The 144,179-nt window shown below is 41.6% G+C and overlaps 6 protein-coding genes, 1 long non-coding RNA gene and 1 pseudogene across 14 annotated transcripts in view; 4 read left to right on the plus strand and 4 right to left on the minus strand.

Annotated features, from left to right (window-relative positions):
• The first annotated feature begins 20,560 nt into the window (after nucleotides 1-20,560).
• On the plus strand, nucleotides 20,561-21,621 carry LOC122025421 (dCTP pyrophosphatase 1-like). The gene is made up of 2 exons (XM_042584226.1): nucleotides 20,561-20,805; nucleotides 21,104-21,621. The coding sequence occupies exons 1-2, from the start codon at nucleotides 20,692-20,694 to the stop codon at nucleotides 21,413-21,415; spliced, it is 426 nt and encodes a 141-aa protein (XP_042440160.1). The 5' UTR covers nucleotides 20,561-20,691; the 3' UTR covers nucleotides 21,416-21,621.
• Nucleotides 21,622-60,095: 38,474 nt separating this feature from the next.
• Nucleotides 60,096-61,118, plus strand: LOC122023935 (dCTP pyrophosphatase 1-like). Its single transcript, XM_042582378.1, has 2 exons — nucleotides 60,096-60,292; nucleotides 60,601-61,118. Exons 1-2 carry the CDS (start codon nucleotides 60,179-60,181, stop codon nucleotides 60,910-60,912), a joined length of 426 nt encoding a protein of 141 aa, XP_042438312.1. The 5' UTR covers nucleotides 60,096-60,178; the 3' UTR covers nucleotides 60,913-61,118.
• Nucleotides 61,119-64,966: 3,848 nt separating this feature from the next.
• Nucleotides 64,967-68,274, minus strand: LOC122024265 (disease resistance protein RPS2-like). Of its 2 annotated transcripts, none has more exons than XM_042582843.1 (2): nucleotides 68,102-68,274; nucleotides 64,967-68,033 (listed from the first exon to the last, which is right to left on the minus strand). In XM_042582843.1, the coding sequence occupies exon 2, from the start codon at nucleotides 67,941-67,943 to the stop codon at nucleotides 65,139-65,141; it is 2,805 nt and encodes a 934-aa protein (XP_042438777.1). In that variant the 5' UTR covers nucleotides 67,944-68,033; nucleotides 68,102-68,274; the 3' UTR covers nucleotides 64,967-65,138. The 2 variants fall into 2 exon arrangements, with proteins under 2 accessions (XP_042438777.1, XP_042438776.1); XM_042582842.1 differs by having other exon boundaries at nucleotides 64,967-68,009; nucleotides 68,102-68,267.
• A 3,370-nt stretch (nucleotides 68,275-71,644) lies between these two features.
• Nucleotides 71,645-73,701, plus strand: LOC122022792 (eukaryotic translation initiation factor 1A-like). The gene is made up of 3 exons (XM_042580908.1): nucleotides 71,645-71,760; nucleotides 71,901-71,921; nucleotides 73,332-73,701. The coding sequence occupies exons 1-3, from the start codon at nucleotides 71,645-71,647 to the stop codon at nucleotides 73,699-73,701; spliced, it is 507 nt and encodes a 168-aa protein (XP_042436842.1).
• A 55-nt stretch (nucleotides 73,702-73,756) lies between these two features.
• Nucleotides 73,757-88,734, plus strand: LOC122024608 (annotated as a pseudogene).
• Nucleotides 88,735-89,731: 997 nt separating this feature from the next.
• Nucleotides 89,732-90,374, minus strand: LOC122022793 (eukaryotic translation initiation factor 1A-like). The gene is made up of 2 exons (XM_042580909.1): nucleotides 90,307-90,374; nucleotides 89,732-90,239 (listed from the first exon to the last, which is right to left on the minus strand). The coding sequence occupies exons 1-2, from the start codon at nucleotides 90,372-90,374 to the stop codon at nucleotides 89,948-89,950; spliced, it is 360 nt and encodes a 119-aa protein (XP_042436843.1). The 3' UTR covers nucleotides 89,732-89,947.
• Nucleotides 90,375-94,451: 4,077 nt separating this feature from the next.
• LOC122023634 (MACPF domain-containing protein At4g24290-like) lies at nucleotides 94,452-103,525 on the minus strand. 2 transcript variants are annotated; one of them, XM_042581862.1, is made up of 7 exons: nucleotides 102,965-103,525; nucleotides 102,058-102,296; nucleotides 101,548-101,749; nucleotides 101,402-101,479; nucleotides 101,122-101,305; nucleotides 100,507-100,673; nucleotides 94,452-95,341 (listed from the first exon to the last, which is right to left on the minus strand). In XM_042581862.1, exons 1-7 carry the CDS (start codon nucleotides 103,208-103,210, stop codon nucleotides 94,622-94,624), a joined length of 1,836 nt encoding a protein of 611 aa, XP_042437796.1. In that variant the 5' UTR covers nucleotides 103,211-103,525; the 3' UTR covers nucleotides 94,452-94,621. The 2 variants fall into 2 exon arrangements, with proteins under 2 accessions (XP_042437796.1, XP_042437797.1); XM_042581863.1 differs by lacking the exon at nucleotides 102,965-103,525 and adding an exon at nucleotides 102,805-102,892.
• A 38,341-nt stretch (nucleotides 103,526-141,866) lies between these two features.
• LOC122024195 overlaps nucleotides 141,867-144,179 on the minus strand; it is a 2,705-nt gene continuing 392 nt past the window's right edge. The window contains exons 2-5 of one of the 6 annotated variants that reach the window (XR_006123363.1): nucleotides 143,844-144,034; nucleotides 143,549-143,734; nucleotides 143,013-143,181; nucleotides 141,867-142,199 (exon numbers count right to left, since the gene is read on the minus strand). This is a non-coding gene — a long non-coding RNA (uncharacterized LOC122024195). Of the gene's footprint in view, nucleotides 142,200-143,002; nucleotides 143,222-143,548; nucleotides 143,735-143,843 lie in introns of all 6 variants that reach the window. The other 5 variants (XR_006123360.1, XR_006123364.1, XR_006123361.1 and 2 more) reach the window with 5 other exon arrangements.

Consider the following 144,179-nt stretch of genomic DNA (forward strand, 5'->3'; position numbering starts at 1 on the left):
TGAAGAGTTGCTCATCGTTGTTCACAACATCACTCGTTGTGATCAACACGACAATGAAGGTCCCATACCCTTCATTTATCCTTAACTTCTCCCCCAATGTAGACAAATACCCAACCTTGAGCATTTTCTAACCACTTGAGTTTCCACTTGAAATAATGAGGATATTCACTCCCCATTTCAAGTTCAAAAGCTCGTCCATGAGCATTTTCTTTAAAGAAGGTTAACCACCTTCCAAGGTTCATGAAAAATAATTTTCATGCCTTTAAAGAGTCCCTCCCCCTAAAGACATGGTGGTAACTTCTGTCATTGCACCAACAATGACTTGGAATCCCTAAACCTTTAGGAAACCTAGATTTAGAAGTTTTGAGGTTCAAATATTCAAAATTTGAAACAAACCTCAACCTAAACTTCAACTTGGCCTTCCTTAACCAATCCATCCTTGTTTTCCACACGAAAACACCCGTTTTATGTATACAAATGTATTTTTAGGGGTTTGGAATGGTTACCTAGACTAAAATAGGTTTAGAGTGCTGAAATCAGACATTCCCAGCCAAAATCAGCGTCCTGGATCGATTGGAGTTGGGTTCCAATCGATTCAACCTATTTGAATCGATCCACTGATCGATTCAGGATGTGTGGATCGATCGGCTGATCGATCCAGAGAGCTTCTGCTCGCAAGAGTTGCCTTCTGAATCGATCCACGGATTGATTCAGGCACTCCAATCGATCCATGGATCGATCGGAGCCTCTGATAGTTGCTGAATTTTAAATTCAGCCAACTTCAGAAACCCCTAGAAAATTCTACAAAAATCCAAAAATCATGAAATTTCGTGTAGACATTATTTAGGGCATACTTAATCATGGAAAAATAGTTTTCTATGAAAATACTTCATATTTTCAAAGATTGACACAAACTTGAAAACTTGCAAAAACTTTAGCGTTTTCTTCAAGTTTGTGTCTAACTATTCAATGGTGATTACGATCAAAAGATAGTCTTCACCAAAGTTTTCCAAAAACATTTTAAAAACATTTTCAAAACCAATATCCCATCATGTTCCTTGGGCTTAATGCACATGACTTGTACATTAGCTTTCCCAATGATGGGAAAACACAGAAGTATGTGTTTTGATGAACTTAACACTCAAGAAAATGCACTAAATCAACATGTTGAGTTTTGTTCATCATCCTAACATCTCACTTGTATCTATTGTGCACAAAACACATACAAGTCATCTTATAGATCTTTGTGAGATGTAAATTTTTGGTTTTGCCCTAATCTAGGGATCATGCATATCTATCTAGGCATTTTAGAGATATTAGACATCCACCTAGGATGTCACTTGTTAATAAGTGTTGTTAAATGCCATTTGTCCTTAATTACAAGGAATTAAACTTAATGCATGATTATGTTATGGCATACATCAAAATGAAATAATTTTCAAAAGAAAATATCCTATAACTACATGATGTATGTATGTCATGACATGGTATTTTTGGATTTTTCATAATAGCACATGAATGCACAAATAAAACATGATGTCATGGCATATAATGGGCAAACAATCATGGCAAGATTTAGCATAAATAAAATATACCTAGATTATCTATCTAAGTATCCTTAACCACTTAGCTACCTCAAAACCACTTGTTTTAACTTAAACCGTTAAACCTAGATTGCCCTAAATGCTTCAAAGAAATGCCAAAACCTAAATTGACATTTCTATTTCTCTTGATTTGTTTATGCCACTTAAAAATTAAGCATGTCCTCAAATGTTGGCATATTTCATTTTTCCTCAAGAGTGATCACATAAATCAAGGCCCGGAGTGCCTTAAAATTTATAAGAGAATACCAAAATCCCAACTTGGTATTTCTCTAGGTTTTCCCAATTTATGCCTTTTTTTTAAGATAAAATCAATTTTCCACCATTAGGCACATTTTACTCTTTCAAGGAGTAAATAATACTTCCATTTCATTTTCAAAGGTTAACAAAAACCTTGAAAATGCTCCTTGAGTGTCAATTTCCTCAAAGTTGGGTTAACTACCCTTCTAATCGGAGTTGACACTCTCTAACCCATCTATGGGATAGAGAAGATGCTCCTAGGAACCCAACACCTATTGGTGCTCCTTGGATGCTCTAGGTATTCACTAGGGATAACTTCCCTAGATACCTTCCTAATGACCTTGTTTGGCTTCTTGGAGGCCTTGGTCACACTTTCTAGGTCAACTCTAGGAATAGCCTCCCTTGTGACCTTGTTTGTGACTTTCTTCGACTTCTTAGAAGCCTTAGTCACATTTATTGCAAAAATACTCTTAGGGATGACTTCCCTAGTATTTTTGGCTTGACCACTAGACCTAGGGTTTGTTCCATAACTATATGGAACTCTATGGTAAGTGGGCACATCCTTCTTAGCCTTTGGTTTGTATCCCAAACCTCTATGGCCATTGGATGGCTTTTGTACCCCTAAACCTAGGTTATGCTCTTTTTGCCCTAATAGGATATTTTCCATCCTTTTTAGGGTCTTTTCCATTTTATCAAGTCTTGACCTCAAGACTTGATTTTCCATCACTAAGTCCTTAGTTTTTGTTTTTCCATTAAGTTCATGAGCATTTTTGTTTCTAGGCTTGTAGCTACAATCCTTAGAGTTCTTGCCTAGACTTTTACCTACATTCCTAGCCTTAGGTGTAGTAGTTTTGGCATGTAGGGCCACATGCTTTTCCTTAAAGCCCTCATGCTTCCTATTCTTATGGTAAATCGCATTAAAATGATAAAAGTTAGAACTATCATGCTTTTTACCATAATGTAAAGGGGCAGGCTCAATAAATGTTACCTTCTTCTTTACCTTGGAGGCTCCCCCTTGACTAATGCCTCCTTGAGCCTTGACCATCTTCTTCCCTTTGGGGCATTGACTTCGATAATGCCCTTTTTGGTTGCAAGAAAAGCACACAATGTGCTCCTTGCTCCTTTTTGTTCCGGGGATGGTCTCCTTGGGCTTCTCCTTGCCCTTTTGTGCCACTTGGTCCTTCTTCTTGGCCAAGTTGGGACACTTGCTCTTGTAGTGCCCACTTTCCCTACACTCAAAACATATTATATGATTTTTATTTTTAATTGAAACATTTATACCTTCTTGTGTAGGGTTGGCACTTTCTCCTCCATTTGCTATTTCTTGAATTTCGGAGGTGGCACCACCTTCTTCTTCTTCACTTGACCCGGATGTCGAAGCTTCTCCTTCTTCTTGATCCGGCGTCACCAAGGATTGCTCCCCCTCAATCCTAGAGGTGGAGGCTTCATCATCTTGAACATGAAACAAGGAGTATGCTCCCTCCTTGTTCCCTTCGTTGCATTCCCTTGAGGATGAAGCTTCTTGGATTTCCTCTTCTTCGGAGGTTGAGCATCTCTCAACCTCGGAGTCCTCCTCTTGGTCTTGCTCCAAAGAGTCACCCTCTCTGGATTCTTCATGATCTTGTACAGTGGAGGGGATCTCTTTATGAAGCTTGTCCAATTTGCTCCATAATTCCTTTGCATCTTCAAATTCTCCAATTTTGCAAAGGATGGTGCTTGGCAATAAATTGACCAAAAGCTTGGTCACTTTGTCATTAGCCTCGCACCTTTGGACTTGCTCTTGGCTCCACTTGCTCCTCTTGAGAACTTTGCCCTTTGAATTTCTTGGAGCCTTGAAGCCTTCCATTAGAGCAAACCATTGCTCTATCTCCATCATAAGAAAATTTTCGATTCTTGATTTTCAAGAATCGAAACTCGTAGAGGTGTATGGTGGAGCCACCCTTGTGTCAAATCCAAGTCCATCTTGGAATTGCATCTTGAAGTTGAGCTTGATAAAGTCTTGAACTTGAAGAATTTGCTCCAACTTCTTCACCCTCTAGCTTTTCTTGATGTGCTTGACCCTTCCGGCGATGATTCCGGTGAAGAGCGGCCTTGCTCTGATACCACTTGTTAGGACAAAAAGTAGCTAGAGGGGGGGGGTGAATAGCTCGTCGCGTGCTCGTTGCTCGGTGTTGCTTGTTTCTTCTAAGATGTGCAGCGGAAAATACAGAAACAAATCACACAACGCTAACAAGGTTGGTTTACTTGGTATCCACCTCACAAGAGGTGACTAGTCCAAGGATCCACACCACGCACGCACCCTCCACTATGAAAACACTCCTTTTCGGTAACTACCGAGGGCGGAGAAGCCCTACAAGACTCTCAGTACAAGAAGAAAGGAAAGGGAAACAAAACACAAGCGCAAAGCTTACAATGAGTACAGAAAACCCTAACCCTAGCTTCTCTTCTTGCCTTTGATCCGCCTCTTGACTTGGAAAGCTTCCAAGATCCTTCAAGAACTGGCGATCTGATCTTTTAGAGTGCTGTGGAGAAGTTGGCGAGAGATCTGGAGTGAATCGGTGAAGAGATCCCGAAGGAATCGTGCGCCTGCGGCCTTTATTGACGCCAACGGTCGGATCCCGATCGATTCGAATGTTCCTAATCGATCGGGGAGGCTTTGGATCGATCCACGGATCAATCCAGAGCGCCTCTGTGCTCTGGGAAAAACGCCTTGATCGATCCATGGATCGATCCAGCGCTTATCGCGCGAAGCAGCCGCGTCCCAATCGATCCACTGATCGATTGGGACATCTAGATCGATCCACGGATCGATCCAGAGGCTCTCTGTTCGCTAGGAAAGGCTTGGATCGATCCACTGATTGATCCAGCTCCTGGATCGATCCACTGATCGATCCAGTACTTGGTTTTTGCCCAAAACCAAGTCCCAAGCCTACCAAACCAACACCCGGTCAACCTTGACCCGTTGGTACATCATGCCTAGCATCTGGTCACTCCTTTGACCTGCTAGGACTTCCCACCAAGTGTCCGGTCAATTCCTTTGACCCACTTGGACTTTTCTCGTCATGCCAAGTATCTGGTCACTCCCTTGACCTACTTGGACTTTCCTATTCAGATGTCTGGTCAATCCCTTTGACCTATTTGTATTTCCTCGTGCCAAGTATCCAGTCAATCCTTTGACCTACTTGGACTCCCCAACACCAGATGTCCGATCATCCTTGATCCATCTGAATTTTCCCTTGCCTGGCTTCACTCACCAGGACTTTCACCTAGCTTCACTCACTAGGGTTTTCCATCTGCCTAGCTTCACTCACTAGGACTTTCCTTCTGCCTGGCTTCACTCACCAGGACTTTCACCTAGCTTCACTCACTAGGGTTTTCCATCTGCCTAGCTTCACTTACTAGGTCTTTCACCTGGCTTCACTCACCAGGATTTTCCTTCTGCCTAACATCCCAGTTAGGACTTCCCAGTCAAGTATTCGGTCAACCCTTTGACCCACTTGACTCTTCTTCAATCAATATCTTATTGTCAAACATCTAAACTCAAACCAAGACTCAGCTTGGTCAACCAGGTCAACCTTGACCTGAGGGATGTTGCACCAACACCGACAACGTGATCTTTTCTTTGTAGCTTTCCTTCTGTCGGTATAGCTTTGTTTTACTGTTTATTAGCATTTCTTGCACTGCCTTTGTACTTATCATTCCGAATTGCTAGTAAATTGCCCAACGAAAGTACTCACGGAGTACGGGCCTTCGAGTAGGAGTTGTCACAGGCTCCGAACGAAGTAAAAAAATACCGTGTTCACTTGTTTATTGTTTTTTTATTCCGCTGCGCTTAACTCTCTTTAACGCTGTTTTTCGAATCGATATTCACCCCCCCTCTATCGACATTTCACGATCCAACAACTGTGTCCTAGCAATCTAGGTTGATGATGTCCCCAAGAGGAGCTCATAAGGATTGTCATGTAAACCCTGCAGGTGGACTTAATCCGACATGATAATTATAGGACCGTTGCGGCTGGCTGGAAGGGGGGTTGATGGATATCCTGCAAAATAAAAAACGAACAACCCTTCCTCGAACTTTTTATGCTAACACTTGTAAAATAAACAAAGCAGATAAATAAAACATTAAAAAGACAAGGCATGCACAAGATTTACTTGGTTACAACAGATGTGGTTGTTAATCCAAAGAAGGTTAAGCGCACTAGAATACTCCTTCAGGCGGAGAAATCTCTTACAACGTTAAAGCGCAGAAAATAGAAGCTTAAATACAACTCTAAAACACACAAGCGTTGGAAATGAAATACTGGAGTTCGTTAAAAAGCTTCTGGACCAAGGCTATATTTATAGCCTTGGTCGGGGCGCCCCGAAAGGTTTCGGGCGCCCCGAAAGGTTTCGGGCGCCCTGGGGGGGATAAAACTTTATCCCCCAACGTTCAGAATGCATTAGACGCGTTCTGGTCAAACATGCTGGTCCGGGCGCCCCGGGCTTTTTCGGGCGCCCCGGACTAGTAAAGTCAACCTTTGTTGACTTTTTCATCCGGGACCACTTCTCTAGTTCGGTTCGGCTCGGTCCTGGTCTTCTACTCCAGGTCCGCTCGCTTGGGTGATCTCTGCCATCCGAAAAATGGCACACCCGAACCCAACTTCTGGTCTTCTCGAGCAGCCTTCCGCTCAGGCTTCTTGTCTCTCGGAATCGCCGCGTGTTTCCTTCTCGTCCACCAGCGTACTCATCCTTAGTGTTCGTCCCTCGGTCGCACCCCATGCCGACCTTCTCGCTAGCTGCGTCTCTTGCTCCCGAGCAATCTTCCGCTCTGACTTTCGTCCCTCGGAATCACCGCACGCTTCCTTCTCGTCCACCAGGGTACTTTTCTACAGCACCTCATCCCTCGGACGCACCGCGTGCCGTCCTTCTCGCTAGCTGCGTCTTCCGCTCGAGTACCTGTGCTCCTAAGCTCCTGCACACTTAGACACAAGGTTAGAAACACACATGACCTACCTTAACTTGTTGATCACACCAAAACAACCTTGGGGTTCCAACAATCTCCCCCTTTTTGATATGATCAACCCAAGTTAAGCTATGGTCAAAATAGACGTAAAATAAAAACTAACTTAATTTGTAATTTAGTGCAAAAAGATAGAAAGATTAAATTTCAAAAAAATTTTAATTTCTACCTCCCCCTAGACTTATACTTTTTCTTCTCCCCCTTTGATCACATAAAAAATTAGGGTTGCAAGAAAAATCTAAGGGTTGACACTTAGAAAAATTATAAAAATCTATTTCAATGATTTTCTGGAAAATATTTCTAAGTCAAGGAAAATTTCTAAGTTAAAAATAACTTTTGGAAAATTTCTAAGTTTTCGTCATGAAAATTAAGAATTTTCTCAGTAGAAAACTTTATGCATAAAATTTTTTTTAGAACATGTAGAAATAAAAAAAATTCTATGCATTTATTTAATTTAATTTAATTTTTTTTATGCTTTTATCATGAAGTTTTAAATTTCCATTTTAACTTACTACAATTTCTCAAATTTGTAGTATGAAAATTTGAACATGCGAAGAATTGTATCATGCTAATTTTTGTTGATAGTTTATCAAGATACTTTAATCGACAGGCTATTTCTTTCAGCTTTAAAGCAACAAATATTAAACATGCAAGAAATTGTATTGACAAAATAATTGGTAAAAATTCGTTTGACAATTTTTCTAATTTGCAAGATTCATTCAAAAAACTATTTTGTAACTTGCAAGAATCTTTTGGCTATATTTCTGATTTGCAAAAATTCTTTTGTCAAAACATTTTGTAATTCGAAAAACTCTTTCGATGATATTTCTAGTTTGCAAGAATCTTTCGTCAAAACATTTTGTAATTCGAAAAATTCTTTCGATAATATTTCTAATTTGCAAGAAGTGTTCGGCAGTTGATTTTCTAATACGAAAAATTCTTTCGATGATTCAATTTTTAATTCACAAAAATCTTCAGATAATTTTTCGATTAATTGAACCAATTGTTAAGAGGGTAGAGGTCATACCTTACTTACCTCGTCGGCCGTTGGTTCTCCCCCTGTTGAATTGCTTTCTTCCGAAGGTTCCGGGCGCCCTGGGGGGATAAAACTTTATCCCCCAACGTTCAGAACGCATTAGACGCGTTCTGGTCAAACATGCTGGTCCGAGCGCCCGGAGGGGTTCCAGTCGCCCCGGGCTGGTCCGGGCGCCCCGGGCTGTTCCGGGCGCCCCGGGCTGGTCCGGGCGCCCCGGACCAGTAAAGTCAACCTGTGTTGACTTTTTCATCCGGGACCACTGCTCTAGTTCGATTCGGCTCGGTCCGGGTCTTCTACTACGGATCCGCTCACTTGGGTGATCTCTGCCATCTGGAAAAGGGCTCACCCGAACCCAACTTCCAGTCTTCTTGAGCAGCCTTCCGCTCCAGCTTCTTGTCTCTCGGAATCGCTGCGTGCTTCCTTCTTGTCCACCAACGTAGTCATCTGTAGTCTTCGTCCCTCGGTCGCACCCCGTGCCGACCTTCTCGCTAGCTGCGTCTCTTGCTCCCCGAGCAATCTTCCGCTTCGACTTTCGTCCTTCGGAACCACCGCACGCTTCCTTCTCATCCACCGGGGTACTCTTCCACAGCACCTCGTCCCTCAGACGCACCGCGTGCCGTCCTTCTCGCTAGCTGCGTCTTCCGCTCGAGTACCTGTGCTCCTAAGCTCCTGCACACTTAGACACAAGGTTAGAAGCACACAGGACCTACCTTAACTTGTTGATCACACCAAAACAACTTTGGGGTTCCAACAACAATAAGGTTGAGTGGTACTATTCTTGGAGCTAGATATTAATTAAGTGAGTTGTCAGTAACTTATTTAATTAGTGGACATTCTATATCTTAAACACAAGGAGACTAACACACTCATGATAAGAAAGAGCTCAAAATGTAATTGAGGATTGGTGCGGTAGTTCAATAATAATTCTTTGGTGGTATGAATTATTATTGATGAAATTAAGTTGGGTGTTCGGTGCGAACACGAGAAGCTTAATTTCATCGGTAGACCAAAATCAATTCCTCCTCTCGGTCCCTATCGTAGCCTCTTATTTATAAAGTATTATACCCACCTTCTTACCCACCTTAAGGTGGCCGACCAAGCCTAGCTTGGAGCCCAAGCTAGGGTCGGCCAAACCAAGGTGAGTTGGTTTGCTTAGATGGTCGGCCCTAGCTTGAACCCAAGCTAAGGTGGTGGTCGGCCACAATAAAAAATAAAAGGATTTTATTTTTAAAATTTTTCTTATGTGGAAGCATGTTTTAAAAGAGATATCAAAATTTAAATCTTTCCTTTTATAGTTTTCTACAAATGATTAAGAGAAAAGTTTGATATCTTTTCTTATATGTAGTTAAAAGAAATATTTTAATTTTTGATAAAACTTTCCTTTTTAAACCATGCTCATGATTTAAAAGAGAGTTTTAAAAATTATAAATCTTTCCTTTTATAGCTTTCTACAAAAGACTAAGAGAAATATTTGATATATTTCCTTATTTGTAGATTGAAAGAAAGATTTTAATTTTGGAGAAAACTTTCCTTTTTGTAATCATTCGCATGTTTTAATAGAGAGATTTTAATTTATAAAAGTTTCCTTTTATAACCAACCATGAAGGGAGTTTTTAAAGAGAAATTTATTTTAAAAATTTTTGGAAACAAATTAGGGAGTTTTAATTTTGTATTTAAAACTTTCCTTGTTTGGAGCTCAAGGTGGTGGCCGGTCATTTTAAAAAGGAAATTGTTGTTTAAATTTTCCTTTTGTTGGCAAGGAGAATAAGAAAGTTTTTATTAAAACTTTCCTTAAATGCCAAGACCAAGGAATATAAAAGAGAGGGTAGAGGTGCCTCATCTCATAACCTAACATCTATTATTCCCTCTCTTCTCTCCTTGGTGTAGACGGCCCCTAGTCTCCTTTTCTCTTCTTCTTTAGTGGCCGATGGCACCCTCTCTTGGAGCTCTTATGGTGGTCGGATTTTGCTTGGAGAAGAAGGAGAGAAAGGAGGTTTTGTTCTAGCATCCCTTGGAGCTTGAAGGTTGGTGGTCGAAACTTACAAGGAGGAAGGTGGTGGTGGTTCTCGTCTTGGTAGATCGTCGCCCACACGACGCCCAATATAAGAAGAGGAATACGATAGAAGATCAAGAGGTTGTTGCTTAGAAAGAAAGGTATAACTAGTAATTCTATTCCGCATCATACTAGTTTTGTTTGTATAGATTTTGAAATACCAAACACAAGAGACATATGATTCTAGGTTTCGAATTTGTGATTCGAGTTTGTGTTCTTTTGTTTTGTTTTTTTTTCAATCTTGTGATTCGATTGTTTCTTTTGGTTAAACCTAGGGTTACTATAAGGAAATTAAATATTAAATTTCGTTGAAAGACTTTGTCTAGGAAGTGGTGGATGCTCCCATACCCAAGAAGGCCTAGTGCCTCGCCATGTTTAACCTGAAAGTCAATCTTTGAAATTAATATTTAATTAAATTTATAATATGGATGGATTTGGATCAATAATGTTAAGTATTGTTTGCAATTCAAGTCTAAACCTTTAAGAACAGATAAGTTAAATTTGGAATCAATAATGTTAAGTTCCGCTTGCGATTCCTAATTTAATTTCTAAAGAACACAATAGGTTGTTAGGAATGGTTCAGGACTTGTACAAAATTTTTGTACAGGGGAACCGGTACGATATTCCGAGTATCAACCAACAATTGGTATCAGAGCTAGGGTTTGCCTCTGTGTGTTTGGTTTTCAGTTTAATTATGCGCATGTCATACATAATTTAGGCAGGATAATAGTAGGATATGCTAACTCTGTGGTTGCAGGCTCCAACTATTATCGCTTATAGATATTATGTGTGATTGGACCCTTGGACATGTCAAGGGCATTTTTGTGTGTGTATGATTATATGTATTAAATACAGTAGGAGCTGTATTAGTTTTAGGATTTTACATTTTTGTTTCGATCTAGATTACATGTATATTCCTTTGTGGAATATAGGATCGATATATATAAAATTCTATTTTTGTCGCGGATCGTATCCTTGCAAGGTGTGGTACTTTTTGTGGACTAGAGGCGCAGCGGAAAAAGAAGCAAGATAGATGCGACGACTAGACCCGATTGCGGTGGCTAAAGATGACAGCAGCTAGGGTTGACAGCACACGAAGGACAGTGATGAAAAATGTCATAATAGTTGGAAAATTATTTTTTCCATATTTGTTGTTTTATTTGCTATGATGTGTGCTTGCATAGTTAAAATTCCTCACCTTAAATAACTAAGTGGGAGAGGGATTAGTAAATAAATTCCACGGTCTCCATCACTGGTTTGTAAGTGATGCGACAAATTTACGTGTTGGCTCTGAGTGTCTCCCTCCCCATCGGATGAGTTTGTTTGCATATCACCTTTATGGATGGTTATAGAAAATTATTAGGAGCGTGTGATCTTCTCCATCTGAAGGGGCACAATTCTGTTTAATGGACTAAGTATCAAGTAATGGTATACACTTAGACACATTTAATAGTATCCTCCCCATCAAAGTTATTGTTATTATTTGTGCGACCGAAGGAAAAACCAACTATTAATTTTATTTGTCATAAAGTTAAGTTGACAAGAATAAAATTAATGGGTAAACCTTCTCTTACAAATGTTTGATTTTGTATACGTCCACACTATCGTGGCATGCAAAATACACGGTGTTTGAGGTATTGGTAAATTTAAATAGTATTGTTTGAGGAATCAATATTATTCTAAATTTAGAGTTTTGACCAAAAGCTCTTGGCCTCGTTCATAATTATTCTATCAGCCGACTGACCCCTCTAGTATTAGGAGTCCATGATTCTGCGATCTCCCGCTTGACCCTGGGAGTATTTTAAAGAATAGCGCCGAACGATTGCTATATTATATTCTGAAGACTTCGTAGCTCGGGTTCACGGTCGGCTATTCATTGACGCTTGCCCGCTCACTGAGCTTTCGAAAACTACTCGACCCCAAACGGGGGAGACAAGGAAGCCCGTATGCTGATTCGAGACCAGGGAAAATCACTCGATCCCGAATGGGTGAAATATAAGATTCCATAAGTTGGTCCGAGACCAGTGAAGACCGCTCAACCCAAAACAGGGGAGATAGGAGAGTTTCTAACGTTGAGCTCGTAGCTTAAATACAATTCAAAACCCGGCTGATTGACACGGAAGTCTCTGACTCAAGGGTTTATAGTCGCCGCTCAACTTCTAGACCCCGTATCTCTAATATAACTCAAACCCCACCGATCGGCGCAGGAGTCTCTGACTCAAGGGTTTATAGTTGCCGCTCGACTGCTAATGAAGAATATGCGAAGACTCGGGTTTAAGGTCGCCGCTCGACCGTTGATGGAGACAAGGGTTTAAGGTCGCTGCTTGACCGTCGATGGAGATAAGGGTTTAAGGTCGTCGTTCGACCGTCGATGGAGACAAGGGTTTAAGGTCGCCGATCGACCGTTTAAGGTCGTCGCTCGACCATTTAAGGTCACTGCTCGATCGTTTAAGGTCGCTGCTCGACCGTCGATGGAGATAAGGGTTTAACGTCGTCGCTTGACAATTTGATGTAGACCCGCATTTAACGTCGCCGCTCTACTATTTGATGTAGACCCGCGTTTAATGTTGCTGCTCAATGATTTGATGTAGACCCGTGTTTAATGTTGCCGCTCGATGATTTGATGTAGATCCGCATTTAACGTTGCCGCTCGACCGTTGAGAAAGATGTACTTCAAGAGGCCTTTGCTTTTTTATTCAAACTTAGCCCTGCGTTCGGCAGACATACAAAAGATACAAAAAGTATAGTATTCACTTACACACCTCTCATCCAGTCCAGTAGGGTTGGAGATGATTTGCGCTTTACAGTCTGCCTTCTTCTCATGTTCCCAATCGGCCATGATTAATATGGTGACCCCCATCCGGCTCCAAGCGGGGATTCTTGCGAGCGCTTCTTGCTTCGGTCTTGAACATCTCGATGTAACATCACCAAGTGGCCAGCTAATCGCCTTTGACTTCACCCACACGGTCGTTCACCGGGAACTTGATCTTTTGGCAGTACGTAGACACCACCGTCCGGAATTCATTGAGAGTCGATCAGCCCAGGATGATATTGTAGGCCGACTGTGAGCCCATTACAATGAAATTTGTGATCCTAGTTCTCCTTAGTGTCTCTTCTCCGAACGAGACGGTCAGTCGTGCTTGTCCGAGCGGTAGTACCTTGTTGCCCGTAAAGCCGTATAGTGGGGTTGTCATGGGCAACAGCTCACTTCGATCAATTTGTAATTGATCGAACGCCTTCTTGAAAATAATGTTCATTGAACTTCTTGTATCAATGAAAGTACAGTGAATAATGTAATTAGCAATTACCGCTGGGATAATCAACGCGTCATCGTGAGGGATCCCCACTCCCTCCTAGGGATGACAATGGGGCGGGTTCAAACCCGACCCCATAATAAACCCGCCCCGGCGGGGCGGGTTTAGACCCGCCTAAACGGGTCTAAGGCGGGTCTGGGGCGGGTCCTGGGTTTAACCGGACCCGCCCCGAACCCGCCCCGGACCTATATATATATATATAGTTGATTAATATAATTATATTTTTTCTTATATTTAATAATTAATATTTTAATTAAAATTTTATTTTATAATATTTAAATATTGAAATAAATATATTTTAAATATGGCGGGTCTAGTGGGTCTAACCCGGACCCGCCCCGCCGGGTTCACGGGGCGAGGCGGGGCGGGTCCAAAGGGAGGCGGGGCGGGTTCTGGGATTGGCCAAACACGCCCCGACCCGGACCCATTGCCATCCCTGCTCCCTCCAAGTCGCTTGGGCCAAAGGCGATCTAGGGTCCTTCGGCCTTCTCCTTGTTGCATCCCACGGCGTGGATCTCCTGTTGGAGTGTATACTGAAAGCCTAAGCTTTTGTAAACATTTGTTTTGAATAAAGAATCACATTTGGTCAAATTATCTACATTTGTTTGTAGTTGTTCAATTAATTTATATTGTAGATAACATAGCATGTGGTGTCACATGCAGAAGATAATGTTATCAGTACCTTATAAATTATAAATAGTAGCTCACGACCAAAATGGAAAGGAACAAATCATTAGAAGGTCGTAGTGTAATTAAGTATCAGTTTATCTTGACTGTATAATTACACTAGTACACTTAGAGTGTATTGAGTAGGACCATTAGAGGTCGTTTCTTTTATACTGACTTTATAAAGGAACAAAAACCTTAGTTATTATGGAAGTGTGTGCTCTTAATCCTAATATAATAACAAACATATATATTTGATATTTATTTCTTTAATTTATCAATGGGTGAGATTTAGTTCGATGAATCAATAAGCCCGATAAGTTGGGAAATGATATCACTTATAGTGTGTGTTGTTGATTATAGAAGGAAACTGTGTCCTAGAGATACTAGGTTGATAATGTCCCCAAGAGGAGCTCATAAGGATTGTCATGTTAAACCCTGCAGGTGGACTTAGTCCCACACGATGATAAGGTTGAGTGGTACTACTCTTGGACTTAGATATTAATTAAATGAGTTGTCAGTAACTCACTTAATTAGTGGACATTCGATATCTTAAACACAGGGAGACTAACACGCTCATAATAAGAAGGAGCCCAAAAAATGTAATTTGGGATTGGTGCGGTAGTTCAATAATAGTTCTCTAGTGGAATGAATTATTATCGATAAAATTAAGTTGTGTGTTCGGGGCGAACACGGGATGCTTAATTTTATCGGGAGACTAAAACCAATTCCTCCTCTCGGTCCCTATCGTAGCCTCTTATTTATAGAGTACTATACCCACCTATACCCACCTTCTATACCATCTAATGGGGGTGGCCAAGCTAGCTTGGGAACCAAGCTAGGGCCGCCTAGGTATAAATTGGGTGGCCGGCCCTAGCTTGAACCCAAGCTAGTGGGGGCCGGCCAAATTAAATTAAAAAGAAATTTTAATTTTAATTTTTATTATGTGGAAGAAATAATTTATTAAAGAGAATTTAAATTAAAATATCTTTCTTATAAAAGATCTACAAAAGATTAAAGAAAGAGATTAGATCTCTTTCCTTATTTGTAGATTGGTGAGATATTTTATTTTCTCTTTAAAATTATTCACATGTTGATAAAATTAAAATTATAGAAATTTCCTTTATCAACCATGAAGAGATTTTGAAGAGAAATTTTATTTTTAAAATTTTGGAAACAAATTAGGAAGTTTTAATTGTTGATTGAAACTTGTCCAATTTGTTTTCATGATGTGGCCCATTTGAATTCAATTGGGAAATTTTATTTTATTTTTCTCAATTAAATCATGTCAAGGAAATTAAGAAAATTTTATTGTAATTAAATTTCCTAATTTGCCTAGGCCAAGGAATATAAAAGAAGGGGTGAGGGTGCCTTCATGAGATACAACCTCTATTATTTTCTCTCCCTCTTTTGCTCCTTGGTGTGGCCGACCATCCTTTCCCTCTCTTCCTCTTGTGGTGGTCGAACCCCTCTCTTCCTCTTGTGGTGGCCGGATACTACTTGGAGAAGAAGAAGAAGAAGGAGAGGAAGCTAGCATCTCTTGGAGCTTGGTTGGTGTTTTGATTTTCTTCCTTGGTGAAGCTTCTTTCTTTGTGGCCGAACCTAGCTAGGAGGAGAAGAAGGTGGTTGGTGGTTTCTCATCTCGGAAGATCGTTGCCCACACAACGTCCGAGGTTAGAAGAGGAATACGGTAGAAGATCAAGAGGTTTTTCTACAAGGTATAACTAGTAATTTTTCTTTCCGCATCATGCTAGTTATTTATGGAAATAATACCAAATACAAGAGGCTTATGTTCTAGAATTTCGAATATGTTTTTCGATGTTGTGTTCTTTTGTTTTTTCTTTTCCTTGTGATTTGATTGTTCTCTTCGGTTAACCTAAAGTTATTTTAGGAAATTAAATATTAGATTTCTATAAAAGGTTTTGTCTAGTCGGTGGTGGTTGCTCCCATATCCAAGAAGGTCATGCGCCTGCCACGTCAGTACTGGGAACCAATTATGGAAATTAATATTTAATGGAATTAATAACTTAAGGAGACTTGGGTCGAACGTGTTAAGTTCCGCAGGAGATCCAAGTCAAAACCTAAAAGAACAAATAGATTAAGTTTTGGATCAAACGTGTTAAGTTCCGCAGGCGATCCAAAATTTAATTTAAAAGAACACATGGTAGCTAGGAAAAGGTTCAGACCTTTGTACAAAATTTTTGTACAGTGGAACCTATAGGTTTTCCGAGTAGCAACCAACAATTGGTATCGTATAGGGTTTTGCCTCCATTTGGTATTAGGTTAATTATGCACATGTCATACATAATTTAGGCAGGTTAATAGTAGGATGTGCTAACTTTGTGGATGCAGGATCCAACTATTATGACTTTTAGTTATTATGTGTGTGATTGGACCCTTGGGCATGTCAAGGGCATTTATATGTGTGTGCATGATTGTATTAAAATACAGCAGGAGTTGTATTTAGTTTTATTAGGATTTTATTTTTGATCTAGATACATGTACATTCCTTTTATGGAATATAGGATCAAAAATGTAAAATTCTATTTATGTCGCGGATCGAATCTTGCAAAGCGTGGAACCTTCTAAGGACCAGAGGCGCAGCGGAACTAGGAGCAAGATGGATGCGACAGCTAGACCCGGTAGCGGTAGCCAAATATGGCAGCAGCTTGGGATGACAACACACGGAGGACAACTAGAGATAAAAGCTATAATAGTTGAAAATTAGATTTTCTATTTATTGCTTTTATATTGTGCTATGTGTGCATGTTAGTTTACAAGTTAAGTAGGCTAGCATAGTTAAAATTCCTCATTTATAAATAACTAAGTGGGAGAGGGATTTTTAAGTAAATCCCATGGTCTCCATTACTGGTTTGTAAGTGATGCAAACAAGCTTGCGTGTTGGCTCTGAGTGCCTTCCTCCATAACGGATGAGCTTGTTCATGGATCACTAGAATAGACTTCCATTTTGGATGACTATAGGAAGTTAATTAAGAGCGTGTGATCTTCCCAACGAAGAGGCATAATCTTATTAATGGACTTAGTGTCAAGTAATGGTATACACTTAGACACATCTAATAGTATCCTCCCATCGGAGTCACTGCTATTATTTGTGTGACCAAATAATACCAACTATTAATTTTATTTGTCAAAAGTTAGGTTGACAAGATAATAAAATTAATGGGTTAAACCTCCTTTACAAATGTTGAATTTGTATACGTCCACACTAACGTGGCATACAAAATTCACGGTGTTATGAGGTGTTGTTAATTTAAAATAGTATTATTTGAGGAATCAATATTATTCTAAATTTAGAGTTCGACCAAAATTATTTGTGATTCTTAGGATGCCTTTCAACCCATCGTCCATCATACTTCAACAAAATAGACTTCTTGGACCTAATTACATAGATTGAAAAGGAACCTAAACATTGTTCGATCACTGAAAGCTATAAATTCAGATCGATGAACCTTGTCCTGATGCACCCACTGGTGAATCTACCCAAGAGGAGATTGAATATCATAAGAGATGGGTAAAGGCAGATGAGATGGCACAGTGTTACATTTTGACTTCAATGCCAAATGTATTGCAACATCAGCATCAAGATTTACCAACAGCTTATGATATTATGAACAATCTCAAGGAACTCTTTGGTCATCAGGATAGGGCTTCTAGACAAGAAGCTATGAGAAAGATAATGACAGCCACCATGCAAGAGGGTACTCTTGTAAGGGATCATATCCTAAAGATGATGGCTGATCTGAACGAGATACAGATCCTTGGAGGAGAAATTGATGGGGAAATTCAGATCGATATGATCCTCCAAACGCTACCTAGAAGTTTTGAGCAGTTCCGCCTGAACTATAATATGAATAAAAGGATTTATTCATTAGGGGAACTACTGATAGAACTTCAAGCAGCAGAAGGATTATTTCATCACAATTCTCAAATTCACTATGCTGAAAATGGTTCTACTTCTAAACCGAAAGGAAAGAAGAAGAAGAAACAAGCTGGCTCAGCAAAGAAAGTGAATAAATCTCAGAGTACGGGATTTAAAGCTGGAGTGAAGAAGCCCAAGGGCAAGTGCTTCATCTGCAAGCAGGCAGGACATTGGAAGGCGGACTGTCCTCGTAAGAACCAAAACAAAGGTATATCTCATGCTCTAGTTGTCGAAACATGTTTAGCGGTATTATCTACCAGCACCTGGTGTGTAGATACGGGAGCCACTGATCATGTCTGCAATTCCCTGCAGGGGTTCCAGGAAACCCGACGACTATCTGAAGGAGAGATTACCGTCTACATGGGCAATGCTACTAAAGTGGCAGCTGTTGCAGTGGGAAACGTCTATTTATCTTTTAGTAGAAATAGAAATTTGATTTTAAGAAATTGTCTTTATGTACCCAGTTTTAGAAAGAATTTAATTTCAGTTTCTAAAATTTATTAGAAAATCATAAGAGATGATTTAGAAACGTTTAAGGTGAATCGCCCCGACCCGGCCCATTGCCATCCCTGCTCCCTCCAAGTCGCTTGGGCCAAAGGCGATCTGGGGTCCTTCGGCCTTCTCCTTGTTGCATCCCACGGCATGGATCTCCAACCGCCGAGCATGCGACTTCCTGGCTTGGTTGGAGTTGCCGTCAGTCGACCCTCCGATAATCATTCCTATTTCTCCTCGGGAAGAGTTATTTCTATTTTCTTCTTCCCGAGCAGAGTATCTGTTTTGCTTGGCCGGGACTCGGGAGGGGTTGGTGTTGTCCCTTTGCTGATGGTGATGGCACTCGGGCTCCCTTTTTTCTTCCTCCTGCCGCTCGGTTGATCGGTGCCTTTGTCACCGATCGGGGGTTGGAGATTGGTGACAATATCCTCTTGAGGTCGGTCGGCTGACGACTGATGTCAGACTGCTGCAATCCCGCGTGTTGTGCGTCGACGACTGGTGAAATGAGCAAAACATGGACGCCCATACCTTACCTCTTGTCGTTTTCAGTCGTCCAGAGGTCACATGCTGCACGTCATGTGTCCTAGCCTCCTGGTATGATTGCTCTCCCTCCGCTCTCGGCCCCTTGGACGGTTGGTGGTTGCTTGCATATCTCCAGCTTCTCTTGGGTGAGAGTCACGGTGGTTAGTCGTCCAACGTCCTCCATCTTCTCGGCTCGGATGCAGGTGATGTTCCCACAGACAGCGCCAAATATAATCTTATCCGAAAGTCTATGAGATGGATGCTGGGGATGTGGCGCTCCCGCTGACCTCTTGTGGACTTCGCTTCCGCCTGCAACACAAGCAGTGTTAGTGCCAAGCCAGGGAAGGAGTCCCTGGCGATGGTCCTCCGACGCTCAAGTCAGTCTCCGATGATGAAGAAGAAAAAGCAATAAGCGGAGCAACAAGAACTGTAGCACAACAGTAAGATATCGCATACCTCCGCTGAAACTTGGACCCCCCCTTTATATAGAGCTTCGATATCGCATGTGCATGTTTCCCAAGGCGAGCACGCATCTCAAAGCTTTCTCTGAAAAGATGTGTTAGTAAAATGTCCCTGACACAGTACCTTAACGGGCCAAGCATATCTCTGAAGTGACAGTGGAAGCTTCTGTCGCACGATCCTCTACCTGACCATGCCGTCTATCAACGACACTAGCTCCCAAAAGGATATCAAAAGATAGCATGTTGTGTCTGTTGCTTGCCGAGCGGGATAGCCACTCGATCAGAATTCTGTTGTCCATGTGCTATTTGCTGTCGGGCTGAGCGGGATAGCCGCTCGGCCGGAAGTCTACTGTCCAAGTGTTGTCTGTTGCCGGGACGAGCGGGAAAGCCGCTCGGCCGGAAGTTCACTGTCGCATTCTCTATTGCTGGGTTGAGCGAGATAGCCACTCGGCCAGAAGTCCACTGCCCGCGTGCTCGGCTGATGTCGATTCTGTTGTCAGGCCGAGCAGAGGAGCCGCTCGGCCGAAGTCGAACTCTGTCGATGTCATGCCTCGTTGTCTAGCCGAGCGGGGTAACCGCTCGGCTCGGCTTCCACACATCGTTCTCACTTGAGCGTCGAGTGTTGGAATGCTCCCCGTGTCGAGGTCGACGACAGGTCGGGTCCTTCTCCCCGGTCGGGGCATGCTTCGTCCGACTGACAGATGTCCTATACGCATTGACCACCTTGACTTTGACCTCCCTTAAGCTCTATCATGACAGTAGAGTAGAGCCTCTCATCATCACCGCATCATATTTAATGAATAAACTTTTGATTCAAAGATATTAATATTTTATCTAAAGTATTTAAAAGTTTATTTACTAATTATTATTATTTTTTAAAATCATGATATTTAACTTTTACCTCCCGCATGATTATCTTAGAAGTGAATAGTTCAAAAATACCAAAATAAAATAGATCTGTTAAACGACTGAACGTCATAAATAATTAGATCACTTTAGATGTAATATGTCAAGGGTAAAATTCAAAACCTTATTAGGATATTAATATGTTTTATTTGATGATTTTTAGGTGTAAATGAATTTACTAATTTGCTTGCCTTCCAAGTATTAATGTACATTAATTATTTTTTAGATTAAAAATATATTTTAGTTAATAAAAATTGTAAAAAGGAAAAAAGGAAAAAAAAAACAAAAGAAATATAAATGTGGGACGGTTCATCTACCCATGTTTGTGCATATTCCTGGCAGCCGATCAAAATATATTCCTTCTGAGGGAGGGACTGCACTTAGAAAAGGACCCCGAGAAGAGGAGGAATAGTGCAGAAACCAGCGAGCAATCGAAGGCTCTATCTTCCTCCCAAGCAATGGCAGGAAAGGAGGTTGTAACCCTCGAGAGCTTGAGGAAGAAAATGGCAGATTTTGCAAGGGAGAGGGACTGGGAGCAATTCCACAGCCCCAGAAACCTCCTCCTTGCTCTGGTACTCTCGTCTCCCTCTCTCAAAATCTCTCTCTCTCTCTCTCTCTTTTTTTTTTGGTTTGTTCTTTGGCATGCACTTGATGAGACCAAAACAAAGGATTTTGGTTTGTGCCCATAGCATAAGCCTTTTCTCTCTCTCTCTCTCGGAAGACAATGTTTCGAGATCATTAGATTGATTGTCCACCCTTATCTAGCCGAAAGCAGGAAGAAAAGTGATAAAAAAAATTGATTCTTTGTGTTTTAAACCCTAAATCACCACGCTGTGATTCTTAATCTTCATGTAATTGTTATCTTCACAGGTGGGAGAGGTTGGGGAGTTGTCTGAGATCTTTCAGTGGAAAGGTGAGGTAGCCAAGGGGCTACCGGACTGGGGGGAGGAGGAGAAGCAACACCTGGGGGAGGAGCTCTCAGATGTGCTGCTCTACCTTGTGAGGCTCTCAGATATGTGTGGAGTGGACCTGGGTGAGGCAGCCCTTAGGAAGCTGGATCTCAATGCCGCCAAGTACCCAGTCCACCTCTGCAAGGCCTCCTCCATGAAGCGCACCTACAATTCTTCCGGTGCAAACGAGAATCCCCAAAGTGGAGGAGCCCCAGAGGGCTCTGAACTCTGAAGCACCATCTAGGATTCTAGGTTTTTACTAAAGTCTTCGTGTGGTTGATATTGTTTTACTGTTTTTGCATGGCGTGGGCACCATCTGGTTTGGTGGTGCAGCCATTGCTTACTGGGAAGGCTACTTGACAGAAGATACTTGATATCACTGCTGTTGCTTATCTTTTACACTGCTAAATGCTTCAGAGATGAAACCTGTTGTTATGATGTCTAGGTTTCTCTTGGTGGAATTCGTAGCTGATGTACACTAACTTCTTCCCTCTTACTTGGGTCCTACAAAAGTAGGGCTGGTCAGAGAAGTGAAGCAATCCAATCAAGGACACTATTCGGAGGCTTCTTGCTGCCATTTGGTACTACTAATGCTAAAAGGAATCATTTTTTTAGGTAGGCTGTCCAATTAATTTCTTTTGGCATCTGATAGACTGTTTGGCAATGTTTCTACTATTATAATTTTGTTGATCAGAGGGCCCTTCGTCTGGTGGTTGTTTGGTCCTGAAAAGTCTACATGCATAATTGACCTCTGAGTTAAATTTGGACTGAAAGATGTTAAAGATTGAAATTTGAACTCAATATTATTTATCTAGGGAAGAATATACCAAGAAGATTATGTCCTGATAATTTGCCTAGGGACTAACAGTTACCTTATAATACTGTTTACTGCACAGTGTTTTTTGTCATCATGAACTGTGAGCCTTTGTTTCTATTTGGATCACTTGAAAGTAACCAAATTGTGTTTTCTGTTCCTTGTTCATCACCTTAGCAAGAAATTAGAAGGCTCCTTGTTGTAGATAGTATTTTTAGCCAGCTAATGAACAAGCTTATTTATTGTCTTGTGTCGGCTAGAATCATTTAAAGCATCCATAGCCAAATCTAGTTAAAAGGTCCACAGTGGCCAAGTTTTTACTAGGACTGTCGAAGAACAATGCATGAATGTGCCTTTACTTTTTCTTAAATGCACAGCTATTCTAAGTATAATCTTTTTTTATTATTATTTTTTTTTGTGTCTATGATATTCAAGTTATCAAAGATTCTGTAAATAAATTGCTTTCTTGTTAAAACTTTTATGCTATTGATTTACCTACTACATCAATTTCCATGTAATCAACTGTGGCTTGTGTCTTTACAATAACATATTTATCATGGTAAGTTATTTTTCTATTTGTTTTTTAACAAAATGTTAGTAATGCACTTACAAAATTATTCATTTTCTAAACGTAGAATGTGTGCTGAAAATGAATGTGATTCCTGCAAATACTCAACCGCAAATTTTGACCATAAAGTTGTGACTCACAGCTTTTTACTAGTATTGTGTGTGTCTCTCTCTCAATATCTAAATCACTCCATTACCTAGATTCTAAAGCAAATTATTATTGGAGTTGGGTTGAGTGGATGACTTGGCCCCAGTTTAAGGACATTTAATGACTTGTGGTTGGTATTATTGGGGTTTGGTAGAGTGATGGAGGGGAATGGTAAAGATAAATAGGTTTGTGTAAAATTATGTCCTGTTTACTTCCGAGGTATGAAGAAATGCTTTAACATTGCTTTCGTCCACTTTAATTTGTTGTGTACTTGGCATGATGATTCTGTGGTTGAGATTTTTATCAGGGACTTTGAGGTACTTTATGTTGAATTTGCTGTTAAATGAAGGATGGGTTAAAATTTGAAGAACTGGGTTGGATCCCAGGTGAGTTGAACGTTGGGTTTAATATATCTGAAAGTTTGCTTTTATTCTGACCTACTGTTTGATTAAACAACTATGATTTATGCGCTTAAAACCTAAGCGCTTTGTACTCCGGATGAGGGTAAATATGGAGGGAAGAAGGGAAAGGCGAGAAGAGAAAGGGATTGGAGGCGGAAAGTATAATCTAAAATTTTATCTTTTAGATTTTGCAAACTGGAAATAAAATATTTATATACTTAATTGGTGTAAAATAAAAAATAAATAACAAGTAGAAACCATACAATAATTGAACAATTGAAGAATGTTAGAAACGTGGGTGTTAAAAATAGAGTTTATTTTTTTTAAAAAAAAATTAAGCTCTGAAACAAATCTCGATGATAATTCAAAGTTGAATACTATGCCTGGTGAAATTTTTAGCAGGCAAGTAGATAGTGTTCTTCTGACTAATCATGTTGGATGTATGGAGACATAGAATTGTTTTATTGGGTGTGGATTGATTCTTGAGGATACCTCCCTTCTATATGCCTTGGCACGTGCTATGAAGGGACGTTTAGAAAGAGCATTAGACGTTGGATGCTATCAATGGACACTGGGAATATATATTGGATGTTATCAATCCTCTGTATTAATATGGTAAAGAAGGTCCGTGATGGTACGAAGATTGAGACATCAGATGTTATTATATGAAATTTTAGGATTAAAATTTAGTACGTTTGATTATGTCCTCCCTATTGGGATTTAGTTAAAAGTTTTACCTGAATAGATTTGATAAAGATCATGAGTTTAAAAATAATATCTCTATTGACATAAATTTTTTGGGGGGAGTTCAAGAATAAATTCATAAGAGCTTAAGTCCGATGTGGATAATATCATGTCATTATGGAGATATGTGGGCATCTTTCGGTCCCAATAAATGATATCAGAGTCATGATTCATATCATTATGGCAAAAGGCGAATACGTTCGCCCCCAGCGCTCCCGTTAATCTGTCCCAAGGTCAATACGGAGGAGGTAAATCACGGGCGACTACTAGCTTTTGGAATAGTAACTAGTACATAAGAGAGGTATTTATTTCGGTTTTGTCGAGATTCAAACCCCAGACTTTATTATAGTAACACCTTATGTACTAGCTACTAGATCCATCTAAGAAGACGTTATGGTCCACATCAAATTACATGTGGGGTGACTTAAATGAAATTGAGGAAAGGTTCGGAGTGAATCAAGATGGTCAGATATTCATGAGAAGGCCCCAGATGGCCTCAGATGCTTACGGGACCTGCAAAGCAGATCAAGCCCATACCTGACCATTTACATTAATCCGATTATAAAAGATAGTTTATCTATAAACTAGTGGAACAAAATCCGTACATCTACATTAAAAATAATAAATTTTTAAACATTAATTTTCATAGGAATTACGATTTCTTCGAGTTTTTTTAGATGACAAATGGTATAGTTTATGCCAATTAATGTTGAGATGATCGTATACACACTAAACGGCTCATTAGTCTTGTATTTTTAAGTTAATTGTTCGTTAATAAAAAGTTATCTGTTAATTTATTAAAATGGCCGTTCGCTCGATTTCTCCGAGTTGCAGACCTGATTCACATATCCCTTTTACCTTTTGTACATTACGTTTTTTTTCCTTCTCCTCATCTCTGATTACCCAAATAGACAAAAGAAGAAGATTAAAGCTGTGGTCACGTACGGTTGCTGCATTCTATCTTCATCCCACATTTGCCTTCAATCTCCACTTTCTCTCAATCGCATGGGAGCTGTTGTGGGGATATGGCCCTTCTTGTCCATGGTTTGAGTTGGCGAATCTCATTCATGCACCCACTGCCGCCCGAAGTCATCACCTCCCCGCGTCACAGCCTCCCTCATTCACACGCTTCGTGTGTTTCGGTGCGTTTTGGGTGAACCTCGCTTGAGTTCCGACATAATAATCAAAAACTTCTTTTCCACTGGACTTGATTACCGACATCATTTACTTCAATGATACAGTTCTATTATCAGTAGATGGAATCAGGCGACTTGATGCTTCACTAAGCAAAGGTAATTGAGTGTTGTGGTAGATTCACATTGTCAATTTTATCAGCACTACTTCATTTGTTTCAATCCCATGTGTTTTACTTAGGGCAGTCAACGCAATGAGCAAATTTGATGTTCTGTTTGTTAAGATCTTGTCTATTCAATACCCAAAAAGGTCAACTAAATGAACATGAATAAAAATAATTTTGATGGTGTAAAGTGACCCTTTAAATAATTATATAAAGAGATCCTATAAAAAAATGAATCACCAGCACCTTAAAATTGTTTAACGTAAATGATCCGCTATAAAATACAAACATGGTGGCAAAGGGTGAAACGTTCGCCCCCAGTGTTCCTGTCGTATCCGATTCAAGGCCATTATAAAGAAGGTAAATCGTAGCATCCCAGTGAGCATATGACAGACAGGGTGTAATACAGGGATAGAGGATTTATTCTCCAGCTGTCCCGAGGATCGACCCTGCGATCTCATTGTGGCAACACACGTCACATACCAACTCGAATGACCCATGGAGTCACTATAAAATACAAACATTGGTGGCAAAAGGCGAATATGTTCGCCCCCCAGCGCCCTCGCCAACCCGTGTCAGGGCCAACACGGAGGAGGTAAATCCCGGACGGCTACTAGTCTTTGGAATAATAACTAGTACATAAGAGAGACATTTACGTTGACTTTACCGAGATTCGAATTCCAGACCTCATTGATGATAACACCTCATGTGCTAGCCACTAGACTTGATAAATACAAACATGCTCTTTAATCGGATCGGCCTTGTCAAGATTTGAAAACACAAGAACGGTGCACGAACGAGAAATCAAAACTTTATTCTCCTTTTATTAGATTGAGATGAATACCAACAGAGAGTACAGATGAAATAACCATGGAATTTTTGCAAGCGGCATGCGATGCCTTCTCCGAAAGGCAGACTCGCAAGCTTTGGGCGTCTAAATACTTGAAGAGACACCAAGTAGGGGAAAGGCAAGGTGCGCCGGTAGATGCTGGTCAATTTTGGTAGATCCCTAAGGATGAACTCCTTAAGTCTGGGAAAGACTTCTCGCCCTTTGATCCCATCCGGAATCTGAGTCAGACGAAAGCCGGGCGAGCTGTCAGTGATGCTGATGAGAGGTGGCGAGCTCTTCAGAAGTACTATCGAGGACGGCTGACGAGGGGTGATGACAAAGGAGGTGGTACACGGGTCCTGCGCACACTCAGACAAGCACCATAGATGTTAGGGACCAAGAACCAAGGCAAAAGTCCCCGGAGCAGTCCCTCCAACGCTCAAGTCAGGTACTTTTCCCCAGAAACACAGTAAAACCCAGAAAGTAGAAGATAGATGCGAAAAAGTTAGTGAACGTACTTGCGCAAGGGAGAGGACATCCCTTTTTATATGACCATGCGTACTTCGGTCCTCTGACAAGTGTCAGGGAATATCATATGTTAGACCTTGTCTGGCGGTGAGTGACACTTGGCATCCCCTTATAGGTCGGAGGAAAGTTCTGTTATCAGCGAGTCACAGACCGTTAGAATATACCCTGATACATAGCAGATATTATCTGACAGGTGGTTACGATTCTCTGACTCTGTTGTCGTTTTCGTTGATCGGGCATGAACAAGAGAACTCCTGACAACTAGTAATCGACGAGCCTGACCTGGATGTATCTGAATAGTCCGCCTTATCCTAACCAGGCGTATCAAGTTCTTATATAGAAGTCTGTTGTGAGAAAACCCGGCTGGTAGAGATAGTTCCTACTCTTCCTTCACTGTTCCTTATGTTACCAGTCTGGCTTCCCGATTTGAACATCTCGACCCAACAACCATTATGGAGTCCCAACTTGGGCATCTCGACCGAGCAATTAGTCTGAATTCCTGACCTAGGTATCCCGACCAAGCAATTAATCTGAATTCCCGACCTGGGCATCCCGACCGAGCAACTAGTCTGAATTCTCGACCTGGGCATCGCGATTGAGCAACCATCCTGAATTCCCGACCTGGGTCTCCTGACCGAGTATTAACTGGCCAACGACTTTTAACAGTTATAGCCCTTCTGTGGAGTGATACGTCTCCTCGACCTCTGACTGCCACGTCCCTTTGACTTCTGACTGTCACGTCCCCTTAATTTCTGACTGTCACGTCCCCTTGATTTCTGACTGTCACGTCCCCTTGACTTCTGACTGTCACGTCTCCTTGACTTCTGACTGTCACGCCCCCTTGACCAGACCCTACCATTATGCACTGTATCACAAGCCTCTCCCTCAAATCTAGTCGAAGGAGGCCCATGACTGACTGATTAGACTGGAATCCGATTTCACCAAACCTTATTACCGAGACATTAACTACTTCTCCTTTTTTTTCTTGGGAATTTATCATGCTATCAGATGCTGCTCCATTCCCGTGTGTTTGGGTTGCTGCATCAATCCCCAGATCTAGGAATACGTATTGTGTCCTTGAATGCGACCTCCCTTCCCAGATGTCGCTGCACGCCCCAAGGAGAACTCTTTACTTTTATTTCTTTGAGAAGAGCCATTACCTCTCCTACCCCTATGCTTTCCTTAGGCTCTTTTACACCATGGAACCTACAGCGAGGTCTAATAACATCTCATTTTTACGCCAACAACTCACTCATTTGATTCGGTTACTCGCCCAGAAGAATGAGACCTTATTGGAGATAACTCAAAGTAGGGACCTTTAGTCTTCCCTTCGTCGGAAGATGGAAGAACTCTGGTTGGCCGCTAAGTTTCGGACCCGAGTGTTGGTGCAATATTCCCTAGGTCAAGGTTGACCTGTTTGACTGGGCTTGAAGTGAGTCAAGCTCGAGTCTTGATGATTTGGTTTCGATGTTTGACAATACTTGTAGACAACACATGAACATTGCAGGTGCAATTGTTCATGTGGGGAGATTGTGAAGGAGAGTCAAGTAGGTCAAGGTTGACTGGATATTGACTGAAAATCCTAGTGAGTGAAGCTAGGTGAAAGTCCTTGTGAGTGAAGTCAGGCAGAAGGAAACCCTAGTGAGTGAAGCTAGGTGAAAGTCCTGGTGAGTGAAGCCAGGCAGATGAGAAGACCTAATGAGTGAAGCTAGACAGAAAGGAAATCCTGGTGAGTGAAGCCAGGTGAAAGTCCTAGTGAGTGAAGCTAGGCAGAAGGGAAGTCCTGGTGAGTGAAGCCAGGCACGGTGAAATCCAGATGGGTCAAGGTTGACCAGACATCTGGTGAAAGTCCAAATAGGTCAAAGGGATTGACCGGATACTTGGCAAGAGGAGAAAAGTCTAAGTGGATCAAAGGGATTGACCGGACACTTGGTGAGAGAGTCCTAGCTGGTCAAGGGTGACCGGATGCTAGGTTTTTTTGTACCAACAAGTCATGGTTGACTGGATGTTGGTTTAGGGGGCATTGGACTTGCTTTTGGGTAAAAACCAAGATCTGGATTGATCAGCTGATTGATCCAGCAAGATCTGGATTGATCAGCTGATTGATCCAGCAGATCTGGATCGATCAGCCGATCAATTGGATCATGCCCAATCGATCACCGATCGACGGTGAGTCCTCACGAACATATTCCTTGGATCGATCCGTGATCGATTCAGCGTCCCAATCGATCGCTGGATCGATTGGAGCGGTTTGCGCAGAGGCACTCTGGATCGATCGCCGATCGATCCGGTGATTCCCCAGAAATGCTGGATCGATCGGTTGATCGATCCAAAGCCTCCCCGATCGATTGGGAGTAATCCAATCGATCGGGATCCGACCGTTGGCGTCGTATTTAGCTGCAGGCAAGCGTTTCCTTCAAGGGTGCTTACACGATTGATCTCCGATCTTCACCAGCGACTCCACAGCTCTCTCTCAAGTTCAGATCGCCAGTTCTTGAAGATTCTTGGAGGTTCTTCCAAGTCAAGATGCGGATCAAAAGCAAGAAGAGAAGTTAGGGTTAGGGTTTATTGTAAGCTTTTGCTTGTATTTCATATCCTTTCCTTTCTTCTTGTATTGAGAGTTTGTAAAGGATTCTCCGCCTTCGGTAGTTACCGTAGAGGAGTGTGTTTCATAGTGGAGGATGCGTGAGTGTGTGAATCCTTGGACTAGTCACCTCCTTTGGAGGTGGATACCAAGTAAATCTACTTGTTAGCGTTGTGTGTGTTGTTTCTTGTATATTTCCGCTGCATATCTTTGAAGAAAGAAGTAATGCCGACCACGAGCACGCGACGAGCTATTCAACCCCCTCTAGCTACTTTTCGGTCCTAACAAGTGGTATCAAAGCAAGGCCGCTCTTCACCGGAATCATCGCTGGAAGGGGCAAACAAAACAAGCAAAGCTAGATGGTGAAGAAGTTGGAGCAAATTCATCAAAGTCAAAGAATTCAAGAAGCTCAACTTCAAGATGCAATTCCAAGATGGACTTGGATTTGACACACGGGTGCCTCCACCATTCACAATGACAAGCTTCGATCTTTGGAGATCAAGGATAGAAAATTTCTTGATGGTGGAGATAGAGCAATGGCTTGCTCTAATGGAAGGCTTTGAGGCTCTAAGAAATTCAAAGGGCAAAGTTCTCAAGAGGAGCAAATGGAGCCTAGAGCAAGTCCAAAGGTGCGAAGCAAATGACAAGGTAACCAAATTATTGGTAAATTTACTACTTAGCACAATTCTATGCAAAATTGGAAAATATGAAGATGTCAAAGAGCTTTGGAGCAAGATGGCTAAGCTCCATGAAGAACCCTCCACTGTGCCGAATCAAGAGGAATCCAAAGAGGGCGACTCATTGGAGCAAGACCAAGAGGAGGACTTCGAAGTTGAGAGATGCTCAACTTCCAAAGAAGAAGTCCAAGAAGCTTCATCTTCAGAGGAACGCGATGAAAAGGGCAAGGAGGGAGCATACTCCTTGTTCCGTATACAAGATGAAGATCAAGAAGCCTCCACCTCTAGGATTGAGGGGGAGCAATCTTTGGTGACGCCGGATCAAGAAGAAGGAGAAGCTTCTACATCCGGATCAAGAGAAGAAGTGGAGGAAGAAGCTTCCACCTCCACAAGTCAAGACAAATCTATTGGAGGAGTATCACGTTCGGATCAAGAGGAAGCCTCTACCTCCGTATCAAAAGGAGAAAATGACACCCCTACAAGCAAAGGTATAATAATTTCAATAGAAAATAACAAAAATCATATCATTTACTTTGAGTGTAGGGAAAAAGGACATTACCAAAGTAATTTCCCTAAATTGACCAAGAAGAAGGGCCAAGTGACACAAAAGGGCAAGGAGAAGCCCAAGGAGACCGCTCCCGGAACCAAGAAGAGCAAGGAGCACATTGTGTGCTTCTCTTGCAATCAAAAGGGACACTATCGGAGTCAATGTCCCAACGGGAAGAAGGCGGTCAAGGCTCAAGGAGGAAGCTCAACTTAAGGGAGAGCCTCCAAGGTAAAAAGAAAGGTGACATTTATTGAGCCTACCCCTTTAAATAATGGTAAAAAGCATGTTAGTTCAAATTTATATCATTTCAATGCTATTTACCATGAAAATAGGATGATCCGGTGGTAAGAGCGGGCCCCCCCTCTCTTGCAATGTCAACGCCGAGTGTAAGTCATCGGAGTAGCCGCCCATCCGGGAGGAGTGTGGTCCGACCGGACAGACGACCATAGACGGCCGGGCCGATGGAATCGAATACCCGGATGGGTCTGGCCGGCTCGCACTTATGGTTGGAAGGCACCCTGTCAAATCGGGGTTCCGACGCTCAGTTAAAAAGGTCATGGACCGAGCTGACCTTTTGACCGACCACAGTCATAAAGCACCCCTGTTTATTAGTCTCCACAAAGCACAAGTAAACCACTGTGGATGTCCGGTCGGATGTTGAGGGAGATGTCCGCTCGGACGACAAGTTTGGAGCAAGGGAAAAGACCCGAGGATTTCTTCTCTGACAACCGGTAGGTTTCACGTGTGTGCCATGCTCCAAATCTTGTGACAGGGGATTCTGCTGTCCCATCGAGGGCATGCTCTGACTATAGCAATATGGGTCAGGTAAGCTTTCTGACAGCCGCATACCTGGGAAAGGACAGAGGACACGTATGCACCTAGGTACGCGTGCCCAAACCCTTCATAAGCTCTATATATAAAGAACCTCAGGTTTCGCCGGAGAGGTACGTATTCAGAGACTTTGGAAGCCACTTTGTTCATCGTAGCTTACCTGACTTGAGCGTCGGAGGGTCGCCGCCGGGAACCCCTTCCCGGCTCGACTTCTGTGCAGGCTAGCCGGAGCGTCGCGCCACTAGTGGGAGGTCTACATCAGCGAGCCGAAGAGCGCCACATGCCCAGCGTCTGTTGACTTCTGGTTCGGACAGGATCAAATTGGCGCCGTCTGTGGGAACGCTCCTGCATCCGACTGGAAACAATGGATGAGGCTGGACGACAACACACGGTGGCGCTTTCGACGGAAGAACTCTGGTCGAGATAAGGGCCGCCAAACTTGTGGAACAAAATGTAAAGCAAGCAGCCAAGCAAGATGAGCAACAAGCAACATCTCGCTGTGGTCGAGCTGAAGCACCTCCACCCACCGTCGATTCCATCGAGCCTTGTTTCGCACTCGCCGCATCATCAAGAGATAGGGATCTTCTTCGACGAGATGCCAAGGCGGATGATGTAAAGGGAAAGCTCCCGCGACTCATCTCCCGAGCGGATCAATCGCCAATTTTGAGGCTATTCTACGAGACCTCTGCCCAAGCACTACGTGGCTCCGACGATCGGCGAGTACAACGGAACAACGGACCCGGATGATCATCGGTAAGTTCGATAACACAGCCACGCCCATCAATATACAAATGGAGTAAAGTGCCGAGTCTTTCTTACCACTCTCTGGATCGGCTCAACGGTGGTTTCGAAGGTTGCTTGACGGATCCATCACTAGCTTCAAGGACTTCCGAACGGCCTTCCTCCACCACTTCGCCAAGCTGACGTTATCGAAGACAAGCGTTGTTTGCCATCAAGCAAGAGCCGAGAGAATCGCTTCGAGCTTACATCCAGCGATTCAACCAAGTGGCGATGGATATCCCAACGGCCACATCGGAGACGATGATGAATGCCTTCACACAAGGCCTTGTGGATGGGGACTTCTTCCGGTCGCTCATCCGGAAGCCGCCTCGAGATTATGATCACATGCTGCATCGGACCAACGAATACATAAACGTGGAAGAAGCGCAAGCCGCCTAAAAGGAAACTCCAACCGAGCGCACACTGTTCATGCCGAGCGGAAACCAGCCGCCTAGAGGACCGAGGACCGAAGCAACTCGATCCCCCCACGCCAGATCGCACGTACAAGAAGTGGCTGCCGCTCGGCCCAAGCCAAAGAAGAGGTGGACCCCTATGTTCTGCTCCTTCCACCAGGCGGATACGTACAACACGAGGGATTGTCGAAGTCTTCCCTTCGTGGCCAATCCCGTTCCCAGGAAAGCCGAACGACGGTCTCCTCCCATCGACAGGAGACAAAGGACCCATGAAGCCAACCGGGCCCGCACCGAAAGGCGACATCAACAGACACCCGATCGGCACAGATCTCCGAGACAGGAGAATCGCCGGGCGTCCAGAGAACGGTCACGACCGTCCACTCGGGAAGAGGAAAACAGGAGCAACACTTCCCGGGGCGAGATCAACGTTATCGCTGGCGGGCCGACCGGAGGAGAATCCAACCGAGCCAGAAAGGCGGGCGTCCGACAGCTGCAGATCCACGCAGTCGGCTGTAGTCAAGAGCGGGCAAGTGGACCGGAAATCACTTTCGGGCCCGGAGACTTAGAAGGAGTAGAAGTGCCCCACGACGACGCTCTGCTCATTAAAGCGGTAATAGAAAATTATACTATTCACCGCATATTTGTTGACACAGGGAGCTCAGTCAACATCATATTCAAGAAGGCGTTCGATCAGCTGCAAATTGATCAAGCCGAGCTGCTTCCCATGACGACCCCGCTCTACGGGTTTACGGGCAACGAAGTTCAGCCGGTCGGACAAATTCGGCTGGCTACTTCATTGGGAGAAGAGCCGCTCAGGAGGACCAGGGCAATAAACTTCGTGGTGGTAGACTCTCCTTCGTCCTACAACGTCATTTTGGGACGACCGGCGCTCGGCGAATTCCGAGCGGTTGTCTCAACCTTCCACCAAAAGTTCCCCGTGGAGGACAAAGTAGGAGAAGTACGTGGAGATCAGCTAGCAGCTCGGCGGTGCTATATAGAGATGGTCCGAGCAGAAGCTTGTTCCGCTCGGAAGGCGCCCCGAATCGAGGTACACGCCATAACCGAGAAACCTCCTGCTTTAATTTATGATGAAAAGGAGGAGGTTCAGATCCATCCGACCCGATCGGAGGCCACGACTTTTACCGCTTCTGATCTGGAGGAGGGGCAAAAGGAGGAGCTGATCCAATGCCTCCAACGAAATCATGATGTTTTCGTCTGGTCGACACATGAGTTGCCCGGAATTTCGCCGAGCCTATCGCAGCATGAGTTGCATGTCCGACCGGACGCTCGGCCAGTAAAGCAGAGAAAAAAGGATGCCATCATCCGGGCGGAAGTAGAAAAACTTCTGGAGGCCGGCCACATACGCGAGGTGCAGTTCCCGAGCTGGCTGGCTAACGTAGTATTAGTCTCCAAGCTGGGCGGCAAGTGGAGAGTCTGCATCGACTTCCGGGACTTAAACAAAGCATGCCCCAAGGACTTCTATCCTCTGCCACGGATAGATCAGCTGGTGGACTCTACGGCCGGCTGCGAATTGATTTGCATGCTCGACGCATACCAAGGCTATCATCAGGTGCCGCTCGCCCGTGAAGATCAAGAAAAAGTTAGTTTTGTGACGGCCGACGGCACATATTGCTATAATGTGATGCCGTTCGGATTGAAGAATGCCGGGGCCACCTATCAACGCTTGATGAACAAGGTGTTCAAGGAGCAGATCGGGCGTAATCTGGAAGTCTATGTGGACAACATTCTTATCAAATCCGTCCGAGCGGCCGATCTCTTCAAGGACATGGAAGAAACCTTCCGAACGCTACGCAAATATGGAGTCAAGCTAAATCCTCAGAAATGCTTGTTCGGAGCAAAAGGGGGGCGTTTCTTGGGATATATAGTGACCGAGCGGGGAATTGAAGCCAATCCCAGCAAGGTGAAAGCTCTGCAAGACATGCCGCCTCCCAGAAATACAAGGGAAGTACAACGGTTGACCGGTCGGATAACTGCTTTGTCCAGATTCATCTCCAAAACCGCCGACCGGAGCCTTCCATTCTTCAAGATCCTGCGCAAGGCTACTAAGTTCCAGTGGGATGAAGAATGTGACCGAGCGTTCGGAGAATTGAAGACATATCTTAATTCTCTGTCAGTGTTAGCCAAGCCGATCGGGGGTGAGTCACTTTATATTTATCCGTCGCCGAGTATGCTGTAGGCTCGGCACTTGTGAGGGCGAGCGGAGAGCAAGTGTATTTTCTAAGCCACATTTTGAAAGATGTCGAATCTCGTTACACCGGCTCGAGAAGTTGGCCTTCGCTTTGGTTCTAGCCGCTCTAGCCGACCATATTTCTTGGCTCACACCATCATCGTCCGGACGAACAATCCACTAGGAAGAGTCTGTTGAATCGTCAGGACGGCTCATCAAGTGGGCGACATAACTAAGTGAATTTGACATCCAATATCAGCCCCGCCGGCGATCAAAGCGCAATCCTTGGCTGATTTTGTGACCGGAGTGCAGAGCCGGAAGCTCTGTGGAGAATATATGTGGATGGGTCTTCCACTCGGCTCGGAAGTGGGATAGGAATATTGCTACTCTCACCTCAAGAAGAAAAGATGCACCTATCCGTCCGACTAGATTACAAGGCCACCAACAATGAAGCAGAGTATGAGGCCCTCATAGCCGGATTGCAGGCAGCCCGGCATGTGGGTGCCAGTCGGATTCACAATTGGCCGCTCAGCAACTTTCTGGTACCTTTAAAATCAACAGCGTTCGGCTTAAGCTCTACGCTGAAGCCTTTGAAAAACTCAAAGCCACTTTCCGAGAGGTCCTTATTCAAAAAATTCCCCGAACGGAGAACCAGGCAGCAGATGACTTGGCCAAGCTAGCAAGTTCTATAGTGCCGGTCACCATTCAGCAACCTATTGAAAAAGTACTACTGGTATCGCATGTCGACCAGATGGAAAGCCTCACGTTTCCAAGCGACTGGAGGACGCCCATCATAGAGTTCCTCGTCTCGGAAGCCACACCGGCCGATCGGGATGAAGCCCAGCTGCTCAGGAGGAGAGCCGGTCGGTTCACACTTATCGGCGATCAGCTCTACAAGAAGGCTTTCTCTCGCCCGTTGTTGAAGTGTGCGAGCTCGGAAGATTCGGCTTACATCCTCCAGGAGGTACATCAAGGATCATGCGGAGGACATCCGGGCGGACGATCACTAGCCAAGAAGATTCTGCTAGCGGGATACTTTTGGCCGACCTTACAAATGGACGCCGCCCGGACCGTCTCTACGTGCCTTTCATGCCAGAAGTATCACAACTTCTCTCACCGACCGGCAGAGGTGATGAAAGCATCAACCGTTTCATGTCCGTTCGATCAATGGGGAATGGATATTGTGGGTCCCTTTCCAATGGCGACCGGGCAGAGGAAATTTTTGCTGGTGGCGGTCGATTATTTCTCCAAATGGGTAGAAGCCGAGCCACTAGCCAGGATCACCGAACAGATGGTCAAAAAATTCATATGGCAACACATCATCTGTAGGTTCGGTATCCCTCGCCGATTGGTTTCCGACAATGGGCGGCAATTCACAGGGAAGGTGCTGGAAGATTGGTGCAAAAGCTACGGCATCGAGCAACACTTCACGTCCGTGGCTTACCCCCAAAGCAACGGTCAAGCCGAAGTAGCCAACCGGGAAATTCTCCGTATTCTGCGCGCTCGGCTCGACCACGTGGGAGGAAGTTGGCCGGATGAAGTGCCGGGCGTTTTATGGGCCATCCGGACGACTCCTAAGGAAGGAACGGGCGTTACACATTTTGTGAAGCGGTCATTCCGGTTGAAGTCGGCGTCGAGTCCGTCCGGGTCCAATGTTATGATGAAGGCAACACCGAGCGGAGGAATATGGAGCTGGATTTGGTTGACGAAGAGCGTGCCAAAGTATCCGTTCGGCTGATGGCGTACCGTCAACGAATGAAGCAAAACTATAACCGGCGCGTCATTCCCCGATCATTCCAGGTCGGCGACCTTGTCTGGAAGAAAGTCAAGCCGGTCGGCGACGTCGGCAAGCTTGAAGCTCCATGGGCAGGTCCCTTCAAAATCATCGAAAAGCTCCGCTCGGGCGCGTATTATCTGGAGGATGAGGACGGTCGGCAGCTAGATAGGCCGTGGAGCGCGAACCACCTCCAACCTTACCGGGCAGGGTGAAAGGTGTGCCTATGTAAATCATCCTGTGTACATTTTTCGACTGAATACTTGAAATGCAGAAATGAAAAGTCAAAGAAACAAATATAAGGCATCGTCATCAAGTATCGAAGGCCCCGTACCGTCCGGACGGGGGGAATTATCCGAGCCAAAGTACTCGACGAAGCAGATCCTGAGCCGTTCGGCTAAGCGAAGTAGAAAGATGGAAGCACTTTGAGTATTCTCTGCGGAAAGGAAAGCCAAGGTCGCTCGACCTGGTAAGGAGTTAGCCTTCAAGCCCGTCTAGCCCAGACGTTAAACCGTAGAGCTGCGCCGTCCGGCTATAAATATCCGCGCCGACGAGCTTCGTCGTTAAATATCGAGAGACGAGCCGGCGTCTATAAATAATCCGAGCGGGTCGTTAAAGATCGAGAGCCGCGCCGTCCGACTATAAATATCCGCGCCGACGAGCTCCGTCGTTAAAGATCGAGAGACGAGCCGGCGTCTATAAATAATCTGAGCGGACGAACCGACGAGCTCCGTCGTTAAAGATCGAGAGTCGCGCCGTCCGGCTATAAATATCCGCGCCGACGAGCTCCGTCGTTAAAGATCGAGAGACGAGCCGGCGTCTATAAATAATCCGAGCGGACGAACCGACGAGCTCCGTCGTTAAAGATCGAGAGTCGCGCCGTCCGGCTATAAATATCCGCGCCGACGAGCTCCGTCGTTAAAGATCAAGAGACGAGCCGACGTCTATAAATAATCCGAGCGGGCGAACCGACGAGCTCCGTCGTTAAAGATCGAGAGCCGCGCCGTCCGGCTATAAATATCCGCGCCGACGAGTTCCGTCGTTAAAGATCAAGAGACGAGCCGGCGTCTATAAATAATCCGAGCGGACGAACCGACGAGCTCCGTCGTTAAAGATCGAGAGCCGCGTCGTCCGGCTATAAATATCCATGCCGCCGAGCTCCGACGTTAAATATCGAGAGACCGACGCTAAGTTTCGCTCAGGCTCGAGGTATATAGGTTCTGATCGGCTTATGACGAGCGATTCTTACTAGCAACACAGAATGATATGCGGCCGAATGGAAGGGCTGGGGAAAACACTTGCAAGAATGCACCTCGAATGCCAAAGGTGTGATAACAGACGAGCGGACAGCACAAGTATTAGCAAGGGGACAGTGCAAAAAGGTCGAATACACGAAAGGAAAGCATTTCATTAAAATTAAAACCTTAGGCCGAGTGGCCTAAGTACAAAAAGGTTCATGTTCGTCCGAGCGGCGATATTACAAGAATTACTCGATGTAGTCGTAGAGGTCCCTCGGAATGTTGTTGAGGAGCTCCACCTGATCGCCGGCCGGAATATTGGTGGAATCCGGAAGAAGGCCCTTCGACTTCAGGTAGGTCATAGTGGCCTTAATGGCCAAGTCGAAAGCCGAGTACATCCGCTCGCAAATTTTCTCCGAGAACTCGGGCGATCGGATGTGGCTTTGTCGGAGAGCGGCGACTCGGCCCGGCTCGGCATCCTGGTATTCTTTGAAGGTCGCCTGGGAGCTTGTGAGGGCCTCATTCAGACGTTCAATCTTCTCCGCATCGGCCGAGCGGCCTGCCTTCTCCCGGTCAAGCTTCTCCGTCAGCTCCTTTATCCTCAACTCCAAGCCCCGGGCCTCCACGTTTTTCTTCTCCAGATCGGTTCCGAGTGGTGGCCAGAGTTATCTTTGTGTCAAGCGACTTGACTTGTTGCTCGGACTCGGCTAGGGCGTGGGCCTGGTCAGCTGTTTTCTTCTGCTCAGCAGCCAGCAGAGTTTGAGCTTTCTTTAGTTCTTTTTGCAGCTCGGAGTAGGAAGGGCCTTGGGAGCCGCTCGGACCGCCCGCTGCCCGCAGCCCGCAGTTGCCTTATCTCCTCGTCCGCCATAGCCAGGCGGCTGGCAACTGCTATCTCTTCCACCCATCTCTGAAGCAAGGCGCAGTTGTTAAAAGTCGAGCGGAAATATTCAGGCAAAACTTCAAAAAACAACAAACTTACCCCCGTAGCCGCTTGCATGTGGCTGTTGGCTAGGTTCTGGAGAGGGATCAGTGCTACTCGCGCCCGAGCGTCGGCCCACATCTCGGCGAGGGGCCCTTTCAAAGTAATGGTGTGCTCGGGCGCGGTGGGCCGTTCGGCTTCTGGTAGCAACTCTTCAGTTGGAAGATGAAGAGTAACTCGTACCGTGCGGCCGTGACCAGGGATAGCCCGACCGGGATCAGAAGCTGGCGCAGAAATTCGCGAATGGATGGTCGAGCATTGGACTGAACGGCGAGCAGGGGGGAGAGTGTCGACCGGAGTGGCCTCGACCGGAGTAGGCAGCTCGTCCCAGTCAGAAGGAGTCCGGTCGGACGAGATGGTCTCGGGTACAGGCGGCCCGGTCGGAAGGTTGGACCGCGGAGGTAGCCGAGCGCAGCGGAGTCTCCACCCGGCGTCTCTTTGGCAGTGGCTGTTCCTCCTCCCGAACGGACCCTTCCTCTGGGGCCGTTGGTTCCCTGGAGGGTAGCTCCGCTGCCACCTGCTGTTGAGAGGCCGAGCGGCCGATTCACCTGGGTGCCGCTTCCTTTGCCGCCGCGGCCTCCAGCGCCGCTGCCTTTCTCTTCAGAACGCCGTCCATCACCGAGTCCATGACAATGTCAGCTGCATGAAAAGGAGAAGAAATCAGTTAGCAATTAAAGCAAGCGCCCAAGCAAAATTCTTACCGAAGCCGGTCGGAAGTGGGGTCCGTATAGGACTCAGCCCAAAAATGTACATCACTCCCTCGTGGAGAAGTTTGTTGATGTCAAGCCGCAGACCGGCTAGTACATTTGCGGCGTGAAGATAATCCGGTCGGGTCTTGAATTTCTTCAACTCGGGAGTAGGAGGTAGACTGACCTGCCACTGGGTCGGAAAGTTGGGCTGACCGGGCATGCGAATATAGAAATAATAGTCCTTCCAGTGTTTATTGGAAGTGGGTAGTTTATTGAAGAAGACCAGACCGGGCCGAGCTTGGAACATAAAGGTGCCCGGCTCGGCTTGCTTAGGATAATAGAAATAAAAGAAGACCTCCGGTCGGAGGGGAATGTTGTGAATCTTAAACAAAACGACAACGCCGCAGAGGAGACGGAAGGTATTTGGTACTAAACTTCCGAGCGGCACGCCAAAATAATTACAGACGTCTGCTATAAAGGGATGCACGGGGAACCGCAGACCGGCGGTAAATTGGTCGCGAAAGACACAGAAACCACCACGCGGCGGTCTGTGTGGCCGAGCGGCGGGACCAGCTAGACGAACTTCGATATCCTCGGGGATTTCGAAATTGTCAGCCAGAATATCAAAATCCCGTTGTTCGAAACGGGATCGCATGGTAGTATACCATGGGCCTAAGGATTGTTCTTCGGGATGAGAGGAACTGGCCATGATCCGGATAGGAGAAATCAAAAAAGGAAGTTCCAAAGACGAAGAAAGGGAATTTCAAAGACTGAAGCTAGGGGAAGAAAGGCGAATTAGATACTGGAAAGGAAGGAGGAAAGACCTAAAACCTTACTGAGGGGAGATGGATCGGGGAAAGGCGCCGGAGAGCGTCAGGGGGCAGCAACCAGATCGCCGGAGCTCCAAAGCGCAGAGAGCAGCAGTAGAGGTAATGGGGGCGTGTGAAGGTGAGAAGGAAACGAAGAGTTTTTAGGGTGAGGGCCGGGCGGCCTCCACCGTCGGATCCAGGTCACGGGAATCAAAGCATACATCTAGCCGTTTATTTCGAATTGCTTCGATCACATCAAAATATCATGCAACCGCCTCCGTACTCTGGTGGCATTGCTCCACGTGGCAGTCAATCATTCGGAGCATTTAATGAAGGTATGATCGACCTTGATGTCGAAGATTGGCGCAGAACGCGAGGAGATCCGGTGAAGGCCATCGTTGATTCATTCAAGGATATTTCCTCGGCTGACCGAGCGGAGAGTATTAGCATGGAGGAGCCGTTCGGCTAGACTCACAGTCCAGTCAGTCGAACTATTAGACTTGAAAGGGAGGCAAGTGATCCGGTGGTAAGAGCGGCCCCCCCTCTCTTGCAATGTCAATGCCGAGTGGAAGTCACCGGAGTAGCCGCCCATCCGGGAGGAGTGTGGTCCAACCGGACGGACGACCATAGACGGCCGGGCCGATGGAATCGAATACCCGGATGGGTCTGGCCGGCTCGCACTTATGGTTGGAAGGCACCCTGTCAAATCGGGGTTCCGACGCTCAGTTAAAAAGGTCATGGACCGAGCTGACCTTTTGACCGACCACAGTCATAAAGCACCCCTGTTTATTAGTCTCCACAAAGCACAAGTAAACCACTGCGGATGTCCGGTCGGATGTTGAGGGAGATGTCCGCTCGGACGACAAGTTTGGAGCAAGGGAAAAGACCCGAGGATTTCTTCTCTGACAACCGGTAGGTTTCACGTGTGTGCCATGCTCCAAATCTTGTGACAGGGGATTCTGCTGTCCCATCGAGGGCATGCTCTGACTATAGCAATATGGGTCAGGTAAGCTTTCTGACAGCCGCATACCTGGGAAAGGACAGAGGACACGTATGCACCTAGGTACGCGTGCCCAAACCCTTCACAAGCTCTATATATAAAGAACCTCAGGTTTCGCCGGAGAGGTACGTATTCAGAGACTTTGGAAGCCACTTTGTTCATCGTAGCTTACCTGACTTGAGCGTCGGAGGGTCGCCGCCGGGAACCCCTTCCCGGCTCGACTTCTGTGCAGGCTAGCCGGAGCGTCGCGCCACTAGTGGGAGGTCTACATCAGCGAGCCGAAGAGCGCCACATGCCCAGCGTCTGTTGACTTCTGGTTCGGACAGGATCATAGGAGGCATGATAAAGTTAAGGAAAATCATGTAGCTTAACATGCTAAAACTTCTCAACCTAGGTTTAGAAAGGTAGATAGGATTTTAGGCAAGAACCCTAAGGATTCTAGGTATTTGCCTAAGAAGAAGAAAAATCAAGTTTTTAGTAAAAAACCTAAGGTTGAAGACTTAGTGATGGAAAATCAAGTCTTGAGGTCAAGACTTGACAAACTAGAAAAGACCCTACAAAGGATGGAAAATATCCTTAAAGGGCAAAATGAGCAAAATCTAGATTTAGGAAAACAAGGGTCATCCAAGGGCCATAGAGGTTTGGGATACAAACCTAAAATCAAAAAGGATGTACCTGTTAGAACTTTCGGATAGCGGCTAGAGAGGGGGGGTGTGAATAGCCGACCTCAAATTTGCGTTTCTTTCTACAAATCAAATTAGCGCAGCTGGAAAATAACAACAGAAACGTAAATGGAGAAATCAAACCTCAAGCACAGCGATGAAACGAGGTTCGGAGATGATACTCTTACTCCTCGGCGTGTCCGTAAGGTGGACGAAGCCTATCAATCCGTCGGTGGATGAGACCCCGGATAACCGGCTAATATGAACTTCTTCTGGGTGGAGAAACCTCACCACAATCTCTTGCAACAACAAGATAGGAGTACAAGAAAGAAAGCAAGAAACAAAAAGCAATACGAATGTAAAAACACTTTGCCTTCTCGTCGACGGGAGTCCGTTGATGAAGCAACAACTTCACGGATGCCCAACAGCAGCTGAACCAGCCGAAGGAAGCTCACTCGAAGCTTCAAGAAGTATGAGCTCAGCAAAGCTCAGTAAAAGCAGAAGGAACCAGGAAGAAGCAGCTATACCACTGTAGAAGCCCTCGACCTCTTTATAACCTGCACCTGCTCACCTGGCGACAAAGTTCTGCGAAGAAGACGGAGATAGCCGTTGTGACTCAACGGTTATGCCTGGACCGATCACCTGATCGGTCCAGGAGATCCCTGATCGGTCCACAGACCGATCAGGCTAAGCCTGGACCGATCAGACCATATCCTGATCGGTCCAGGAGGGATATGATCGGTCCCTGGACCGATCAGTCCTTTCTCTCCTTTTCCTCTGTGTTGCTTCCTGATCGGTCTCCAGACCGATCAGATAACTCACAGTACCACACTGATTGGTTACTGATCGGTCTGCAGATCGATCAGCCGTATCATTGGATCGGTCACCAGACCGATCCAGGTTTAGAGCTCCCAGCCCTAAACCCTACCTGGTCCTGAGAACGAGCTACCGAGCCCTCTCTGACCTAGTCCGGAGAACGAGCTACCGAGCCCTCTCCGACTTCGTCCTGTCCAGAGAACGAGCTACCGAGCCCTCTCTGACCTAGTCCGGAGAACGAGCTGCCGAGCCCTCTCCGACTTCGTCCGGTCCAGAGAACGAGCTACCGAGCCCTCTCTGACTTCGTCTGGTCCAGAGAATGAGCTCCCAAGCCCTCTCTGACCTAGTCCGGAGAACGAGCTGCCGAGCCCTCTCTGACTTCCCATGCCAAGCTTCCATACTTGGACTTCTCCCATGCCAAGCTCCCTGTTTGGACTTTTCCGTGCCAAGTCTCCATACTTGGACTTTTCTCATGCCAAGCTCCCTGCTTGGACTTTTCCGTGCCAAGTCTCCATACTTGGACTTTTCCCGTGCCAAGTCTCCATACTTGGACTTTTCTCTACTCCTTGCTTGGACTTTTCCGTGCCAAGTCTCCATACTTGGACTTTTCCCGTGCCAAGTCTCCATACTTGGACTTTTCCCGTGCCAAGCTCCCTGCTTGGACTTTTCCGTGCCAAGTTTCCATACTTTGACTTTTCTCGTGCCAAGCTCTCTGCTTGGACTTTTCACCAGATGTCTGGTCAACCTTGACCTATCTGGATTTCCCTTGCCTGGCTTCACTCACCAGGACTTTCCAACTGCCTGGCTTCACTCACCAGAACTTTCCCTTGCCTGGCTTCACTCACCAGGACTTTCACCTGGCTTCACTCACCAGGATTTCCCGAATCAGGTCGACTCACCTCGGGTCAACCAGGTCAACCTTAACCAAAGATTACACCCACAATCTCCCAAGTTTGTATTCTGTCAAACATCAGAATACAACTTTTCTACTCTCGTCAAACATCAGAATAGAGCTTTTCTATTCTTGTCAAACATCAAAATATAACTCGAGTCAGGTCAACTCGAGTCAGGTCAACCAGGTCAACCTTGACCTAAGGTTGCACCAACAGTACCTACTTACCATAGGGTTCCATATAGCTATGGAACCAGCCCTAAGTCTAGAGGTCAAGTCAAGGATACAAGGGAAGTTATCCCTAGAAGTATCTTTGCAACGACAAACGTGACTAAGACTTCTAAGAAGTCTAAGAAAGTCACAAACAAGGTCACAAGGGAAGCAATCCCTAGAGTTGACCTAGAAAAGGTGACCAAGGCTTCTAAGAAGCCAAACAAAGTCACTAGAAAGATATAGGAAAGTTATGCCTAGTGAATACCTAGAGCATCCAAGGAGCACCAATAGGTTTTGGGTTCCTAAGAGCATTTTCTCTACCCCATAGATGAGTTAGAGAGTGTCAACTCTAAGAAGAAGGGTAGTTAACCCAATTTTGAAGAAATTGACACTCAAGGATCATTTTCGAGGTTATATTACCCTTTGAAAATGAAATGGATTTATGATTTACTCTTTGAAAGAGTAAAATATGCCAAAATTTGAGAAGTATTGATTTTATTTTAAAATGGCACATATTGGGAAAACATAAGGAAATACCAAGTTGGGACTTTGGTATTTTCTTAGTAATTTAAGGCAAATCTAAGCTTTAATCTAAAGTGCTACTTTTGTGGAAAAATGAAATATGCCAACGCTTGAAGAATATGCTTAATTTTAATTGGAATAAATTAATCAAGAAAATTAGAAATGCCAATTTAGGTTTTGGCACCTTCTTGAAGCACTTTGGGCAATCTAGGGTTAAGTTTTAGGATTAACTAAAGTTAAGGATACTTAGATAGATAATCTAGGTATATGTTGTTTATGCTAAACCTTGCCATGATTATTTGTCCATTATATGCCATGACATCATGATTATTGTTGCACTCATGCCTTATTATGAAAACACAAAAATACCATGTCATGACATACATACATCATGTAGTTATAGGAATCTTTCTTTTGAAAACTATTTCATTTTGATGTATGTCATAACATTATCATGCATTATTTTTAATTCCTTAAAATTAAGGACAAATGACATTTATCAACAAGTACCAACAAGTGGTACTAACAAGTGGTACAAGTGTATCAACAAGTGACATCCTAGGTGGATGTCCAATATCTACAAAATGCCTAGATAAATATGCATGATCCCTAAATTAGGGCAAAACCAAACTTTACATCTCACAAAAACCTTTAAGATGACTTGTATGTGTTTTGTGCACTTTAGATACAAGTGAGATGTTAGGATGATGAACAAAACTCAAGATGTTGATTTAGAGCATTCTTTTGAGTTTTGAGTTCATCAAAACACATAGTTATGTGTTTTCCCATCATTGGGAAAGCTAATGTACAAGTCATGTGCATTAAGCCCAAGAAACATGATGGGATATTGGTTTTGAAAAAGTTTTTAAAATGATTTTGGAAACCTTGGTGAAGGCTATCTTTTGATAGTAATCACCATTGAATAGTTAGACACAAACTTGAAGAAAATACTAAAGTTTATGCAAGTTTTTAAATTTATGTAAATCTTTGAAAATATGATGTATTTTCATAGAAAACTATTTTTCCATGATAAAATATACCCTAAATAATGTCTACACAAATTTTCACGATTTTTGGAATTTTGTAGAATTTTCTAGGGGTTTCTGAAATTGGCTGAAATTGAATTTCAGAAATTTCAGGCCTTCAATCGATCAGTGGATCGATTGGAGTGCCTCAATCGATCAGCCGATCGATTGAGAAGGCATTTCTCGCGAGCAGAAGCTCGCTGGATCGATCAGTCGATCGATCCAAGAAGACTGAATCGATCAGTGGATCGATTCAGCAAGGTTCAATCGATTGGAACCCAACTCCAATCGATCGAAGATGCTGATTTTGGCTGGAAAAGCTTATTTTCAGCATTTTGAACCTATTTTAGTCTAGGTAACCATTCCTAACCCCTCAAAATACATGTGTATACATAAAAAGGGTGTTTTCATGTTGAAAACAAGGATAGATTGGTTAAGGAAGACTAAATTGAAGTTTAGGTTGAGGTTTGTTTCAATATTGAATTTTTGAACCTCAAAACTTCTAAATTTGGGGTTCTAAAGGTTTAGGGATTCCAAGTCATTGTTGGTGCAATGACAGAAGTTACTACCATGTCTTTAGGGGGAGGGACTCTTTAAAGACATGAAAACTATTTTTTTTCATGAACCTTGGAAGGTGGTTAACCTTCTTTTCAGAACATGCTCAAAGTTGAGCGTTTGAACTTTAATGTGGAGTGGATATCCTCATTGTTCAAGTGGTTTAAGTTAAAAAAAAAAAAAACTCACGGATGGGCATTTGACTACATTAAGAAGAGAATGTAGGGTTAAGGATAATGAAGGGTATGGGACTTTCATTATCGTGTTGATCACAACGAGTGAAGTTGTGAACAACGATAAGCAACTCTTCAGGGGGAGAGTCTCAAAGGGGAGAGTCTCAAAAGGGAGAGTTTTCAAACGCTCCCAAGGATGGAGTATGTTGTTGATGTGTGCCAATAGGGGGAGAATGAATGGTTTAAGTTAGGACTTTATTACCTAGAGGGAGTTTGCCCTCTAAGGAGGAGAATGAAGGGTTTAACTTATGTCTTCATTACCTAGTGGCATGAAGGAGGTTTAGGCTATGGGATTAGTCTAACTTACAAGTGGTATTGTCAAACATCAAAAAGGGGGAGATTGTTGGTGCAATATTCCCTAGGTCAAGGTTGACCTGTTTGACTGGGCTTGAAGTGAGTCAAGCTCGAGTCTTGATGATTTGGTTTCGATGTTTGACAATACTTGTAGACAACACATGAACATTGCAGGTACAATTTTTCATGTGGGGAGATTGTGAAGGAGAGTCAAGTAGGTCAAGGTTGACTGGATACTTGACTGAAAATCCTAGTGAGTGAAGCTAAGTGAAAGTCCTGGTGAGTGAAGCCAGGTAGAAGGAAACCCTAGTGAGTGAAGTTAGGTGAAAGTCCTGGTGAGTGAAGCCAGGCAGATGAGAAGACCGCTCTTCACCGGTCCTAACAAGTGGTATCAAAGCAAGGCCGCTCTTCACCGGAATCATCGCTGGAAGGGGCAAACAAAGCAAGCAAAGCTAGATGGTGAAGAAGTTGGAGCAAATTCATCAAAGTCAAAGAATTCAAGAAGCTCAACTTCAAGATGCAATTCCAAGATGGACTTGGATTTGACACACGGGTGCCTCCACCATTCACAATGACAAGCTTCGATCTTTGGAGATCAAGGATAGAAAATTTCTTGATGGTGGAGATAGAGCAATGGCTTGCTCTAATGGAAGGCTTTGAGGCTCTAAGAAATTCAAAGGGCAAAGTTCTCAAGAGGAGCAAATGGAGCCTAGAGCAAGTCCAAAGGTGCGAAGCAAATGACAAGGTAACCAAATTATTGGTAAATTTACTACTTAGCACAATTCTATGCAAAATTGGAAAATATGAAGATGTCAAAGAGCTTTGGAGCAAGTTGGCTAAGCTCCATGAAGAACCCTCCACTGTGCCGAATCAAGAGGAATCCAAAGAGGGCGACTCATTGGAGCAAGACCAAGAGGAGGACTTCGAAGTTGAGAGATGCTCAACTTCCAAAGAAGAAGTCCAAGAAGCTTCATCTTCAGAGGAACGCGATGAAAAGGGCAAGGAGGGAGCATACTCCTTGTTCCGTATACAAGATGAAGATCAAGAAGCCTCCACCTCTAGGATTGAGGGGGAGCAATCTTTGGTGACGCCGGATCAAGAAGAAGGAGAAGCTTCTACATCCGGATCAAGAGAAGAAGTGGAGGAAGAAGCTTCCACCTCCACAAGTCAAGACAAATCTATTGGAGGAGTATCACGTTCGGATCAAGAGGAAGCCTCTACCTCCGGATCAAAAGGAGAAAATGACACCTCTACAAGCAAAGGTATAATAATTTCAATAGAAAATAACAAAAATCATATCATTTGCTTCGAGTGTAGGGGAAAAGGGCATTACAAAAGTAAATGCCCTAAATTGGCCAAGAAGAAGGGACAAGTGGCACAAAAGGGCAAGGAGAAGCCCAAGGAGACCGCTCCCGGAACCAAGAAGAGCAAGGAGCACATTATGTGCTTCTCTTGCAATCAAAAGGGACACTATCGGAGTCAATGTCCCAACGGGAAGAAGGCGGTCAAGGCTCAAGGAGGAAGCTCAACTCAAGGGGGAGCCTCCAAGGTAAAAAGAAAGGTGACATTTATTGAGCCTAACCCTTTAAATAATGGTAAAAAGCATGCTAGTTCAAATTTATATCATTTCAATGATATTTACCATGAAAATAGGAGGCATGATAAAGTTAAGGAAAATCATGTAGCTTATCATGCTAAAACTTCTCAACCTAGGTTTAGAAAGGTAGATAGGATTTTAGGCAAGAACCTTAAGGATTCTAGGTATTTGCCTAAGAAGAAGAAAAATCAAGTTTTTAGTGAAAAACCTAAGGTTGAAGACTTAGTGATGGAAAATCAAGTCTTGAGGTCAAGACTTGACAAACTAGAAAATACCCTAAAAAGGATGGAAAATATCCTTAAAGGTCAAAATGAGCAAAATCTAGGTTTAGGAAAACAAGGGTCATCCAAGGGCCATAGAGGTTTGGGATACAAACCTAAAATCAAAAAGGATGTACCTACTTATCATAGGGTTCCATATAGCTATGGAACCAACCCTAAGTCTAGAGGTCAAGTCAAGGATACAAGGGAAGTTATCCCTAGAAGTATCTTTGCAACGATAAACGTGACTAAGACTTCTAAGAAGTCTAAGAAAGTCACAAACAAGGTCACAAGGGAAGCAATCCCTAGAGTTGACCTAGAAAAGGTGACCAAGGCTTCTAAGAAGCCAAACAAAGTCACTAGAAAGATATCTAGAAAAGTTATGCCTAGTGAATACCTAGAGCATCCAAGGAGCACCAATAGGTTTTGGGTTCCTAAGAGCATTTTCTCTACCCCATAGATGGGTTAGAGAGTGTCAACTCTAAGAAGAATGGTAGTTAACCCAATTTTGAAGAAATTGACACTCAAGGATCATTTTCGAGGTTATATTACCCTTTGAAAATGAAATGGATTTATGATTTACTCTTTGAAAGAGTAAAATATGCCAAAATTTGAGAAGTATTGATTTTATTTTAAAATGGCACATATTGGGAAAACATAAGGAAATACCAAGTTGGGACTTTGGTATTTTCTTAGTAATTTAAGGCAAATCTAAGCTTTAATCTAAAGTGCTACTTTTGTGGAAAAATGAAATATGCCAACGCTTGAAGAATATGCTTAATTTTAATTGGAATAAATTAATCAAGAAAATTAGAAATGCCAATTTAGGTTTTGGCACCTTCTTGAAGCACTTTGGGCAATCTAGGGTTAAGTTTTAGGATTAACTAAAGTTAAGGATACTTAGATAGATAATCTATGTATATGTTGTTTATGCTAAACCTTGCCATGATTGTTTGTCCATTATATGCCATGACATCATGATTATTGTTGCACTCATGCCTTATTATGAAAACACAAAAATACCATGTCATGACATACATACATCATGTAGTTATAGGAATCTTTCTTTTGAAAACTATTTCATTTTGATGTATGTCATAACATTATCATGCATTATTTTTAATTCCTTAAAATTAAGGACAAATGACATTTATCAACAAGTACCAACAAGTGGTACTAACAAGTGGTACAAGTGTATCAACAAGTGACATCCTAGGTGGATGTCCAATATCTACAAAATGCCTAGATAAATATGCATGATCTCTAAATTAGGGCAAAACCAAACTTTACATCTCACAAAAACCTTTAAGATGACTTGTATGTGTTTTGTGCACTTTAGATACAAGTGAGATGTTAGGATGATGAACAAAACTCAAGATGTTGATTTAGAGCATTCTTTTGAGTTTTGAGTTCATCAAAACACATAGTTATGTGTTTTCCCATCATTGGGAAAGCTAATGTACAAGTCATGTGCATTAAGCCCAAGAAACATGATAGGATATTGGTTTTGAAAAGGTTTTTAAAATGATTTTGGAAACCTTGGTGAAGGCTATCTTTTGATAGTAATCACCATTGAATAGTTAGACACAAACTTGAAGAAAACACTAAAGTTTATGCAAGTTTTTAAATTTATGTAAATCTTTGAAAATATGATGTATTTTCATAGAAAACTATTTTTCCATGATAAAATATACCCTAAATAATGTCTACACAAATTTTCACGATTTTTGGAATTTTGTAGAATTTTCTAGGGGTTTCTGAAATTGGCTGAAATTGAATTTCAGAAATTTCAGGCCTTCAATCGATCAGTGGATCGATTGGAGTGCCTCAATCGATCAACCGATCGATTGAGAAGGCATTTCTCGCGAGCAGAAGCTCGCTGGATCGATCAGTCGATCGATCCAAGAAGACTGAATCGATCAGTGGATCGATTCAGCAGGGTTCAATCGATTGGAACCCAACTCCAATCGATCGAAGATGTTGATTTTGGCTGGGAAAGCTTATTTTCAGCATTTTGAACATATTTTAGTCTAGGTAACCATTCCTAACCCCTCAAAATACATGTGCATACATAAAAAGGGTGTTTTCATGTTGAAAACAAGGATGGATTGGTTAAGGAAGACTAAATTGAAGTTTAGGTTGAGGTTTGTTTCAATATTGAATTTTTGAATCTCAAAACTTCTAAATTTGGGGTTCTAAAGGTTTAGGGATTCCAAGTCATTGTTGGTGCAATGACAGAAGTTACCACCATGTCTTTAGGGGGAGGGACTCTTTAAAGACATAAAAACTATTTTTTTTTATGAACCTTGGAAGGTGGTTAACCTTCTTTTCAGAACATGCTCAAGGTTGAGCGTTTGAACTTTAATGAGGAGTGGATATCCTCATTGTTCAAGTGGTTTAAGTAAAAAAAAAAAAAAACTCACGGATGGGCATTTGACTACATTAAGAAGAGAATGTAGGGTTAAGGATAATGAAGGGTATGGGACTTTCATTATCGTGTTGATCACAACGAGTGAAGTTGTGAACAACGATGAGCAACTCTTCAGGGGGAGAGTCTCAAAAGGGAGAATTTTCAAACGCTCCCACGGATGGAGTATGTTGTTGATGTGTGCCAATAGGGGGAGAATGAAGGGTTTAAGTTAGGACTTCATTACCTAGAGGGAGTTTGCCCTCTAAGGAGGAGAATGAAGGGTTTAACTTATGCCTTCATTACCTAGTGGCATGAAGGAGGTTTAGGCTATGGGATTAGTCTAACTTACAAGTGGTATTGTCAAACATCAAAAAGGGGGAGATTGTTGGTGCAATATTCCCTAGGTCAAGGTTGACCTGTTTGACTGGGCTTGAAGTGAGTTAAGCTCGAGTTTTGATGATTTAGTTTCAATGTTTGACAATACTTGTAGACAACACATGAACATTGCAGGTGCAATTGTTCATGTGGGGAGATTGTGAAGGAGAGTCAAGTAGGTCAAGGTTGACTGGATACTTGACTGAAAATCCTAGTGAGTGAAGCTAGGTGAAAGTCCTGGTGAGTGAAGCCAGGCAGAAGGAAACCTTAGTGAGTGAAGCTAGGTGAAAGTCCTGGTGTGTGAAGCCAGGCAGATGAGAAGACCTAGTGAGTGAAGCTAGGCAGAAGGGAAATCCTGGTGAGTGAAGCCAAGTGAAAGTCCTAGTGAGTGAAGCTAGGCAGAAGGGAAGTCCTGGTGAGTGAAGCCAGGCACGGTGAAATCTAGATGGGTCAAGGTTGACCAGACATCTGGTGAAAGTCCAAATAGGTCAAAGGAATTGACCGGATACTTGGCAAGAGGAGAAAAGTCCAAGTGGGTCAAAGGGATTGACCAGACACTTGGTGAGAGAGTCCTAGCTGGTCAAGGGTGACCGGATGCTAGGTTTTATGTACCAACAAGTCATGGTTGACTGGATGTTGGTTTAGGGGGCTTTGGACTTGCTTTTGGGCAAAAACCAAGATCTGGATTGATCAGCTGATTGATCCAGCAAGATCTGGATTGATCAGTCGATCGATCCAGCAGATCTGGATCGATCAGTCGATCGATTGGATCATGCTCAATTGATCAGCTGATCGATCGGGTGAGTCCCCACGAACATAACCCCTTTGGATCGATCCGTGGATCGATCCAGAGGTCCCAATCGATCAGTGGATCGATTGGGAGCTGCTGTTTGTGCGCGATAAGCCCTGGATCGATCAGCCGATCTATCCAGGCTATTCCAGAGAGCACAAAGGCACTCTGGATCGATCGGTTGATCGATCCAAAGCCTCCCCGATCGATTGGGAGCAATCCAATCGATTGGGATCCGAACGTTGGCGTCGTATTTAGCTCCAGGCGAGCGTTTCCTTCAGGGGTGCTTACACGATTGATCTCCGGTCTTCAGCAGCGACTCGACAGCTCTCTCTCAAGTTCAGATCGTCAGTTCTTGAAGATTCTTGGAGGTTCTTCCAAGTCAAGAGGCGGATCAAAAGCAAGAAGAGAAGTTAGGGTTAGGGGTTATTGTAAGCTTTTGCTTGTATTTCATATCCTTTCCTTTCTTCTTGTATTGAGAGTTTGTAAAGGCTTCTCCGCCTTCGGTAGTTACCGTAGAGGAGTGTGTTTCATAGTGGAGGGTGCGTGAGTGTGTGGATCCTTGGACTAGTCACCTCCTTTGGAGGTGGATACCAAGTAAATCTACTTGTTAGCGTTGTGTGTGTTGTTTCTTGTATATTTCTGCTGCACATCTTTGAAGAAAGAAGCAACGCCGACCACGAGCACACAACGAGCTATTCATCCCTCCTCTAGCTACTTTTCGGTCCCAACACCGAGTTGAGGCGGCCTTGAAGCGTAAGACTTATGTGCATCTAGAGAGCCATACTCACTTTATCACATGTATGAAGATATAACATGAAGATTCTTTGTCCTTTCTTCAAGAAGAAAGTCAGCTAAAAGATGAAACGATCGCCCAACAACATCGCTCCCTTCAGCATATCCAGATGAAACTGAGGCGAGTACGAGTCCAGCTGGAGCAAGCAGGTCAAGCAAATCACTCCAGTTATCAGTACCCACTTGACCCGGTCAACTAAAACAGGATTTGGCATGACTTGAACTACAAGTATGATAGTGTGTATTTCGGAGAATATCTTCTGAGCTTTATCAAATAAATGCAAATCAGACTATGTTGTAACCTTTGTTCATGCTTTTTATCTTGTGTTTCCTCCCTTCTTCGGTACTTCTTCTTTGGTGTGACCTTTCGAATCATTAAAACTTGTGTCGAGGTGAGGGTCTAGACTCGTGACCGAGAGGTCGTTGGGCGTGAGAGCAAGCTCACTTATAATTCACACTGGGGCGAGAGTCTGGAACCCGACCGAGATGTCACTGGGCGCGAGAGCAAGCTCACTTATAACTCGCCATGAGGCGAGAGTCTGGAATCCTGAACGAGAGGTCGTTGGGCGTGAGAGCAAGCTCACTTATAACTCGCATTTGGACAAGAGTCTGGAATCCCTATCGAGAGGTTGTTGGGCGTGAGAGCAAACTCACTTATAACTCGCACTAGGGCGAGAGTCTGGAGGCGTGAGTGCATGCTCACCTGTAACTCGTCATGAGGTGAGAATCTGGAATCCTGACTGAGAGGTTGTTGGGAGGGATTTGCACGAATTTCGAGAAGATTGGGGGTGACGTCAGCATTGACCACACGGGTTACGCCCATCCGAAGACGCAGAAGGAGAAAGTTCCCAAGTATAAGTCCTCAGGGTGCCGAACGACCTTGGAGATCAGCCCTATGTGGACCGATCAGGACGCAACCAACCCATTGGTCGATCGCCCAATCGGTCACCAGACTAGTCCAGTCAGTCGGACTTGCAGCCTCCTTCAACTAGACTTGAGGGGGGGGGGGGGGGGGGGACACGTGATCCTGTGGTAAGATGGGGCCCGCCCGGCAAAAGGTCACGGTGGTCAGCGCTTCGGGAGTTTGTTCGATCGAGCGACCATCTGCTAGATTGGCGCGGGGAATATCCGGCTCGACACTACGACAGCTCGACCAGATACCGAGCTTCCGACACTCATAAAAGCAAGTATGGAAGGACGAAGGCCGAGCGACCGCCCCGCTCCGATGAAAAGTGGACACAGCCCCGACCAAGAAAGCATGGCTCCCTCGCTTGACAAGACCTCCCCGTCCTGTCGAGCGAGGGAGCCGGGCAGCATATCACTGTTCGAGCGGACGCTCGGCCCAGCCGTAGTATCACCCTGACGACAGACTGGCCGAGCGGCCCTCCCACTCGACCCAATAACGGACAAAATGAGCAGTTGGGAATATCTTCCTCGAGACCAGTGTCGCCAATAGACTGCATGGTTGGCGGCAAGATCAGACAGAGAATCGTACGGTGGAAGTTTCTACTGTCACGTCAGGGATATGCTCGAGCTATTATGGTATGGCGTCTGACACGTTTTCCCGACACATCCTTTCTAGGTATGCTCTGAGAAGTGTGCACGCCTTGGGTGCGTGCACGTGCCCCCTAGAGGCCCTATATAAGAACCCCCAAACTTCGACGGAGGTAAGTTCACGACTACTGTAGCCACAGTTACGCTGCTGCTCTTTTATCTTCTCTGCTTCATTCGTTTGCTGCCGGTGACTGACTTGACCGTCGGAGGGCCATCGCGGGGAACCCCTCCCTGGCTCGGCATTAACGACTTGTGGTTGCAGGCTTGGTTCGTTGGAGGCTCGTCATCTTCAGTCTACCTTCGGTCAACGTGAGCACCACCTCCCCAACGTCCGTCAACTCGACTCTCGGACAAGATCACTGGTGATGCACTTCTCTATCACGTAGCTCGCTATAATTCTAGAGGTACTCTCGGAATTCTTGGATAGAGCCCATGACTATTCATGCCGGTGGAGGAGAGTCTTCATCTAACCAATTGATTGATGCATTTCCTTCATCCTCAATAATCATGTTGTGCAAAATAATGCACGTATACATGATATCCCTTAAGTCATTTTTTTTACCAAGATTGTGTAAGACCTCTAATTATTGCCCAACGAGCTTGGAGCACTTCAAATGCTCACTCTACATCCTTTCTTGCAGCCTCCTATCTCTCCTTGAATTTTTTGCTTTTAGGATCCTCGGGACACAGAAAGCTCTTCACGAACGTAACCCATTCCGCGTATATATCATCTGTTAGATAGTATCATTTTGTATATGATGTGCCATTTACCATGAAATTGTGTAGGACGACGTTAAATAACGGTGATTCGTTAAGAACATTTCTATTGTTGCACGACCCTACGACACCAAAAAAAACATGTCATATCTACAAGTCTACAGACGCGACAACTTCAAGAATTATTGTTGGGACGCCATAATCGCCTCTAGTACACTGGCCTTTCCAAGCGATGGGGCAATTCCTCCACTCTCAATGCATGCAATCAAGGCTACCCAACATTCCAGGAAAGTCGTGTCTCTGCTCATGCATTTAAAGCAACCGTTGAGTGTCAGCAGCATTAGGTCTTCGCAAGTATCGTGCCCCAAACACATCGATCATACATCGACAGAAGTTGATCAAGCAATCAAGGGTAGTTCTCTCACCCATCCGTACATACTCATCTAGAGAGTCGACGGGGGATGCATATGCCAATTGACGAATAGTCGCCGTGCATTTTTAAAGTGGCGACAAACCTTTCCTTCCAGTTGCGTCTCACCTCCACTAAAAATACTCTGAATGATCTGTCAAGGCATCGACTATGCGAATAAATAACTCTCTTCGCATGTAAAATCGTCGTCGAAAGAATTCAGCTTGAAATGTTGGAACATCCGAGAAGTAATCTCGGACAAGGCGAACATGCCCGTCTTCACGATCCCGATCGATCCACATATCTCCGATTTGTAGCTCTTCGAGAACTTCGAGTTTCTTGACGTCTTTGCTCTTCCTGCTCAAGTAGCGTAATCATCGTTCGATCAACATCATCTTCCGCATCTTCCCACATCTCATTTCTCCAAAATTCACGGATATTATTTTCAGCCATTTAGAGTAAGGAGATAGAAATATTGTGATAAAAAAATTGTGGAGAAAGTTTTAGATAGTTAGTACAGAAATGAAAAATACTTCTTTATTTATAAGCTAAAAAAAGTTAGCTGTTTTTTTTTACCGTTTTGTAAAAAAATAGCCGTTACCAAATGACCGTTGGCAAAAAATTTCCAATTAAACATTGCCGGCAATGAACGTTGTCTTCTTCATTATTTTTTTAAAAAAGGCAATGAACGTTATCTTCTTCATTAATTAAAAAAAAGTTATATATGATTGACAGAGTGGTTTACGAATCCTCAATTTTTACCATACCTGTAATACCATTGGATTTACAAAACTTAATTGGATTTACAAAACTCAACTTCTTTAGGAATGTAAACGAGCCTAACAGAGCCGAACAGTATCAGGCTCGAGCTCGGCTCGTTTAAGTTATATTCGGGCTCGAGCTCGCCTCGAGCTCGAATCGAGCTTTTATCACAAGGTTCGAGCTCGGCTCGTTTTAGAATTATCAAGCTTGCGAACAGTTCGAGCTCGGCTCATTATTAGCTCGATTATCAAAGTTAACGAGCCTAACTCGTTAAGCGAGCTCGTGCTCGTTTATAATTCGTTTTTAGCTCATTTTTTGACTCAGTTTAAGGCTCGTTTTAAGGTTCGTTTTAGAGCTCGTTTTTTTGGCTGGTTTTAGAGCTCGTTTTTTTGGCTCGGTTTAAGGCTCGTTTTTTTGACTCGCGAGCCTATAAACAAATATGTTCGTGAGCTCACGAGCCGAATATCCTTAAACTCGAGCTCGGCTCGATAAAACTGTCGAGCTCGAAATCGAGCTCGAGCTCGGCTCGATAAGATAAACGAACGAACTCGAACGAGTTTTTTATCGAATCGAGCTCCGAATAGTCCGCGAACAGTTTGATTCATTTATATCCCTAAACTTCTTGAGTTTTATAAACCTACCATTACAAGTACCCTAAGAAAATAAAATGGAGAGACATGTAGCTGCAACATCAACAATATTTCCTTGAAGGACAGAGCGACAGATACAGCAGCAGAAGCAGATCAGTTGCTCATTTGCGCTGCTCCTTCTGCTACACCGCGCTTTTGCTGTTATAAACTGACACTGTCAAGATGAAGTGCCACCATACCACGTCCGTGCGTGCCGGTGCATGGCACCGGACACATCACCGAACGGGAAGGACAAATCGCGGACGACGACGTGTTCTGCAAAATTCATCAGCGAGTCTCTCTCTTTGGAAAAACAGTATATATGAATTCTAAAATTATAAAATTAAAAAGGGAAAAGAAGTTGATTTTTTTAAAAAAATTCAGATATCAAACTATATAAATCGATTAATTTTAAAGCTGATCAATTTAAACTATAAAAATATTTTATCAATTATTAAGATAAATTTAAAAATATAAATAACTGCCACTCCACAGTTAGTTAGCATTTCAAAATTATTTTCTCATTAGAGGAAATTAATTTCATAGTGCGTTATAACTAAGAATGGACCCGTTGAAATGACCAATTGGATTTTACGAAAAAATTTTACTATGTAAATCGAAAATACCAACGAAGCCCAACATGTCAGCGTTATCGTCCCATATATAGATGTGCTGATCAAACTGGAATGCTCATCAGATATAATCCTGGTATGGTAATATTAAATTTAAATAGTAAAAATAATAATTACGAATTTATAAAGCACATGTTTTTTTGCTGTTCAAATCCAGCTAATAAGCTAATATAAATATATTTTCTTGTCATTGATCTCACCAATACAAAGAAACGAATTGATTAATCCATATTTAATTAACCACTGAATTAAGCATGATAAATACTCTAGGTTTGAAAATAACTTCTAAATTATGTTATAAGATCAAATTTGAACTTTTAACTACAATCAAAGTTTTCATAGTAAATTATTGATCCAAGGTATAGCATAGACGATGCGCACATGACATGTCTGACGTAATAACCAGGAGTTGATTATCAGGAACTGACGATCTGAAATTTATACCACTATACACATGATGCCTATATATCTATATGTACCTCCTTTCATATCTATAGGATCGACACTAAAGAGACTATTAATATAATAAATCTACATTTAATAGTAAATTGTTAAGCATAAACTACATGCCAAGAATCATACTGTAATAATATTCTATAATTTAAATAAGAATGAAAAACATAATATAAAGTATATACCTAAAATACTTAAAAAGCATTCAAATCATCTGGTATGAAAATAAATATGATTTCACATATTTTATCATAAATATGGAAGTGTCACCGTCCTTAGAATCGATCTATGGATATGGAGGAAGGTAAATATATATACATAATTGAAAACTTATGATAGAGATGTTAACCTCAGATTATGACACCCCGAAGATCGAATCCTAATAGGGACAGATCCAGTGGGGGGTCACCCCTCTATCGATGATAGAACCCCTAGTATTATGAGGTTTCATTGATGAAGATAAAGAATACCGTTCTTTATTTTACGTAAAAATCACTCTTTTATTCTTGAATTCCTAGATTCATCATTGAATCCTGGACCTCTCGGCACAGGATCATGCATCCCTAACTGGTCATATGTTTTGTCATGTTAATACAACAAATAGCATAAAATGTTCATATATCATGAATACCAATTTGCAAAAGGAAATCTCTTAAATACCGTAAATGTTCAATAATATTTTTTTCATTTATTATTTGTTTTCGCTTACTTCTTATCCTCTTTTTTTTTTCAATGTAACAATTTTCTGTCGTTCATTTTTTAATAATTCAAAATGAAATCTTGTTCATTATTTAAAAATTCGGTTGGTTTGATTTTTTTTTTGTTTGTTTGTTTATTCAACTTATTGATGGGCTCCGCCCGGTTTTGAACGTTGACTCGTTCGCAATTATGTCGCCAGAAATTCATATACAGTCCAGTGGACGCGTTTATTTTTTTCTAAAAAAAAGTCTACTGAAGTTACTCATCGAGACAAAAGTTCTGAAACGCCAAAAAAGATTTTCAAGTTTTTTTTTTTAAAACTAAAAACTATTTAAATGAGTGTCTCACTTTTAACAAAATCAAGCTTACATATTACAAATTAATATAGAATGGAATTTAGAAAACATTTAATGATTAAACTTTTTCATTCAAAGATATTAATATTTTATCTAAAGTATCTAAAAGTTTATTTACTAATTATTATTATTTTTTTAAAATCATGATATTTAACTTTTACCATCCACATGATTATCTTAGAAGTGAATAATTTGAAAATATCAAAATAAATAGATCTGGTAAACGACTGAAAGTCAATATAATTAGACCACTTTAGATGTAATATGTCCAGGGTAAAATTCAAAACCTTATTAGGATATTAATTTGTTTCATTTGATGTTTTTAGGTGTAAATGAATTTACTAATTTGCCTGCCTTCCAAGAATATTAATGTAGATTAATTATTTTTTAGATTAAAAATATATTTTAGTTAATAAAAATTGTAAAAAGGAAAAAAAAAACAAAAGAAATATAAATGTGGGACGGTTCATCTACCCATGTTTGTGCATATTCCTGGCAGCCGATCAAAATATATTCCTTCTGAGGGAGGGACTGCACTCAGAAGTTAGATGCTAGAGCATCTACGTCAGTTACTCTACGTAAAATTGTTACTTTAAATTTTGAATAGGTTAGTTAAAAAATCTTTGCATCAGTTATCTATCCATTTCCTAGATTATGCATTTATGAACAGTACTTCTCTAAATTTAGGGAATGATTCCATTCCCTAAATATTATAGAGGAGAAAGAAGAAATAGGGAAGTTGATATATGATGTATTGAAAAGTGAATATCTAAATTTAATAAAGTAATTTTTTTATCCTAAATTATACATTTTGGATAGGGAAACCGTGGATGTTCTAATGAATAGAGCTGTCAGACGGGCCAACCCGTGGCGGGGCGGGTCGGCCCGTGGCGGGTTAATCATTTAGCGGGGCGGGGCGGGCCAACCCGTCAAATTGGCGGGTTGGGAAATTTCCAACCCAATCCATTCTAAGGCGGGTTGCGGGTTTGGCGGGCCAACCCGCGGGCCCATCAAAATTTTTTAAAAAAATTAAAAAATATTTCATATCTTCAATATTTTACTTCGAAAAAATTTTCTACAATTAAATGTATACATAAACATGTATTTTAAATATAAATGAACATAAACAAGTACTTATGTTGGATGAAAAGTACTATTTTTATTTCAAAATTATAACAAAGAAAGATAATAAATTAATCTAAAACTTAACTTACGTATGTTTTTCAACCCGCGGGCCAACCCAAGCCGGAGCGGGCCGACCCGCGCGGGTCACGGGCCTAGGCGGGTCGACCCACGGCGGACTTGGGTTGATAAAATTCCAACTCAACCCGCTTAAATTATTTGGCGGGGCGGGCCAACCCGACGGGCCCAACCCAAATTGACGGCTCTACTAATGAACGCGATTCACTGCTTGCTTTACTCGGCTGACCCTAGAAAAGGACCCCGAGAAGAGGAGGAATACTGCAGAAACCAGCGAGCAATCGAAGGCTCTATCTTCCTCCCAAGCAATGACAGGAAAGGAGGTTGTAACCCTCGAGAGCTTGAGGAAGAAAATGGCAGATTTTGCAAGGGAGAGGGACTGGGAGCAATTCCACAGCCCCAGAAACCTCCTCCTTGCTCTGGTACTCTCGTCTCCCTCTCTCAAAATCTCTCCTTTTTTTTTTTTTTTGGTTTGTTCTTTGGCATGCACTTGATGAGACCAAAACAAAGGATTTTGTTTTATGCCCATAGCATAAGCCTTCTCTCTCTCTCTCTCTCTCTCTCTCTCGGAAGACAAAGTTTCGAGATCATTAGATTGATTGTCCACGGTCCACCCTTATCTAGCCGAAAGCAGGAGGAAAAGTGATAAAAAATAATTGATTCTTTGTGTTTTAAACCCTAAATCACCACGCTGTGATTCTTAATCTTCATGTAATTGTTATCTTCACAGGTGGGAGAGGTTGGGGAATTGTCTGAGATCTTTCAGTGGAAAGGTGAGGTAGCCAAGGGGCTACCGGACTGGGGGGAGGAGGAGAAGCAACACCTGGGGGAGGAGCTCTCTGATGTGCTGCTCTACCTTGTGAGGCTCTCAGATATGTGTGGAGTGGACCTGGGTGAGGCAGCCCTCAGGAAGCTGGATCTCAATGCCGCCAAGTACCCAGTCCACCTCTGCAAGGCCTCCTCCATGAAGCGCACCTACAATTATTCCGGTGCAAACGAGAATCCCCAAAGTGGAGGAGCCCCAGAGGGCTCTGAACTCTGAAGCACCATCTAGGATTCTAGGTTTTTACTGAAGTCTTCATGTGGTTGATATTGTTTTACTGTTTTTGCATGGCGTGGGCACCATCTGGGTTGGTGGTGCAGCCATTGCTTACTGGGAAGGCTACTTGACAGAAGATACTTGATATCACTGCTGTTGCTTATCTTTTACACTGCTAAATGCTTCAGAGATGAAACCTGTTGTTATGATGTCTAGGTTTCTCTTGGTGGAATTCGTAGCTGATGTACACTAACTTCTTCCCTCTTACTTGGGTCCTACAAAAGTAGGGCTGGTCAGAGAAGTGAAGCAATCCAATCAAGGACACTATTCAGAGGCTTCTTGCTGCCATTTGGTACTACTAATGCTAAAAGGAATCATTTTTTTAGGTAGGCTGTTCAATTAATTTCTTTTGGCATCTGATAGACTGTTTGGCAATGTTTCTACTATTATAATTTTGTTGATCAGAGGGCCCTTCGTCTGGTGGTTGTTTGGTCCTGAAAAGTCTACATGCATAATTGACCTCTGAGTTAAATTGGACTGAAAGATGTTAAAGATTGAAATTTGAACTCAATATTATTTAGCTAGGGAAGAATATACCAAGAAGATTATGTCCTGATAATTTGCTTAGGGACTAACAGTTACCTTATAATATTGTTTACTGCACAGTGTTTTTTGTCATCATGAACTGTGAGCCTTTGTTTCTATTTGGATCACTTGAAAGTAACCAAATTGTGTTTTCTGTTCCTTGTTCATCACCTTAGCAAGAAATTAGAAGGCTCCTTGTTGTAGATAGTATTTTTAGCCAGCTAATGAACAAGCTTATTTATTGTCTTGTGTCGGCTAGTTAAAACATCCATAGCCAAATCTAGTTAAAAGGTCTACAGTGGCCAAGTTTTTACTAGGACTGTCGAAGAACAATGCATGAATGTGCCTTTACTTTTTCTTAAATGTACAGCTATTCTAAGTATAATCTTTTTATTATTATTTTTTATTTTTGTGTCTATGATATTCAAGTTATCAAAGATTCTGCAAATAAATTGCCTTCTTGTTAAAACTTTTATGCTATTGATTTACCTACTACATCAATTTCCATGTAATCAACTGTGGCTTGTGTCTTTACAATAACATATTTACCATGGTAAGTTATTTTTCTATTTGTTGTTTAACAAAATGTTAGTAATGCACTTACAAAATTATTCATTTTCTAAACGTAGAATGTGGGCTGAAAATGAATGTGATTCCTGCAAATACTCAACCGCAACGTTTGACCATAAAGTTGTGACTCACAGCTTTTTACTAGTATTGTGTGTGTGTCCCTCTCAATATCTAAATCACTCCATTACCTAGATTCTAAAGCAAATTATTATTGGAGTTAGGTTGAGTGGATGACTTGGCCCCAGTTTAAGGACATTTAATGGCTTGTGGTTGGTATTATTTTCTTTTCTGATTGAGTTGATCCTGAAGCTTTAACAGAGGATGAGTGAGTGGAAAATGTGTGTGTGTGTGTGTGTGGAAATGCTTTAACATTGCTTTCGTCCACTTTGATTTGTTGTGTACTTGGCCATGATAATTCTGTGGTTGAGATTTTTATCAGGGGCTTTGAGGTACTTTATGTTGAATTTGCTGTTAAATGAAGGATGGGTTAAAATTTGAAGAACTGGGTTGGATCCAAGGTGAGTTGAACGTTGGGTTTAATATATCTGAAAGTTTGCTTTTATTCTAACGTGCTGTTTGATTAAACAACTATGATTTATGCCATTAAAACCTGAGCGCTTTGTACTCCGGATGAGGGTAAATATGGAGGGAAGAAGGGAAAGGCGAGAAGAGAAAGGGAGGGAGTGGAGGCTGAAAGTATAATCTAAAATTTTATCTTTTAGATTTTGCAAACTGAAAATAAAATATTTATATACTTAATTGGTGTAAAATAAAAAATAAATAACAAGTAGAAACCATACAATAATTGAACAATTGAAGTGTTAGAAACGTGGGTGTTAAAAATAGAGTTTATTTTTTTAAAAAAAATTAAGCTCTGAAACAAATCTCAATGATAATTCAAAGTTGAATACTAAGCATGGTGAAATTTTCAGCAGGCAAATAGATAGTGTTCTTCTTACTAACGTATTCATTTTTTTTGTCATAATGTTGGATGTATAGAGACATAGAATTGTTTTATTGGGTACGGATTGATTCTGGAGGATACCTCCCTTCTACATGTCTTGGCATGTGCTATGAAGGGACGTTTAGAAAGAGCATTATATATGTATCAATGAATACTGGGCAATTATATGATTCTGGTGGATGTTATCAACCCTCTATATTAGTATGGGTAAAGAACGTCCTCGTCCTCTCAGATGGGTCTAGTGGCTAGCGCATGAATTGTTGCTACAATGAGGTCTGGGGTTCGAATCTTGGTAAAGTCGAGGTAAATATTTCCTTTATGTGCTAGTCACTATTCCAAAGGCTAGTAGTCGTCCGTGATTTACCTCCTTCGTATTGGCCCTTGGACAGGTTGATGGGGGCGCTGGAGGCGAGCGTATTCGTCTTTTGTCATAATGAGTAAAGAACGTCCTCACGAGATGGTAAGATGATTACGGGATGGTAAGATGATTAAAATATGGGATGTTAGTATATGTGATCTTGGATCAAAATTTAGTATGTCTTAATATGTTCTACCTACTGAGATATGAGTTTAAAAAGGATGTAGAATATCTGTATTGACATGAGACTTTTTGAGGGGAGTTCAAGAGTAAAGTCATGAGAGTGTCCAAAGTAGATAATATCATGTTATTATGGAGATATATAGACATCCTTCGATCCTAATAAATAATATCAGAATCATGGTCTAGATCAGATGTCATATGAGATGATCTTGAATGAAGTTTAGAATAGATTCGAAGCAAGTTAAGATGTGACCAGATGTTTGTAGAAAGGCTCTAGAATAAGTTAGGATGATCGATGCGTAATGGACCTACTTCTACCATTTACATTAATCGGATTACAAAAAGAAAATTTATCCATAAAATTAGTGGAACAAAATCCGTACATCTACATTAAAAATAATATATTTTTAAACATTAATTTTCATAGGAATTAGGATTTCTTCGAGTTTTTTTAGATGACAAATGGTATTAGTTTATGCCAATTAATGTTGAGATGATCGTATGCACAATAAACGGCTCATTAGTTTAGTATTTTTAAGTTAATTGTTCGTTAATAAAAAGTTATCCGTTAATTTATTAAAATTGCCGTTCGCACGATTTCTCCGAGTTGCAGACATGATTCACATATCTCTTTTACCTTTTTACATTACGTTTTTTTTTTCCTTCTCCTCCTCTCCGAGTTGCAGACAAAAAGAAGAAGGTTGAAGCTGTGGTCACGTACATTGCTGCATTCTATCTTCATCCCACATTTGTCTTCAATCTCCACTTTCTCTCAATCACATGGGAGCTGTTGTGGGGACATGGCCCTTCATGTCCTTGGTTTGAGATGGCGAATCTCATTCACCCACCGCCGCACGAAGTCACCACCTCCCTGCGTCACAGCCTCCCCCATTCACATGCTCGGTGCGTTTCGGGTTTTGAGTTCCGACATAATAATCAAAAACTTCTTTTCCACTGGACTCGATCACCGACATCATTTACTTCAATGATACAGTTCCATCATCAGTAGATGGAATCAAGCGACTTGATGCTTCACCTTTACTATTGAGTGTTGTAGTAAATTCACATTGTCAAAATTTTATCAGCACTAGTTCATTTATTTCAATCCCATGTGTTTTACTTAGGGCGGTCAACGCAATGAGCAAATTTGATGTTCTGTTTGTTAAGATCTTGTCTATTCAATACACAAAAAGGTCAACTAAATGAACATGAATAAAAATAATTTTGATGGTGTAAAGTGACACTTTAAATAATTATATAAGGAGATCCTATAAAAAAATGAATCACCAGCACCTTAAAATTGTTTAACGTAAATGATCCGCTATAAAATACAAACATGCTCTTTAATCGGATCGGCCTTGTCAAGATTTGAAAACACAAGAACGTGCACGAACGAGAAATCAAAACTTTATTCTCCTTTTATTAGATTGAGATGAATACCAACAGAGAATACAAATGAAATACTCGACCGGAAATGGAAACACTAAAAGCAAATGCACACTACAATATTAAGCAATACAGAATCCCAAAGTAGCAACGGCACAAAACATGGAGAAAGAAGACGGGGGCTCAACTAGCTGCTTGCTTGAAATGCCTGTCGAAAGAAGCCCTATTCGCCCATTTTAGATTTCCCCACCACTCTTTACCGCCATGGATTTCTTGCAAGCGGCATGCACTGCCTTCTCCGAAAGGCAGACTCGCAAGCTTTGGGCATCTAAATACTTGAAGAGACACCAAGTTGGGGAAAGGCAAGGTACGCTGGTAGATGCTGGTCAATTTTGGTAGATCCCTGAGGATGAACTCCTTAAGTCTGGGAAAGACTTCTCGCCCTTCTTGTTCAACATCTTCATCCTCTTCAGCGATTATTTGTTGAACTTCAGAACACCCAGAAATGTAGAGCTTCACAAGGCCAGGGAGTTGCTTGGTCCAAGTGATGCTTCTCAACTTGTCACAACCAACAATTCTCAAGAGCCTAAGGCGAGGGAAATACTCGCAAGGCTTAACTCCATTCCATGTGATATTGCTAAGTTTGCCGAGATGCAACAGATGAAGCTTTTCTAGGCCTTTGAAAGTGCATAGGCGACAAAAACCTCCATCCGCATTTTCAGGTTCGCCTTTCCTGTCTTCACCAATTGTCACAACCTCTAAATCTTGGCAGTTTTTTATAGTCATTTCTAAAAGTGATGCGTCTATTTTGCTTCTCGACCGGAGAGTATTAGATGGTAATCGCAGCTGGTTGAAAGAAATGTCGATCGGTGCAGTATCTGGATCGGATATATACAGATATCTGATAGGAATTGACATGTCGAAAAGCTTCTGAAAAGTTGAGTGTGTTCCTACTGAAATACCAAGAGCTTTTAAGTTTATCAACTCATTCAGTTCACTGAGACTTGCTCTATCGACATCAGCTGCACCATCAGTTGCCCAGAATCGAAAAGAACTTCCATAAGCATTGAACACTCTCAAGTTATGCAAGCCTGAAAATGATTTGGCAAAAATAATCTCAAGACTGTATGTATTTATCAAGTAAAGATACTTGAGCCTGGTCAGAAATCGTATTTCTTGTGGCAATTTGCTGATGGGAGTCCCAGATAGATTCAGATGCTCCAAGCACAATAATTGGCCAATTCCATGAATATCTTCCACTGTCGTGTTGGACAGATCCAAGTACTGGAGACATCCCATGCCTTTAAAAAAACCTCGTGGAAAAACTCGCGGCAAGGAATCATTACACTGCAACATTAGCGACAACAATTCAGGGAAATCTGTTTTCTCCGGCAAGGTGTCAATGTTGTTGTGCATTAACGAAAGGCGTTCAATCGATGAGCCTTCTAAGTAGTCAGCGCGTATGTCTGTCAAACCAGTTCCAGCATCCACAGCCCAAATCTTCTCAGGATCAGATCTTGAAGATGAAGATGAAGCCTTCTCCGTTCGAGGTGTCAATCCAACACTAGATATATGCAAGGCCAAGGCACAAATGATATCATGCACTTTTACGCGCCTCTCATCATCCCCAGGTACCACTAAGGAAGCCTCCCTTAGTTTACCTATCAAAAAATGCCCTTTCTGATAGATTTCATTGATGTCATTATGCTCTTCCAAGAAGCCAAGACCCATCCAGGACTCTATGAGCTCTTCTTTCAGAATCGAGTGACCTCTGGGGTAAAATGAGCAACTCAAGAAGCACAGCTTGAGCTGGTCATTGGGCAAGTTGTCGTAGCTTAGCTTTAGCGTCGGAATCAAGTTTGCCTCTAATGGAACTAGGCTCTCGAGATGCATCTTGCGCATCTGCCTCACTGCGTACTGCCACTCTTCACGAGTTGTTCTTGTTGACATGGTAGCGGCGACGACAACGAGAGCAAGGGGCAGACCATTACAATCTTCCGCCACCTGCTTCGCGAGGTCTTCGATCTCCGGATCGTTTAGCAAGTCGCCGCTCAGGTTCTGTCGGAACAGCTCCCATGCTTTATCCGGAGTCAAACATTCCATTTTGATCTTCTTCTCCGCACCCATTTGCGCGCAGGTAGACTCGAATCTAGAGGAAATCACGATCTTGCACTTGCTCGGCCCCGTGGGTATTCCAGCATCTGTAAGATTTATGGGATCCCAGATGTTGTCTAGGAGCAGCAAGAACTTCTTCCTATTCAAAGACCTTTTGATCTCAATAGCCCAAGATTTACTTGTGCCATTTTGACTCAGTGGAAGTCCGACTCTATCTGCGATCGCCTGCTGCAGGTGTTCGATCTTGAAATCTAGAGAAGCTTCGACCATAATGACTAGGTCAAAGTCGGACCTTCCCACAAACGAATTGTTGATTCTTCTGAGCAGGGTTGTTTTCCCGACACCGCCCATGCCGTGCACCCCGATAACGCATCTTTGGTCGTCGAACAGGTACTGGAAAGCGTTCTCCAACGGTGATTCAACGCCGACGTCCGGCCGCGTGGGAAGGTCGAGTGCGACCGCCGGAGCTGAGTCGTCGGTGGCCACGACGTCGAAGCTCTTCGCTTCCATCGCAGTGGCCTCTGAAGCCTTCCGTTTTACTTTCCGGCCAATCCTGTAGCTTGAACAAAGGTCGTAATGGCAGGAGCAGAAACACGTAGGCTGGTTGAGGAAATCTTGCTCGATCGCGCTCACTTCGGCTTCGAGTTCTTCAACCCGGCGGAGCCAACCGAGAACCTCTTGGGTGGGTGTCAGCAGCTGAGCTTTGGCGGCTGAGACTCTGTTCGCTACGTCGATGCTCTTGTCCTTGAGCCGGTTCATGGGAAGGCGCAGACGTCTGACGTTATCTCCGGCGTTGACGATGAAAGCCAGCTTGAGCGCAATCAGATCCCATAGTTTAGTGATCAAGGTCGCTCCAGGGTTGATAAGATCCATTCCCGTGGTGTGGATACAGAACGTTGAAGATAGCTGAATGAAGAGAAGACGATCATACCTGTCGCCCTATCGAGAGAGAATTGGGAAAATCTATCAAAAAAGAGAGAGAGAATTGGGATACAATTGCTAGATTACAAATTGTAAACTTTCTAACGTACCCATAAAAAATATCTTTCTCTTTTCTCTTTCTCCCCCTCCCAGTAAGAGTAACCCTTCCGATCCTTCGGCTTCGGTGCCCACGACGACGATGGCGAGGTCGCCGGGGCGAGGCAGACCTAAAGGTTGATCCCCTTTGGCGCTCAGAGTATGAGATATTTTTTGGATAATTAGAACGTGCAAATTTCTTTTCCCCCCTCCCCGCCCCTCTCTCTCTCTCTCTCTCTCCTCTCTCTCTCTCTCTCTCTCTCTCATTCAATTGATGTTTTTATCCATGGCGCTGGAGGCGAGCGTTATCATCTTTTGTCCAATTGACGTTTCTATCCCCTTTTGTTTTTATTTTATTTTATTTTATTTAGTTTTATTTTAAAACTATTTTTTATTATTATTTTTTATTAATATTTATATTTTTTTTAATTTTATTTAGTTTTATTTTTAAATTAATTTTATTTATTATTTTTTCATTAATACTTATATGTATTTTTTAATTTTATTTCATTTTTATTTAGTTTTATTTTTTAATTAATTTTGTTTATTATTTTTTCATTAATACTTATATATGTTTTAATTTTATTTAGTTTTATTTTTTTAATAAATTTTGTTTATTGTTTTTTCATTAATACTTATATATATTTTTAAATTTTATTTAATTTTTATTTAGTTTTATTTTTTATTTAATTTGTTTATTATTTTTAAATTTTATTTAGTTTTATTTCTTTAATCAATTTTGTTTATTATTTTTTATCAAAAATTTTTATTTTATATAATTTTTAACATATGTAATAATCTCTCCCTTCTTTTAAATTGTCTTCCTAATTCGACACTTAAATTATCCTCATCCAACTTTTGACACATGTCAAAACCTTCTCTCCCTTTAAATCATCCCTACCTCTAACCCTTAACACATCTCAGAATCTCTCACCCTCTTTAAATTACCTATCCTCCAACCATTAACACCTGTCAAAACACTCTCTCCCTTTAAATTACTCCTCTTCGACGCTTGACATATGTCGGAATCTCCCCTTCCTTTAAATTACCCCCCTTTCAACCCTTGACACATGTCAAAATCTCTCATCACTTTAAATTACCCCCTTCTAACCCTTGACACATGTCAAAATCTTTCATCACTTTAAATTACCCCCTTCCAACCCTTGACACATGTCAAAATCTCTCATCCCTTTAAATTACCCCACTTCTAACTCTTGACACATGTCAGAACTCCTCACTCTCTTTAAAATTACCCATCCTCCAATCCTTGACACATGTCAAAACACCCCTCTCCCTTTAAATCCTCCTCTCACACTTCATTTTTAGTCACTCTTCAGTCACACCTCCCTCCATTGTTATCTCCCTCTCAGGGTCTCCTTCTCTCTTTCTGAAATATAGTTATCTTCTTAGCCATTACTTTTCGTAATTCATAGAAAGAAACTATGGATGACTATTTGGGTTTATTTTCATATAGTTGGTCAATTGAGAATGATATTCCTAGTGGAAAGAGTATCTCCAACAACAGTCGCGATTATACAATCGAATTTACCATAGATCAGGTTAGTTATTATCATTATTTTATGCATATTTATTATTTATTTTATAACTAGAGAAATTATATTAAGATTGGATAATGTCATACTTATACATTTTTATTATATTTTTTTATATAGATATTTAAAAGTAGAAAAGATATGATAAATTGGGTAAAGACAGTTGATCGGAAGAATGATATTGTAGTAGTTATTAAAAATTCTGCTAATTTAAAAGGTGACAAGTTACCAAAGTGTCATCTTATGTGTGAAAGAGGTGGAAAGTACAAACCGCCACGATATCTAGTTGATGGATAATCCTTAAAAAGAAATACTGAGACTAAAAAATGTGAATGTCCATTTGAGCTGCGAGGTATACCAATACCTCCAGATGGTGTGATGTAGAGTTTAAGAGTTGTCTGTGGTTTTCATAATCATCAATTAACAGAATATATTGATGGCCATGAGTACCCGAGTATGTTAAAACCAATAGAGAAAGAATTTGTACTCGACATGGTCAACAACACTACACCTCGTGAAATTCTTAGTATTTTGAAGGAAAAAGACCCGTCAAACATTACGAGGATCAAAAGTATTTACAATGTCATTTTCAAAGATAAATCCGCTAAACGGGGCGGGCTAAATTCTATTCAGTATGTCTTGGACCAATTAATCAAGAACAAATACCTCCATAATTATCGTATAAATCCAAACACTAACGAAATTACATATATTCTTTGGGTTCATCCAAAATGTCTAGAGCTGTCTGTCAACTTTTCGTCTGTGTTGATCGTTGATGTCACATACAAGATCAATGAGTATCGGATACCACTATTGGAGGTTGTAGGTATCACATCCACAAAGCGAAATTACTCACTTATGTTTGCATATCTTAGTAATGAGAGGACAGAGCAACTGACATGGACATTAGGTATCTTAAAGAAGTGGATGGTTGAAAAGAAGGCATTGTTGCTATTGATGTTTGTTTAAGATCAGGATTTGACACTTATTAATGTCATTGAAACATGTTTTCCCAATGCATGTCACATCCTTTGTATTTGGCATATAAACTAATACGTAATGAAGAAAATGCACTCCTATACTTAGTCTGAAGTGGTAACATTTTCATGCATTGTGACACTCACTCATTAATTCATCAACACAATGGTCTTACCAGTAGAAGTGGGATATGTCATGCGCAAGGAGTATCAACGATTCGCCAGTGTTTCGCCAGTGTTCTAAATTACCTTTGGGATACATGGTTACACCCTTATAAAGAGTGATTTGTTTCAGCATGGGTTGATACATGTATGCACCTCGAGAGCAATTCAAATCAAAGGTATAGTCACTTTATAGCGTTATTATTTAAATTTTGTTCATTATTGTACTATTTCAATTCTTTTCAGTATTAAAACACAATACATTTTTTTTATTACAGGGCAGAGTTTGCACATGTGAGACTGAAGTTATATTTGGAAGATACCATGTCATTTTTATAGACATCTTTTGAAAAAATACACAAGATATTGAGAATTCAGTTTGGGGATATTAAGAAGTCGTTTGAGATATCTCTCAGTATTCCACGACATCAACATTTACATGATGATATTTTCAGTCAAATAAGGTGTCAGATTTCCTTAGAGGTAATGAAGTTGATTTCTAGTCAGCTAAAATGCATTGAGGAAGCATCTCACCAGCTAGTCGGCAGATGCAACTGTTCTATCAAAATTGTATACGGATTATCATGCGAGCATGATCTTGCACATTATTGTTACTTTTTCATTCCAATTCCGCTTAAGAATATCAACGCTCATTGGAGGAGATTGTCGATGCACGTACATCAGTTTAATGATGAGGGAGCACAACCTAACAGGACACCCCACATTGCTGAGATATTAGATGGGATGGATCCACATATGCGAGAGCATATGATAGACAAGTTTTTCGATATAATAGATTCATCCCAAAGTATAGTTCGAGCCCCTTCATACAACACAGAACATAGAGGTTAACCTACAGGTAGAGATGAGCAAAGTGGACGTCGCATACCTTCTTTTACAGATGCATCCACTTCAGGGTCTAGGGTCTCTCAACCGACTGCAACATCTCAAGATAGAGGAAGACGTGGAAGGGGGTCGAAGGTTCGCAATACTCAAACAACCCATGATCACTCTCCCGTTCCACGCATTTATGATACTTATATTGAGAAATTACCTGTGCCTCTGCAACGTTATATTTCTCACATTGTTGATGTTCAACCTGATGGTCATTGTGAATTCAGGGCAATAACTGCACTAATTGGGTATGGTGAAGAAGGTTGGTTTTAAGTATGATTTGAGCTTATAAAAGAGACTTAACAAAATAAGAATCTATATAATCAACTTTATCCAGATTGAAATTTGGTAATCAATATATTATTCTCATTGAATTGGTTCGAGCCGTGGGCACCAGAAATGTATTGGATGGACTCTATGCCTTTGGGAATTGTCATCGCATCAAGGTACAATTTTGTACTGCATATATTTGGTGAGAATGTTGGGAGTTATTTTACTCACTTGCCATTAAGAACTCCAGTTTCAAACCAAGAGCGTTGAGAAATAGCTATTGCTCATGTTGGCAATCACTTTGTATAAGTTTTCTTACATCCTCATTACCCTGTACCACCTATTCTAACGTGGTGGTGACAACATTCATCTTATGAAGCTAAAGAATGGGTCATTCGTTATAGGACATGTGTTCATTTGTGGTATGAAGTAATAGGTACACCACCACTAAACTAATCGGGAGCAGAATTTGGAGGCAATATTGATTAAAATTTCTATTTTTATATATTTATATTTTTTTTTTATTATTACATGTACTTTTCATTTGAAAAAAAATGTTTATTCATAAGTTATGAATGTGTTCATTATTAATTGTTAGTATTTTTATTAGTTTTAAATATATATTTTTTATTTTGATCCATATTTTTATACTTTTTAAATTTTTTACAAATAATAACTCATAAAATTTATAACTAAAAATAAATAAAAGATTATAAACATATAAAAAAAATTATTAAAAAAATAAAACTGATAAAAAAAATTGATAAAAGAAGTGATTAACAAAAAAACTAAAATCAATAAAAATACAAAACTTTAAAAAAAATAATAAATAAAAAATAAAAGTATTATGAAAAAAATAATAAATAAAATTAATTAAAAAATAAAACTAAATAAAATTTATATAAAATTTAAAAATAGAGTATTGATAAAAAAATAATAAACAAAATTGATTAAAAAACTAAATAAAATTTATATAAAGTGTAAAAATAAAGTATTGATTAAAAATAATAAATAAAATTGTTTAAAAAATGAAACTAAATAAAAATTAAATAAATTGAAAAAAATAACTTATTGATAAAAAATAATAAATTAAATTAATTAAAAAATAAAACTAAATAAAATTTAAAATATATAAGTACGAGAGCTTTTTTTAAACCAAATTAATTAAAAAAATAAAACTATATAATAAATAAATAAAATAAATAAAATAAAAAGAAAGGGATAGAAATGTCATTTGAAAGTAGGGGGAGCAGCTCTCCTTCTAAGATATACAAGAAATCTAAGAGCATCCGATGCTAGGAGCTCCAAATGTCGACGTGATATAGGGGAGGTAGCTGGGAGCGGATCTTCTGGACCAGGAATTTCTGGTCCCTCCCTGGACCATACAGGTGGTATAAAACTCTCCCTCACGTGCAAATCACGTGCACGCCAACGCCCAAAAGAACCCTAGCCTCTTCCAACTTCAGCGTCGTCTCCCTCGACGGATCGAAGCGCCTCTGCCACATCCGCGACAAGATGCACAAGAAGGTCTGGATCTCTGTCGGGGACATCATCCTCGTCGGCCTCCGTGACTACCAGGACGACAAGGCGGACATCATCTTCAAGTATATGTCTGACGAGGCCCGTCTCCTTAAGGCCTACGGTGAGCTCCCTGAGAACATCCGCCTCAACGAGGGCATCGGAGGGCTCGACGAGGAGGACGAGGGCGGTGCCGATGACTACATCAAATTCGAGGATGAAGATATCGACAAGATCTAAGGTAATAGGATTTTCAAAAGATGATGATTTAGAAGAGATCAAAAGGTCTTGGATGATGAAGAGGAAGAAGGATTTTTAGAAGATGGAGAAGGTTCACGGTCGGCTGGTCAATATTCTCGAGGGGCTCGGGCTCCACGCCGGAGTTTTGAGCCCCGCCGAGCAAAAATAGATCGTGGATTGCATCTATGCCTTCCAGAAGAAAGGCCGGAACGGTGAGCTCAGAGGTATGGATCACCATTTCATCTTACGTTTATTCCTGCATTTTGATAATAACTCGCGTTGTTCATAAGGTTAAACGAACGCATTCGGAGCAGTTCGGTTGCTGCTACAATTATGCAGTGGTAATTTTACAGCTCTTATAATTTGTAGTTATTTTACTGTCTTTATTTTTGTGTGCGTGTTTTGTTTTTGCTAAAGCAACCATTTCTGATTTACAGGACAAGCATGGCAACCCTCCAGGCATAATTCGCGACGAACAAGTTGATCCCATTCCCCCTTTGTTGAAATTTATGATCAAAAGAATGGTAGCATGGCGAGTCCTTCCCATCACATGCATTCCCAATAGCTGCATCATGAACATTTATGACAAAGATGATTGCATTCCTCCGCATATCGACCACCATGATTTCTTACGGCCCTTCTGCACGGTTTCCTTTCTGTCGGAGTGCAATATTCTGTTTGGGACAGAGCTGAAGGTGTTGAAAATGAGTGAATGGAGAAGAGAGTGAAGAAGAAAGAAGCTCCATTGTGAAGAAGATTTTAGTCCCATATTGGAAGTTTCAAGGCTTGATGGTTGGTTTATATTGTTTCACAAGCATGTGTGTTGTGAACAAATAAATGAGTGGAAGTTTGCTCTTGTGTGTGGCTGCATAGGGAGGGTGCAAATCTAGGGCTCGGATTGCACTGAACCAAGTTGGCTTGTGTGCGAGCACGACTTATGCACACCCAAATAAATTAACTGACATTTTGCCACTTGGATTATTCTTTTTTCATTAACGCTTAAATAAGAAACGCATATTAATATAATGCATATGACGTTTCTTTAGAAATGGAAAAGTAACCTCATGCAAGGCATCCTATAAAAGGCCTTGAGCATGAGAGGAAAAGAGATAAGGAAAATAAAGATTAAATAATCTTTCCATCCACCTTCTTTTCCCTCTTCTTCTTCTCTGTCGTTTCTTTCTTCCACTCGACAGAACCCTGGTGATAGCATTCGGGTATTTCTCAGTTCGCCGCAACCACCAGTGCTAGGTGGAGATTGCGGTTTCGCCGTTGTATCCTGGGAAATAGACGACCTGAGTAAGCCTCGAAGCACAGCCGGAGGTGGACGAATCTGTTTCAAGGAAACTGCGTCATTCGCAGGCCTCGGTCAGCCTCTTCGCCTGTTCGGCTTGTCTCGCTGTTCGCTCGACCGGCCATTCTTCCTACCCGACCTCGCTGCTCGGTCGGCCCCTTCGTTCGCCCAGTCAACATCTTCGCTCGCTCAGTCGTCCGCCCTCGGTACGCTCGGTTGGTCTCACTACTCGCACGATCAGCCTGTTTTGTTGCTCTCCCGGTCGACCACCTGCTCGGCCCGGTCGACCTTCAGTCCGCGCGGACTTTGTTGCTTTGACACTCTGCTCACTTAACCACTCCGTGGTCAGAAAACCAGCCCCTGCTGGCAGCCTGAGATTATCAGCTCAGGTCATTTTAACAGATAAGTGAATTTAAATTCAGTATATTTAAATTCAGCTAATACCCCGTAAAATCTCCGGCTACAGATTGATTGTCTCCAACAATCTTGAAACAGAATCGTTTCTGTTGAGATGGCCACAGAACAGAATGTTGAGGTGCAACAGACTCAACAAATAAAGGCCCCCTCCGCCCCGATTGGAACTGTACCAATCAATCATGGGGAAAAGCCAGATAAGTTCAGTGGACTGAACTTCAAGAGGTGGCAGCAGAAGATGCTCTTCTACCTGACCACACTCAATCTGGCTCGGTTCTTGACCGAGGACCCTCCCAAGCGCACTGAGGATGCTGATGCGCAAACCATCAGTACAGTGGAGGCATGGACTCATTCCGAGTTCCTTTGCCGAAACTACATCCTCAACTGCCTTGCCGACTCGCTGTACGCTGTGTATAGCATGAAGAGTACGGCTAAGGAACTGTGGGAGTCCCTAGACAAGAAATACAAGACGGAGGACGCAGGGGCAAAGAAGTTCATCGTGGGTCAATTCCTGGACTACAAGATGGTTGACTCCAAGACGGTGATCAGTCAAGTCCAGGAGCTTCAGATGATCTTGCACGAGATCCATTCGGAAGGGATGGTTCTGAGTGAAACCTTCCAGGTGGCAGCTATCATTGAGAAGCTGCCTCCCGGCTGGAAGGAGTTCAAGAACTACCTGAAGCACAAGCGGAAGGAGATGAATGTGGAGGAACTCATAGTCAGACTTCGCATCGAAGAAGACAACAAGAGCTCAGAGAGGAAGCTGTTCTCTCAGGCTACTGTGAAAGCCAACGTGGTCGAGCACGGTCAAAGCTCGAAACGGAAGAACCCCAAGTCTTCTAAGATGGGACCCACAGGAGGCATCAACAAGAAGAAGTTCTCTGGGAAGTGCTTCAACTGTGACAAAGTGGGTCACAAATCTTCGGAGTGCAGAAAGTCGAAGAAGAAGCAAGAGGCCAACCTGAACGAGGGACCAGAAATGGACGACCTCTGCGTTGTGGTCTCTGAGCTGAACCTGATCGGTTCAAACCCGCGACAATGGTGGATCGATACTGGAGCCACTCGACATGTCTGCTGTAACAAGGAGCTGCTCCGCAACTTCGAAGAAGTCACTAGAGACAAACTGTTCATGGGGAACTCAGCAACCTTGGACATCACGGGCCAAGGAAAGGTGGTGTTGAAGATGACCTCGGGCAAGGACCTCACTCTGAACAATGTGCTGTATGTTCCGGAGATTCGGAAGAATTTAGTGTCCGGATCACTTCTGAGCAAGCATGGCTTTCACATTGTTTTTGAGTCGGACAGAGTTGTATTGTCCAAAAATGGGATGTTTGTAGGAAGAGGCTATGTATCTGATGGGCTGTTTAAACTCAATGTAATGGCCATTAGGCCCAAGATAAATAAAACTGAAAGCTCTTCCACTTACATGCTTGAGTCTTCGTGTTTGTGGCATGGTAGACTAGGACATGTTAACTACGATGTATTGTATAGATTATTAATATGCAAAGCATACCTACATTCCACCTTGACCCAAAACACAAGTGTGAGATTTGTGTTGAAGTGAAAATGACAAGGTCATCCTTTCAACATATTGAAAGAAGTAATGAACCACTTGACCTAATCCACACTGAAGTGTGTGACCTAAAAGGTACGCCAACACGTGGTGGCAATAAATACTTCATCAGTTTTGTAGATGATAACACAAAATACTGTTATATGTATCTTCTCAAAAGTAAGGATGAATCTATAGAGAAATTTGCTCTCTATAAGACTGAGGTTGAAAACCAACTTAATAGAAAAATTAAGGTGGTTCGAAGTGACCGAGGCGGTGAATATGTATCACCGTTTGCTGAGTTGTGTGCTGAACATGGGATCAGACATGAAACAACAGCTCCTTATACTCCTCAACAAAATGGGGTTGCTGAGCGAAAGAATCGAACTCTTAAGGAGATGATGAACGTTCTTCTATTAAGCTCTAGATTGCCAGAGTCCATGTGGGGGAAAGCTGTGTTAACAGCTAATTACCTTTTAAATAAGGTGCCCCGGAAGAAAATAGATAAGAGCCCTTATAAGTTGTGGAATGGAAGACAACCGTCCTACAAATATTTACGAATGTGGGGGTGTCTTGCCAAAGTGTTGGTACCTGATCCGAAAAGGATTAAGATAGGACCAAAGACTGTTGATTGCATATTTATTGGATATGCACATAACAGCAGTGCTTATCGATTTTGTGTGTATGAGTCACACGTACCGGAGATACACAGAAACTCGATAATCGAATCGAGAAATGCCTCTTTCTTCGAGCATGTGTTTCCGTATAAGACCCGTGAGGATGCTAGCTCCTCAAAACGAGCGAATGAAACACAAGGCGAAGACGAAAATGATGACAATGAGGAACCATTGGAAGTTGAGCTTAGACGGAGCAAAAGAGCTCGGGTAGAAAAATCCTATGGATCGGATTTTATCATTTTCATGTTGGAAAGTGAGCATCGAAGTTACTCAGAAGCTGTAGGCTCTTCTGATGGACCTCACTGGCGAGAGGCAATTGCATTTGAGATAGATTCTATCTTGCAAAATCAGACTTGGGAACTTGTAGATCTTCCTCCAGGAAGTAAATCACTAGGTTGCAAGTGGATCTTAAAGAAAAAAAATAAAATCAGATGGCATAATTGAAAAGTATAAGGCCATATTGGTAATCAAAGGATACCGACAACAAGAAGACCTTGATTACTTTGATATATATTCTCCGATATCGAGAATAACTTCCGTTAGAGTATTGTTTGCTATTGCCGCTATATGGAATCTCGAAATACATCTGATAGATGTAAAGACTGCCTTTCTAAATGGGGATTTAAAAGATAAAATCTACATGGAGCAACCTGAAGGGTTTTCTGTGCCAGGACAGAAAAATAATGTATGTAGATTGGTGAAGTCATTATATGACTTAAAACAAGCACCAAAGCAGTGACACGGAAAATTTAATAATGCCATGAAAGAATGTGGATTCAAGATTAATGAATATGATAAATGTGTCTACATGAAAGCCACAGAGAGTGACTATGTCATCATGTGCCTATATACAGATGACATACTTATTTTTGGGAGTAATGATAAGATAATCAAATCCACTAAAGATATGTTGAACTCAAGATTTGACATGACAGACATGGGTCTAGCTTATGTGATTCTAGAATCAAAATTCTTAGAACAACAGAAGGACATGTTCTTAGTCAATCCCATTATGTGGACAAAATTCTTGAGAAATTCACCATGGGTGATACTACGTTGACATGGGCGCCGATAGATACGAGTCAACATCTATCAAGAAATCAAGGTGAAAGTATCTCTCAGCTAGAGTACTCTCGAGTGATTGAAAATCTGATGTACCTGATGAATTGTACACGACCAGACTTGGCTTACGCAGTAAGTAAACTAAGTAGATACACGAGTAATCCTAGTGTTGAGCACTAGAAAGGGATAACAAGAGTATTGAGGTACTTGAGGTATACTCGTGAATATGGATTGCACTATTCAAGATATCCCGCTGTGATCGAAGGATACAGCTGTTAGGATCCTTCGTACGGCTAGAGGGGGGGTGTGAATAGCCGACCCCAATCTTTCGCGTTTCTTCCTACGATTGGGTTAGTGCAGCGAAAATACAACGTAGAAAGAAAATAGGAGAAGAAAGACAAACCATATAACGAGGTTCGGAGATGAACTCCTACTCCTCGGCGTGTCCGTAAGGTGGACGAAGCCTACCAATCCGTCGGTGGATGAGTCCCCGGAAACCCGGCTAATAGATACTCCTTGTGGGTGGAGAAACCTCACCACAATCTTTGCAACAGCAATAGGAGTATAAATAGGAACAAGAAAACAAGAACAGAAATGTAAACAACACTTGCTTGCCTTCTTGAAGTCAGCAGGAACCCTGGTGAAGCAGCAGCTTCTCGGATCCAAGCCTAGCTAGAAAACCAGCAACAGGAAGAAGCTCACGCGAAGCTTTAGCACCCAACGAGCTCAACAAAGCTCAGCAAGAAGAAGAAGCAGAAGCTTCAGGCAGGAGAGAACTTCCAGAAGGAAGAAGAAGTAGCTAAAGAAGAGAGAATCACCGAAGTCCTGTAGCCCTCTTTTATACCTGCGAAGAAGAAGAGCAGAGAACTAGCCGTTGCATCAGCCTGATCGTCAGAACATCTCCTGATCGGTCCAGAGACCCCTGATCGGTCTTGGGGACCGATCGGGCCTGATCGGTCCCGGACCGATCAGCCTCTTCTGAAGAACTCGCCCAAGTTCTCGATCGTCTCTGATCGACACGTGGACCGATCGAGTGCATGGATCGGTCCACCGATCCCTCCTTTCTCTTTGCCTTACATTGCTTTCGATCGGTGCGGACCGTCGAAGAACCTCGATAAGCCAGCGATCGTTATCGATCGGTCACGGACCGATCGGATACCAACGTATCGGATCGATCCACGATCGATCGAGCTTGGGTTTTGCCCAAACCAAGTTCCAAGTCTTCCAAACCAATATCCGGTCAACCTTGACCTATTGGTATCTCATGCTTAACATCTGGTCACTCTCTTGACCTGCTAAGACTCCCTACCAAGTGTCCGGTCAATCCCTTTGACCCACTTGGACTTTCCATCACCAGATGTCCGATCACCCTTGATCCATCTGGATTTTCCCTTGCCCGGCTTCACTCACCAGGACTTTCACCTAGCTTCACTCACTAGGGTTTTCACACTGCCTAATATCCCAGTTAGGACTTTCCCACTGCCTGGCTTCACTCACCAGGACTTTCCACACTGCCTAACATCCCAGTTAGGACTTTCCCACTGCCTGACTTCACTCACCAGGACTTTCCAACTGCCTAACATCCCAGTTAGGACTTTCCCACTGCCTGGCTTCACTCACCAGGACTTTCCACACTGCCTAACATCCCAGTTAGGACTTTTCCGTGCCAAGTCTCCATACTTGGACTTTTCCAGTGCCAAGTCTCCATACTTGGACTTTTCCCGAGCCAAGTCTCCATACTTGGACTTTTCGCGTGCCAAGCTCCCTGCTTGGACTTTTCCAGTGCCAAGTCTCCATACTTGGACTTTTCCCGTGCCAAGTCTCCATACTTGGACTTTTTCCCGAATCAGGTCAACCAGGTCAACCTTGACCTACGGTTGCACCAATAATCTCCCAAACATCTATTCTTGTCCCATATCAAGAATACAACTCTTCCACGAGTGTCAAACATCAAAATACAACTCAACTAGGTCAACCTTGACCTAAGGTTGCACCAACAATCTTCCTAAGTCAAACATCAAAATACAACTCGAGTCAGGTCAACTCGAGTCAGGTCAACCAGGTCAACCTTGACCTAAGGTTGCACCAACAATCTCCCCCTTTTTGATGTTTGACAAAACCCATAATCAAGTTAGGTTAACCCGATAACCTAACTTAGGTTTTCCAATCATCTTCCAATGTCCAATGTTCTTTCCTTGAACATTCTCTGGACATTCTCCCCTTAGGTTAACCCGATAACCTAACTTGGGTTCTCCAATAATTCTCCCCCTTTTTGACACAAATCAAAAAGAATTCCAATGTTCTTCCTCGAACATTCCTTGACATTCTTCCCCTAGCTTAGGTTAACCCGATAACCTAACTTGGGTTTCTCCAATAATTCTCTAATGAACACTCTCCCCTTTTTGACATACATCAAAACGAAAAAGGAGGGTATCAAGGTCAAGAGTTTCTTCCTAATGAAAGTCCCATGCCTTTCATTGAAACTCTTAATTTCCCACTTGATACTAAACTCAACAATCAACTTAGTGATAATCCCATATCACTAATCCTCAAAAGTCTTAAGGAGTAAAAACTCCCCCTAAAAGTCAACTCCCCCTTGACAATTAGGTAAAACTTCTCCTAAAGGTCAACTCCCCCTTTGACCATTGCACCAACAATGTCTTTGAGAGTTCCAACCCTTTAGAAATCCAAAAACACTACTTCCATAACTGAAATTTCAGACAACAGCTGAAAAATCAGAAATTCGGCACGCCCTGATCGGTCCCCAGACCGATCAGCCCTTCACCAGATCGCACTCGTGCTACTGGAACTCACTGGATCGGTCTGCAGACCGATCCACAATACTCTGGATCGGTCCGCAGACCGATCAGATCTTCCCTGGATCGGTCCCCGGACCGATCCAGCCACTGAAATCAGAGATTTTTGATTTTCTCTCCGAGAGAAGTTCAGAAACTCACAGAAAAATACAGAAAATTCCAAAAATTACGAAACTTTGAGGATACATTCCTCATATCATACACTATCAAGGAAAAATAGTTTTCTATGAAAATAGTTTCCATTTTTCAATCTTGATACAAAGTTCAAAAACTTTGAGATAGTTCAAGTTTAACTCAACTTTGTATCACAATGTTCAATGATGAATGCCATCACTAGGAAAGTTTCATCAAGGTTTTTCAAATCAATTTTAAAATGCTTTTAAAACCATTTGAATTTAGGACCATAATCTTAGGGCTAGATGTACATGACTTGTACACAAGCTTTCCCTATGATCCTTAATTTCTTGAATTAGGGTCATCTAGGTACAAGGACAATGCACCTTGATCCTAACTCATGATCCTAATATCTCACACACATCTAAGGTGTATCAAACCACATTCAAGTCAATTTGATGTGAGATATGGGTTAAGGTCAACTTATGCTAAGTTCTCATGCATTTTCTAAACACCAATTTGATCTCAATATCAAATTATATGTTTGTCCTCAAATCAATTTCATTGATTATAATGCAAGAGATAATGACATGGCATATAATGATGTCATAAGTAAAAACATGTGCCAATGTCATGATGTCATGACATAAAGTTTGAAAACTTAAATAAAGCATAACATATAAACTAGCCTAAGCATTATCATGACATTTCAAATGATAATAAAATAAATATGATGTCATGGCATGACATATGGCAACCAATCATGGCAAGTTAGCACAAATAAAATACCTAAATTCCCTATCTAAGTATCCTTAGCCTTAGCTAACTTAAAATCTAACCCTAGATTGCCCATATATCCCTAAGAGAAAACCAAAATCCCAATTATGGTATTTCTCTAGATTTTCTTAAATTGTGCCAAATAAGATTAAAATCGATATTTTTCAAATATGGCACAATTTACTCTTCAAGGAGTAAATAATAATTCTTTTTCATTTTCAAAGGTTATCAAAACCTTGAAAATGCTCCTTGAGTGTCAATTTCCTCAAAGTTGGGTTAACTACCCTTCTAATTGGAGTTGACACTCTCTAACCCATCTATGGGATAAAGAAGATACTCCTAGGAACCCAATATCTATGTGAGCTCATTGGGTTCACTAAATATTCACTAGGGATGACTTCCCTAGCAACCCTCCTAATGACCCTCCTAGGCTTTGAAGCCTTGGTCATTTGGGACTCATCAAGATCAACTCTAGGGGTGACTCCCCTTGTGACCTTGGTGGTGGTCTTCCTAGCCTTAGGTTTTGTTCCATAATCGAATGGAACACTATGATAAGTGGGCTTGACCACTTGGGACTTAGGTTTCTTGTCCTTGGACATTGGTTTTTGACCCTTAAACCCTAGAGATGACTTCTCCAAGTTCTTAAGAGCATTTTCCAAAGTATCAAGTCTTGACCTCAAGACTTGATTCTCCTTCTCTAATACCTTAAGTTTTAATTTGTCATTGTTCTTTGAGGCATTCCTAGGCATATGTCTAGTTGATTTGGGATTCCTACCTAAGTTTTCCTTAACTTTAAAAGCGTTAATCCTAGGGTTGGTATTTCTAGTGTTATCCTTACCTAGGCTAACATGTTTAGCTCCTAAGCACATGTATTGATTCCTAAGGTTATCATGCTTGTTATTATCGACAAGTGCAATAAAATTCCTAGCATGCATTTTATTAGAATTGCAAAAATGAACCTTAGAGGTTACCTTAGGGTTTGCCTTAGCTCCCCCTATCGATGTGCCCGGTCTCTTGCCCTTGTGAGGTTGCCTCCCCCTCGGACAATGGCTCCTATAGTGTCCCCTTTGCTTGCATTGGAAGCACACGATGTGCTCCTTGCCCTTGCGTTTCGGGACTCCGGCTTCCTTGACCTTTGGCGCCGGTGGAGTCTTTCTTACCCTCTTTGGACACTTACTCTTGTAATGTCCATGTTCCCTACACTCAAAGCACATAATGTGTAATTTAATTGAACTTAAATTGCTTGAGTTACCTAGGGTTGAGGGTGGAGATGAGCTTTCTTCTTCAACCCTTCCGGAGGTGGAAACTTCTTCTTCTTGCTCCGAACTTGAACAAGAGGAACTCTCCTCCTCTTCTTCCTTGGATGTTGAGTAGCCCTCAACTCTCAATTCGCTCCCTCCATGATGTGAGCTACTTGGCTCACTAGGCTCCTCTTCATGGCTTGAAGTGGAGCTCTCCTCATGAAACTTGGCCAAGTTGTTCCACAATTCCTTGGCGTTGTTGTACCTATCTATCTTGCACAAAACATTATTAGGTAACGTAAATTCAATAATTTTTGTTACCTCGTCATTGATTTCGGATTGTCGGATTTGCTCTTTCGTCCACTCCTTCTTCTTGATAGGTTTTCCTTCCTCATCCATCGGAGGGGAAAACCCTTCTTGTACACAAAACCAATTTAACATATTAGTCCTAAGAAAATACATCATCCTTACCCTCCAATACGTGAAGTTGTCGTGAGACTCGTAGAAGGGTTGAATCGTGATATCTTCTCCATAGAGATCCATCTCTAGCCCGTGCTCCCCCGGGTGTTGATCCGTCGAAGAGCGGCCTCGCTCTGATACCACTTGTTAGGATCCTTCGTACGGCTAGAGGGGGGGTGTGAATAGCCGACCCCAATCTTTCGCGTTTCTTCCTACGATTGGGTTAGTGCAGCGGAAATACAACGTAGAAAGAAAACAGGAGAAGAAAGACAAACCATATAACGAGGTTCGGAGATGAACTCCTACTCCTCGGCGTGTCCGTAAGGTGGACGAAGCCTACCAATCCGTCGGTGGATGAGTCCCCGGAAACCCGGCTAATAGATACTCCTCGTGGGTGGAGAAACCTCACCACAATCTTTGCAACAGCAATAGGAGTACAAATAGGAACAAGAAAACAAGAACAGAAATGTAAACAACACTTGCTTGCCTTCTTGAAGTCGAGAACCACAGTGAAGCGGCTTCTCGGATCCAAGCCTAGCTAGAAAACCGACGGAAGAAGCTCGCGAAGCTTCAGCACCAACGAGCTCAACAAAGCTCGGCAAGAAGAAGAAGCAGAAGCTTCAGGCAGGAGAGAACTTCCGAAGGAAGAAGAAGTAGCTAAAGAAGAGAGAATCACCAAGTCCTGTAGCCCTCTTTTATACTGCGAAGAAGAAGAGCAGAGAACTAGCCGTTGCTACGCAACGGCTAGTGCGTGGACCGATCAGGCTGAAGCCTGATCGGTCTTGGGGACCGATCAGGACCTGTGCTGATCGGTCCCCAGACCGATCAGCACTCTTCACAGAGAACTCGCCCAAGTTCTCTGATCGTCTCCTGATCGACCTGTGGACCGATCAGGGTGCATGTGGATCGGTCCACAGACCGATCCCCTCCTTTTCTCTTTGCCTTCTGTTCGCTTTCTGATCGGTCTGCAGACCGATCAGAAGAACCTCAGTAAGCCACTGATCGTTATCTGATCGGTCACCAGACCGATCAGATACCCAGCGTATCGCTGGATCGATCCACTGATCGATCCAGAGCTTGGGTTTTGCCCAAACCAAGTTCCAAGTCTTCCAAACCAATATCCGGTCAACCTTGACCTATTGGTATCTCATGCTTAGCATCTGGTCACTCTCTTGACCTGCTAAGACTCCCTACCAAGTGTCCGGTCAATCCCTTTGACCCACTTGGACTTTCCATCACCAGATGTCCGATCACCCTTGATCCATCTGGATTTTCCCTTGCCCGGCTTCACTCACCAGGACTTTCACCTAGCTTCACTCACTAGGGTTTTCACACTGCCTAATATCCCAGTTAGGACTTTCCCACTGCCTGGCTTCACTCACCAGGACTTTCCACACTGCCTAACATCCCAGTTAGGACTTTCCCACTGCCTGACTTCACTCACCAGGACTTTCCAACTGCCTAACATCCCAGTTAGGACTTTCCCACTGCCTGGCTTCACTCACCAGGACTTTCCACACTGCCTAACATCCCAGTTAGGACTTTTCCGTGCCAAGTCTCCATACTTGGACTTTTCCAGTGCCAAGTCTCCATACTTGGACTTTTCCCGTGCCAAGTCTCCATACTTGGACTTTTCGCGTGCCAAGCTCCTTGCTTGGACTTTTCCAGTGCCAAGTCTCCATACTTGGACTTTTCCCGTGCCAAGTCTCCATACTTGGACTTTTTCCCGAATCAGGTCAACCAGGTCAACCTTGACCTACGGTTGCACCAATAATCTCCCAAACATCTATTCTTGTCCCATATCAAGAATACAACTCTTCCACGAGTGTCAAACATCAAAATACAACTCAACTAGGTCAACCTTGACCTAAGGTTGCACCAACAATCTTCCTAAGTCAAACATCAAAATACAACTCGAGTCAGGTCAACCAGGTCAACCTTGACCTAAGGTTGCACCAACAACAGCGATGCAAGTTGGATATCTGATATAAAAGACTCTAAGTCTACGAGTGGATATATCTTCACTCTAGCAGGTGCAGCCATTTCCTGGAAATCTTCTAAGCAAACTGTAATAACCAGATCCACGATGGAATCTGAGTTTGTAGCTCTTGACAAATGTGGTGAAGAGGCTGAATGGCTACGATAATTCTTAGAAGATATTCCGAGATGGTCGAAACCTGTGTCGGCAATTTGTATATATTGCGATAGTCAATCAGCAATTGGTCGGGCACAGAGCCATCTGTACAATGGTAAGTCTAAACATATACGTCGTAGACATAATACCATTAGACAACTACTCTCAACGGGAGTTATCACTATTGACTATGTGAAGTCAAAGGATAACCTAGCAGATCCGCTAACCAAAGGGTTAAATCGAGAGTTAGTTGCAAGCTCATCACGAGGAATGGGCTTGATGTCGTTGTCAGCGATCAGTGCAGAGGACACCCAACCTATGCTGATTGGAGATCCCAAGAACTAGGTTCAAAGGGACAACTAATCTGCACTGACTAGACACACTGTGGGGGAGTACCCTAATGAAACAGTGACTAGACCAGGGTAAGCTGATGGGCTTTTAATGATCAAGAAGAGTATATGACAACTCTTGAGGGATCACCTATGTGAGAAAAAGTGAGGCCGCTTCGAAGAGAATTGGAGGCACAATTCTTAGAGCTTCTCACAGAACCAGGCGTGTTCATGGCCAAGAACGAACACACTCATGAGAACTGAGTTGTATCAAGGAGAGTCTTGGGTGAGATTTATCACTGCTTACACAAACGACAGTATAGTTCAAAGACATCGTGTCTACTATCAGCCAGTAAGCAACCAAATCTTCACAAGGGAGGGTTCAAAGGGTAAAACCTACCTATCCTATACTTGACTCAACTGCTGGATGTTATCACTTACTCTATCTCCATTCATGTGGGGGATTGTTGAAAATGAGTGAATGGAGAAGAGAGTGAAGAAGAAAGAAGCTCCATTGTGAAGAAGATTTTAGTCCCATATTGGAAGTTTCAAGGCTTGATGGTTGGTTTATATTGTTTCACAAGCATGTGTGTTGTGAACAAATAAATGAGTGGAAGTTTGCTCTTGTGTGTGGCTGCATAGGGATGGTGCAAATCTAGGGCTCGGATTGCACTGAACCAAGTTGGCTTGTGTGCGAGCACGACTTATGCATACGGCGGTGAATTCGTTCCCGGGCCTTGTACACACCGCCCGTCACACTATGGGAGCTGGCCATGCCCGAAGTCGTTACCTTAACCGCAAGGAGGGGGATGCCGAAGGCGGGGCTAGTGACTGGAGTGAAGTCGTAACAAGGTAGCCGTACTGGAAGGTGCGGCTGGATCACCTCCTTTTCAGGGAGAGCTAATGCTTATGCTTGTTGAGTATTTTGGTTTGACACTGCTTCACACCCCAAAAGAAGCGAGTTACGTCTGAGCTAAGCTTGGATATGGAAGTCTTCTTTCGTTTCTCGACGGTGACTTATGCACACCCAAATAAATTAACTGACATTTCTTTAGAAATGGAAAAGTAACCTCATGCAAGGCATCCTATAAAAGGCCTTGAGCATGAGAGGAAAAGAAAGATTAAATAATCTTTCCATCCACCTTCTTTTCCCTCTTCTTCTTCTCTGTCGTTTCTTTCTTCCACTCGACAGAACCCTGGTGATAGCATTCGGGTATTTCTCAGTTCGCCGCAACCACCAGTGCTAGGTGGAGATTGCGATTTCGCCGTTGTATCCTGGGAAACAGACGACCTGAGTAAGCCTCGAAGCACAGCCGGAGGTGGACGAATCTGTTTCAAGGAAACTGCGTCATTCGCAGGCCTCGGTCAGCCTCTTCGCCTGTTCGGCTTGTCTCGCTGTTCGCTCGACCGGCCATTCTTCCTACCCGACCTCGCTGCTCGGTCGGCCCCTTCATTCGCCCAGTCAACATCTTCGCTCGCTCAGTCGTCCGCCCTCGGTACGCTCGGTTGGTCTCACTACTCGCACGATCAGCCTGTTTTGTTGCTCGCCCGGTCGACCACCTGCTCGGCCCGGTCGACCTTCAGTCCGCGCGGACTTTGCTGCTTTGACACTCTGCTCACTTAACCACTCCGTGGTCAGAAAACCAGCCCCTGCTGGCAGCCTGAGATTATCAGCTCAGGTCATTTTAACAGATAAATGAATTTAAATTCAGTATATTTAAATTCAGCTAATACCCCGTAAAATCTCCGGCTACAGATTGATTGTCTCCAACAGAAGGTGCTCGGCCCAGGAGAATTTTCCGGCTCCACTGCTATACCTCTGCCTGTTGGGTATGCACTTGAGAAATTTGCTATATTTCTTCTGTTTTTGTTTCCCACATTTTTCTGTAACCATCTGTTGATTGTAAATTTGTTTATGCTCACCATATCGTTTGGAAATCCTTGCAGCTCTGTGCTTATTCTGAACGGAAATAGAGCTGAAATCGCTAAGCACTGTGTGCCCGCTGTGCCTTCAAGTATAACCCCAACCAGTTCAATCTGGATGACTTCCCTCCTCTTGGCTTTGGTTCGGCTGGCCACTCGAAGAAAACGACCCGTTCACTTAGACAGTGAAAGTGAATTCCGTCTGTTTAAGTAACATTGTCATGGATGTCTCAGAGGAACTCAAGTCCTGTTCAGTAATGAACAATTTTTTTTTTGGACTTGATTGAGCTTCAAAGCTCCTCTTTTCTTGTGTTATGTATTTGTAGATTTATCTGATTGATTGGATAAGGTTTTTTGCATTGTATAAGCTATAAAAAATATTGACAATAACACTGCATCTTGCCATTGATGGTGATTTTGTTTTGTAATGTTGATCGTTGAAACAATATCTTAAGTAATTTATGAACTTAGCGTTTGGTTGTTTAGCCATTGTGTTAGTGTGTTGAACAAAGGACAGAAACTATGCATTGCTCGGAATAATGCAGAATTCTGCAGCACCGTGCAAGCAAATGTTTCGTTTGTATGAACTCAAGGACACGAAGAACATCCAATCTAAGGCAATAATTTAGATGCACAAAGGTGATTCTCCATGACAAAATATAGTATCACTACAGATGAGTGCAAAATTATTCGAGGATGAAATAAGAATTTGAACAACAACTTGTTCCCGAGAAGTCCTTGAACAAGGCGTAAAATCACGAGAATAATAAAACATGCAGTAGTTTTTCACAAAAATATATGACCAGAGCAGGCATGACATTGCCAGCTATACTAGTGTTCTTAGTCCGCTCAAGGTATTAGAGCTTATTTTCAATCGTCAAACGGAAAATTTGAAGCTTGAATTTGATCTGAGCGAAACATCCAAAGATATTCAGCAAAGGGGGAATGGGATCGACTTGTTCGTCGCGAATTATGCCTGGAGGGTTGCCATGCTTGTCCTGTAAATCAGAAATGGTTGCTTTAGCAAAAACAAAACACACACACAAAAAAAAAGATAGTAAAATAACTACAAATTACAAGAACTGTAAAATTACCACTGCATAATTGTAGCAGCAACCGAACTGCTCCGAATACGTTCGTTCTGAACAAAAAATACCAGTTAACCTTATGAACAACGCGAGTTATTATCAAAATGCAGGAATAAACGTAAGATGAAATGGTGATCCATACCTCTGAGCTCACCGTTCCGACCTTTCTTCTGGAAGGCATAGATGCAATCCACGATATGTTTCTGCTCAACGAGGCTCAAAACTCCGGCATGGAGCCCGAGCCCCTCGAGAATATTGACCAGCCGACTGTGAACCTTCTCCATCTTCTGAAAATCCTTCTTCCTCTTCACCATCCAAGACCTTTTGATCTCTTCTGAATCATCATCTTTTGAAAATCCTATTACCTTAGATCTTGTCGATATCTTCATCCTCGAACTTGATGTAGTCATCGGCACCGCCCTCGTCCTCCTCGTCGAGCCCTCCGATGCCCTCGTTGAGGTGGATGTTCTCAAGGAGCTCACCGTAGGCCTTAAGGAGACGGGCCTCGTCAGGCATATACTTGAAGACGATGTCCGCCTTCTCGTCCTGGTAGTCACGGAGGCCGACGAGGATGATGTCCCCGACAGCGATCCAGACCTTCTTGTGCATCTTGCCGCGGATGTGGTAGAGGCGCTTCGATCCGTCGAGGGAGGCGACGCTGAAGTTGGAAGAGACTAGGGTTCTTTTGGGCGTTGGCGTGCACGTGAGGGAGAGTTTTATACCACCTGTGTGGTCCAGGGAGGGACCAGGAATTCCTGGTCCAGAAGATCCGCTCCCGAGGTAGCTCCCTCATCTTCGGTAAAAAGCGGTTCTCTAAACAGGAGGGAGTTGCTCCTTGCTTTTTCTTCTATTTTTTTTTAATTTTTAATTAAAATGTTTGTTTTTAATTTAAATTTGATAGGGGAGAGAATTTTTAATTGGAGTAGAGGGATGTGTGGTTTGGTGTGACGGTTTTTTATTATACACTAGTGATCGGCATACGCGTTGCGTGCGTAATATAATTCCAAGAATATAATTTTAAGAATCAAAAATTAATTATTTGGGTAAGATTTGTGATTCGTCAGATCCATACAATAGTATAATAATGCAAGGGTGATGCTAGAGAATCCCAATAACAAACTACTATAACGGGCTTCCCTATATAAAAAATCAATTTAATTTAATATTATACTTATCTTAGTAAAAAAAATTAAGAAAAATATATTTTTTAACATCGTCAGCCTAAAATATTTATAGAAGCTTCTTTGATCATAGTGTTGTTAATTTTAAGATGTGGAACTAAAGAAAACTATATTTTTTTTAATATAAAACAACCAGAGAAAATTAATGATGACAAAATTTTTTAATAATACGTCATAGTTGAGTCTCGAACTCTAGATCACTGATTGTTTTGCTTGTGAAATTATTAATAAATCTTAAAATTATTTTTAATGTGAATAGAAAAAAAGGACATTAACATAAATTCATTTTAGGCTTCACCAAAATTAGTTAGTAAAGGGGACATATTTTTAATAAAATAATAATAATAATAATAATAATAATAAGAAGAAGAAGAAGAAGAAGAAGAAGAAAAGGTAAAAGTGTGTCATTTGTTGGAGTATAATATATCGTCGGATTTTTTTTTTTTTTATGACTTAACTGAATTTAAAAACTTACAAATTAGGAGTTGATTTCTACTACTTGGTGAAGAGCCGTTAATCACACTCAGCCAATTTTATTAGATCTTTTACTATCTTAAAACTTTCAATGTAAAATTAAAATCCTATTCATAATAAGCATCTTTCATTTTCCATTTCTCTTTCATTCATTTATAATTAACATAAGGAGTTATTGAGAGATGTTTTTTTATATTATTGATGTGATATTGAACTCGCTTTCTAGAAATGTCACTTAAAAAAAATATTAAAAAAACTTTCTTAGTCAAGTCAATTATGTGAGTCAATCATTGCGACGGTTTAAACAGAAGAGAAAATTAAGGAAAGAAGTAATGTCCGCATGAGGCATAGACTTTGCTGTGCGCTGGCTTGAAAAAAGATTAAAGAGAATGAAAAAAAATTGTCAAAAAAAAGAAACCTATAGATTTCTTTTGTGTATGATTCCTTAACATTACGAGTGTCAATTTATATCTTTTCTTATCTATTTTAATGATCTCGAGACTACTTGTTGTAGTAAGAAAGATGATCACATTCATGTATCTTTCCTACTTCTTATTTAAGTTATGCAAAGATGATTAAATTACGGGATTAATTTATAATCGACCGTCTAATGATTAAAAGGTTGGAGGAATTTTTTTTTTTTTAGAGTATGCGCCCGTTGATCCTTACCCATTGTAGCAAAATCGTCATTCTCTAATTAGGGTTATAATCAAATCGAGTCGAGTTGAACAATAAAAAACTTGAGCTTGATTTATTTTACCTAAGCTCGAGCTCGACTCGAATTCAATTCGAACTTTAATAGTAAGTTAGAATTCAACTTATAATAAAATTAAATAGTTTATAATAAAATTAAATACTTCACAAATAACTAGAGCTAGTCATTTAACTTTTAAACGGACTTAGTTTAAAAAAAAACGTGGCTCCTTTATATGACCATAATTAAACAGGAAGAGACTCTATATAAAGTAAAGATTTTTTATCTATGTTTTTAAATTAGGAAGTGATCCATAATATAATTATGATCGGATCATAGTAATTATTCAATCCCAATTAATTATGACTTTTCCCTAGATTTATATTCCTATTTAAATTATAGTTTAGATCGGAATGGATGGACGGATAGTCAGACTGTCTGACACTGAGTGAGGGATGACCATCCGCTCCTACTTAAATTATAATCTAAATGGAAAAATGAAATGAAGAAAGAATCATAATTAATTATAGTTAAATCGTCCTCTCTTCTCTAATTAAAAAAATTAGATCAGTGGTCTCCTCTCTGAACAGAGGGAATTCCTCCGTTTTTTTTTTTTAAAATTAAAATGTTTTTTTGTTATTTTAAATTTGATAGGGGAGAGAATTTTTAATTATAGTAGAGGGATGCGTGGTTTGGTGGCAGAGTTTTAAATTATATACAAGGTAAAATTGTGTGATTTATAAAGGGGTTATTGAGACATGATGTGGTATTTAACTCGCTCTCTAAAAATGTCACTTAAAAGAATATTAAAAATAACTTTCTTTGTCAAGTCAATCAGTCATTGCGACGGTTTCAACCGAAGAGAAAATTAAAGACAACTTCGCTGTGCGCTGGCTTTAAAAAAATTAAAGAGAATGAGAAAAAATTTAATAAAAAAAACACTAAAGAAACAACCTCTTCTTCTGCTCCACAATAAAAAAAATATATAATCTTCTTTTCTTTTCTATACGATGATAAAAAAATAAATACATTTGTCTTCAATATTTTCATCCATTTATTCTAGAATTAACATAAAATAAATTACAAGCTGTTATTAATCTTTAGAGTAATGACTAATATATAAAAAAAATATTTACTTTTAATTTTATCAAAATTGGAACTCATGTATTTTATGCATAATTCCTTAAGACTAGGAGAGACTATTTATTTTAGTAAGAAAGGAAATCATATGTTTATGTATTTTTTTACCGTTCGTGTTTAAGTTACGTAAAAGAAAATAAATTATGAGAATAAATTATAATCGACCGTTAAATGACTAGGAGTTTAGAGAGATTTTTTTCTAAAAATATGCATTCACCGAGAATTGATTCCTATCCATTATAGTAAATTTATCATTATCTAATTAATAGTGTAATGAGTCTAGCTGAATAGTAAAAAACTTAAGCTTGATTTATTTTACCTAAGCTAGAGCTCGGCTCGAGTTCAATTAAACTTTAATTCTTAAATTCAAACTCGACTAGTAATAAAATTAAATAATTCCAAATAACTTGAGCTCAGTTCGAAACTTGAGCTTAGTTTATACTTAGTTCAGAAAGCGTGCCTCCATGTGTATGTTCTCCCTAGCTTGGTTCTGTTTAAAAGCAAAATAACAACTAAAATTGACAATCAAACACATTTTTATAAAATACTCAATTTGAAGTAAACGTTACCATTGGATTCGATCGAAACACCCTTTAACTTATATAGTTTATATAAAAGAGCATATTCAGCATGGCAACTGAATTAGGAAAAGAAACACATGATCTTTATCTTGAAATTTTTATTATAACATGATTTTCCCTTTTTTAGGTAATAAAAAAATTATAAGTAAAATTTGAAAATTGAAAGAAATTTTAATAAATAAACATTATACATAAAAAATGATTTTAATATTTTTAAAGTTGCTTTTCCCATGATTAAACAAATAATCAAATTTAAAACTGATTATTCTTTTTATAATAAAAATGATTTTTCATGTTTAAAATATATAAGTTACTAAATATTAATTGTTATTACTCAATTCAATTTGAAATAAAAAAAAATTGAAATGAATTAAATTTTCGATTTGTTTTGACTTTTCACCCCATAGATAAGTTTAGTAACTCATAGTGAACTTTCAATTTTATATATATATATATATACACACACACAAAATTGAAGACAAAAAGTTGATTTAACTCAATTATCTTATCCATGAGATCGGCAGGAAGAACGGGGCAAAATATCACTTTACTAAGGTTTCATTTATTTCTTGAAAATATTTCTTTTAAAATTTGTTTTAGTAGTTACTGTAATATAAAATGATAGTCAATAAAAATCAAAAGAGAGGATCTAGAACCTGAGCTCCAGAATAAATGATGGAGACCAAAGTTAAACAGCAGAGTTTTGTCAAAAACATGCAACTGGAAGAGTCCTGCTATGACAATTTTCAGCTCATTTTTCCAAATAGTGGGAAACTGGATTTGAAATACTAACACTGGGGTAAAATAAAGGGAAAGATTGAACATGACACGAGTTGTAAGCATTCAGTGCAAATTATTGCTATATCTGTACAATTTTAATGCTAATGAAAGATAATAAACAGTGCTTAGAAATCCTGATCCCGCAATCAAAACTCTTAAATCTACAGGGTGGAAGAGAACTATACGAACATTAGTTGCTCATCTCTGGTTCAGCTGAATAACTCAACAAAGCAAACTTTACATGTAAGGCGATTTTTCCCTTTTCTTTGGCGAGCTTAGCTGCAATTACAAGCCAATGGCCTGGTACATTGTGAGGGCCGCGGACAACCTCAACCATATCTACAAACTTTAAGAGCTTTCTTGATTGCACTGGCACAGGTGGGCCATCAGGATACACACCTGAATTCAGCTGTGCAGGGTCATTCTTTACAGGCGGCGCTGCATCCCTTGGCGTGAATGGTGTGCTAAATTTTGTACTTAGATTTGTCAGAAAACTTCCCTTCAGAGAAGTTGCAGGAGCACGAGCCCATTCTGTCTTTCGAATGGTGCAGTTTGGAATGTGCATATATTGGAGGCGAAGATGAAGCACTTTCTTGGACCAATTCCCTCTTGTAACAAGTTGTGCACCAATTACCACAAACACACCATTAGATACTCTTTGGAGCCAAACAGGATCATGCTTCACTGCCAATGTGCAAATAGCTGAGTAGTTCTCCCATTGGATAGCCTCAAAATATCCTGGGTCTGCTGATTCTTGAGATCCTTGCCACTCGGATATCCAAGATGAACCAGTGTTTCTAAGCATGCTGGGAAGACTTGAAAGGTGCTGCAAATGTATGGCCAATCGATTGCACTTATTGCCCTCCAAGTATAATCGCATGCCAATTACTGGTTTCTGATTGCTTACAACCTAAATTCATTCAGACATTGAAGAAAAGAAAAGGCAGAGGTGCTTGTTAAACTCCAGAAGCGTAGAAAATGAGTGAATTTCTCAATACAATTAAGAACCAACTAGCGTGTTCTAGATCAATAAAAAGTAAGAATAGTATCAACTTGTGTTAAGAAAGCACTGAGAATCTACAATTTATTCACACAATTGCAATTAACAAACCAATTGAAAGAACAACTAAATAGACCTGCCTTAGGTTGACACAAAAGACATCGTAACATGACATTTGAGTTGTCGCATCACATAAATATGTATGGATAACAGTAACTTATGTGTTACAATGACAACACAGAAAGCATTTATGATTCAAATGAAATATCACCCAGCACAGGCTAAAAAGTAGTGGACCAGGCAGAAACTTGGATACTACCATCCTACCAGGTAGGCTCTTCTTTATTTTAGTTTCCATATGCCCAGTTCAGCATCAAGCTGAAACCAGTCGAGTGTACACTAAACCATAGTTACCAACCTCTTTAGATCATACACACACAATGACTCAACTTACAGAGTAGTATCTATAAGTTCCCAAAATCAGGGCAAAAGCCTAAATAATGGCAGTATCAGATAAATGAGATTGCAATTAAAAAAGCAACAACAATAACAACCAAGCCTTTTCCCACAAGGCGGAGTCGGCTGTATGAATCCTTTTATGCCATTGAGCTACATCTCCTATTATATCATCATCTATATTTCAATAAATTTTATCTTATTTTATGGTTGCTAACCAAGTCTTTTTTGGTCTTCCTTTTCCTTATTTGATATGTATGTTTATCATAATTTCACATCGCCTAACTGGAGCATTTATTAGTCGTCTAAGTACATGTTCGTACCATCTTAAACGTGTCTCTCGGAGTTTTTCCTCAATAGATGCAACTCCGACTTTCTCTCTAATGCTCTCATTTCTTATTTTGTCCATCCTCGTATGCCCACACATCCACCTTAACATCCTTATCTCTGAAACTCTCATCTTCGGCTTATGTGCTCGAGTCATAACCCAACATTCAGCTCCATATAATATAGAAGGTCTAACTGCAGTTTTATAGAACTTACCTTTAAGTTTAAGAGGTACTTTACGGTCACATAAAATACTCGACGCTCCCCTCCATTTCACCCATCCTGCTTGTATTCTATGTAAGACATCTCTCTCAATCCCTCCATCGTTTTGCAAAAATGATCCTAAATATTTAAATCTCTCGGTTCCGGGCAACTCGTCCTCTCCTATCTTAACAATTGTTTCATTACTTTTAATATTGCTAAACTTAAATTTCATATATTCTGTTTTTAATCTACTAAGCTTAAAACCTTTCCCTTCTAGTGCTTCCCTCTCATATTCTAGTTTAGCATTTACTCCTTCACGTGCACGGGCGGAGCCAAGTGATGGAATACCCGGGCTATAGCCCGGGGTCCAAGGCAGGAGAAAAAGAAAAAAACCTTAGGTTTACTATAGAAAAATGAAAAAAAATTAGACAATAGTAGAAATCAGCCCGGGTGTCCGTGTCAGCATAGCCCGCAGCCCGGGTGAATCATCCGGGCTGGCTCCGCCATTGTTCACGTGTTTCATTTACCAAAATAATATCATCTGCAAACAACATGAACCACGGTACTGTGTATTGAATGTGCGCAGTGAGTTCGTCCATAATTAGTGTAAAAAGATAGGGACTTAGAGTTGATCCTTGATGTAATCCTATCTTTATTAGAAATGTTTCAATTACTCCGCCTGAAGTCTTTACTCTGGTCGTTACATCCTTATATATATCCTTAATTAGTTCAATATATGTTACGCTAACACCTCTCTTTTCTAGAATTCTCCATATAATTTCTCTTGGGACTCTAACATAAGTTTTTTCTAAGTCAATGAATACCATGTGTAGATCTTGTTTTTGCTCCTGATATTTTTTAACTAATTGTCTAAGAAGATGTAAAGCTTCTATTGTTAACCTTCCAGACATGAACCCAAATTGATTTTCTGTCACTGTGGTCTCCTTAATCTTTTTTATATTACTTTTTCCCAAAGTTTCACAACTCATTAGTTTAATACCCCTATAGTTTACACAATTTTGTACGTCTCCTTTGTTCTTATATAAGGGAACTAGAGTACTTATCCTCCATTGATCAGGTATTTTTTTCGTTTTCAATATCATGTTACATAATTTTATAAGTCATTCAATATCTTGTTTCCCTAGGCACTTCCATACCTCTATCGGAACATCATCTGGTCCAACGACTTTTCCATTGTGCATCTCATTTAAAGTTTGTTTTACTTCTGAAGTTTGAATTCTACGATAAAAATTAAAATTTCTATTCTCATTTGACCTAATTAAATTACCTAAGTTAAGTTGGTCTCCTAAACCTTCATTAAAAAGTTGATGAAAATACCTCTTCCACCGCTCTTTTATTTCTCCATCGTTTACTAATACCCTATTACATTCATCTTTAATACATTTTATTTGGCTAAGATCTCTTGTTTTCCTTTCTCTCACTTTAGCTATTCTATAAATGTCTCTTTCCCCTTCTTTTATATCCAATTTTTTATATAATCGTTCAAAAGTTTCATTTTTTGCTTCACTCACTACTTTCTTAGCTTCTTTCTGGGCTATTGTATATTTTTTTTAAATTTTCCTCATTCTTACAAATATATAATTCTTTATAAACTATTCGTTTTTCCTTCACTTTCTCTTGTACTTTCTCATTCTACCACCAAGATTCTTTACTTAGTGGTGCATGTCTCTTTGACTCACCGAGTACACTCTTAGCTACTATTTTTAAATTTGATACCATCTTATCCCATGTTGTATTAGAGTCATCGTATATTTCCTTAATGTTTGTACTTCTACCTTCTCCTTAAATATATTTTGCTTCCTATCCTTTAACTTCCACCACTTAATTCTAGGAATTGTAGATATTTTCTTTCTATTGATACTATGTTTGAGGTGTATATCCAACACTACTAACCTATGTTGAGTAGTTAAGCTTTCTCCAGGGATGACTTTGCAATCTTTACAAATCTTTCTATCCTTCTTCCTAACCATAAGAAAGTCAATTTGCAATTTATTATTCCCACTTTTAAATGTGACTAAGTGTTTTTCTCTTTTCTTAAAAAAGGTATTAGCTAATATAAGGTCATATGCTATCGCAAAATCTAATATAGTTTTCCCTTCCTCATTCCTCATTTCAAACCCATAACTCTCATGTACTCTCTCATATTCCTCATTTTTCACTCCGACATGCCCATTTAGATCACCTCCTATTAAAATCAGTTCATTTGGTGGAATATTTTGTAATATTTCATCTAAGTCCTCCTAAACCTTGATTTAGTAATTTCATCTAATCCTACATATGGTATATATACGCTAATTATGTTCATAGTTTCTTTCGTCACTATTATCTTAAGGGCTATAATTCTATCATTTTTTCTAACTCCTCCTACAATTTCATCCTTTAACAAACTATCTACAATAATACCCACTTCATTTCTTGCTTTACTCTTTCCAATGTACCATAACTTAAAACCCGAGTTCTCTATCATCTTTGCCTTCTCGTCTATCAATTTTGTCTCTTGTACACACAAAATACTAATTCTTCTCCTAATTATCAAATCTACTACCTCCATTGAGTTCCTATGTTCCATGTTCCAAATCTTAGATTATTAGTTTTCCTATCATATTTGTTCTTATCTAACCTATGGTGTGAGAACTCTTGCCTATTTAACACTACACCCAAGTTTTCATAGAAATGTAGCGGTCCTTGTTGAGACGTTACAGTCGAACCCTGTAATTCGAAATCTTGCATATTTAGCACTACATCCGAGTTCCGGAGATATAGTGATCCTTGCCGAGACGTTACAGTCGGACCCAGGCGCTCCTTTTGAGAAACAACCTAGCATTAGCACAATAGTTTAATGGATCCATTCATTGAATATGTGTCATAATTTTGACGCTAGCTGGCAACCTAACGCAACCCTCCTCCTTTATCCGGGCTTGGGACCGACCACAACCTAGCATTAGCACAATTTTTTTTTTACAATTAAAAAAACAATAAATTAAAATAGAAAATGAAAATAAAAAGGAATAATTATTTTATCTAATGCATGGTATATATCCGAAATAACAAAGACTGATGCTCTTTAATAATTTTAGTGGCAACTAAAACTTTAAGGAATTATTCTGTATTGTATAAAACTATTAAGTACTATTATATTTATCAATGAAAGATACCAAATTATTAATAATATCATATTATATACCTGATAAAATATCTGTAAAATCAGTTTATTAATCATATCATATTTGTAGATTAGCTAAATAAGATTGGCCCATCATCAATATCTGCTTACCAATAGATATACCAAATTCGTAGATAATAGATAATATTTTACCATCCACACAGTATAATAAGTTATTGCTTAACAATATTAGTTCATAGTTGATGTTTAATGCATAATAAAAACAAATATTACCTATTTGTATTAGTTAATTATTTTTATTTAAGTGCCTTATCACTTTTTGCACCTGCATCCTCCTCCTTAGTCGAGTTAGCTTTAGCATGATCACCAATATAGTTCACTCCTCTATTGACTGCTAAACATCCGCGATAGGCAACTCCAAACCTTCCTCTTTTCCCATATCACATGCTAGGCTAAGCAGTGAGATGTTCCCAGTTAATTGCAAACGTGTTTAAATGATTTGGGTACTTTTCTGACTGGTTTAACTGAGCGACCATTTTCTTAACATTCGGCTCATTGTTCACCTATCCTAATCCAACTTGGCCATGGGATTTGTCAATTTTAACAACCTGTAGTGACTGCGATCTCTTCACTTATCCCATCTATAACCTAACGTAGTCATGTGCAAGATATTCAGATCAGTGATGCTCTGCATTTGCATATTACATCCTCAACTTAGATTTGTCTAGTACTTCTCAATACTTTGAGAACACAGATAAACCTTATTATCAATCAGAGAGATGATATCAACCAGTGAAGCAGAAACAAAGAGGAGCCTAAGGACATAATAGCATAGCAAACAGAAAAATACAAGAAAGAACAGTGAACCACAGAAGGATCCCATGCAAAATGAGATCATGTCGAGTTAGACAAAGGAACCTAAAGATACATGCAATATTTATACCTGGTCAGTATTAACATGAAGCTTTGGACCAAAAAATCTAAACTGCAGTTTGGGACAGGAGACTTTTCTTCTTTGAGGTCCAAGAGCTAATTCATTGAACATTGGTGCCCACTGATTAGGAACTTGAAATTCCAAAAAATACTGTAAATCTTCAGGATCTGGTTTGTCTGGCAAGTACAAAAGCATACGAGTGATCAAAGACAATGGAACATGAGTAATGAAAAATAGCAAATAATTGACAGTGAAATTTCAGAGTATAGTCACTTATAAAATAAAAAGTGCATGCAGAGTCCAGTATAAATTTTGGAATGCATACTTATGATAGCATTTAATAGTACATGACCCTATAAAATGCTTGAATCTTGAAAATGTATCTTTCCACAAGTACATAAGAAAATTATTTTACTAAAACAAGTTTGAGAAATGCAACTTGAGCGTTTACTTAAAAAGGATTATAAAAATAGCATAGGATGTTTTGTGTGCATAACACTGCTGCCCTAGACTTATTAAACTAGTGTAGGTGTGTAAATTCATCAGAGCAAATTGATTTTCCCAAAAGTATAGCCTATTGAGAAAATAAATCTAGTAGCACATTTTATACCAATCTTAACTTACAGCGAAGATACAGATTTATAGCATGACTGAGATATCCACTGCCCGGGATACCAGTTAGAAGAGATGTGATGGGAACAAACTTGAAGAGGATTGCGTCAGGGTTATTCTGCACAGTCTGTAGCCAATTTGAGTGAGTTGGCACGTATACATCACCTCCTCTTTTTGCACAAATGATAGTGAGTCCCTATTATAAGTCAACATTTGCAGTTCAAGATCATTTACTTTGAGTAGAAAATCAAATGCAATAGTATTTATGACTAGGCAATGTCTATAGTCATACTTCCTTGGTTGAAGCTTCTGAATAGACAGGCAGATGCAACGTGTTAGGTTGCAAGATTTTCGTGAAGGCCTCAGACACCTAGCTAAAGAAAGACATTAATCAATTCTTCCATAGAGACAAGTTAACATCAAATCAAGTAATTATACCTTGTTCTTGCCTTCTCTGATTTTCCGATGTTGAGGAGAAGGACTACTTCCATCAGAAAATAAAAAATCTCCAAGATCCTCAAGATGCATCTTTAACTCAGCTGAAGAAATTGTTGATGAAGGACTCTGTTTAACACAAATTACATCCTGACCTCCTATAGCTACTTCTACAATTATATGTGTTCCAAATGTCCGCATAAACCTGAGAGAAAAAGAAGAAGAAAAAAAACTTCATTAATTCATAAAACCATTATGGGATGGTGTATGCATAATGGCACCTTGTAACCATTAGCGAGCATATATCTTCAAATTGTAGGTGGATTAATGTCATGAATAGTTAATTAGATAAATATAGACCATTGTGTTAAATCACTATCTCTGTCTTGTAGAAAAGAAACCAGGAATTAATTAAAATAACCAGATTTAAATTATAGCTTATACAAACTCATATGATCGCTAACATCTATGTCATAAACTAACTTCATAATTCTATAGTGGAAGCAAACTCACCAACTGAGGGCTAAAGGATCCCACTTTGAAGGTACCACCCTTTTAACCTCATCACGAAGAACTAAGGGAGAAGCTTTCAGATGTAAATTATACAAGGAAATAAAGTATCCATCAAAAGCAAAATATTTTGTCTCTTTAGCATCTTCCAACCATGCTCCAGTTAGATCAAAAAGAGCATTAAAATAGCCTGAAGGCACCTTTCCTTGGACTGAAGATTTCTGATTGAGTAATTCGGACATCTGTTACAAAAACATTCATTTAGATGATACATATAGACCTTAACCTTCAATTCGGTAGAACATTGAAAGATCCCAAAAATCCAAATTTGTATAACTCAACAATTGATAGAGCTCCATACGGTTATACTTATTCAACTGGGAAGACAGAATGAATATTACCAACCAACCCTATAAAATTTACACGTATGATCCCTTATTCTACAGAAAGAAACAAAAACCATTGTTTTGGTCTGTAACATTTAGACAATGACACTAGAGTGCAGTAGGGAAGGGACCATATATCAACTCTCTATAGCAGAAAATTACCAATTTTCCTCTCGTTTGATACTTGAATCTCCAGATCCCACTGCGGTTATACAAACTCTACCAGGCTTCTACACTTTTTTTTTTTTGTCGAAGAAAGCAAAATTAGTTGTCGTTATATCGTATTTAAGGTTATTATAAGGATCGAATAGGATCACCCAGAAATATCAAATAAAAGAAAAACAAGAAACAATTAGGACCATACCAAACGATTCCCCCCTCGTTCATTATCCTTATGGCATTCCTTCCCGGCCAACAAGTTCAAATCTTTTTATCAAAACCTTTATAAAAGGAGCCCTCCGGATATCAAGATCCATTTTTCCCAAGGCTCAAAAGGAAAAAAAAAAAAAAAAATCAAGATTGACCTGATTGAACTCGAGCACATCCGAGCGGAACCGAATCCGATCGCCCTTATCCAATCCGATATCCTCGGAGACACCGCGAACGACCTGCCCCCCAGGGAACACTACATCCCGGACGCGTGACTCATCGAGCTGCACGAGACGGCCGCCGTGGAATTCCTTGGCGAACCGGAGGCGGAAGTCGTGGGTCAGGTCGAAGCCGAGGCCCAGCGAGCGCAGCGCCCGCAGATCCACCTTCTCCCCTTCCATCCCTCTCCCCAGTTCTTAGTCCTCAACCGCCGAACCCGACAGATCCGACAGGGAGGGTCATAGAAGAAGCACAGAAGTAAACACAAGGAGGAATGAGCACGGTAGTAGTCTTCTGCAGGCGTAAACTTATTCCTGATGAAGATGGCAGTGACAAGAGTGGTTTGACCGACCCTCGGTTGGTGACGGCTAATCAAGGGCGAGAGGAAGATCGACGAAGACGATAGGCGAAATTTTGCCCGGTGGGCAAAGGTGTCGTCTTTATTGACGCCAAGGCTGTGGGTTTGGGTGTCTGATTCTCTGTTTACTGGGGACCGAGGAAGGAACGAGGAACTCTTGAGGAAGGAACGAGGAACTTTTTTTTTTTTTTTTTTTTTACAAAACACATAATTTTTATTTTTAACTATATTTTAATGGAGCGAAGGCAATTGGCCTAATCCATTCCGCTCCTTTATTTCCTTCCAAATAAACAAAAGAAATTCACTAGTCTATTTTGAGGGAGGAAGGGAGCAAACGAAAACGGGCATGCGACGACTTTGAATTGGACAGATCGGGTGTGGCGGGGTCCACCTTCGGTTGACCATCTTTGGACGGGGATGTGGTGGACGCTTGGTGATGCTCTCCGCCGCGTGGAGGTTTTGACTTAATTGCCGAGGTGACTGAATTGAATGCGGCCTGTGCGACGATGCCGGGTCGGATCTCCTCCTGTCTCGCTCCGAAAACAGAATCCGACGTGTCGCCTAGGCTACGCTGTTTCATTACACCATTTTCACCCTAATTATAATTTTTTTTAATAAAAAACTTATAGTTAAATTTCAGTTGACTTTGTTAATTATATATTTACGTAATTTGAAATGTTAATAGTCATCATGAACTGCCATAATCAAATAGCATATTGGAAATTAAATGGTCCGTACCAATTTAATTGGGTCTAAATGATGTTTGCATATGTATAAGAATTTAAGAAACCTCAGTTGAGTTTTCACTTAATGTTTTTTAATTAATATATTATTAATCGCAATGACATCATCAATGTTCTATTTAATTCGCTCGGTCACTTTTCGTTAAATAGGTCAGCTACTGATATCTCACGTCATCGTGACATCCCTCCACATGATTATAAAAATAAAATCGTACTTTATAGACTAATAAAAATAGGACGATAAACAAGTCTAAGTCGAATCGAGCTTTGGGGTGTTCAAATTAATTTAATAAGATAACCGAACCGAACCGAGTCGAGCTTAAAATGAACCAAGCTTTTGAAATGAGTGTTCAAGTTTGGCTTGGTTTATTTTTTATGAGCTTGAGCTTGTTTGAAGTTTGGCTTGAGTTTGGTTCGTTTAGATGTTATCAAGCTCTCAATTCAAGCTTGGTTTGAGCTTGGCTTAAGCTTGGTTTGAGCTTGGTTCGTTTAGATGTTATCAAATTCTCAATTCAAGGTTGTTTGAAACTTTTAATTGTTTGATTGGTTATTAAGATTGATCGTTTAAATTTATTTATTTATTTTATTATTTATTTAGCATATTGAAAAGAGTTTTATTAATAAATATGGTTCGTGAACATTGTTCACGAATGCTGTTCACGAACATTGTTCACGAACGCTGTTCACGAACGTTGTTCACGAACGTTAACGAGCTGAACACATATGTGTTCAAGCTTGTTTGTTTATCTTAACGAGTTGTTCAAGCTTATTTGTTTAATCAATCTTATGTATAATGAACGAACATAAATAAGCTCTTACCAAGCCGAACATCAAACTTGTTCACGAACGCTTGGTTCATTTACAGCCCTAAATAAAGATAAATTGGACCTCTTGGTTATTGTTGGCATAGTTGAGATGGTAATATAGACTTATCGACTGATCACATTAGTAAGGGTCAGATCTCAGTAAAACTCATGAATATATACCCCCTCCCCGTGGAGACATTATTTATCTTTTTCCAGCCCCCAGGGGCTGGATCAGTTGGTAGGTTGGCGGGACGTTGCTCCAATTGGTCGAAGGTTCGAGTGTCACCAGTTGCAATGAGGGATAATATCCCCGTCTGCTGGTCTAAATGCCTCGAACCCCCGTCAACCTCCAACCCAGCATTCACCCTGATTTACCTCCTCCTGCACACCTGTGGGGCCGGGCGCAGGGGGCCGCTGGGGTGGGCGGTTCCCACCTTTTGCTCCAATTATTTATCTTTTTCCATCATTGTAAGGGATGGAAAGAGGGGGGATATTAGAAATGTAAAAAGTTTTACTCGATAATTTTTATTTTTAAAAATAAAACTTAAAAAAATAAGAAATGAAATATTTCATTATAAAAATTTAAGATATTTAAGAGTACAATATTTAAGGATAGAACACATAAATATTTAATTTTAAAATTTAGGATATTTGAACATTGAGATCTTAAATATTTGAGAGAAATATTTGCTCTCATAGAGTTTCAACAACTCTTTCTTCTACTAAAGGAAGATTATTAAATTTTACAACTCCATTTACAAGCAACGACATCTATGATTGATGATTGTCATTTGAAGGGGTGAAAGAAGGATATTAGAAATCACTGTATACCAAATTTTACTTGGAGATTTCTATTTAAAAATAAATAAATAAAAAGAGAAGAGATAAAATATTTTTTTGTGAAAAAATTAAGATTTTGGATGTGAAATATTTGATGGGTGAGCTTATAAATATTTGGTTTATAGTATAATTCATTGTAAAATTTAGAATATTTGAGAAATGAGATATTTGATTGATGATATGGATGTGTGAACTATAAATATTTGGAAGAAATATTTTCTTTCATTGCATCCATATTTGGAAAAGATATTTCTCCAAATATCTCTAAATCCCCAATCTCCATCATAGTAAAGGGTGGAGAAAGGGATATCAGAAATCACCCGGCAAAAAGTTTTGTCAGGTGATTTCTATTTTTTTAAAAAATAAAAAATAAAAAAGAGATGATTGTGAGAATTTTGAGATATTTTGAAGTGAGATATTTGATAGATTATGAGACTCATAAATATTTAGTTTACGGTATAATTCATCATGGAATTTAGAATATTTGAGAAAAATATAGAGGTGCAACTCACAAAATATTTGGGAGAATTATTTGCTTTCATAGAGTTCAAACAACTCTTTCTTCTTATGCAAGAGAGAGTATTAAATTTTATAGCTCCATTTACAAGCAACCACATTTAGGACCTATGATTGCCATTGGAAGGGAAGGAAGGAGGATATTAGAAATCATCGAGCAAAAAAGTTTTGCCCGATGATTTCTATTTAAAAAAAATATAAAAGAGAAGAGATAAAATATTTCATTATGAAAAAATTGAGATATTTGGAAGTGAGATATTTGATTCGTGAGGTGATAAATATTACAAATATGTAAGAGAAATATGTATTCTCATTGCATCCAAAATAGAATATATTTGGAGAGAATATTTCTTCAAATATCCTCAAATCCCAAATCTCCGCCATGGGAAGGGACAGAGAGATATTAGAAATTATGAGTAAAATTTTTTGCTCAATGATTTATATTTTTAAAAATAAAAAAGAGAAGATTGTGAGAAATTTAAGATATTTGAGAGTGAGATATTTGATGGGTGAGATCTATAAATATTTAATTTATGATATATTTCATTATAAAATTTGGAATATTTGAAAAAAATATAGATGTGGGGACCACAAATATTTGGAAAAAATATTTATTCTCATAGAGTTCCAACAACTCTTTCTTCTTCTGCAAGAGATAATATTAAATTTTACAACTCCATTTACAAGCAATGGCATTTAGGATTGATTGTCATTGAAAGAGGTGGAGAGGGAGATATTAGAAATCATCGAGCAAAAAAGTTTTACCCGGTGATTTCTATTTAATTTTTTTTAAAAAAAAGAGATAAAATATATCATTGTAAGAAATTTGAGATATTTGATGGGTTGTGCCCATAAATATTCGATTTATGGTTTATTTCACTATGAAATTTAGGGTAGTTGAGAAGTGAGATATTTGATTGATGATGTGGACATGGAGACCACAACGACAACAACGACGACAACAACAACTAAGCCTTATCCCTAGGTGGGGTCGGTTATATGAATAATTTTATGTTATTGAGCTCTATCTCCTACTATATTATCATGTATACTTAAATAAATTTTATCTTATTTTATTATTACTAACCAAGTCTTTTTTTGTCTTCCTTTTCTTTGTTTGATATGTGTATTTGTCATAGTTTTATATTGCCCAACTAAAGCATTTATTGGTCGTCTAAGTTCGTATTCATACTATCTTAAAAGTATCTCTTAGAATTTTTCCTCAATAGATGTAACTCCGACTTTCTCTCTAATGCTATCATTTCTTATTATGTTCATCCTAGTATGTCCACACATCCACCTTAACATTCTCATATATGCAACTCTCATCTTCTGCTCATATGCTCAAGTAGCCCAACAATCAGCTTCATATAACATGATAAGTCTAACCATAGTTTTGTAGAACTTTCCTTTTAAGTTTTAGAGGTACTTTATGGTCACATAAAGTACCCGACACTCTCCTTCATTTTAATCATCCTGCTTGTATTCTATGTAAGATATCTATAATGCACCAAAAATATAATAAAGATTTAAATATAATTCAAATGTGACATAATTAAATTATTTTAAGAGAAATAAATATATTAGTTGGATAATGATATGGTAATAAGGATGAGGGACCCTCGGTAGCGGGGGGTCAACGACATGTGGAGATCAAGGGTCAAGAGGGTCAACACCAAGGTCATGCCAAGCAGACTGGCGGACCATCCCTAGACATCCGGCTGACCGGGCACCCGGCCCGGGTCTCCCAGGCGGCCGAACGAGAGACAACCCGACCGTGGGGCGGGTTTCCGATGCTCAAGGTAAAAGAGTCTTTAAGCCGAGCTGCAGGACAGTAATCCACAATCCCAGCCGAGCACGTGAATAGGGCTTCCTGGAGGACATGAGCGCCGAGCGACTGTTCCGCTCGGCTCGGGAACAGATAAGAGCGCTAGGAGACAAAAAGGACAGCTGGTAGCTTCGTCCTCGAGACACCTGCCAGCATGGTCGGCGGCCGGAGCAGACAGAATATCGTACGGCAGAAGCTTCCACCGTCACATCCGGGATATGCTCGGACGATTGCGGAATGACGTCAGGCGTACTTTTCTAACACAACCCTACTGAGGTATGTTTGGGGAAGTGTGCACGCATAGAAAAATGTGTCCGTGCCTCCCCGGGGTCCTATATAAGGACCCCCCAGACTTCGAGGGAGGTATGCAATCTTGATCATTGTAGCCACAGTAACGTTACCCTGCTTTTTCATTGCCTCACTTGAGGGTTGGAGGGTCGTCGCCGGGAAACCCCTCCCGGCTCGGCTTCTTTGCAGGTTCGCCGGAGATTTATACCACCAGTCGGAGACAGCGGAGAGTGCCACGTCTCCAGCGTCCGTCGACTCAGCGCTCGGACAGTATCAAATTGGCGCCGTCTGTGGGAACACACCTGAATCCGAACCTAGAAGATGGAAGAAGCTGGACGTCAACTCCTGATAACGCTCTCTCCTGAGGAGCTCGAAGCACTCATTCAAGCGCGAGCCGCAAAGATGGTTGAGCAACAGCAGAAGGCTCAAGCAGAAAGGATAACGCAGCAGGCCGCATCCGTCTCTGGAGGCCGAGCGGCAATAGAGGACCGACCAGAACAATATTCTACGTGGGCTCAGAACAAGGGGCAGACCAGCACACCAAGAGACGCGCCGGCCACCCCTATTCCATTCCATCGAGCACTATTCTAGACGCCGTCAAGATTGGCCCTAGCCAACCAAGGATCGTCCGACGAGGCGCCTATCCGAGACGCTAGGAAGGGCAAGGCGCCTCGGACGGATTCATCCCCCAAGCGGATCAATCGGCAGTTCTCCGACGCCATCCTGAGAGACCCACTACCAAAGCATTATGCGCCTCCGGCGATCGGAGAATACAACGGGACAACCGACCCGGATGACCATCTGGGTAAGTTCGACAACACCGCCACTTTACATCAATATACAGATGGGGTGAAGTGCCGAGTGTTCCTCACCACCCTTTCTGGGTCGGCACAACGGAGGTTCCGGAGGCTGCCGGACGGATCAATAACAAGCTTCAAGGAGTTCCGCATGGCTTTTCTCCACCACTTCGCGAGTAGCAGACGCTATCAGAAAACCAACGTCAGCCTATTCGCCATCAAACAAGGACTGAGGGAGTCGCTCCGAGCCTACATCCAACGCTTCAACCAGGTGGCCATGGACATCCCGACGGCCACCTCAGAAACTATGATGAACGCATTTACACAAGGGCTTGTGGACGGGGATTTCTTTCGTGCGCTCGTCAGAAAGCCGCTCCGCAGCTACGACCATATGTTGAACAAAGCCAATGAGTACATCAACGTGGAGGAAGCTCAGATGGCGAGAAAAAAGGAAGCACCAGCCGAGCCACCAGTCCCTGCCGAGCGGAAGCCGCCTTCTAATTATCAACCGCCAAGAGGACCCCGCGCAGAGATGGCTCGTCCCCATCAGCAAGCGAGGTTGCACGCCGTTCAACAAGTAGCGGCCGATCGACCTAAGCCAAAAGGGAAGGTGTGGACTCTCATGTTCTGCTCGCTCCACAAATCTGCCATGCACAACACCCGGGATTGTCGGAGTCTCCCTCCGATCGCTTATCCCGCTCCCAAGAGTTATCATCGCCGATCCCCATCGCCTGATAGGCGACATCGACACCAAGAGGCCGGGCAACGGGCAGCCAGAGAATCACTCGAGCGGCACCTTCACCAACCGCACAGAGCTAATCCCCGGCATCGCATGAACGACCTAAGCTATCTGCTCGGGAGGAAGAGAACAGAGGAAATGCCTCGAGGGGCGAAATCAACATCATCGCCGGAGGCCCGACCGGAGGAGATTCCAACAGGGCACGGAAGGCGCATTCAAGGCAGCTCACGATCCATGTAGTGGGCTGCAGTCAGGAGCGAGCGAACGGGCCCGAGATCAGCTTTGGGCCTAGGGACCTCGAAGGAGTCGAAGTCCCGCATGATGACACCCTCATCATTCGAGCGGCAATAGCTAATTATACTATTCACCGTATTTTTATTAATACAGGCAGCTCGGTCAACATCATCTTCCGGAAGGCATTTGACCAATTGCAAATCGACCGAGCCGAATTGCTGCCGATGACAACCCCCCTCTACGGATTCACCGGTAACGAAGTTTTGCCGGTCGGACAAGTCCGGCTGGCTATCTCGCTGGGGGAGGAACCACTCAGAAGAACGCGGACCGCCAACTTCATCGTGGTCAACGCTCCCTCCGCGTACAATGTTATCCTGGGGCGACCGGCTCTTAACGAGTTCTGAGCGGTCGTCTCCACCTTCTGCCAGAAGATCAAGTTCCCGGTGGAAGATCAAGTTGGGGAGGTCCGAGGAGATTAGCTTGCAGCCCGACGATGCTACGTAGAGATGGTCCGAGTCGAGGCTAGATCCGCTCGGAAAGTGCCACGAGTCGAGGTAAACGCTATAACCGAAAAGCCACCTTCTCTAGTTTATGAAGAAAAAGAGGAGGTACAGATCAACCTTTCCCGACCGGAGGCCACGACTTTCATAGTAGCCGACCTGGAGGCAAGTCAGAAAGAGAAGTTGATCGGATGCCTCCAGAAAAACTACGACGTTTTCGCTTGGTTGACCCATGAGCTGCCAGGAGTCTCGCCGAGCATAGCGCAGCACGAGCTTCACGTCCGACCGGATGCTCGGCCGGTAAAGCAAAGGAAGAGGGATTTCAGTACCGAACATAATATCATCATCCGGGCGGAGGTGGAGAAGCTCTTGGAGGCCGGCCACATACGGGAGGTGCAGTTTCCGAGCTGGCTCGCAAACGTGGTGCTGGTCTCCAAACCAGGCAACAAGTGGAGAGTCTGCATCGATTTCCGGGATCTGAACAAGGCCTGCCCAAAGGATTTCTACCCCTTGCCCCGAATCGATCAACTGGTAGACTCCATGACCGGATGTGAGCTGATATGCATGTTGGATGCATATCAGGGCTACCATCAAGTGCCGCTCGCCCGAGAAGACCAAGAGAAAGTCAGTTTCGTCACTGCAGACGGCACTTACTGTTACAACGTAATGTCGTTCGGACTGAAGAACGCGGGAGCTACCTATCAGCGGCTGATGAATAAGGTATTCCGGGAGTAGATCGGGCGCAACTTGGAAGTGTATGTGGACGATATACTTATCAAATCCTTCCGAGCGACGGACCTTTATGCGGATTTGGAAGAAACTTTCCAGACACTGAGGAGATACGGGGTCAAGCTGAACCCCCAGAAGTGCTTGTTCGGAGCAAAGGGCGGGCGTTTCTTGGGCTATATTGTGACCGAGCGGGGCATAGAGGCGAACCCCAGCAAGGTAAAAGCATTGCAAGATATGCCTCCTCCCAGAAATCTTCGAGAAGTACAACGCCTCACCGGTCGGATAACGGCGCTATCACGATTCATCTCCCAAACGGCCGACCGAAGCTTCCCTTTTTTCAAGATTCTGCGCAAGGCTACCAAGTTTCAATGAGACGAGGAATGCAATCAGGCATTCGAGGAGCTGAAGACTTATCTCAATTCTTTACCCGTGCTGGCCAAACCGGTTGTAGGAGAGCCGCTCCGTATTTACTTGTCTTCGACCGAGCATGTTGTGGGCTCGGCATTAGTAAGGTCGAACGGCGAAGAGCAGCCCGTGTACTTTTTAAGCCACATTCTAAAGGATGTTGAAGTTCGCTACACTAGTCTCGAGAAATTGGCTTTTGCCTTGATCCTCGCCGCGCGGAGATTGCGCCCTTATTTCTTGGCGCATACAATCATCGTGATGATGAAGAGCCCGCTGGGAAGAGTGCTCCTGAATCCAGAAGCGTCCGGGCGGCTCATCAAGTGGACAACGGAGCTGAGTGAGTTCGACATTCAGTATCAACCCCGCTTGGCGATTAAGGCCCAGTCATTGGCAGATTTTGTGACCGAAGTGCAAAATCCCGAGCCCGAAGCTATGTGGAAGGTATTTGTGGACGGATCGTCCATTCGGCTCGGAAGTGGAATTGGCATCCTGTTGCTTTCCCCTCAAGAAGAGCGGATGCACCTGTCCGTCCGGCTGGACTATCGAGCAACCAATAATGAAGCGGAGTACGAAGCCCTAATAGCCGGCCTGTATGCCGCACGGCACGTGGGAGCCAGCCAGGTGACTCTGTTCTCAGACTCCCAGTTGGCCGCTCAGCAACTCTCAGGGTCCTTCGAGATAAACAACGCGAGGCTCAGGCTCTACGCGGAGGCCTTTGAAAAGCTCAGGACCAACTTCGTAGAAGTTGTCATACAGAAGATCCCCCGAGCCGAGAACCAGTCTGCGGACAAGCTAGCCAAGCTCGCCAGTCCGATATCACCGGTCGTCGTCCAGCAACCAATCGAGCAAGTGTCCTTGGTGGCGCACATCGACCAGATGGAGGGCCTCACATTCCCGAGCGATTGGAGGACATCCATAATAGAATTTCTGCGATCGGAGGTCATGCCGTCCGATCGGGATGAAGCCTAATTATTGAGGAGGAGAGCTGGCCGGTTCACCCTCATCAGGGACCAACTCTACAAGAAGGCATTCTCCCGATCGCTGCTAAAGTGCGTCAGCTCAGAGGATGCAGAGTACATTCTGCAAGAGGTACACCAAAGATCCTGCGGAGGTCATCCGGGCGGCCGATCTTTGGCTAGGAAGATCCTGCTGGCCGGTTACTTCTGGCCAACTCTACAGGAAGACGTCGCACGGACCGTCGCTACCTGCCTTTCTTGTCAGAGGTACCACAATTTCTCCCATAGGCCTACGATGGAAATGAAGGCATCCACAGTATCCTGCCCGTTCGACCAATGGGGCATGGATATCGTAGGGTCTTTCCCCATGGTGACCGGTCAGCGGAGGTTTCTACTAGTGGCAGTCGACTACTTCTCCAAATAGGTCGAAGCCGAACCACTAGCCAAGATAACCGAGCGGATGGTCAAAAAGTTCATCTGGCAGCATATAATATGTCGGTTCGGCATCCCTCGTCGACTCATCTCGGATAACGACCGATAATTCGTTGGTCAGGAGCTCAGAGAATGGTGCAAAGTGTTGGAACCCCAAGGTTGTTTTGGTGTGATCAACAAGTTAAGTTAGGTCCTGTGTTGTTTTAACCTTGTGTCTAAGTGTGCAGGAACTTAGGAGCACAGGTACTCGAGCGGAAGACGCAGCTAGCGAGAAGGACGGCACGCGGTGCGTCCGAGGGACGAGGTGCTGCGGAAGAGTACCCCGGTGGACGAGAAGGAAGCGTGCGATGGTTCCGAGGGACGAAAGCTGGAGCGGAAGATTGCTCGGGGAGCAAGAGACGCAGCTAGCGAGAAGGTCGGCACAGGGTGCGACCGAGGGACGAAGACTGCGGATGAGTACGCTGGTGGACGAGAAGGAAACACGCAGCGATTCCGAGGGACGAAAAGCCGGAGCGGAAGGCTGCTCGAGAAGACCAGAAGTTGGGTTCGGGTGAGCCCTTTTCCGGATGGCCGAGATCACCTAAGCTAGCGGAGCCGGAGCGAACAAGACCCGGACTGAGACGAGCTGAACCAGAGATGAAAAAGTCAACTGTGTTGACTTCAGGGCTCAGGGCACCCTGAGCAGCCCGGGGCGCCCGGAACCCTCCGGGGCGCCCTGAGCAGTGAAATTGACCAGATCGAGTTTTGACTCGATCTGAACGTTGGGGGATAAGTTTTATCCCCCCCAGGGAGCCCGGAACCCTTCCAGGCACCTCGACCAAGGCTATAAATATAGCATTGGTCCAGAAGCTTTCCAATGAACTTAGAATTGTAATTCCAAACACTTGTGCGCTTCTGTTCTAGTTTAGCTTCTGTTTTCTGCACTTCAACGCTGTACGAGGCTTCTCCGCCTGAAGGAGTTTTAGTGAGCTTAATCTTCCTTGGATTAACAACCACATCGGTTGTAACCAAGTAAATCTTTTGTGTCTCGCTTTTTCTTTATGCTTTTAATTTATCTGCTTACTTTATATATACAAGTGTTAGCTTAAAGAGTTCGAGGAGAGTTTGTTTTCTTTTTGTGTTTGCAGGATATCCAACAACCCCTTCCTAGCCGGCCCAACGGTCCTACAAGTGGTATTAGAGCTGAGTACGCCTCAGAGGGACTAACCGTCGTCTGAAGCAACAAAACGATGGCCGGAGATAGCGTCTACCCACCAACATTCGAGGGGGAGTTCGCATTCTGGAAGCGACGAATGGAGGTTTACTTTAAAACTGATTTCAATATGTTAATAATAATGAAGTATGGTTTTATAATGCCCAAAAGCGAAGAAGGAGAAGAACTTAAGGAGCATCAATGGACTGACGAGCAGCGCGACAAATTCATGGCAAACGGTAAGGCTGAATCTAGTCTTTTGAGCGTTTTACCTGCTAAGGATCTCGATAAAGTCGGAACATACAAAAGCGCAAAAGAACTTTGGGAAAGGTTCTTGAAGCTTTACGAATAACCACCTGCAGTCGAATCCAACTCCTCAATAGACATCGAGTCGCCGACAGAAGAGTCAGAGATTAAGGAAATTGCCGAAACATCTCTCACCACCGAGCATCTACCAGAAGACGCAATCAGCTCTTCCTCAATAAACATCGAGAGCATTAATAAAGGGGGAGTAACGTCGGAAGAAAACAATTCGACAGGGGGAGAACCAACGGGCGAAAAGGTAAGTCAGGTATGGACTCCAACTTCTGAACAATTAGTTAAATTAATCAAAATGTCGCCGAAAGAATTTTGCGAATTAAAAATTGAATCGTTGAAAGAATTTTTCGAATTAGAAAATCTTCTGATGAATAAATTTTGTAAAATACGAAATATTTTTTCGAACGAATTTTGTAAATTAGAGATATTATCGAAAGAGTTTCTCAGATTATCAACAGATTTGTTCAAATTAAAATTTATGTTGTCAAAATATTTTTGCAAATTACAAAATATTCTGTCGAACAAATTTTGCAAATTGGAAATGTTGTCTAAAAACTTTATAAAGTTAGAATTTAGATTATCAAAATATTATTATGAAATAGAGATTAACATGATACAAATCTTTGCATGTTTAATCATGATTGCTTTAAATCTGAAAAAGTGTGATTTAAGAAGTTATGATAAATTAAAATGGAAATTTAAAACTTTCTGATAAAAGCTTTAGAACTAAAAATAAAATAAATGTATAGAAAAATTCTTTTTCTCAATATTTTTTAAATTTTCTTGCATAAAGTTTTAGGATTAGAAAATTCCTTTTAAAGGTTTAACTTAGAAAAATTCTCTTTTATACTTAAAAAAATTTTCAAAAGATATTTTTTTTGCCTAAGTTAAAAGCTATTCTGAAATTAAAAATTTCTGCTTAAATTTTTTTTACAAAACTGTCTAAGTTAGAATCTTTTTATAATTTCACTTATAAATTTTTGAGACTATTTATGTGAAAACTATTTCAATATTTTCAAAGTTCTCAAAATTTTCTAAAAGTTCTTAATGACTTAGAATTTTTTTTTTCTTAGAAATATTGTCTAGAAAATCAGTGAAATAGATCTCTATAATTTTTCTAAGTGTCAAACCCTTAGATTGTTTTTCTTGAAACCCCATTTTTATTGTGATCAAAGGGGGAGAAGGGAAAGTATAAGTCTAGGGGGAGGTAGAAAATTGAAATTCAATTTTTTCTATCATGTTGCATGTTATTGCAATAAATTGTTATATTCTATGTCTATTGTTAACCCTAGCTTAACTTGGGTTGATAACACCAAAAAGGGGGAGATTGTTGGAACCCCAAGGTTGTTTTGGTGTGATCAACAAGTTAAGTTAGGTCCTGTGTTGTTTTAACCTTGTGTCTAAGTGTGCAGGAGCTTAGGAGCACAGGTACTCGAGCGGAAGACGCAGCTAGCGAGAAGGACGGCACGCGGTGCGTCCGAGGGACGAGGTGCTGCGGAAGAGTACCCCGGTGGACGCGAAGGAAGCGTGCGATGGTTCCGAGGGACGAAAGCCGGAGCGGAAGATTGCTCGGGGAGCAAGAGACGCAGCTAGCGAGAAGGTCGGCACAGGGTGCGACCGAGGGACGAAGACTGCGGATGAGTACGCTGGTGGACGAGAAGGAAACACGCAGCGATTCCGAGGGACGAAAAGCCGGAGCGGAAGGCTGCTCGAGAAGACCAGAAGTTGGGTTCGGGTGAGCCCTTTTCCGGATGGCCGAGATCACTTAAGCTAGCGGAGCCGGAGCGAACAAGACCCGGACCGAGACGAGCAGAACTAGAGATGAAAAAGTCAACTGTGTTGACTTCAGGGCTCAGGGCGCCCTGAGCCCGGGGCGCCCGGAACCCTCCGGGGCGCCCTGAGCAGTGAAATTGACCAGATCGAGTTTTGACTCGATCTGAACGTTGGGGGATAAGTTTTATCCCCCCAGGGCGCCCGGAACCCTTCCAGACACCCCGACCAAGGCTATAAAGATAGCCTTGGTCCAGAAGCTTTCCAATGAACTTAGAATTGTAATTCCAAACACTTGTGCGCTTCTGTTCTAGTTTAGCTTCTGTTTTCTGCACTTCAACGCTGTACGAGGCTTCTCCGCCTGAAGGAGTTTTAGTGAGCTTAATCTTCCTTGGATTAACAACCACATCGGTTGTAACCAAGTAAATCTTTTGTGCCTCGCTTTTTCTTTATGCTTTTAATTTATCTGCTTACTTTATATATACAAGTGTTAGCTTAAAGAGTTCGAGGAGGGTTTGTTTTCTTTTTGTGTTTGCAGGATATCCAACAACCCCTTCCTAGCCGGCCCAACGGTTCTATACAAAGGATACGACATCGAACAACACTTCACTTCTGTGGCGTATCCTCAAAGTAACGGTCAAGCCGAAGTGGCCAATCGAGAGATCCTGTGAATACTTCAGGTTCGGCTCGATCACATAGGAGGAAGCTGGGTAGATGAGATGCCCAGCGTACTATGGACCATCCGCACAACCCCAAAGGAGGGAACGGGAGTAACATCATTTCACTTGGTGTACGGCGGCAAGGCGGTCGTCCCAGTCGAGGTCGGAGTGGAGTCCGATCGGATCCAAAGCTACGATGAGGACAATGCCGAGCGGAGACAGCTGGAGTTGGACCTGGTGGAGGAAGCAAGAGCTAAAGCAGCCGTCCGGCTAATGGCGTATAGGTAGAGAATGAAGAAGAATTACAACAGGCGTGTAATTCCCAGAGCATTCCAGGTCGGTGATCTTGTATGGAAGAAGGTGAAGCCGGTCGGCGACATGAGCAAAATGGCAGCTCCCTGGGTGGGACCCTTTAAAGTCGTCGAGAAGCTCCGATCGGGTGCCTACTACCTGGAAGATGAAGGCGGACGACGGCTAGATCGACCATGGAGCGCAAACCACCTCCAGCCGTACCGCGCTGGATAAAAGGTGCACCATTGTAATTCATTTCATGTACGTTCCGTTCGTATGTATCCATTGGCTGCAGGATTGAAGATAAGAAAAATTGCGAAGAGTCTGAGCGTTATTCTCCGAACGACAATCTACATGAAGACCGTCGAGCGGCGACTATAAACCCCCCGGCTTGAAGACCGTCTAGCGGCGACGTTAAACTCTAGAGTCGGACCGGCGACTATAAACCCCCCGGCTTGAAGACCGTCGAGCGGCGACGTTAAACTCTAGAGTCGGACCGGCGACTATAAACCCCCCGGCTTGAAGACCGTCGAGCGGCGACGTTAAACTCTAGAGTCGGACCGGCCACTATAAACCCCCCGGCACGGTCAACTATAAACCCCCCGGCTTGAAGACTGTCGAGCGGCGTCATTAAACTCTAGAGTCGGACCGACGACTATAAACCCCCGGCTTGAAGACTGTCGAGCGGCGACGTTAAACTCTAGAGTCAGACTGGTGACTATAAACCCCCCGGCTTGAAGACCGTCGAGCGGCGACGTTAAACTCTAGAGTCGGACCGGCGACTATAAACCGCCCGGCTTAAAGACCGTCGAGTGTCGACGTTAAACTCTAGAGTCGGACCGGCGACTATAAACCCCCCCCCGGCTTGAAGACCGTCGAGCGACGACGTTAAACTCTAGAGTCGGACCGGCGACTATAAACCCCCCTGCTTAAAGACCGTCGAGCGGCGACGTTAAACTCTAGAGTCGGACCGGCGACTATAAACCCCCGGCTTGAAGACCGTCGAGCGGCGACGTTAAACTCTAGAGTCGGACTGGCGACTATAAACCCCTCCCCCCGACGAGGCAGCATCGCGTTGAAGCACTTCAGCGAGACACTAGTAGAAAGTCCATGTAAAACGGACAGTCGTTTGACCGATCGGCGTAGTAAAGAAAAACACTACATCGAAAAGCTCATAGAAGTCCCAGGTATAGTGGGAGGTTGTTGAACCGATCGACGCAGTAAATAAAAACACCCCAGCGACAAACTTAGAAGTCCTAGGTATAGTGGGAGGTCGTTGGACCGATCGACACAGTAAATAAAAATACCCCAGCGACAAACTTAGAAGTCCCAGGTATAGTGGGAGGTTGTTGGACCGATCGGCGCAGTAAATAAAAACACCCCAGCAACAAACTTAGAAGTCCCAGACAGAGTGGGAGGTCGTTTGACCGATCGGCGAAGTTAAAAAATTCCCTGCGGGAAAAAGGTTGAGAGACCGGTCGGCACAGTTACAAGGAACACCCAGAATGAAAGGCTAACGCAGCAAAAGTTGGCATTCATTTAAAAATTACTTTTAAAAGCCCACCGACCGGGGGTAAAGTTACAAAGGCCACTCATTAACATTAAAGTCTAGCCGATCGGTAGAATTACAGAAAATACTTCATTCAAGGTAGTTGAAAATATGTTTCAGGATGGTAGTGAGAAGCGCCGCATGCTCTGTAGCAGGGATGACCACGGAGTCGGGGAGCTGGCCCTTGGACTTCAGATAGTCTGTAGTAGCGGTGATGGCCAACTCGAAGGCGATGACCAGCCGGTCGCAAACCTTCTCCACAAACTCCGCCGAGCGGATGTAGTTTTGCCTCAAGGCGGCGACGCGGCCTGGCTCCGCCTCTTGGTACTCCTTGAAGGCGGCACGAGAAGCATCAAGAGCCTCCTGCAAGGCCTTTAAATCATCCTTGAGTTTGGTCACCTCCTCCGAGCGGCCTTTCTGCTCTCCTTCTAGCAGCTCGGCTAGCTTATTCACACGCTGCTCTAGAGCTCGGGCTTCCATATTCTTTTTATCCAGATCCGCGATAGCGGTGTTCTTCCGAGTGGTGGCGAGCTCAATCTTGCGGTCATAGGTTTTGACCTGCTTATCAAGCTGGTCCAACATGTATGCCTGATCGATCGTCTTCTTCCTCTCGGCCTCTAACAGATCCTTAGTTTTGGCGAGCTCCTTCTGCAGCTCGGCGTAAGAAGGGCCTCGGGAAGAGGACGGGCCGCCCTGACTCCTCAGCCTTTTCAGCTCCTCCTCCACCATTGCCAAGCGGTTGGCGATAGCAATGTTTTCCACCCATCGCTGATGTACACAGAAAGGTTAAAAGGCCAATCGGGAAGGCTACATAAAGAAGAGGAAATAATGCTTACCCCTGTGGACTGCTGCATGTGACTGTCAGCCAGCTTGTCGAGTGGTATCATGGCCACATGGGCCCGGGCGTCCGCCCACATCTCAGCAATGGGCCCCTTCATAGTGATCATATGTTCGGGAGCTGTCGGCCGATCGAACTCGGCCATAAACACCTCAGTAGGGAGGTGCAGGGTGACCCTAATAGTGAGGCGCTGCCCCGGAGTCGTCTGAGCGGACGCCAAAGGATCAGAGGCCGGGCTGGATATTGTGGACAAAATGCCCGAGCGGATGACTCGGCGTGATGCAGGAGGAAGGGAGGTAATCGGCACCACTTCGATGGGGGCCGCATGCGCATCCAGCTGAGAGGGAGTCTGGTCGGAGGAGAGCACCTCGACAGATGGTTCTTTGCCGCGTTGATGGGCGGTGCCCGTTCGCTCGGACTCTTGCACTGCAGAGGTTGCCGAACGGAGAGGCTTCTCAACTCGCGGTCTTTTCCGGTCGAGCGGGAGTTCGTTCTCCGGATCGGAGTCTTCCTCTCGAACGGCCGGTTCCTTGCTAGAAGTTGCACCGCCAGCTGCATCCATAGGCGAAGCCTGAGCGGCCGACTCCCCTGCCTGCGCTTCACTCTCGTCCTCGTGAGAGCCGATCGGAGCAATGCCCAATTGCTCCATTTCCTTGGTCGTTACCGCTTCGAGCGCGACCGCTTTCTTTTTCAAAATCCCAAACAACACTGACTCCATTACGATGTTTGCTGCAAGGAAAGGAGAAAGAAATCAGTTAGAACTCAAGGCAGATGTACAAGTGAAGTTCTTACCAAAGCTGCTCGGGAGCGAGGTCCGGCTCGGACTCAAACCGAATATATACATCACTCCTTCAGGTAGAAGTTTGTTGATGTCGAGCTTCAGACCGGCTAGCAGATTCGCTGCTTGAAGATAGTCTGGTCGGGTCTTAAACTTCTTCAGCTCGGGAGAGGTGGCGGTCCGACCTGCCATTTAGTGTGGAAAGGGAGATGCTCGGGCATACGAAGAAAAAAGAAGTTTTCTTTCCAATGTTTGTTGGAAGAGAAAAGTTTATCAAAAAAGACTAAGTCGGGCCGAGCCTGAAACAGATAAGTGCCCGGCTCGGATTGCTTAGGAAAGTAAAAATAATAGAAGACTTCCGGGCGGAGGGGAATGTTGTGTATCTTAAATAATACCACAACTCTATACAGAAGGCGAAAAGTGTTGGGAACCAACTGGGCGAGCGGAATGCCAAAGAAGTTACAAATTTCGACGATGAAGGGGTGGAGAGGAAACCGCAAATCGGCTGTAAACTGTTCGCGGAAAAAACAAATAGTGCCGCGCGGAGGGTTATGTGGTCGAGCGGAAGGAGAAGGTAAGATCAATTCGAAATCAGAGGGGATGTCGAAAGCGTTAATCAAGCTCTCGGCATCGCGCCGATCGAACCGCGACTCCATGGTGGTATACCATGGGCCGAGAGCGAGGTCCGCGGGCTGAGAGGAACTTGCCATCGCCGGAACAACAGTGGAGAAGGCGGAAATTGGGAGAAAATGCAAAGGCTTGAGGGAGATGAACGGAACAGTAACCAAAAGACGAGAATTCGGCAAAGAACGCAAAGAAAACACAAAAAGAAAGAGGGAAAGACAAAGAACCTTACAGAGAAGATGAGAAGCGAAGGAAGAAGGCAAGGGATCGCCGGAATGACGAGGAGCAGGGTTGCCGGGGCACTGAGTAGGAGGACGCTTCTAGACGCGAGGGCGAAGGTGCGGCGAAGGAGAAGTGCGAAGGCTTTATAGGGGTATGCCCGATCGTCCTGAGCCGTCGGATTCAGGTCACAGGAACCTAGGCCCACATTGCGCCGTCTATTTCAAACCGACGGACGTCGCATCAAGCGTAAGGTGGCGGCCGTACGAAGACGTCAGCCATGCCACGTGACACTCGGTCAGAGGAAGACATTTAATGAGCCCCATCACTAGGCAGAACTCGCGTGCTCAACAATAATGGCGGAGATTTACGTGCATTCCGAGAAGATCCCGAGGACATCATCACCAGCCATTGGGGCAGCCCTTGGCAACTAGCGGACCGACTATATTCGACCCCATAGGGGCCGAGCGAAGGTATACTTGCGTACTTTCGGTATTGGCGGGTCGGTTGTCGATTGGCCAGACTCATAGTCCTGTCAGTCAGACTTAACGCCTCCTTCGACTAGACTTGAGAGGGAGGCATGTGATCCGGTAATAAGGATGAGGGACCCTCGGTAGCGGGGGGTCAACGACACGTGGAGGTCAAGGGTCAAGAGGGTGAACACCAAGGTCATGTCAAGCGGACTAGCGGACCATCCCTAGACATCCGGCTGACCGGGCACCCGGCCTGGGTCTCCCAAGCGGCCGAACGAGAGACAACCCGACCATGGGGCGGGTTTCCGATGCTCAAGGTAAAAGAGTCTTTAAGCCGAGCTGCAGGACAGTAATCCGCAATCCCATTCGAGCACGTGCCGGTCAGACAGGCGGTCGCTCGGCCGAGCTGCAGGATAGTAATCCACAATCCCAGCCAAGCACGTGAATAGGGCTTCCTGGAGGACATGAGCGCCGAGCGGCTGTTCCGCTCGGCCCGGGAACAGATAAGAGCGCTAGGTGACAAAAAGGACAGCTAGTAGCTTCGTCCTCGAGACACCTGCCGCCGACAAACAGCATGGTCGGCGGCCGGAGCGGACAGAATATCGTACGGTAGAAGCTTCCACCGTCACATCCGGGATATGCTCGGACGATTGCGAAATGACATCAGGCGTACTTTTCTGACACAACCCTACTGAGGTATGTTTGGGGAAGCGTGCACGCATAGAAAAACGTGATCACGCCTCCCCAGGGTCCTATATAAGAACCCCCAGACTTCGACGGAGATATGTAATCTTGATCATTGTAGCCACAGTAACGTTACCCTGCTTCTTCATTGCCTGACTTGAGCGTCGGAGGGTCGTCGCCGGGAAACCCCTCCCGGCTCGGCTTCTTTGCAGGTTCATCGGAGATCTACACCACCAGTCGGAGACAGCGGAGAGTGTCACGTCCCCAGCGTCCATCGACTCAGCGCTCAGACAGGATCAGATAATATATCAGAAAATAAGATTTTATGAATTTATAAAATTTTATGATTTTTTTTTTCAGAATTTAAATAAGTTATTTTAGATTTTAAGAGGTATAAATAAGTAATATTTAAAGTCTATTTATAATACCCAATTAAAATGGAAATTAATAAGTATATAAACCTAACTTACATTAATCAAAACTTAGGGGGTGTTTGGTATACGCGTTTTCCATTTTCATTTTTTGGAAAACGCACGTTTTCTGAAAAACGGTGTTTGGTTTGCGTTTTTCGCGTGCATTTTCTAAAAATTTGGCTATCATTTTCTAGAAAAACAGAGAATGATAAAAAGTCATTTTCTGTTTTCTAGAAAACGCACGTTTTTAAGAAAATGAAAATGAAATCGGTGCAAACCAAATGCACCCTTAAGTTTTGATTTCCGCTGTTTCTCCTCTCGCGCTTGCGCACATCAGTGTTCGCCACGCGCAGTAACAGCCGGCGATAGGCTGTCGTCGCTGCCCCTATCCTTGGCCGGTGCACCTCTTATACTCCTCCCATTTCGCCGCTACCCTCCTGATCTCGCACGCGTATAGTAGCTGTGACGCCCACCTCTTCGCGCACGCGCGATGCTGCCATAGCGTTGTCTGCCTACGAGCCACCGTCGTCTGCCTGCTAGACACCACCGTCGTCGCTCTTCCATTCTAGTGTACCTCATCGCCGACCATCGTCGTGGCCAAGGACACAATCGTACTCAATCCCTTGTGCTGTCATCGGAATATAGCCACTGCCTCCTTTCCACGTGAGACACACGCTCGACCCGGCACGGAGCTGCCCTGGCACCCACGCGACAAAAGCTAGCACATCTCTCTCTGCCCACATGAACAAGAACGCCTTGCTGTTGCCGAGTCAACTGCCCATGGCCTTCACCGTAGTCGCCGCCTCGATCTCTCATCGCGGGAAGTTAGCGAAGATAATCACTAGTGCCTCCAGTAACAAGCAACCAGTGGACGTCAATCCCTTCTCTGCTGACGATGTCATCGTTCACGGCATTGCTTTCCATCGTCGGTGCAAGCACAGCCGCCCACCCGAAGCTGTCCGACCATGCCACCATCGAAATCCACGGTAACGCACTCATTAAATCGTATTGGTTTGATTAATCTCGATTAACCTCATTAGTTTGATTAATTACTAGATCTAAGGTGATTGATTTAGAGTAATTGTTAGAACAAGCACTACAAAAAAACAATAATTTAGGGACGAAAGTTTGGGACGAAAATTTTTCGTCCCAAAATTGCAACAATTTTGGCAACAAATATAAAATTTGACCCAAATTAGAAACGAAATCTGCAACAAAAAAATTTCATCGCAAATTGCCAACAAACAATATTTTCGTTGCAAAATTCGTTCCAGAATCTGGGACGAATCTAGGATTCGTCCCAAATTCTGGGACGAATTCTGGATTCGTTCCAGAATCTGGGACGAATTCTGGATTCGTTCCAGAATCTGGGACGAATCCAGAATTCGTCCCAAAAATCAGGGACGAATCCAGGAATTCGTCCCAAAATCTGGGACGAATCCGGGATTCGTCCCAGATTTTAAAAAATTAAAAAATAAAATAAATATTATTCGAAAAGCCTAAATATAGACCTAGAGATCTCGGAATTTAATAAAACAAATTTCAATGCGTTCATAATTTTCTCCTGATCATAAAAATATCCTAATCCTGAATTTTAACCTAATATATTGAGTGTGGTGATTTTTTAACACGAATATGACCTAATGATTAATAAAAAATTCACCACAGTCAATATAATATGTTAAAATTATGGATAAGGATATTTTTGAGATTAGAAAAAAATTAGGAATCCATAGAAACTTGTTGCATGAAATTCCGACATCTCTAGGTCCATATTTAGTGTCTCCGATTAATTTTTCTTTTCTTTTTTAATTTTCTTAAATCTGGGACGAATCCTGGAATTCGTCCCCAAATCTGGGACGAATCCAGGAATTCGTCCCAAAATCTGGGACGAATCCAGGATTCGTCCCAGATTTAAAAAAAATAAAAAATAAAATAAATATCATTCCGAAGGCCTAAATATGGACCTAGAGATCTCGGAATTTAATGAAACAAGTTTCTATGCATTCATAATTTTCTCCTGATCATAAAAATATACTAATTCTAAATTTTAACCTAATATATTGAGTGTGGTGATTTTTTAACACGAATATGACCTAATTCTTAATAAAAAATTCACCACAGTCAATATAATATGTTAAAATTATGGATAAGGATATTTTGAGATTAGGAAAAATTAGGAATCCATAGAAACTTGTTTCGTGAAATTCGACATCTCTAGGTCCATATTTAGTGAAACATAGATAGTTTAATGTTAATTAAGTATGTTAGCATTTAACGTATGTTTGAATATGTGTCTAAAACTTTAAATATATACCTACGGATGTCAGAATTTTATGAAACAAGATTCTATGAGTTTCTAATTTTCTCCTGATTGTAAAAATGTCCTCATCTATAATTTTACCCTAATATTTTGAGTGTTGTGATTTTTTAACTTGAATTTAAAGAATTTGGTTTAAAAAATCACTACACTAAATATATTAGGTTAAAATTATGAATGAGGATTTATTTATGATTATTACAAAATTAGAAACCCATAGAAACTTGTTTCATGAAATTCCGACATCTCTAGGTTCATATTTAGTGTCTCCGATTAATTTTTCTTTTATTTTTAAATTTATTTAAATTTGGGACGAATCCTGGATTTGTCCCAAAATCTGGGACGAATCCAGGAATTCGTCCCAAAATCTGGGACAAATCCAGGATTCGTCCCAGAATTAAAAAAATGAAAAAATAAAATAAATATCATTCGGAAGGCCTAAATATGAACTTAGAGATCTCGGAATTTAATGAAATAAGTTTCTATGTATTCATAATTTTCTCCTGATCATAAAAATATCCTAATCCTGAATTTTAACCTAATATATTGAGTGTGGTGATTTTTTAACACGAATATGACCTAATGATTAATAAAAAATTCACCACAGTCAATATAATATGTTAAAATTATGGATAAGGATATTTTTGAGATTAGGAAAAAATTAGGAATCCATAGAAACTTGTTTCATGAAATTCCGACATCTCTAGGTCCATATTTAGTGTCTCCGATTAATTTTTCTTTTCTTTTTTAATTTTCTTAAATCTGGGACGAATCCTGGATTCGTCCCCAAATTTGGGACGAATCCTGGAATTCGTCCCCAAATCTGGGACGAATCCAGGATTCGTCCCAGATTTAAAAAAAATAAAAAATAAAATAAATATCATTCCGAAGGCCTAAATATGGACCTAGAGATCTCGGAATTTAATGAAACAAGTTTCTATGCATTCATAATTTTCTCCTGATCATAAAAATATACTAATTCTAAATTTTAACCTAATATATTGAGTGTGGTGATTTTTTAACACGAATATGACCTAATTCTTAATAAAAAATTCACCACAGTCAATATAATATGTTAAAATTATGGATAAGGATATTTTTGAGATTAGGAAAAAATTAGGAATCCATAGAAACTTGTTTCATGAAATTCCGACATCTCTAGGTCCATATTTAGTGAAACATAGATAGTTTAATGTTAATTAAGTATGTTAGCGTTTAACGTATGTTTGAATATGTGTCTAAAACTTTAAATATATACCTACGGATGTCAGAATTTTATGAAACAAGATTCTATGAGTTTCTAATTTTCTCCTGATTGTAAAAATGTCCTCATCTATAATTTTACCCTAATATTTTGAGTGTTGTGATTTTTTAACTTGAATTTAAAGAATTTGGTTTAAAAAATCACTACACTAAATATATTAGGTTAAAATTATGAATGAGGATTTATTTATGATTATTACAAAATTAGAAACCCATAGAAACTTGTTTCATGAAATTCCGACATCTCTAGGTTCATATTTAGTGTCTCCGATTAATTTTTCTTTTATTTTTAAATTTATTTAAATTTGGGACGAATCCTGGATTTGTCCCAAAATCTGGGACGAATCCAGGAATTCGTCCCAAAATCTGGGACAAATCCAGGATTCGTCCCAGAATTAAAAAAATGAAAAAATAAAATAAATATCATTCGGAAGGCCTAAATATGAACTTAGAGATCTCGGAATTTAATGAAATAAGTTTCTATGTATTCATAATTTTCTCCTGATCATAAAAATATCCTAATCCTGAATTTTAACCTAATATATTGAGTGTGGTGATTTTTTAACACGAATATGACCTAATGATTAATAAAAAATTCACCACAGTCAATATAATATGTTAAAATTATGGATAAGGATATTTTTGAGATTAGGAAAAAATTAGGAATCCATAGAAACTTGTTTCATGAAATTCCGACATCTCTAGGTCCATATTTAGTGTCTCCGATTAATTTTTCTTTTCTTTTTTAATTTTCTTAAATCTGGGACGAATCCTGGAATTCGTCCCCAAATCTGGGACGAATCCAGGAATTCGTCCCAAAATCTGGGACGAATCCAGGATTCGTCCCAGATTTAAAAAAAATAAAAAATAAAATAAATATCATTCCGAAGGCCTAAATATGGACCTAGAGATCTCGGAATTTAATGAAACAAGTTTCTATGCATTCATAATTTTCTCCTGATCATAAAAATATACTAATTCTAAATTTTAACCTAATATATTGAGTGTGGTGATTTTTTAACACGAATATGACCTAATTCTTAATAAAAAATTCACCACAGTCAATATAATATGTTAAAATTATGGATAAGGATATTTTTGAGATTAGGAAAAAAATTAGGAATCCATAGAAACTTGTTTCTTGAAATTCCGACATCTCTAGGTCCATATTTAGTCATCCGATTAATTTTTTTTTTTTTTTAATTTTCTTAAATCTTGGACGAATCCTGGATTCGTCCCAAAATTTGGGACGAATCCAGGAATTCGTCCCAAAAGTAGGGACAAAAATGGCAACAAACTATTTTTGTTTCTAAAAAACCCTATATCCCTTAATCCCACATATTCTCTTTACCCGATCTCCTTCTCGCAGCGGCGGCTGAATCCTTCTCCAGCGGTGGCAGAATCCTTCTCCTGCAGCGGCGCAGGTAATCCCTCTCCCCTCTCATCTGTGCGCGGCGCCGTGCCGGCCACGCTTGGCCGTGCGTGGTAGCGCTTGGGCGCTCCTTGCCGCGCGTGGGCGCGCCTGGCCGCGCGTGGCCTCACCTGGCCGCCGTCGTCGTGCCTGGCCAGGCGTGTCCTCGCCTGGCCGCCGTCGTCGTGCCTGGCCAGGCGTGTCCTCGCCTGGACGCACCTGGACGTCGTCGTCGTGCTTGGCCGCTCGTGGCCGCACCTAGCAGCGTGTGGCTGCTCCTGGACGGGGCTGCTCACCTGGCCGCCGTCGTCGTGCCTGGCCAGGCGTGTCCTCGACTGGACGCTCCTGGCCGCCTTCGTCGTGCTTGGCCGCTCGTGGCCGCACCTGGCAGCGTGTGGCTGCTCCTGGACGGGGCTGCTCACCTAGCCGCCGTCGTCGTGCCTGGCCAGGCGTGTCCTCAACTGGATGCGCCTGGCCGCCGTCGTCGTGCTTGGCCGCTCGTGGCCGCACCTGGCAGCGTGTGGCTGCTCCTGGACGGGGCTGCTCCGGTGGTTTAAATTCCGATACAGTACTTATCCGCTGTTTGTATGCTTATCCAGTTACAATGATGATTGATTTTGTAACCTTGATTCAATCAACTCATTTTAGGTCAACATTTTATGTTATTTCTTTGAACGGTAAGAATTTGGACTTGCTAAGTCTCAGTAATTTATTCATGCATTGAATTTGTGCTTTCCATCAAATTACGCCTCTGATTTCTCATCTTATCTCCTAAGTAGAATGATAGTTGGCTTGATTTTGTGGGTTCGGCTTATCAACAAGAGTCGTCTACTGAAATTGATCATCATTCATGGCCAAAAAAATAACATTTATAGCTATTAAAAGAACAAAGTTTAGAGAGACTAAAATGCTAGTGAAAAAAGTACAAATGATTTATTATGTTAAGGTATTGACTAAATTTGTAATTTTGTTTGTGCAGGTCTCGCTCGGTGTAGTTGGAGACACTCGTATCATAAAGCACTTTTGTAGATCTTCCCCGTGGTATTCTAGCCTATCTTTAATATGCAAACTTACCAAACTTATATCTCACTTTTTATATACTGTCTCAGTTATAATTTTATTTATTTTATCAGTTAATACATTGTATTTATTCCTACAGGTCATTAGAGGTGACATCTAATATTTTTTTTCCCCTCTTGTTCTACAAGCTATTTGAAGAAAAATGGTAAGTTTTTGAAAGTTCCTTTTTATGAATCAAATTTGCAATTTACTTTATCTTATATTGGAATTTTTAGTTCCGCTCTAAGTCAGATTCCTCCGCGTGACGATGATGATGATAACGATGATGCTGGTGATGCTATTTCATGATTTTAATTATGTATGATGATTATTTGTCTCATAATTAGTGTTTTATACATTAAACCATGCCATGTTAACTTTTCTAATTTTTAATTTATTTAATATTGTTAATTTGTTTTTAACAGGATTGGTGAGGCGAAATATGTATCGGAGAAAAAAGTAAGTATTAAATAACACACTCGTAGTTGAACATGTTAGACTTTTAATTATATTTATATATTTTTAAATTAGTTATATTTGAAAAGTTAAATAAAGGTATCTTTTTATATATTTGTTGAAATTTGATATTACTGCATTATTACTTCAAATTCCAAATTATGATTAGAGTTTGCCTAATAACCAAGTAACTATGAGTACTTAAAGACTAGTATCAACTAATTGCTCATATATTAGTTTGTGTTTTTTTCATTTCAGACATTTTCATATTATAGGGATTTTAAGAATACATCTCATTCTCTCTATGTTTGATGAAATATAATATTTGTAAAACTTGTTTGATAAGGTGAAATATGGTATATCATAACAATTTGATACAAATGAAACTGTTAGAATTGTGAGATTGTTAGAATTTAAGTTATTATCTTTCTGGTTACACATGATCTGGTTTATTCGTTTGTTTGTATGCAGGAAGAGAAGAGTTGATGGGGATGAAAGCTTTTGTGGAGAAAGAAGATGAGTTGATGTATCTTAGTTTTTTTTTAAATTTAACTCCTTGTTTAACTTCTTGGATTATTAGACTTTATAAATATTTGAGTGTTGAACTTGTATAATATTTTGGAGTCGTTTGAAGAAGATGTTGAGAACTTTGAATTTGTTGTATTGTGATTTGATTTCAATTATTAATATATGTATCTGAAATAGGATGTGTTGAATGTATATATTGTGTTATTTGTGATATTGTTAATTAGGATGTGTTGAAAGTCTATATTTTGTTATTTGAATTTGTTATATATATTTTATTTGAATTTATTGTAGAAATGTATAGTTGCTGGATTTTTTTTTTAATTTAGGAACGAATTTGGTAACGAAAATAATTTGTTCCAAACTTATCCATTGATAGTTTTGCAATAAAAATATTTTTGTTCCAAATTTCGTCCCAGATTCTGGGACGAATATGCGGATTCGTCCCAGAATTTGGGATGAAACTGCGGATTTGTTCCAGTATTTGGGACGAAATTTGGAATGAATATTTATTTTTTAAATGAAATTAGTATTTTCGTTGCCAAATTCGTTGTAAATTTTGCAACAAAAATAATATTCGTTGCAATGTGTCATGAAAATTAGCAACAAATTTGGCAACGAAAATATAATTTGTTGCCAAATTTGGGACAGAACAGAATTAAATTCATCTCCGAATTCGTCCCCAAATTCGTTGCTAAGTTTGCAACAAAATAAATTTTCGTTGCAAAATTGTATAGTATTTTGGGACAAATAGAGTTTTTTGTTGCAAAATTGGCAACGAATTTGGGGACGAAAATATTATTCATCGCCAATTTTGTCCCCAAATTCGTTGCCAAATTTCCAACGAACAAATATTTGTTCCAAAAGTTGGCATCAATAATTTTGGGACGAAAATATTTTCGTCCCAAATTTTGTCCCTAAATATTTTGCAACGAATTTTTTTTTCAAATTCGTCCCAAAATTTGTCCCAGAAGCCTTTATTTTTTGTAGTGAAGTTAGTATCAAATTTATCTATTTAGATTAATTAAATGATCATTCATGATAATTAAAATTAATTAAGAGATGATTGGGTAGTAATCAATTAATAATAAGAATAATTAACTTAGTAGTTAATTGAACTCTAACCAAATTGATAATGGTTAATGGTAGGATCATTCTAGTGCTTAGATCGGCTTTGTGTCATATATTTGTAGGACTCAAGCTCGATGTAAGTCTCAGATGTGAAGATAATCAACACGATCTATATATCAGGTGGGTAGATCTTGCTTATCTTCTTGATAGCTTTGATTATAGTGCATGATTATTTACTGTCATGTCTGATGAGGGTACAGTTACTCGTTTACCTTAAATCTATCCTATATTACTCCTGAGTTGATACCTTATTGTTTATCCTTATATGTTGACCTATTGTTGATAGCTATGTAGTTATGTTTGTTATTCATGATTGGGTTCACATGGATATGCATGATATTACCATACCATAGTGTAGGACATTGGATATTCTGCTAGACCTCTTAGTAAATTATTTGACTTTGTGTTTATTGTTAGGATGATCATACCGTAGTATAGAATATTGAGCATCTTGCTAAACCTTTATTTATTATTCTATATTGTAGTGTAGGATATTGAGTATCCTAATAGACCCTTGTTGTTATTTAGGCATATAGCTTATGTTCGTGAATTTATGTTATAGTATGGTTATATACTTAGGCTCGTGCCTATGATTACTGATATTATATGCAATATAGTTGTATAATGGTGCGAGGACATATATGTTAGTGAGATTATACTGACCTATACTTGTTAGAAATCACTCCCTAGCAGAAGGGTAGTATATTACACTAGGCTTTCCCCTTTGAATCAGTCCCTAGGATTATTTGATCTTGATCCCATTGTTTATTATATCTGAGATGATTCCATGGAATTAGTCGAGATATTAATGCTAGATGACTAGTAACTTGGGGGCATGATATTGTTTATTTTCTGCCTATATACTAGTAGAATTATATCGTAATACAAGGTACCGAGTATCCTAGTAGACCCTTACTTGTTGTATAGGCTCATACCTATATATTAGTATAATTATACCATGGTATAGTATTTTTGAGGATCCTACTAGACACTTGGTTGCTATATCCTATCGACCATTTTCTCTCATTCATGGTTGAGAGAGTTGTCAGTAACCGTTAGTATATCCTGTCAACTATTGTCTCTCATTCGTGGTTGAGAGAGTCATTAGCGACCATTAGTATATCCGGTCTCCCATGCGTGGTTGAGAGAGAGTCATTAGTGACCATTGGTATATATACCTTATCTGCCCACGGGACCATCCGTAGTAGAGCATTCTCCCGCAGAGAATGACTAGTTATTGACCTTGTCTGCCCACGGGACCATCCGTGGTAGAGTGTTCTCCCGCAGACAATGACTAGTCATTTATCCTGACTATCCACGGGACTATCCATGGTAAAGTGTTCTCCTGCAGTCAGTGTTTGTTATATATTTGCTATATGTCGATCATGTATTTGTTCGTGTAGGTTTGGATGCACTGTAGGTACTCCCGATTTGTTTCTCGGTTGAGCAGGTTAGTGAAGTGATATATTATTGATTATACTTTTAGTTAGTTGGTGATTTTATTGGGACACCTACGTCGATTAGTAAGTATTTTATCTGAGACTACATCCTTTGATCTTCTGTTAGTATATTATTCATGCACTATCTTCTTCTACCTACTGAGTGGTTGTACTCACTACTCAATGCTTTTCCTTTGACTTTCAGGTTACAGATAGAGAAGGTGTTGTGTCGCTCAGAGGTCCTGGCTGTCAATCCCACTTGAGTTCAGATTTTTGTTCGAGTTATTTGGGTTATTTTTCGATGCTTGTATTTACAATTTTCTTTCTGTATTAAATGCTCGAGTGTTGTTCTTAGCTTGTTAGTTAGTATGATCATTTGTTCATACATACATACACGCATTGTCATTTGTATCTAGTCGATTTTATATTGCATCGGTGTTATATTGACTTGAAATGGTATTGATGTAGTGATGAGGGGGCCCACCCCGTGGAGGATAGCTGCCACGATGGAAGTAAAAGTCAAGGCGGTCAACGCTCAGATATCATCGGTTGGTTGGGTGATAAGGTCAATGCTCAGATATCATCTACCGGTCGGGTGATCATGTCCCGATCGGGGGGAGAAGGTTCTGGTCCGATCTCGAGGGAGAAGGTTCCAATCTCCTGTCTGATCCCGAGGGGAGAAGGTTCCGATCTAATTCCGCCTTTGACACAGGGATGTGTCAAATGACCGACACTCAAGGGAGTAGTGAACGCCGGACGGAAGAGGAGACGATGTGCAGAAGCCGAGCCGAGCAGCTACCCCACTCGGCCTTACGATAGGACTTGGTATTGGCACAGTGGAGCTTCGGTCGATTGGACGAGACAGGAGTAGCGAAGTTCCAGCTGAACGGACGGGACATAGGAGCAGCGAAGTTCGGGCCGAGCAGCCAACCCACTCGGACAGCAGCATACTCCCTCTATTATCCATCAACATCATTTTGGCAGTTAGTGCCACTGACACCAGGCATGGACAACTAGAAGATCATACGGTGAAAGCTTCCCCTATCACTTTAGAGATATGCTCGGCCTGTTAGGGTACTGTGTCAGGGACACTTTACTGATAAGTCTTTTCAGGAAAAACTTTGGGAAGCATGCTCACCTTGGGGAGCATGCACGTGCGCTACAGAAACTCTATATAAAGGGGGATCCAAACATCGGCAGAGGTACACAATAGACACTATTCGTGCTACTGTTCATTCTTGTTGTTGCTCCGCATTCTACTTCATGACCGGTGACTGACTTGAGCGTCGGAGGGCCAATGTCGGGGACCCCTTCCCTGGCTCGGCACTGACGTAATCTATGTTGCAAGTCGGAGCGGAGTCTATAGGTGGTCAACGGGAGTGCCACATCCCCAGCTTTCCATCTCATTGACTTTCAGACAGGATCATATTTGGCGACGTCTGTGGAAACTTAACCTGCATCTGAGTTGAGAAGATGGAGGATGTTGGATGACTCACCATCGTGACGCTCACCAAAGAGGAGCTCGACATGCTCGTGCAAGCCCGGGCGGCGAAGATGTTCGAGCAGCAGCAACAGCAGGCACTAGCCGATCGACTAGTACAACAGCCGACGACGTTGGCAGCAGGAGGGCGAGCGGGATTAGAAGACCAACCGGAACCAGTTTTCATATGGTAGCAGAATAGAGGTCCGACCGGCACGCAGGAAGCGCCGCCTGCGCCCATCCCATTTCATCGCGCCTTGTTCCAAACCCCCTTAGAAGTAGCTCAGGCGAACTAGAAAAGGGTTCATCTTCAGACGACGCTCCCGTTCGGGATATGCGAAAACGAAAGGCGCCTAGAAGTTACGCTTCGCCCAAGCGGATCAATCTACAGTTCTCTCGGGCGATCTCCCTCTACCCAGGCACTATACCCCGCTAGCGATCGGGGAATACAATAGAACGACCGGTCCAGATGATCATTTAGATAAGTTTGATAACGCGACCACACTGCACCAGTACACAAATGGGGTGAAGTGTCAAGTCTTTCTCACTACCCTCTCCGGCTCGGCGCAGCACTAGTTCCGAAGATTGCCGGATGGATCCATACATATCTTTAAGGACTTTCAAGCTGCATTTCAGCACCATTTGCCAGCAGCCGACGTTATTAGAGGACGAGCCTCAGCCTCTTTGCCCTGAAGCAAGGATCAAAAGAAGCGCTCCGAGCCTACATCAGGCATTTCAATCATGTGGCCATGGATATACCCTCAGTCTCATCTGAGACGATGATGAACGCCTTCACGCAGGAGTTGATTGAAGGAGAGTTCTTCCGATTACTCATCAGGAAGCCGCCCAGGGACTTCGACCACTTACTCAGGAAGGCCAATGAATACATAAACATGGAAGAAGCCCAGGCAGCGAGGAAGAATGAAACGTCGGCCGAGCCCGCATCGACGCTTGAGCGGCGACCATCGAACAACCACCAGCCGCCCAAAGGGCCAAGAGTAGAGGGAGCGAGGCCGCACCAATAGGCCAGGACACATGTCATGCAGCATGTTGCCTCCAGTCGACAGAAGACGACAAAAGGCAAGGTATGGACGCCAATGTTCTGCTCCTTTCACTAGTCGGCGCACGCACAACACGCGTGACTGCTACGATCTGACATCGATCGAAGCCGACCAACGCTGAGAGGATACCATCGCTGATCTCTAACTCTCAATCGACGATATAGACAACAATCTGTCGAGCGATGAGAGGACGAAAGAAGAGCGCTCGAGCGGCACCATTGGCACCAGGGGAGGGATAACGCTGATCCTTTCTGAGTCTCAGCTGAGCTAAATAGACTCTCCGCTCGGGAAGAAGAAAACAGAAGCAACGCCGCCCGAGGAGAAATAGGCATGATTGTCGGTGGATCGACCGCGACGACTCCAACAGAACCTGAAAATCATACGCTTGGCGGTTGGAGATCCACGCCGTAGGATGTAGCAGGGAGAAGGAAAAAAGGCCCGAGATTAGCTTCAGCCCCAGCGATTTAGAGGGAGCAGAGATCCCTCACGACGATACGTTGATCATCCGGTTGGTAATTGATAATTACACTATTCACCAACTTTTGTGGATGCAGGGAGTTAGGTGAACATCATCTTCAAGAAGACGTTCAATCAATTACAAATTGATCGAAATGAGTTGCTGCCCATGACGACCCCTCTCTATGGTTTCACGGGCAACCAGGTACTATCGCTCGGACAGGCTCGACTGTCCATCTCGCTCGGGGAAGAGCCACTAAGGAGAACCAAGACCACAAACTTCATCGTGGTGGGCATACCGTCGGCCTACAACGTCATCTTGAGCCGACCGACCCTCAACAAATTCTATGCGGTAGTGTCTACATATTGCCAAAGATCAAGTTCTCGATGGACGACCGGATGGGTGAAGTCAAAGGTGATCAGCTGGCCGCTTGGCGATGCTACGTCGAAATGGTCAAGTCCGAAGCGAGAAGTGCTCGAAAAAATCCACGCTTGGAGGTGAACGCAATCACTGAAAAGCCTCCAACATTAGTGTACGAAGAAAAGGAGGAGGTTCAGATCCACCCCAGTCGAACGGAAGCAACAACCTTTATCGTCGTCGACCTGGGGGTGGAGAAGAAGGTAGAGTTGGTCGCCTGCCTTAGACAAAATCATGATGTGTTCGCATGGTCGACACACGATCTTCCCGGTATCTCCCCGAGTGTGGCTCAGCATGAGCTTCATGCCCGACATGATCTAGGTTGATGATGTCCTCAAGATGAGCTCATAAGGATTGTCATGTAAACCCTGTAGGTGGACTTAGTCCGACATGATAATGAAGTTGAGTGGTACTACTCTTGGAGCTAGATATTAATTAAGTAAGTTGGTAGTAACTCATTTAATTAGTGGACATTATATATCTTAAACACAGGGAGACTAACACACTCATAATAAGAAGGAGCCCAAAATATAATTTGGGATTGGTGCGGTAGTTCAATAACAATTCTTTAGTGGTATGAATTATTATTGATGAAATTAAGTTGGGTGTTCGGGACGAACACGTGAAGCTTAATTTCATAGGGAGATCAAAATCAATTCCTCCTCTCGGTCCCTATCGTAGCCTCTTATATATAGAGAATTATATCCACCAAATACCCACTTCCTACCCACCCTTAGGCGGCCAACCAAGCAAGCTTGGAACCCAAGCTTGGGCTGGCCAAGCCAAAGGCTTGAGTCAAGTAGGGTGGTCGACCATAGCTTGGAGCCCAAGCTTGATGTGGCCGGCAATATTAAAATAAAAGAATTTTATTTTAAAATCTTTTCTTATGTGGATACCATGGTTTTAAAAGAGAGTTTAAAATTTAAATCTTCCCTTTTATAGCTTTCTACAAAAGATTAAGTGAAAAGTTTGATATCTTTCCTTATTTGTAGTTAAAAAAGAAGATTTTAATTTTTGATAAAACTTTCCTTTTTTACAACCATCTTAATGATTTAAAAGAGAGTTTTAAAATTAAAATTTTCCTATTATAGTTTCTACAAAAGATTAAGAAAAGATTTGATATCTTTCTTTATAGATTGAGAGGAAGATTTTAATTTTAAAGATAACTTTTCTTTTTGGAAATCATCCACATATTTTAATAGAGAGATTTTAATTTATAAAATTTCCTTTTATAACCAACCATGAAGGAAAAATTAATAGAGAAATTTTTATTTTAAAAAATTTCCGGAAATAAATAAGGAAGTTTTAATTTTATGTTTAAAACTTACCTTATTTGGAGCAATTGAAGGGGTCGGTCATTAGAGGTTTAATAAGGAGATTTTAATTAAATTTTCCTTCTTAAACAATGGCAAGGAATATAAGAAAGTGTTTATTTATAAAACTTTCCTTATTTGCCAAGACCAAAGAATATAAAAGAGAGGGTAGAGGTGTCTCACCTCACAACATATCATCTAGTATACCTCTCCTCTCTTCCTTGGTGTGGTCGGCCTATTCTCTTCTCCTTTTCTCTTCTTCTTTAGTGGCCGGTGCATCCCTCTCTTGAAGTTCTTGTGGTGGTCGGTTCTTGCTAGGAGAAGAAGGAAAGAAAGGAGGCTTTGCTCTTGCATCCCTTGGAGCTTGAAGGTTGGCGGCCGAAACTTGCAAGAAGGAAGTTGTCTTGGTGGTTCTCATCTCAATAGATCGTTGCCCACACAACGCCCGAGATAAGAAGAGAAATACGATAGAAGATCAAGAGGTTGTTGCTTACAAAGAAAGGTATAACTAGTAATTCTATTCTGCATCATAATAGTTTTCTTTGTATAGTTTTTGAAATACCAAACACAAGAGACATATGATTCTAGGTTTCGAATTTGTGATTCGAGTTTGTGTTTTTTTTTGTTTTTCGAATTTGTGATTCGATTGTTCCTTTTGGTTAAAACTAGGGTTACTATAAGGAAATTAAATATTAAATTTCTTTAAAAGGTTTTGTCTAGGCGGTGATGGATGATCTCATACCTAAGAAGGCCTAGTTCCTCGCCATGCAATCCTGGAAGCTAATTTTAGAAATTAATATTTAATTAAATTTGTAACATGGGTGAATTTAGATCAATAATGTTAAGCATCGTTTACGATCCAAGTCTAAACCACTAAGAACAGATAAGTTAAATTTGGAATCAATAATGTTAAATTCCATTTGTAATTCCTAATTTAATTTCTAAAGAACACAATAGGATGTTAGTAAAGGTTCAGGACTTGTACAAAATTTTTGTACAGGGGAACCGGTATAATATTCCGCATAGCAACCAACAAGAGCCCATATAGTAATATAGGATTGGTGCGGTAGTTCAATAATAACTCTTTAGTGGTATGAGTTATTATTGATGAACTAGAGTTGTGTGTTCGGGGTGAACACGGGAAGCTTAAGTTCATCGGGAGACCAAAACCAATTCCTCCTCTCGGTCCCTGTCGTAGTCTCTTATTTATAAAGTATTATACCCACTCATGCCCACCTTCTTACCCACCTTAAGGTGGCCGACCAAGCCTAGCTTGGAGCCCAAGCTAGGGCCGGCCAAACCAAGGTGAGTTGGTTCCATTGAGTGGTCGGCCCTAGCTTGAACCCAAGCTTAGGTGGCCGACCAAAATAAAATAAAAGGGATTTTATTTTTTAAAATTTTTCTTATGTGGAAGCCATGATTTTAAAAGAGAGTTTAAAATTTAAATCTTTCCTTTCATAGCTTTCTACGAAAGATTAAGAGAATGATTTGATATCTTTCCTTATTTGTAGTTAAAAGGAAGATTTTAATTTTTGATAAAACTTTCCTTTTTTGTAACCATCTTCATGATTTAAAAGAGAGTTTTAAAATTAAATCTTTCCTATTATAATTTCTACAAAAGATTAAGAAAAGATTTGATATCTTTCCTTATTTGTAAAGTGAGAGGAAGATTTTAATTTTAAAGAAAACTTTCCTTTTTGGAAATTATCCACATGTTTTAATAGAGAAATTTTAATTTATAAAAGCTTCCTTTTATGACCAACCATGAAGGGAATTTTCAAATGAGAAATTTTTATTTAAAAATTTTCGGAAACAAATTAGGAAGTTTTAATTTTATGTTTAAAACTTTCCTTATTTGGAGGGATTAAGATGGTCGGTCATTAGAGGTTTAATAAGAAGATTTTAATTAAATTTTCCTTCTTAAACAATGGCAAGGAATATAAGAAAGTTTTTATTTATAAAACTTTCCTTATTTGCCAAGACCAAGGAATATAAAAGAGAGGGTAGAGGTGCCTCACCTCATAACATATCATCTACTATTCCTCTCTCTTTTCTTCCTTGGTGTGGTCGGCCCTATTCCTCTTCTCCATTCTTCTTCTTGTGGTCGAACCTCATCATCTCTTGGAGCTCCTATGGTGCCGGATTTTGCTTGGAGAAGGAGAGAAAGAAGGCTTTGTTTCTAGAATTCCTTGGAGCTTGGTGGTGGTAGCCGAACCTCATCCTTTCTTGGAGTTATTGTGGTGGCCGAAACTTGATTAGAGAAGAAGGTAGCTTGGGTGGATTCTCGTCTCGGTAGATCGTCGCCCACACGACGTCCGAGATAAGAAGAGGAATACGATAGAAGATCGTGAGGTCTATAAGCTGTAAAAGGTATAACTAGTTATTAGTTTCCGCATCATAACTAGTTTGTCTTTTATTTAGATCTTGAAATACCAAACACAAGAGGCTAATGAATTTAGGTAATTGAATTTATGTTTTCGATTTTGTGTTTCTTTTGTTTTTTCGAATTTATGATTCGATTGTTCTTTTTGGTTAAACCTAGGGTTACTATAAGGAAATTAAATATTAAATTTCTTTAAAAGCCTTTGTCTAGGCGGTGGTGGATGATCACATACCCAAGAAGGCCTAATACCTTGTCATGTAGTCCTGGAAGCCAATTTTAGAAATTAATATTTAATTGAATTTGTAACATGGGTGGATTTAGATCAATAATGTTAAGCATCATTTGCGATCCAAGTTTAAACCTCTAAGAACAGATAAGTTAAATTTGGAATTAATAATGTTAAGTTCCGTTTGCGATTCCTAATTTAATTTCTAAATAACACAATAGGTTGTTAGTAAAGGTTCAGGACTTGTACAAAATTTTTATACAGGGGAACCGATATGATATTCTGAATAGCAACCAACAATTAGTATCAGAGCTAGGGTTTGCTTCTATGTGTTTAGTTTTCAGTTTAATTATGCACGTGTCATACATAATTTAGGCAGGATAATAGTAGGATATACTAACTCTATGGTTACAGGCTCCAACTATTATTGTTTAATGTGATTGTGTGTGATTGGACCCTTGGACATGTCAAGGGCATTTTATTGTGTGTGCATGATTGTATTATTAAATACAACAGGAGCTGTATTAGCCCTAGGATTTTACTTTTTGTTTCGATCTAGACTTTATGTACATTCTCTCGTGGAATATAGGATCGATATATGTAAAATTCTATTTTTGTCGCGGATCGTATCCTTGCGAGGCGTGGGACTATTTGAGGACCAGAGGCGCAGTGGAATAAGAAGCAAGATAGATGCGACAACTAGACCCGATGGCAGCAACTAGGGTTGGCAACACACGGAGGACAGTGATGGAAGAAGCCATAATAGTTGGAAAATTAATTTCCATATTTATTACTTATATTTACTGTGATGTGTGTATGCATGTGATGTATGCTTGCTTAGTTTAAAATTCCTCACCTTAAATAACTAAGCGGGAGAGGGATTTATAATTCCACAGTCTCCATTACTGGTTTGTAAGTGATGCGACAAACTTACGTGTTGGCTCTGAATGCCTCCCACCCCATCGGATGAGTTTGTTTGCAGATCACTAGATCAAACTTCCTTTATGAATGGTTATAGGAAATTATTTAGGAGCGTGTGATCTTCTTCATCTGAAGGGGCACAATCCTATTTAATAGACTAAGTATCAAGTAATGGTATACACTTAGGCACAATTAATAGTATCATCCCCATCGGAGTCACTGCTATTCTTTGTACGACCAAAGGAAAACCAACTATTAATTTTATTTGTCATAAAGTTAGGTTGACAAGAATAAAATTAATGGGTAAAACCTCCTCTTACAAATGTTTAATTTTGTATACGTCTACACTATCATGACATGCAAAATTCACGGTGTTTGAGGTGTTGGTAAATTTAAATAATATTGTTTGAGGAATCAATATTATTCTAAATTTAGAGTCTTGACCAAAGTTTATTTTGTGATTCTTAGGATCACTACAAGAAAAAAGCCTAACAACAACGGTTTTTCACCGTTGTCGTAGCCCCTTTCGGACTGTTGTTAAAGGTCGTGTTGTTAAAAGGGGTGCCCAAAGACAACAGTTTTTAGCCGTTGTCTTTGAAGGCAAAGACAACAGTTTTACAACAGTGAAAAACCGTTGTCTTTTCCTTCAAAGACAACAGATTTTCACCGTTGTCTTTGAGCGTCTACCTTTAATAACAGGGTATTCAACAACAGTTTTAAACTATCTACGACAACGGTGAAAAACCGTTGTCTTTTTTAGATAAAAAATAAAAAAAATTAATACACAATTTTCCAATATTATAAATCATTCAAAATACTAAATTTCAAAATAAAATTTAATATATAATTTTCTAACATTCAAAAATAATATCTATAACATTCTGAAGAAATTTCATAAGCAACCAACAAAATTTCATAAACAACCAACAAAATGATAACACTATTAAAACAAAGGTAGAACAATATAACACGAGATTTTCTAATCTGTTTTGATTGTTGAACTTTTCCTCCTAATCTGTTTCAAGGACCGCAGCGCTGCTACGGTGCTCTTCATGTATAAGCTCTGCATATATTTAATCTCCTCCAACTCCGGAACCCTCCCACCTGATTGTGCCGGCTTTGGCACTCCATTTTGTCCGTCGCATTCTGCTGAAATTGACAGGTTGTTGCTGGGGAAGAGGTGGTCGAGCATAGCCACACACTCCTTCAGGATTTTGTATATATAGGAGATCAGTTGTAAAGAATGGCTACTGCAGCACCTTTTCGATGAAGGGCTGCCTGATAAGTGCTCCTGTTCTCTTGTCATACTTCTTCAGTATTTTCACTAGACCTGAATTCATCACAACAAGAATAATAAATCATCTAAATGAGTGCACAAATTTAAAAAAAAAAAAGAACCTGAAGAAAGGACAGAACAGTTAATCAATAACACTCAAATAATTGTAAACTATAATTAGGCTCTGATCATGACTATGCTAACATGAGTTTCCTTGTTAACAAATTGAGAAATAATTGTTTGGATAAATTAACAAACAAGACATGTAATATCTAAAACAAATGGGAGAGTTTGATACCTAAATAAAATCAACCTTGTTCAGTCAATGTAAAATCAGTTAAACTGCATTAGTAGTAGGCAAATAACATAAAATTTTCTATTGTGGAAGTTATAATGAGAGTGGATTGATTGTTTCACCAATGACGAGAAATATTACTGTGTGATTTGAAGAAGAAATCCAAACATCTATTCTGCTGAATGCTAATTTATCATAACCTAGCAAAATAAATTTACCAAGCTACTCCAACGCCCTTCTTAATCAATCTGATCAATTAGTAAACATGATTGTAGAATAAAACCCATAAATTGCCTCTGAAGCGAAAGTACTAAGTTTATATTGGACTGAATGTAATTCATACACCATATGGATTGTTTGTAATGAAAATTACAAGCTCCAAAAAAAAAAACAAAGGTTTGAAACATAAAGGGATATCAATCCATCACAACTTAGATTGTTTGAAGGATCCACAGAAGTGTATTAATTTACATGTTAGAATACTGAAAATAAGCTACAGTGAAATCTTTAATGTGTACCATGGACTACATAAGAATATATCAAGAAAAAGTTGAATTCTTACGGAAACCTACCCGTGTAGTTAATTACGTGATCTTCTCCTTAGCCTTTACTTTCCTTTGAACATTCTTTCTTGATAGTGATCTTCAAAATTATATTAATTGTCAAGATGCATGCTATAAAACTGTTCAAACAATCACTTAGATAAAGCACAAACAATCACTTTGTTTGTGCTTCAAGATCCTACAAAGATTGAATTGCACATGGCAAAGATGTCGTCAGCCTGCAAACTTCTCGCTTAAATCTATTTCCAAACATGAAATACTAGTAGCGATATTGAACTATTTTTCTAGTTGTCAGTCTTTCTTGCAAAGGATGCAGTTTAATTTTCATTTACAGATAACATGTTGCATAAATACTTGACTAGCTGTAATATGAGTATGAAGTACTCGGGGATTAACTGTTGGAGTTATCTTTCAAATGTCGAATTAATGGAGAAGGACCTAACCTATCATAGTTTTCAAATAAAACATCTCAACAACCTGGGAAATGATGGGATAAAATGACTATCATGGCAATTTATATTAAACAAAAAGAGATTCCTCTTTACATTGCAGGATAAGCCTATGAGTTTTTTGAATTAGATGATGATGCAGATTGACTGCCTTTTGTTTTCTTGACATTCTCTTTCATATCAGGACAATCTTCATTTTTTGGGTTCAAGGTACTTGAATCCATCTTCTGGACCTCCTCTTTTGGGTATATAAAAATCAGACGGACCATAGCACAAAATTCCCTGCAGAAAATTATACAACACCAGTTGTCAACATATCCACTTTATACATAGAAAATGGAAGATATATATACATAAGAGAAGAACATTAGGAATGTAGAAGCATGCTTACTGCCAAGGGTCATCTCCAACAAGCATCATATCATCCTCATTATCAGTAAATACAATCATCCAATTTTTATTTGGAGCCATCAATTCTCCTTTGAATTCAAATAGCTAATCTAACTCCTCGATCAATTGGTCATAACCATCAAACTTTGTCAAGTCAACAGATCTTCCAAGTGCAACACCCTGCTTATGAACCTGATATCAAAATGGAAACAGAATCATCTTTTCCAATAAAAAAGAGGTACATTCTATAGCATGACATTCTTGATCTACTAAGGGACTGAATGGAGATGGACACTACACATTAAGTCAAATAAAGTAAGCATGTAATGAAACTAAG

This window comes from Zingiber officinale, chromosome 9B (genome assembly GCF_018446385.1).
Source record: "Zingiber officinale cultivar Zhangliang chromosome 9B, Zo_v1.1, whole genome shotgun sequence".
Lineage (NCBI taxonomy): Eukaryota > Viridiplantae > Streptophyta > Magnoliopsida > Zingiberales > Zingiberaceae > Zingiber > Zingiber officinale.

Coding starts and splice junctions, on each gene's coding strand:
- LOC122022792 (XM_042580908.1), top strand. CDS start 71,645: ATGAGCAAAGTGGACGTCGCATACCTTCTTTTACAGATGCATCCACTT. Junction 71,761..71,900: donor GACGTGGAAGGGGGTCGAAG/GTTCGCAATACT, acceptor TTGTGAATTCAG/GGCAATAACTGCACTAATTG. Junction 71,922..73,331: donor GCAATAACTGCACTAATTGG/GTATGGTGAAGA, acceptor TGGACCATACAG/GTGGTATAAAACTCTCCCTC.
- LOC122022793 (XM_042580909.1), bottom strand. CDS start 90,374: ATGAGGGAGCTACCTCGGGAGCGGATCTTCTGGACCAGGAATTCCTGG. Junction 90,240..90,306: donor TCCCTCCCTGGACCACACAG/GTGGTATAAAAC, acceptor TTCCAACTTCAG/CGTCGCCTCCCTCGACGGAT.
- LOC122025421 (XM_042584226.1), top strand. CDS start 20,692: ATGGCAGGAAAGGAGGTTGTAACCCTCGAGAGCTTGAGGAAGAAAATG. Junction 20,806..21,103: donor GAAACCTCCTCCTTGCTCTG/GTACTCTCGTCT, acceptor TTATCTTCACAG/GTGGGAGAGGTTGGGGAGTT.
- LOC122024265 (XM_042582843.1), bottom strand. CDS start 67,943: ATGGATCTTATCAACCCTGGAGCGACCTTGATCACTAAACTATGGGAT.
- LOC122023634 (XM_042581862.1), bottom strand. CDS start 103,210: ATGGAAGGGGAGAAGGTGGATCTGCGGGCGCTGCGCTCGCTGGGCCTC. Junction 101,306..101,401: donor CAGAAGCTTCAACCAAGGAA/GTATGACTATAG, acceptor GACTTATAATAG/GGACTCACTATCATTTGTGC. Junction 95,342..100,506: donor TTCATGTTAATACTGACCAG/GTATAAATATTG, acceptor GAATGAATTTAG/GTTGTAAGCAATCAGAAACC.
- LOC122023935 (XM_042582378.1), top strand. CDS start 60,179: ATGACAGGAAAGGAGGTTGTAACCCTCGAGAGCTTGAGGAAGAAAATG. Junction 60,293..60,600: donor GAAACCTCCTCCTTGCTCTG/GTACTCTCGTCT, acceptor TTATCTTCACAG/GTGGGAGAGGTTGGGGAATT.